The sequence below is a fragment of the Lissotriton vulgaris genome, chromosome 2_2 (assembly GCF_964263255.1).
Source record: "Lissotriton vulgaris chromosome 2_2, aLisVul1.2, whole genome shotgun sequence".
Classification (NCBI taxonomy): Eukaryota; Metazoa; Chordata; class Amphibia; order Caudata; family Salamandridae; genus Lissotriton; species Lissotriton vulgaris.
Window position 1 is genome coordinate 304,237,515 of NC_141688.1, and position 144,179 is coordinate 304,381,693.

The window sequence follows — 144,179 nt, forward strand, 5'->3', positions numbered from 1 at the left end:
GATCGCTTACCCCAGTAATCAACATTTACAAGGCCAAGGTAGTCACATCAGCCTTGTATGGGGCAGAACTGTGGGGACACTGTCGTATGGACACCCTGGCGACAGCGGAGAGCAAGTTATTAAAATCCATCATCGCCATTCCCCTGAGCACACCGTCCATACCAGTGTTGCTGGACACAGGCTGCAAAAGCATCGCAGATCAAGCCCAACTTCGCCCTCTCCTCTTATGGACACGAATCTGGAGAGGTGAAGAGCTAAAATCTTACGCCGATGGTCTGGGGGAAATAATGAGCATGGGTGGTTGGGCAAAAATAAGATGGCTGAGAGACACTAAAAAGCTACTGGAGAAAATCGGACTGGGGGATTGCTGGTTATCACGCTCAGCTCCTCCGAAGGAGGTTGTCAAGAGCCTTTTTTGGAAATGGACGGCGGAGCACTTAATTACAAACCCGAACCATTGTAAGTCTACTGCCGCCTTTCTACAAGTTAAAGACATTGTGGTATTCGAGCCCTACTTGGACCTTATTACCCTCCCTTTTGACCGAGCTTTATATTTTAAATTCAGAGTTGGCTCTCTACCGCTTGGAGCTGTGGTATCAAACTGGAAAACAGCGGCTCAATTGTCCCCTAACTGTGCTTGTTGTCCGAGTAGGATAGAGTCCATCTCGCATGTCCTGTTTGAATGCCCGGACTATGCAAAGCCCAGGAGCTTTTGGTTGAAACCTCTTTGCCGAAACATGGGCACACGCAGCTACTTAGTAGCTTTACGCATCCTAATGACGGACACATCCCCTCCAGTTGTATGTGGAATAGCTAAATTTTTAAAACAGTTTTGGCTTATTCGTTGCAAGAGACTGTCAGTAGCGGTTTAATCCTTTTTAGATAAATTATTATGGGCATTTTATGTCCTTTTATCCTTTTTAACATGAGTCTCATACTGACTTCTTAAAGTGATGTATTTTTTTGTACAATGTCAATGTTTGTATTGTATATGTGCTTATAAGATATCTTGCATATCGAATAAAAGCTTATGACTGACTGAATCTTCTGCAGAAATGCTTAAGCAGTCTTAAGTTGTAGCATTCTAGTCTCTCCTCTTCCCAATCACAATCAACAGATGCTATGGATCCTGCTTTACTCATGGTGGTTAAACTTGGCAGTTCTTGGCAAAAATAGAAAATCCCAGGAAAACAATCTACCAAAAAGTATGTGGTCGCGTTTTGGTCTGCACTCACTAGTAGTGTTCACCAATCACTATATGTGAGTCACAAATGCAAGTCCATAATCCTCACCGCTGACCACCATTGTTAGAATGGGGGTCTCAAGTTGGCACAGGTAGGTACTTGTGACAAATAGGGACACTTGTGTCTATTCAGGGTAAGGGAGTACACTCCTAAAATAACCCATGCTCTCCCCCTTGGTAGCTTGGCACGAGCAGACAGGCTTATCTCATAAGGCAGTGTGACGCATTTATGAACACATACAGTAACCAAGCGACAACACTACAGATGGACACCACACAAGTTGTATATTAAAAATAAATATATTTTATATAAACATCTGTCTGAGAAAAATCCTCCAAATCCGCTGGCCAAACACTGTCAGCAACAACAACCTATGGCAGCAAACTATCCAACTCCATTTATAAATCATGAAAACACGCTAGGGCTAGATAGGTCTGTCTCTCCGCATGCCTGCATCAAACAACACAATAGGCAAACTCTCACATGGAACCCTCAAGATAGAATAAAAAGACGGTCAAGAAACATCTGGTGTCAAGGCCTTGAGGCTGACTGCAAGGAGATTGGCTACACCTGGAGTCAAATTGAAAGAAAAGCCCAAGACGGAGATAGCTGGAGAGTCCTGGTTGATGGCCTATACCCCAGAAGAGTAGTAGGCATGAATAAACAAGCAATATCATCATTTATATATGCAGAATGACTCTGTATATATTGTTTAAAAAATGCTGGAATGCTGAGAGGATAATAGAAGCCACACAGCATAATCAAATAGTCAATATTCCAATTTGTCCAAATTGTTTTCCACCCACCCCCTTGTGAATCCATACTCACAGCCTAATTTATACTGGGTCACCTATTGGGGTCATTTTTGCTCACTGACCGCTTATGCGGAGTTAGCGAATCCACATTAGCAGTCGACAGCAAGCTAATGATAAGGAATCAGATAAATGCTCTCTTATCATCATATGTCATCCCTCATCGTACGCATGTTAAAGAAAATATTCCAATGGCTCTCCACCAACACCAGACGCACCATCACCCTGGCACTCATTACCAGCCATCTGAACTTTGGCAACGCACTCTATGTGGGGATCACTGCACAACTTCTAAATGAACTCCAGACCATTCAGAATGCAGCAGCAAGGCTCATCCTGACCTTCCATGGCTAACCCATATCACTCTCCACCTCAGAGAACTACACTGGCTCTCCATCAACAAATGGTGCCAGTTCAAACTACTCAACCACTCCTACAAGGCACTCCAAAACAAGGATCCAGCCTATCTCAACCACAAAGTTGACTATCACCAGGCGGTCGGCCCGCTGTGCTCTGCATCTCTCTGCCTAGCACACACACCACGCATCCACAGAAGATGGAGTGTGGCCGCGCTTTCTCCCACTTAGCCTCATAGTCTTGGAACAACTTCCCACTCCAGCTCCAAACAGGTTCAACCATGCAGGAATTCAGGACTGAAGACCTGGTTGTTCGATGGATAGCCCTCAGCAGCAGCTCTCCCCCGTCCTTGCCCACTCCAGTGACGGGATACCCTCAAAGATGATAAGCAGCACTCTATAAATCCTGAATGATTGATTGACTGGCATAGCCTCGGAAAGCTGCCTATTTTTATTCAATTTTAGGGGACAACATTAATAAAGGACTAAAAACTATGGAAGGCTGGTCTTTTCATACTCACTGATATTGCACCATGTGAACCCTCCTTTCTCTGCTGATGTGGACATGGTTAAAATATGAGGAAAAAGTGTAACTCCGGAACACACTTTTTCCTCCTGGTTTCCCCATTATTACCACAGTACTGCCAAGTATAAATGAGGCTCTAAATTGGATGCTCCTCTAAGGTCTTATAGAGAATATCTTGGCAGATTTTACTTGGCCAAGAACAATATATATGCGGGGGAGTGGATACTTCATCTCCATGTACTATCAATGGGTACATTTTGCCTTGTGGAATTGGTTTTCCTGATTTCAAACAAATCCAGCAGTCATTCTCTCAATGTGTGAGAAGATAATCTCTTTTTGCTGAACACTTCTGCAAATTCTTACTACTTTTTCCTTTGTTCTCAGGAGGGGCCACTAAAAGCACAGGTTGCAGAGCAAAGCAGGTCAAAGACTGAGGGGCATATTCTCAAAAACATGTGATAACCATCGCAAATTTAGCTTAGCGCAACTGTGCATATCGCAGTCTATCGCGAGAAAAGAACACTGTATTAACGTCCAATTCCCAGCCCGGCGGCACCACGCGATAGTAGCATGACAACACGCCAAATGACTGCGCAAAAAACAAACGCCAAAAAAGTTGCGATGCCCCAAAGCGTGATACCAAAATCATCGAAAACCAGCAACAGCTCTGCAATACCCAAGCATCATGCGGGAAAACACACTATAAAAGCCAAAACAAAAATACACGTCAAAAACAATTCAAACTGCGTAGCGCCATGGAAGCACCAAGAACGAGTGCAGAGGACAAGCCGAACCCAACAAGCGCCACGGAGGACCAGCATGGAACCCCGTGTTTAACAAAGGGCAAGGAGAAGAGGAAGAGGAAGACGGGGTTCAGTCCGCAGGAAGACCGGATCATCGTCACGGAGGTGATAGGACACTACCAACAACTGTTCGTCACCTCCACTGCGGCACTGGCAACAGACACAGAAATATAGCAGACCATCGTCACCAATGTCAATACAGTCAGAGTGTCGAGGAGGTCAATGAAGGAGGTCAAGAGGCGCTGGCATGATGTGCAAAGGTAGACAAAACAGAAACTCGCCGACAATAGGAAGGCAGCACCGGTGACTGGAGGTGGGAGTCCTGCGCCACAGGAGGAGCTGGATGAGCTGGAGGGAATGGTGGCCACAGTCACCAGGTTGGAGACGGTGACAGGAGTCGGGGGCCTGGACACAGCACAATATGACTTGACCCAACAGCAACAGGGCGAGTGACGACCAGGGACTGGGGGGACGGGGGAGAGGGGCACAATGGCACAAATGCACAATCACGTGTAGCACACCGCACACACACAATGACAGTGGAACATGTCCCTGATACACTTGGCACACTGCAGCACACATACAAACACCACGTAGGCTCCCATCCACCCTGTGCACATATGGGCTCCCCCGAATTACCAATGCAGCACCTAAATAAATGAACTGACATGGAGGTGGCCCGGTGTGGATCACATCCATAAAAGGGGGAGGTCAAACTCTGACACATCCACGTGCACCTACAACCCATGCTGTCCAATACACGCAGCATACAAACAATGCACAAGGCCACAAAATCTGTGCAAGAGCACAAATGACCCAAGTCGCAAACATCCCAGCCCCGAACCGCACACAATTCAAAGGCACACCACCTCAGAGGGACAAGGGTCCAAGAAATCAGAGCTGCAGGGTTGACTCCCCCACAATGCTGCACACACACACATAGCAACCACAGAACATCACCAATGACAGAAATGTGGGACAAAGTGCAACACCTACACCACAAGACAGAGAACACAACAGGTTCTGCTTGTGCATAGCAACTGGACATTCACATCTGGCATTGCCTGACAATGTGTGATGACAATGTACAGGTACTACCACACATCTGTCATGTACTTGGAAAACCCACTGTCTGCCATTAAATAGCCAGCTCCACCAAAACAATCACAATGTGCATTGTCATGCAGTCTGCATGTAAACATCTGCAAAGCGGCAACATACATGGGAGCCTCTGTTAACATGCATCTCCCCTTAACATTGCAGGGGGACAAATAACACTTACTGCAGAGCAGACCACAAATCCCATCAGTGATGATGAAGAGGACAACCTGCAAATCTGTTTAGACACCCTCCAACGGCTAAAGGACAGCCTCTGCACCCCACCACCCAGGAGCAGGGCAGCCCAGCAGCCTCGAGGTGACCCCACAACCTGCACAGACCACAGAGCAGGAAACACACACCACCACAGCTGTCTCCCAGGACCCCCAAGAACAACACATGGAATTCCAATGCTGTTAATTGGGTTGCTAGGTGGAGTTGGCTGATCAGCTGCAGGTGGGTTTCGAGCTCGTGGCAGCCAAACTCGATGCCATACGTGGGTGTCTGAGTCCCATCAGGGACCACTGACAGTCCCTAAAGGACACACACTGTTCGCACCATGCTCCACAACAATCCTTGGCTGACATCGCTGGGGCCATCTCTCGGATACAAGAACTGTCTAGTCAGACAGGCACCAGAGATGACAGCACAGAGTTGGCACAGATGGATTTACTAGTTGACAATAACACAGCAATCCTGCAGCGGACTGCACTCTCCCTCTCCCAAATCAATTTCCAATCCCAAGAGGACTCTGGTTGGCCCACCACTGGGCTCCCATGTAATGTGGGCTTGGCATGGCCATGTACAGCTCAAGCTCCGGAATTCACCAGAATGTGAATAAAAAATAATTCGAAATCACACAGATGTGACATGACTATGTTCACTCAACTGTGAAAGTATGTATGTATATATGAACAATGATTGCACAAGAAGGTACACCCTTGTAAATGACAACAATGCGCATGTTGAACCCTGAGCCACATGGCCAGTTAGATGTCTGTGAAGGTGAGTACTAGCTGTAGCCACGTTGCATATTAACGACAATCTCATAACCCCCCAAAGTAGGCACACGTCCTTGTATTGAATAGGGCTGTGTGTCGGAATGACCAAATCAGTAGCAGGCCACAAGTGGTGCCCTACATCACATGTGACACCAGAGGTTCACCTTGCATACCTACTCACACACATCTGTGTAGACACATTCTGGTTTGATTCATAGCATTGCTCCACATGATCAGAGGTTGGACACCATAGTCACATTGCTGAGACACGTAAGTGCACAGGCCTGCCAGCAACTATCCCAAACACAGTGTTTGGCTCACAGAGGTGGAGCAGTCAAAAGGGACCCACACCCATTGTACATGCGTCACTCTGTCCCTCCCTGTGTAGGGACGATGCTCATTGTGGCACACGATTCGTACATCTAATCAACACTCATCACAGTTGGATAGTAGTGACGTTGCAGAGACTTTATTGGCATGTGCGTGTCAGTACGGACAAGGCAAGGGCCACAACATGCAGGGACATGCTTGACACACTTACACGCAGCATGGGAACATGTCGAGGTGCAAGACATGGCGGTGCAAAAATGTACACAAAATAATTACGAATGGCAACGGTCTCAGCCCACCTTGCCTTCCTGGACGAGTCATGTGATGTTTGGCGTCTGCCCATTTCCCCGTGTGAGGGGACACAACTCACAGCCCATGAGGTGTGCATAGTGCTGTGCCCCAGGACTGCGCCGACTGTCTGCTCTGCTCACAGTGATCAGGTGGAAGGGTCCGACAAAGTCACATGTCGTGCTACCTTGCATGTGTGTACTCACCCCCCCAGCAGTATGTCTAATTTGGGAACATTACCAAACTACGCTGTGCTGCTCCGACCATGAAAGTGCCTCAACTTGCACAGGTGTGTGAACACACGCGTAGTTCCACGCATATGCATCCTGAGTCCAGACGAAGGCACACATATCCACTGTTTTAGTGGGATATGTGAGCATTCCCCACGTTGCAACAAGGTGTTGGGACCTGTGCTGTTGGTGACAATCATATGTGGCTGCAGGAACGTAGTTACTCATCCATGAATACCAGCGCAGCTTCATGGGCAATATGTTCCAATAGTATGTCATTGTCGGGTTCAAGGAACACCAGGGTGACCCAATCCATTAACTGGACCGGGCAGATGGGCTCAGTACACGCAGTTTCCCCAATCCGCAACACAGCCCAATAGGTTAGCACCTCGATGTGGTCACTGCACACGAAGAGTTGTGCAATCTCCCATGCACAACTGCCAGCACATACACCAAAGATCAATGCATCCCATGCACAGCTATCTCGGTGACACGCCTGTTCGTGGGCCAACAGGGGGGGCACTTTCAGGTCATAATCCAATTCAGCTACCATTGCGTTGGATAGGCAGACCTCCATGGGGCACTCAAATGTGCATGATCGACAGCTGAACCAGAGCTGGACGCAGGCAAGATGGAAACTCAGATGGTAACTGATTTCCAACACTGCCATTGGCACAGATCCCAACAGATGCAGCATTCGTGCATGGTACAGTTCCACGTGACAGGGGTTATGCATGTGTTCGGGAATGCCTGCCATTGCGTTTGTTGGTCTCGTAGCACCGGCACTCCTCAGACCGGTGGCAGTTCTGTGGACGATAAGCCGCAGCTCAGGGCAAGGAGTCGTATGTGTGTGCAATGTTTGGACGTATGGGTAGTTTTTGACCAATGTGTCCTATTGGGCCACTGTGCTGTCTCCTGCTCCCCTTCTGTGTTGTAAAATGTGGGTCCATACTAGTATCGATGCCCGGATGGCTGGCGCAAGACGCCTCTTAGTTCCCATTCTGAATAGTTACCAAAATAAAGAGACGGGCGCTGGAAGCAGGAGTCACAAGAACAGGATTTATTACTCATGAGGAGAGCCTGTCATTTCGGACACGAAACACAGTGTCTTTCAGGAGGTGCTCTAACAAGTGAGCTGAAACGTCGCCTTTTATACTTTACAGAACACTTAGCATTACAATCACGACATTGTGAAACACGGAAAGGACATCCCCATGATCCTCGTGTCAATCCTACCCCACATATGTTCACAATAGGGACCCTTGACCTGCTGATAAGAGGGGAGGGTAATCACGCAGCTGAGTGTTCCGCCAACTTTTAGGATGTGTGCGCCTGATCATAACCCAGGGGGTGGGGTGGCCAGGATCAATAGTGGGTCCTTTGAAGAGGAGTGATTCCATACAATAAGCAGTAAACAGTATCTCCTGGCTTAGGCGATGACCTCAGACATGTGTGGACAGTCAATCGCGGAGGGAGGGTTTACTAACAGAGGGGTTATTCATGAAAGGAGAGGAGGTGCTGGTCAGGCGCGGCCGTGACTCCCAAGGACAGGGTCTTGCAGAAGAAGAAGGTTTATGACTTGCCCGTGTGAGGGAGAAGGGAGGGGGAACCAGGGTGGACACAGGGACAGAGTCGCATAGAGAGAGAGAGGTCTTATGACTCGTGCGAGAGAGAGCGGGGGTAGTCAGGTGCAGCTGGGGAGGGATATGTCAGCTAAGGAAAAGGATGCCTCTTCAAGAGGGAATGGGGGGTTTGCGTGGGTCAAGCAGGAGGGTTGCCTTTCAGGGCAGGGTCGCGCAGAGGGAGAGGGTTTCATAGTCTATGCATGTGAGAGAGGGAGGGGGTTCAGATACGCGCAGAAGGGAAGCTGGTGATTCTGATGAGCAGGAAAAAGGCCAGGGTGTCTAAAATGGCTGTCATGTACATATGGTTTGCGGGCTTTTACTGGCAGAGTGATGCGGTCAATATTTTACGGTATTCGTGGTGCTTACAGGAGAGGAGCGGGAAAATGGAATAATGAACGCTGTTTATGTACATCAATTTCTCAAATTTCCACAGTCGCCCCTTTTTACATTACAGAGTTCATTTTTGTAATTGATGGGGGTACAAAAATACACAGGCATGGTTGAAGAATTAGCATTTGTCAATATTAACATTTGGCATATAATCATGGACAGTTGATGTGATTGGCAGGATGCAGCACATAGGAAATTGCATTTGTCGAGTTCCTAATATTCAAACGCACTACATAGCATAAATGTATCTGACTTAAAAAAAATGCGACCAATGAGCATCTTGACCAAGTAGCTGAGGGCGGAATTCAATTCAATACACGAGATCTCTTTGTCACAGTGTCTTTTTAGCAGTGAGCCATCACTGGTAGGCTCTAGTCCGTATCCTTCAGTTGGCGCTGTTGAGCACCGGCGGTGGAGCTATAGGTCCAGCTCGTATTCAACCTTTCGCGTTGCAAGGTGCGGTCTGTCCTCTGCTGTTAGACCACAGTCCTGTTCCCTAACCAGTCCTTTAGTGGCGCCTTATGTTCGGCACCTATATTTCCGTAGCAACACCCTATTCCCACCTGAATGCCGTTCTTCCTTTTGGCGTGAAGTCACATGGAAAAGAGGGTGTGTGTGGTTCAAATAGTCGATAGGAGAGAGGGTGGAGTTGGGTCAGAGTTCCTGGGACACACAAAAGGGACCAAGGGAGCAAAGGATAACAAGCAGGCAGGCCCATCAATCGGGCCCAAAGAAGGGGGACGGAGACTCCAGGCACACGTGGGTTAGCAGACGGAGGGCTTCAGGGCAGCCTGTCAAGTTTCATTTTCCACGTTTGAAATTGCTGTCTCGTCCCGTATCTTGTTGCTCTGCAGCTCCACCTTTGGTCGAGGTCACATGTGTCTCAAGATCTGCAGCTAGGCTGTACGTCACGTCCGACCCTTCTCCTCCGGTGATCGTGAATCTTTGAATAGGTACAAAACAAGTTTTTAGAGAACTGGCAGACGAAGACATTTACGCACGTGAATTCCTCCCTTAATCCTACGCACTTGGGAGATACGCTCATCGGTCACAGTCAGAGGTCTATTACCAAGCAGTGCATATGTCGGCATTCCTACTGAGTTCATGCCAAGTTTATTCATCGTCCTATTTATAACTCAAGTGGGGATAAATAAGATTTCCATCAACTGTGCATTTCATCATATTCAACATTTCGGAACATTTCCCTTCAAGGCTGGCTAACCTTTTCAAACAGGGCGGGGGCGCTATCATTGACAGTCAGGGTAAAACAGCTTTTCTCGAGGGGCGACAGTTACTCATGGTCATCATGTTTATATCTGGGACAGCAGCTGGGGTCTATCAAATGGAGCGGGGAGGCTTCGGGCGCTCGCGCTTGGGTGCAAAAAAGGGGGGTGGGGCAATCTGGGCATTGGAGGTCAATCTAGACGTTGGCGTTCGTCTCTGATGAACAAAACAATAAGGTGCCATAGACATACAGTTCCCCTATAAAAGGCCAGATTGGGGGACCTTAGTCGTCTTACCTGTCCTTTCCTTCTCAGCCAATTCAAGTTCATTCATTTTGCAGAAAGGAGAGGTAGTAATGTGGCGAGATACAATCATTTTAGTTTCGGTCAATTTCGCTGAACGCCTTCGCGTTCAATAAGTATCCAATCAGACTGGTGCCAGCGAGGCACGGTTTTACCATAAAAAGGAAGAGGAAATAGGGAGACTCTCATAGAGAGTGAGAGTCGTCCGCAATCTAAACGAGCCATTCGGTACACGTATGACATGTAGAGAGAGAGAGAGAGAGAGAGAGAGATAGGAAAAAGGGGGGAGTGAGATAAAGAAAGGGAGAGACGTGTACAAAAATAGGTCATTTAGTGCGTTCACAACACAGAACAGCAGGGGGTCAGGTAACGGAGAGACGCAAACAAAGGGAGAACATAAACCCCTACAGTACACACACACAAACTCAGATGAATGAAGACAGTACATGTATTACATATATAAGATATTCACAACAAAACAGAAAACAATAGTTGGCCAACAAAATCTATTTTTTTTTTATATCCTTCGTGTCTTTACTATCCTATTTATCTAAGGGCTGAGCTCTTTTTACCTTTCCTCCTTTTCTTCTCGTTTGCTATTTTTGCGAGCGCTCTCAATTGCCAATACTTACACCTCGGTTAGTCGATCAGAAATTAACCTGGTCACGCTATTTACCCATGGTTGGATCTTAAACCATTTTCCAGTTTCTTCCTTTGGTGGGAAGTTCTCCAGGCTGAGGCAACGGCAAATATTGATCGGGAGAACAGTCGGACAGCTTGGCCAGATCTATAAGAGTGTGAGAAGGGGGCAGTACATTTTGAACATCAGCAACATTTCTAACTTCCCAGACGGGTGGTGCCTTGGTAACCCTTACCCGTGCACTTTTCTTTGTCCTTTCCCTATCTAGTCAAACGTCTAGTTACATTATCTAACATGTTATTTCGAGTCAATTTTCGTCATACAGTACCCGTCAAGTCTCTATGTCAGTCCATCCTCCCAGTCGCTATGTTCTAAGGAGGAACAGTCATGTTTAAGTCTACGTCTTTTAAAAACTTATCGTCATAAGGACTATGCACATATTCCCTCCTTCCCTTTTTCGTCGGTGGTTCGATCATCGTTCTCCCATACTTCAGCCGATGTTCCAACGCGACCTGCAGAAGGGAGGAGAAAGAAGGGGTGGGGGGGCAGCATTCAAACCACATCAGCATGCAGTAATCCGAAAATGTTTTTACCTACCACATACTCGACCTATCTCCACGTAGTGCATTTCTTTACCATCTCAGCGTTTAAGCCCAGAGGGACCAGTAATGTCAGATAGATAATCGTTGACGATCTGCGTATCTACATGAGTTACTTGGTCGCGACCCCTTTTGGTTATGTGCAAGGGTGGCGGTCAGGCGGCATTTCTGTGGTGTCGTTTTAAGGGCGTCTAAAACGCTTTTCGGCTGCCTGTGACACGTAATGTAGCTGCTAAATATCGGGTCCTTTTTAACCTTCAGCCTTCATCATACTTTCTCGTTGCTCACAGTAGTAATACATTCAAAACTCATTAATGCAACCGCTACAACTATGCTTTCTTTTTCAAAATATTTTTAATAAGAAGTGCTGGTGTATAAATACAGGCCTATAACCCAGTGGACCGGCCACGGAGCAGATTGGAACTGTACATAAGAAGAACGAAGTTGGTGGCAGTTCATTGCATAAAGTGCGGCAGTGCAATAAAATCGTATCGAACTTTCCTACAGAGCAAGCATGATGCATGTCAAGATTTCAGTTTTTCAATTAATTCATTAATTCATTATCCAAATGCTCATTCAGTGCCTAAATTACACCAATTCATTGTTCCCAATCATAATTAGTACCCACCCTAAATCAGTTCATTGTCCAAACATATGATCAATATCTGTATTGCTTTCTTCTCTAAGCACATAATCACTATCCATCTTACCGACTTTCATTGTCCAAAAATGCATACATATCTCAGAGCATCAATATTCGAGCAATCCGGGTGAACAGGGAGTTTGAAAGTTTCGTTTCGTGTATCGGCGCCATTTTGGGCGAGGTCAGGCAGGTTCCAGTATAGTCAGAATGTCTCCAATGACTCATGGTTGGACCAGAACCTTCCGTTGGCAGTTCAAAAAGTTTTTCGCAATGTGGTAACAGTCTAACAATATGGACCATCAGTCAAAGAGTGGGGAGGGCGGCAACAATTTTCCTGCCGGGTCATTCTGGTGTTCCACCGGAACTGAACAAGTCTGTACCTTGGCTGTGTTTTAGCCATTTCCAAACTGAGGCTGGCGCCGGCAGGAGTGCGTCGATGTCGCGGGTTCCAGTGAGGGGGGACGGGGGCGCCCATGCAGAGGGGTCGGGGGCCCCCCCGGCTCTCATAGAATCTTCAAAGTTGAGGAGAGAAGGCATGGGGCGTGTGCCCGTCCCGGGCAAAAGACCGCTTTTCGATGTGGACCCTCTTTAAGCAAGAGCGTTGGGGCGTCGCTGGAAGCCTCCACCTGGAGGGAGGTGGGGGAGGCTCGTTCGCGCCACCTCCCCCTTCCAGCGACCCCGCGCCGTTCCTCGGCTCCACCGCTTAGGTATTGGCCGTGCCGGCTATTGAAGATGGGGGGGGGGGGGTCGGTGGCTGAGGCAAGACAGCCCCCCCCTTTGACACGTGGCGGGACTACCTGAAACTATCCAGGGGTTGACATGTGGCGGGACTACTTGCAATTGTCCAGGCGTCGACATGTGGCGGGACTACCTGTAAGCGCCGCCGTCCTCGCCTTGGCTTCGGCCTTCTTTGCGGGCCGGATCAGGCGAGAGAGAGAGAGGGGGGGGTGGTCGGTGGCTGAGGCAAGACAGCCCCCCCCCGTGGCCTGCAGGGCAGCAGAAGAGGAGAGAAGGAGAGGCCATCACGGTTTTCTGGGCCGTCCGCCCCACAGCCTCCCCTTCCGACTGCGGCCAGGCGAGCCCCGCATGCCTCGAGGCCTCGCCTTCCGGATGGGCGTAACCGCGGACCTGTGGCACTTCGGGAGTTTCCGGAATGGGGGTAGGTACCTATTGATTTGTATCTATTTCATGTGACCGTTATTTTGGCGTGGTGGGCAACGAGGCAGACATGTTTGGAGCAGGAGTAGGCAGCGGAACCTAGCTACCTCGTGGCTGTCTTGCTGTCAAATTTTTCGCCATTTTATATTTCTTATTACGAACTGTTTCTAATGTTTCTTATTTTTAGTGAAGTCAAAAGCTCATCAGGGGGTTACTGACTTAGCCTGATTTCATTTTATTTTTATTCTTCTTTTCCTTAGCGTGTTTCGAGCTAAAGTTTCTTGTTAATAGGGTACGGTGATCACTTCATATTTTTATGTGTCCTTTTCATTAGGGGCACTCCTGGACGGACCAGACGAGTTACCTCCAATAAATGGTCCGGGGTGGAACTAGATTATCGATCAAAAGGGGAACATATATTCCTTCATTAGGGTATCATCCTGGACAGACCAAATGATGTACTTCCACTTACTAGGGTAGCCTCCTGGACGGACCAGATGGTCTACTTCCACTAAATGGCCCATGAGTGGGGAGCATATGTCCTCCATAAGGGTAGCCTCCTGGACGGACCATGCGAGCTACCCCCCAAATAAACAATCAGTGGGGAGTGGGTAGGACTGACGAATTCACAAAGGGGCATAACCTACCCTTTACTACTTGCAAAGACTAGATAGAATATTTCTATTCCACGTTGTTTGCAAATAGAAAATACCTCAAACTAAACAATTCCTGGAACAACAATGTCCAGGCAACCAATCAATCAGTGGGGAGAAAAACAGGCATGACGGATTACAACGGGGACAAACGTCTGCATTACCTGCCCTTCGCTATCCATAAAGGAAGACAGAATATTTCTACTCGTCTCTGTTTGTAGACAGGGAAGATCTCAAAGAGCAACAATCGTTTATTAATCGATTCCAAACAATCAGTGGGGAGAAAAGTAGGCATGACGGATTAAAACGGGGACAAAAGTCTGCATTACCTACCCTTCTCTATCTGCAAAGAGGGGCGAACGTTCCTATTCACCGCCGTTTGCAAACAGAGAATGTCTCGTTCTCAAGAAGAGAACCAATATTTCAAGTAGCATCCAAAGCTAAATGAACCAATAACAACAATATCAGTATTCAAATACCGATTCCAATACAATCAATCAATCAATCAGGTGGATAGAACCACCCTACCAATCAGGCGTAAAAACACCCTACTTAATCTTACCCGGACCGGACCATGCGGATAGTTCTTCGTCTTCCCCTTCCAGCGCCCGATCGTTCTCTTACTCTATGCAGCATTCCTGTGGGATTCCAGTCAGGACAGTAGGTCACTCGAGAGAGGTCCGTTCAGAATTGGTGAAGTTCATTCAATCGGCAGCCGGACGAGGGCCCTCTCAAGGCAGGTATACTCCGATCATTTAGATATTCACCTCATCGTCTGGATCTCTCTTACTGGACCTCATGTCACCGATGGGCCCGACGTTGGGCGCCAATTGTAAAATGTGGGTCCATACTAGTATCGATGCCTGGATGGCTGGCGCAAGACGCCTCTTAGTTCCCATTCTGAATAGTTACCAAAATAAAGAGACGGGCGCTGGAAGCAGGAGTCACAAGAACAGGATTTATTACTCATGAGGAGAGCCTGTCATTTCGGACACGAAACACAGTGTCTTTCGGGAGGTGCTCTAACAAGTGAGCTGAAACGTCGTCTTTTATACTTTACAGAACACTTAGCATTACAATCACGACATTGTGAAACACGGAAAGGACATCCCCATGATCCTCGTGTCAATCCTACCCCACATATGTTCACAATAGGGACCCTTGACCTGCTGATAAGAGGGGAGGGTAATCACGCAGCTGAGTGTTCCGCCAACTTTTAGGATGTGTGCGCCTGATCATAACCCAGGGGGTGGGGTGGCCAGGATCAATAGTGGGTCCTTTGAAGAGGAGTGATTCCATACAATAAGCAGTAAACAGTATCTCCTGGCTTAGGCGATGACCTCAGACATGTGTGGACAGTCAATCGCGGAGGGAGGGTTTACTAACAGAGGGGTTATTCATGAAAGGAGAGGAGGTGCTGGTCAGGCGCGGCCGTGACTCCCAAGGACAGGGTCTTGCAGAAGAAGAAGGTTTATGACTTGCCCGTGTGAGGGAGAAGGGAGGGGGAACCAGGGTGGACACAGGGACAGAGTCGCATAGAGAGAGAGAGGTCTTATGACTCGTGCGAGAGAGAGCGGGGGTAGTCAGGTGCAGCTGGGGAGGGATATGTCAGCTAAGGAAAAGGATGCCTCTTCAAGAGGGAATGGGGGGTTTGCGTGGGTCAAGCAGGAGGGTTGCCTTTCAGGGCAGGGTCGCGCAGAGGGAGAGGGTTTCATAGTCTATGCATGTGAGAGAGGGAGGGGGGTTCAGATACGTGCAGAAGGGAAGCCGGTGATTCTGATGAGCAGGAAAAAGGCCACGGTGTCTAAAATGGCTGTCATGTACATATGGGTGCGGGCTTTTACTGGCAGAGTGATGCGGTCAATATTTTACGGTATTCGTGGTGCTTACAGGGAGAGGAGCGGGAAAATGGAATAATGAACGCTGTTTATGTACATCAATTTCTCAAATTTCCACAGTGTGACTGGAGGGAGCAATGAAGTGGGGGAGGCACACAACAAACAGCAAACACAGGAGGGAGAATGCACATGCTGGCTCCGAGACTGGCATGACATAATATCGGCCAGGTGGGGAGCTGGCCAGGGCGTCTAGGAGAGGGTACTATGTGATGCTCAGGCCCCTATTGACCCCTCCAACTCTTAGGTGCTCTGTGTTGGATTCCATCCACTCTGCCCACACACTGCAGGAACGAAGTATGTTCCAATCCACTTCACCTGCCCACGAGCCACTCACAAGATATCAACTATGAGTGTACCGGTGGACCAGGAAAGAGGGTGGAATATGAGGAGACACCAAGCCTTCCACCCTTGTAGAAGGAAGTGAAGAGTTCACTGCTCCCTCTTCCACACTTTTGCACCTGAACAAACAAAGAAATACACTTCACAGTTCATGTACCTTTCCCAAATACCCCAACACCAGTGACCATGTCCTGCCAAAACAATCACGTTTCGCTTACCAGTTGAGGGTGCAGGCTTGGTTTCGTGGAGACTTCGGTCAGCAGACGATTCTGAACCAAGATAACGTCTCTTGGAGTCAGGTATTAACTGATACAATTAAGGTGTCCCTCGTATCGTTTTGGACATTAGGGGAAAAACATGCCTCAATATCGGCATGGACAAAAAAACCCTACCCGTTTTTATACACTTGTTAAAACCGGCACTTGGAAAAGGACAGGAAGTGCTGCGGTAGAAAGCCGGCTATTCCAGCACTCAGGATCAAAACCAGATCGCGGAATGACCTAAAACGTAATTTCCGCGCATAACGACATGGAGCGGTACGAGGAGGAAACGCGAAAAACGAAACTAGTTGCTTCGATAGACACCGCGTTTCCTCCGCACCACTCTGCTCCGAGGGAATGTTTAGAAGGCTTTTTCAAATGGAAGGGAAACAGGAGCCCCTAATAACCCCCAAGTCAAGTAATAACGGGGACTGGAAAAGCACCTGATGAGGAAACGGGGAATGGGAAGCTAACTAACTAAATCAGGGAAACAAGGGAATAGAAAAGAATTCCGGAGCAAAGACTCGAACTCCAAAGGGGATCCAACAGTCCTCACGAGCCCGTGAGGAATATCGGAGCAAATCCAGGAAACACATGAACCAGGAACCAGCAATCAGGAACCCACACAATATTAATAACAAGCAATGAAAGAAAGGTAGGACTGACCTATATCCCCGAGCTGGTAGGACATGTGATAACAGTCCATGGTCACTGAAAGGGGACTAGACCCGATTCCTAACAGTACCCCCCCCCCAATGATCCTCCCCACCGGGCGGTGTTTCAGGGGATGCTGTCTATGGAACAACCTGACTAAGCGACGCGCATGCCGGCTCCCACGTCCTATCCTCAGGGGCATATCCCTTCCAATCCACCAGATAATAAAGATGGCCCCTCCTACGCCTGGAATCAAGAATAGCCTGGACCTCAAACTCCACCTGTCCATCGTCTACCAAAGGAGGGGGAGGGGGCAGCACCTGATCAGAAGGGACGTAGGGTTTCAACAACGACGTGTGGAACACGGGATGGACCTTATAGCCCTGTGGCAACTGGAGCTTCATAGCCACCGGATTGATCACCTGAACAACCGGAAAAGGGCCCACAAACCGAGGTTGCAATTTACGGGACCCCTGCATTCTCAGATTCTGAGAAGCTAACCAAACCCGATCTCCCACCCGATAACAGGGGGCAGGGGCCCGATGCCGATCTGCCTGCAGTTTCATATCAGCCTTAGCTTCCTGCAACCGCACCCTTGCCACCTCCCAGATGTCACTCAACCGCCTACACACATCATCTATGGCTGGCACATGCCCAGTGGGTTGGATAGTTAACGCTCTAGGATGATACCCCAATGAACAATAAAAAGGAGTCATGCCCAGGGCGGCGTGCAGACTATTATTGAAGGTAAATTCCGCTATGGGAAGAGTAGTCACCCAGTCGCATGACAGGGACGAAATCAGGCACCTCAGGTACTGTTCTATGGTCTGGTTGGTGCGCTCAGTCTGACCATCGGACTGCGGATGATACGCCAATGACAACCGTATGTCCATCTTGAGCATCAAACAAAGCTCCGTCCAGAAATGGGACATGAACTGAGCCCCCCTGTCAGATATTACCACAGATGGTAAGCCATGTATCCTCACAACCGAGGTCATAAACACCAAGGCCATCTCCTTCGCTGTAGGGATCTTGGATAGCGGGATGAAATGCGCCATTTTCGTAAATAGATCTACCACCACCAAAATGGCGGTAAATCCAGACACAGATGGAAGGTCAGTTACAAAATCCATACTGATGGTATGCCAAGCAGTAGGAGGGACCTCTAAGGGCTGCAAAAGACCAGAGGGCTTACAGTGTGAAGGCTTACTAATGGCACAAACAGGGCAAGCGGTCACGTAACTCTGAATATCTCTAGCCAAAGTCTCCCACCAGAACCATCTCAAACATAACTCCTTCGTCTTCCGCATCCCAGGATGTGCCACCAATGCAGAGGAATGACACCACTCCAAAACCATCTCTCACAAGACTGGGGGAAAAAACAACCGACTCTCATGATACAACAGCCCATCCTGAGATACCACCTGGGGCAATGCTAACCACGGAGCCAAATCCGTCTGGCGTAACCGCTCTTTCACCAGAGAAGGGAAGTCATCAGCTGTTATGACTCCAATGATCCTCTCGCCATCAATCATCGGTCTATCTTCCTTCGAGGGACTCGCTTCTCTTAGATCAACATGGATCCGGAAAAAAAAACATCAGATTTGATCTGCTGTGCTGCAGGTCTGTATGTTATAACAAAGTCATATTCGTTAAAGAATAGGACCCACCGCATTTGCCGCGGAGTCAAAGCCCGGGCAGACCTAAAAAACTCCAGGTTTTTGTGGTCGGTATAGATCGTAATAGTATGCCGGGAGCCCCATAAATAATGGTGCCATTCCTCGAAGGACAGCTTCACAGCCAACAATTCCCTCTCCCCCACAGTATAATTGCGTTCCGCCGGCAGCAAGGTCTTAGAAAAAAAGGCGATGGGGTGCATATGGCCAGTATCTTCCTCCCATTGGGATAATACCCCACCCACCGCACACGAGGAAGCATCCGTTTCGACAAAGAACGGCAGGGCAGGATCATGATGCGTCAACACAGGTGCCAACGTAAATTTCCTGAGCAACGGCTGGAAAGCGTCCTGAGCCTCAATAGACCAAACAAAGGGAACCCCCTTCCTCAACAGGCGGGTCATGGGTGCCGCTATATCGGAAAATGAGAAATAAAACGCCGATAAAAGTTGGCAAACCCTAAAAGCACCTGAATGTGCTTCACTGTAGATGGTATGGGCCAGGTCACAATCGCCTGTATCTTTTTTGGGTTCATTCGAATACCTTCTACTGAGATAACGAACCCCAAGAACTTCACCTCAGAGGTGCTGAACTGACACTTTTCTAATTTGGCATACAGATGATGTTCCTGCAATTTCTGTAGCACTTGTGTCACATGTACTTGAAGTTCAGCACCGGTCTCCGAAAATATGAGAATGTCATCCAGATAGACGATGACAGTTCTATCCAAGTACTCACTAAGGAGCTCATTGATGAAGATCTGAAATGCCGCTGGCGCATTACATAAGCCAAACGCATTACACAGTATTCCAACAAACCATGTTTGGTCTTAAAAGCTGCTGGAGCAGGGTCATAGAAGACCAGCTAGCCAACACCCTCGCCCAGAGCCCACCTGCTGACCCCACCGACCCCTACACCACCGCCCACAACCTCAGACAGTGGATAGACGACTGTGCCAACACCCTCGCCCTGCTCAAGGCACCCTCCAACAGCCACAACAGCAAGAAAGCCACCAGGTTCACCGTAGACCTCCAGGCCTCCAAACGAACATGCAAAAAACTGGAGAAGAACTGGCTCCCCGAACGAACACCAGACAGCTACGCAGCCCATAAGAATGCTACCCGCAGACACCATCAACTCATCAGAGCTGCCAAGAGGGCCTCATTCAAAGACGGCCTGGATAACAACGCACACAACAGCAAAGAGCTCTTCAACATCGTGAAGGAACACTTCAACCCCAGCTACAACACCAACAACATTCCGCCTTCGCAAGACCTGTGTGACTCGCTGGCCACCCCTCATCGCTGCTGTGCTGAGTGGTCGCTCCCCAGTCTCACTGCCGAGACCTGGTATCGTTGTGCTGCATTTAGAATTAATAGCGCCTGGAGATTACTTGCATTTTACTGCCTTGGTTGCTGCTTCGTTTGCTCTGAAATTGACATTGTGACTTTTAGACTTTAAACGCGATATCCCCCGGCGCCCTGCTCTGCTCTCCCCTCCATTTTGTTTGTTGTTGTTGTGCTCGGTGTGCGTCCTCTTGAGCCCGCCCCGCCTCCCAGCTGAGCCTTCATCGCCGCTGTGCTGAGTGGTCGCTCCCCAGTCTCACTGCCGAGACCTGGTATCGTTGTGCTGCATTTAGAATTAATAGCGCCTGGAGATTACTTGCATTTTACTGCCTTGGTTGCTGCTTCGCTTGCTCTGAAATTGACATTGTGACTTTTAGACTTTAACCCCTTAACTGCTAAGGCATATAGTGAGGTAGTGTGGCTCACTGGTTAGAGGCGGCAGACCCGAGAGCAGAGGACGGCCCGGGTTCGATTCCCAGCGCGGCAGGTTTCTGGACCAGGGTCAGCGGACTCGATAATTCTCTCGCCTCGGTGCCCACTCTGATCAGCGATCACACTCGGCAACTCTGGGCATTAGCTTGCCTCATCCTCACTAACGGCCCCACCAGACCGCCGGGGATGCCTGGTCTCACCCTGGAGATACCCATAAAGGGACCATCTCTCAGGGAAGCCAGGAAGGGTTTCGCAGCGGTCGAAGCGCCTTGGGACCCTCCGGGTAAGTAGTGCGCTATATAAATGCCTATACATACATACATACATACATATTCTGATTATCATATAATTTCCATTGAAATCAATGGAAAGTCCATGAAGAGTTACCCTTGTCATTAGCAGCCAAGAGGTTAAACGCGATATCCCCCGGCGCCCTGCTCTGCTCTCCCCTCCATTTTGTTTGTTGTTGTTGTGCTCGGTGTGCGTCCTCTTGAGCCCGCCCCGCCTCCCAGCTGAGCCTTCATCGCCGCTGTGCTGAGTGGTCGCTCCCCAGTCTCACTGCCGAGACCTGGTATCGTTGTGCTGCATTTAGAATTAATAGCGCCTGGAGATTACTTGCATTTTACTGCCTTGGTTGCTGCTTCGCTTGCTCTGAAATTGACATTGTGACTTTTAGACTTTAAACGCGATATCCCCCGGCGCCCTGCTCTGCTCTCCCCTCCATTTTGTTTGTTGTTGTTGTGCTCGGTGTGCGTCCTCTTGAGCCCGCCCCGCCTCCCAGCTGAGCCGCCCTCGCCCCTCCCCCTTCCCACTATCCATATATGACTGATGCATTTGCGTGCAGCGTTCACGCGCAGCGATCGCGCCCCATGCGCGCCGAAGGTGCGCCAAAGGTAAGCCCGTCTACGCCCGTCCGCGCCTGGACCGCGCCCAGCGCCAGACCCCCTGGTTCCCGTAATGCCCAGCCCACTCGCATCACTTACGATGCCACCACCCTCCTAGCCCTTAACCCCGGCCGGTCCCCCAACTGCGTCCAAGCCGCTCCTGGACACACCCATGGACCCTTTTCTTGCAACTCCTGCAAGTTCGACGGCACCAAAACCAACTCCTCATCCACCAACACCAAACAGAGACCTGACTCCAACCACCTAAAATGCATCCTGCTCAACACCCGCTCGGTCCACAGACACGCCATCGACCTCTGGAATTTACTAGACACCATCTCACCGGACGTCGCCTTCCTAACAGAAACTTGGATGAATGCCTCTTCAGCCCCAGACATCACCATTGCCATCCCGGAAGGATACAAGATCATCCGTAAGGACCGCATCAAGCAAACAGGAGGCGGCATCGCTATCGTCCATAAGAACTCCATCCGCATCTCAACCAGCTCAGACGTCAACCTTGCCAGCGCCGAACACCTCCACTTCCAGATCCACACCGACCGCAAGACCACACTCAGGGGCACCCTCCTCTACCGGCCTCCAGGACCCCGTGCACAATTCAGTGACGACATCACTGACTTTATCACCCCACACGCCCTCCCCTCCGAGGACTACATTCTATTGGGAGACCTCAATTTTCACCTGGAAAAGAGCAATGACAGCAGCGCCACCACCCTTCTGGACAATCTCGCCAACCTCGGACTCAAACAACTTGTCACTACCCCCACCCACATTGCAGGTCACACACTCGACCCCATCTTCACCTCCAGCAAACATGTCTCATTCAGTCACACCACAGCTCTTCATTGGACGGACCACAGCTGCGTTCACTTTATCTACAATAAGACCACAATCCACAACCATCCTCAACCCACCCTGCGAAGAAACTGGAACAAAATCACCATCGACCAGATCTCTTCATCGCTTCTCCTAAACCCCCCCGCCCCCTCCTCAAACCCCGACCAAGCAGCCATTAACCTCACCCAATGGCTATCCAACAGTGCCGACATCCTTGCACCGTTGAAAAAACGTCAAATCAAACTAGGCAGCAAAAAGGCCTCCTGGTTCAACGATGATCTTAAGAAATCGAAGAAACTCTGTCGCTCCCTCGAGAAGGCCTGGAAAAAAGACCCAAACACCAGCACCAGGGACGCCTTCAAAAACGGCACCCGCATACACTACCAACTAATCCGGTCTGCCAAGAAAGCCGCATTCAAAGACCGACTAGATAACAACGCCCACAACAGCAAGGAATTATTCAACTTCGTCAAAGAATTTACCAACCCATCAGCCAACTCCAACGACATCACCCCCTCCCAAGCCCTCTGCGACTCCCTAGCTTCCTTCTTCCACAACAAAATCGCAGACATCCACAACAGCTTCGACATCCGACCCGGAGACCAACCCACCCAACCTTCTGCAGGACCTTCACCACCCTTGAACATCCTTAACGACTGGAACCCAATCTCCACTGAGGACACCATCCGCCTGATGAACTCCATCCACTCAGGATCCCCAACTGACCCATGCCCTCACCACATCTTCAACAAAGCAGACTCCATCATAGCACCACACCTCCGAGATGTCATCAACTGCTCCCTCAACTCCGCCACCTTCCCGGAAAGCTGGAAACACGCTGAACTCAGCGCCCTTCTGAAAAAACCCACAGCTGACCCCACCGAACTCAAAAACTACCGCCCCATCTTGCTTCTTCCATTCCCGGCCAAAGTCATCGAGAAAGCTGTCAACAACCAACTCGCCACCTTCCTCGAAACCAACAAATCCCTCGACTCCTCACAGTCCGGCTTCCGAGCCAAACACAGCACTGAGACCGCACTTATCGCAGCAACAGACGACATTCGAACTCTACTGGACAATGGAGACACAGTCGCCCTCATCCTCCTCGACCTCTCCGCTGCCTTCGACACAGTCTGTCATAGCACCCTTCTACAGCGCCTCAGAAACGTCGGAATCCAAGGAAAAGCATTGGAATGGATCACCTCGTTCCTCACCGGAAGAACCCCGAGAGTCCGCCTCCCACCATTCAAGTCAGAGGCCTCTGAAGTCATCTGCGGCGTGCCACAAGGATCGTCACTCAGCCCCACCCTCTTCAACGTTTACATGAGCCCCCTTGCGACCATCGTTCGCCAACACAATCTCAACATCATCTCCTACGCTGACGACACTCAACTGATCCTCTCACTCACCAAAGACCCTAACACCGCCAAAACCAACTTACACGAAGGAATGAAAGAAGTAGCCGAGTGGATGATGCACAGCCGTCTGAAACTTAACTCTGACAAAACAGAAGTCCTCATCTTAGGCACCTCACCCTCCGCCTGGGATGACTCTTGGTGGCCAGAGGCCCTTGGAAAAGCACCCATCCCGACGGACCACGCACGGAACCTGGGCGTCATCCTGGACTCCTCACTCTCGATGACCAGACAAGTCAATGCCGTTTCATCATCTTGCTGCAATATTCTTCGCATGCTCAAAAAAACATTTCGCTGGATCCCCACCGAAACTAGAAAAACGTTCACCCACGCACTGGTCACGAGCCGCCTGGACTACGTAAACACCCTATACGCCGGTACCACCGCTAAACTCCAGAAAAAACTCCAACGCATCCAGAACGCTTCAGCCAGGCTCATACTAGACATCCCGCGTAAAGAACACATCTCTGGTCACCTGAAAAACCTCCACTGGCTCCCCGTAAATAAGAGGATTACTTTCCGCCTCCTAACCCACGCACACAAAGCACTTTACGAACTTGGACCCGAATGCCTCAACACACGACTGTCCTTCTACACCCCCTCCCTTCAGCTACGATCCTCCAACCAAGCCCTTGCCACTGTACCACGCATCAACAAAACCACCATGGGAGGTAGATCCTTCTCCTACCTAGCAGCTAAAACCTGGAACTCACCTTCGCCTTACTCAGAACCACCTAGCATTCAGAAAGCAACTTAAAACTTGGATATTCGACAAGTAATTCCCACCCCTTCCTCAAGCGCCTTGAGACCCTATGGGTATGTAGCGCGCTATATAAATCTTGACTTGACTTGACTTGAAGATCGCTGACATCCACAAAAGCTTCAACGCCATGACCGCCCCCAACAACCACCGCCCGCGACCACCACGACCACCACCTGCACCAACCGCCTGCTCCCCTGGACCAGCATCAACTACGAGGACACCAGCGAGATCATGAACACCATCCACTCCGGATCACCGCTGGACCCATGCCCTCACCACATCTTCAACAAAGCCAGAACAGCCATTGCACCCCAGCTCCGGAAAGTAATCAACATCTCCTTCGAGACAGCAACCTTACCCGGAAAGCTGGAGGCACGCCGAGATCAACGCCCTATTCAAGAAACCCAAGGCGGACCTCAAGGACCTCAAGTACTTCCGACCCATCTCTCTGCTCCCGTTCCCGGCAGAGGTCACTGAGAAAATCATCAACAAACAAGTGACCCAGGAGAACAGCATCCTGGACCCGTCTCAGTCCGGGTTCCGCAGCAACCACAGCACCGAAACGACCCTCATTGCAGCCACCGATGACATCAGGATCCTGCTTGACAATGGAGAAACAGCAGCCCTCAGTCGCCTTTGACGCGGTCTGCCACCGCACACTATGAACACGCCTACTCGACGCTGGGATCCAAGAGAAGGCCCTGAACTGGACCACATCCATCCTCTCCGGCAGAACTCAGAGCGCCAGCCTCCCCTCCTTTCGCCCCACTACCACCAAAATCATCTGCTGCGTACCCCAGAGCTCTTCCCTCAGCCCGACGCTGTTCAACATCTACATGGCACCCCTCGCCCACATCGCCCGACAGCACGACATCAACATCATCTCCTACGCCGACGACACCCAACTGATCATCTCCTACATCAAAGACCCTCTTACTGCCAAGGTCAACCTCCATGAAGGAATGAAGCCGGTCACCGAATGGATGAGGAACAGCCGACTGAAGCTGAACTCAGACAAGACAGAGGTCCTCATCCTCGGCTCCACCCCTTCAGCCTGGGACGGCTCCTGGTGGCCGACAACTCGAGGAACAGCCCCGACACCCACCGACCACGCACGCAACCTAGGGGTCATTCTCGACTCCACCCTTTCCATGACTAAGCAGGTCAACGCCGTCGCCTCATCCTGCTTCAACACCCTCTGAATGCTCCGCAGGATCTTCAAGTGGATCCTCACTGAGACAAAAATAACAGTCACCCAGGCCCTCATCACCAGCAGGCTGGACTATGGAAATGCCCTCCACATAGGAATGTCGGACAAGCTCTTGAGGCGACTGTAACGCATCCAGACCGCGTCAGAGCGTCTGATCCTCGACATCCCCCGCCACAGCCACGTCACACCCCACCTGAGAAACCTGCACTGGCTCCCCGTCAACAAGAGGATAACCTTCAAACTGCTCATCCACGCACACAAAGCTCTCCACAAGACCGGCCCAGCATACCTCAACAGACGACTTAACTTCTACACCCCCACCCGCCAGCTCCGCTCGGCCAGCCTCGCCCTCGTCACAGTCCCCCGCATCCGAAAAACGACCACCGGCGGCAGATCCTTCTCCCACCTAGCCGCCAAGACCTGGAATACCCTCCATCAACCTTCGACAGACCCAAGACCTACTGGCCTTCAGAAGACTCCTCAAGACCTGGCTCTTCGATCACAAGCAGCACCCCTTCCACTCCCCAGCGCCTTGAGACCCTCATGGGTATGTAGTGCGCTTTATAAGTGTCTCGATTGATTGATTATGAGGTTTAGGACCCACTAGTGGGGCTATGTAATATAATGGTTTCACAAAAGTTATTTCCATATAAATGTCTACATATTTGTAATTTAATGTGTAGTACTTAGATGTGTGGATGTGTGTGTGTGTGTTATAAAAATACTTTTCCTTTTTGAAACAAAAGAAACAGACTGCACAATAAATTATGGAGTGTTGTTGCTGCCAGCAAACGGGAACTGCTGGGCAGTATTATGGCCCCTTAGTCGGCCTTGCTTCGCTACCATGGGAGAGTCAAGTGCTACAGTAGGGTACCTGGTACTCAGAAAAAAGACAAATGTAGATTTGTTACTTGTGAAAGACTGTCAGGAAGGCCTGATGAATCCACAGGAGTCGACGCTTAGTCCCAACGCCCCTCTGCCCAAGAAGCCACCCGACACTGAAATGTCAAGGTAACCCCCAAAACAGAAGGGAAAGGGGAAGTGGATAAAATAACAAAAGAGAAGAGAGGCTGCCCTCGAGTGATGGAGTACACTCGTCGTATTGGTCTTCTGGGTCTTCTGGTATCACCTGTAAGGAAACCCTATTTAATTTCATGCAATTTGTTTAATATTCATAGTCATATTTTACACTATCAAAACGCTTACCCTTGGACCACAGGCAATTGCTTCTCTCTTATTAATTTTCAACTGAACTCGGGTTTTCTATTGACCTACGTGAAACACAGTATGATTAGCTATAAAGAATACTCTACAGGAATTGTTTAGCGTGACTCTATGATTTTTCTTAGATAAAGATGTACCTGACAGAGTTGAGGTATGCTCTGTAACGTAGTCCATAAAAGTAGTATTCCGTAGTTCAACAACTTAAATTTTATAGTTCCATGAAGACACAAAATCCCTAGCTATGAGTAAACTATAAAGAAAAAAAAACAGCTTCCCGCGTATAAGTTCAGTCACTTGTAACGCCTTGAACTGAGGACGCAAGACGCGTCAAAAGCGATTCAATACAGTCTAGAATGAGGCTTGAAGATTCTTACTTCTTGTCCCTCGTTGCGCATGCGAATGTTGAATACCTTCGGGTGAAAAAATTGAAGATTTCTCTGGAAAACTCGGAACTCCGGAACTTCACTCTGACTTCGTGGACGATTCCAGTTGAAGTGCGCAGTTCGTTATCAGAACGCGCGCCTCACCTGCTGCATCAGTTGTGAGCGAAGAAACACTAGACCGGCAACTTTGCATTCTGTCGCGTCCCGTTCCTTCCGCCATATGTGCGCCGCTATTTTGGAGTTCAATCAAACACCGCTTAAGGAAAATTACTGGAACCACATGTCGTCTTTTCAAACGCGAGTGTTTACATTGCGTCTGACCTCCTGACATGATTTTAGAGGTTTTCCCACTACGTTGACTAGTGGCTAGGCAAGTCTTGACAGTACCTCCCTCCAAAATAGGCCCCCCCAGTTTAGGCTTTGTAGGGTACATTCTATGGAAGGTTTGGACTAATCTTGGAGCATGTACGTTAGAAGAAGGTTCCCAGGATCTCTCCTCAGGTCCATAACCTTTCCATTCTACCAAGTAATGTAACTTCCCTCTGGAAATTTTAGAGTCTAGAATCCTGCTAACCTCAAACTCTTCTCCAGATTCTACATCTATGGGGGAAGGAGCCACCTTAAGTCTAACATTTTTTGGATTCTTTTTAAGTAGGGAAACATGAAAGGCTGGATGTATCTTTAATGATTTTGGAAGTTGTAACTTAACTACCACTGGATGTATGACTTTTAACACCTTAAATGGTCCGATATATCGGGGTTGAAGCTTCCTGTTGCCTTTTAATCTCAAGTGTTTAGTGGACAACCACACCTCATCATTCACCTCATAATTTGACCCTGCTCTTCTTTTTTATCTGCTTGTCTTTTGTATGACTCTTTAGCCTTGGTTAGATTCTTTTGGGCCTTAAGTCGGTTATGACTTCAGTGATTTCTGGCACTGTTGCATCCATTTTGCCCAAAACTAGTCTCGGGTGTCTTCCTGAATTTAGATAGAACGGGGAATACCCAGTGGAGTCATGCACAGCATTATTATAGGCAAATTCTGCCAACCACAACAACTCGGACCAATTACCCTCCTGTTCCAACAGAAAGAGCCGAAGATACTGTTCTAGCTCCTGGTTGACTCTCTTCGTTTGACCATCTGTTTCTGGGTGGTAACTGGTCGAGTATCGTGTGTCGATTCCAAGACTATGCATGAATTTTCTCCAAAATTTGGATATGAATTGCGTACCCCTATCTGATATAAGGATTTGTGGAATCCCATGGGCCCGTACTATATTTTGATTGAACAGTTGAACTAACTGAGGAGCAGTGGGAACAGCTTTTAGGGGAATGAAGTGTCCCATCTTTGAAAAGGAATAAACGAGCACCAAAATGACCGTATGCCCCAAACTAGGTGGAAGATCTACGATTAAATCTAATGACACAGTATGCCACGGGCCTGGAGCATTTGGCAAAGGCTGTAATAACCCCTGAGGAGCACTTCAATTAGGTTTCCCTTTGATACACACTTCACAGGTTGCAACATACTGTCCCACCTGAGCTGCCATGCCTGGCCACCAAAAATGTCGTTTTATTAGTTCCAGAGTCTTTTTGACCCCCTTATGACCAGCAAGACGATCATCATGAAGGTTTTTCAAGACCTTTTCCTGCATTTCTTTGGACGGTAGGTACAGTTTGCCATCATAAAAGGGGAGGCCATTAATCAAGGTTTTCTTGTCGTCGGACATAGACCAATTGGTGAGTTCCGTGGAGTGATTCTTCAAAATTTCTTCTGTAATTTCTTCCATCTGGATAACTCCTATTACCTTTTCCAGGGGAATGATTAACTCTGAACGTGGTGTTTTAGTTTCTTCAGGAGAATTCAATCTTGACAAGGCGTCAGCCTTGCCATTTTGAGATCCCGGTTTGTAGGTGATTACGAAGTCGAACTCCGAGAAATACAGTGACCATCTCAGTTGTCGTGGCGTGAGAGTTTTAGCGGACTTCAAAAACTGTAAATTGCGGTGATCTGTGAATACAGTCACACAATGTTTGGCCCCCAACAGATAATGACGCCAATCCTGGAAAGCTTCTTTCACCGCTAACAGCTCCTTGTCGGCTATGGAATAATTGCATTCTGGCTCCGACAATTTTCTTGATCGGTAGGCTACCGGGTGGAGTTGCCCAGTTAATTTGAGATAATATGCCTTCTGTGGCGAAGTCTGACGCATCGGTTTCCACATAAAATGGTTGTTCAGAGTCGGGGTGTTTCAAAATTGGAGCCGTAACAAAAGCCTTCTTTGGGGTCTGAAACGATTTTTCTGCCTCTTCGGACCACTTAAACTTCTTTCACTTCTTTAATAGTCGAGTGATAGGTGAAACCTTATCTGAAAAATTGGGTATAAACCTGCAATAAAAATTAGCAAACCCAATAAAACTTTGTATTTCCTTCACACTTCTTGGAGAAGACCATTCTTGTATGACCTGAACTTTAGAGTCATCCATTTTCACGCCGTCGGCTGACAACACAAAGCGCAGGAATTCCACGCGATCAGCATGAAAAGAGCACTTTTCTAACTTAACGTAGAGATGGTTCTCAAGCAACTTCTGTAACACAGCACGTACGTGCTGCACATGCTCCTGGACGTTATTTGAAAAAATCAAAATGTCGTCGATGTAGACGACCGCAACTTGATCCAAAAATTCCCTCAGGACATCGTTAACAAAGTGCTGGAACGCTGCTGGAGCGTTGCTCAATCCGTAGGGCATCACTTGATACTCGAACAGGCCGTATTTGGTCCGGAAGGCCGTCTTTCACTCGTCGCCTTCGGCCACTCTTACCAAATGGTACGCACCCCTAAGGTCAAGTTTGGTGTATATTTTGGCCCCCTTAACTTGATCCAACAGCTGAGATATTAGAGGAAGGGGGTACCTGTTTTTTTCAGTAACTTGATTTAACGCTCTGTAATCAATCCAGGTTCGAAGACTGCCATCCTTCTTAGGACGGAAAAACAACAAAGGCGATGACATGGGGGACTGGGACGGCCGGATAAATCCAATCTTCAAATATTCGTCCAAGTATTCCTTCAGGTATACATTCTCGGCTTCTGTTAACGCATAAATGCGACTACACGGTAACACAGCCCCAGGTTCTAGTTCAATTTTACAATCATATTCTCTATGAGGTGGAAGTCTCTCTGCATTTTTCTTATCAAACACACTAGCAAGATCACTATATTCCTGGGGAATTTCCTGAGTTATAGTGGCACAAATCCTGTTGTCTAGTTGAGCGAGCTGAGAAGCCGGTGACTCTTCACTTTTAGGCTTAATTCTCGAAAAGCAATTCTTCAGGCAATGTTCGGAAGTCATTTTCACAGTTCTTCGTTCCCAATCTATTGAAGGGTTGTGTTCCGACAACCATGGTAATCCTAAAATGAGTTGGAATTGTGGGGCGTCTATAAGATTGAATCTTATGAATTCACGGTGGCCCTGCAACCCCACCAATTCCAAAGTTTCTGTTTCATTAATGATGGGACCGGAGGTGAGATTAGTACCATCTACAGCTTTTACTACTTCTGGATGCCTCTTCTTGATGGTTCTGACTCCAATTTCCTGAGCATAACGCAAATCACAAAAGTTTCCTGTGGCCCCAGAGTCGATCATGACCGAGACTCCCTGGACTTCTTGGAGTCCGAATTTCACCGTGAATGAGACCGTAAGATGTGGGGCCGTCGACTGTAAGGTGTTAATCAGTTGTTGAGGTTCCTGAGTTGACTCATTGCAACATCCCACCAGGGCAACTCCTTCTACTGATGGGATCTGTCTTTTACCCCTTGACTTGTCTTTGGTCTTTTCGGGCATTCTTTTACAAAATGCCCCGAAGTACCACAATACAAACACAGCTGATTAGTACGCCGCTTCTCCTTCTCTTCTCTAGACAAGGGCCCCCTGATGGAACCAATTTGCATAGGTTCTTCGCTCGCGTTGAATTCCGTCTTGTTGCCCTCCGACTTGATCCGGTCTAAACGAGGAACGTAGGGTTTAAAATCCTTCTTTTTCTCGGATCTCCGTTCGAATTGACGGTGGTCAAGTTGGAGGACTAAGTCAATCAATTCTGATATGTCCTGCGGCCGTTTCGGTATCTGAGCCAAAGCGTCTTTCAGCTCATCCTTGAGCCCTCAATAAAAAATTGCTGAGCGCTTTTCTTCTGGCCAATCTGTTTCCACAATCAATTTGTTGAACTGCGCAATATAAGCCACCAAGTCAAGATTCCCTTGTTTGAGGTCTAATAGTTCGTTGTCGATAGCTTGGTTTGCAGTTCTTCTGTCAAAGATTCTCAAAAACTCTTTTTTGAAAAGATCAAAATTGTACAGGGCTGGGTCATTGTGGGAGACCAAAGGCATGGACCAGGCAGCGGCATCACCGCTCAAATACGACAGCATGAAAGCAACCTTAACTTGATCTTCTTTAAACACCACTGCCCGACATAGAAAATGTAATGAGCACTGGGTGAGAAAAATCTGGGCCTTATGTGGATCCCCACTAAATCTCTCTGGGTTTGCCAATGGCACTACAGGGGCTACTGAATGAACTACTTGTGTGGCTACTTCTGAAGCTGAACCCATACTAGAATGGATTCCAGGCAATGGGGTAGTACCTGCCAACAACTCTTCCATTTTTAATTTAATTTGGTGAGTCTCCTGTTGGGAACGTTTAACCTCCTCTCTTAAAGCTCTATTCTCCTCAACTGAATGGGTTAACTGATTCTGCAACCCCTCCAGAATTCCTGCCAACGCCTTTAAGTCTAACCCCTCTGCCATGTCGACTCAGGTGGATATGCTGGCACTTCAATCTGTCAGGAAGGCCTGATGAATCCACAGGAGTCGACGCTTAGTCCCAACGCCCCTCTGCCCAAGAAGCCACCCGACACTGAAATGTCAAGGTAACCCCCAAAACAGAAGGGAAAGGGGAAGTGGATAAAATAACAAAAGAGGAGAGAGGCTGCCCTCGAGTGATGGAGTACACTCGTCGTATTGGTCTTCTGGGTCTTCTGGTATCACCTGTAAGGAAACCCTATTTAATTTCATGCAATTTGTTTAACATTCATAGTCATATTTTACACTATCAAAACGCTTACCCTTGGACCACAGGCAATTGCTTCTCTCTTATTAATTTTCAACTGAACTCTGGTTTTCTATTGACCTACGTGAAACACAGTATCATTAGCTATCAAGAATACTCTACGGGAATTGTTTAGCGTGACTCTATGATTCTTCTTAGATAAAGATGTACCTGACAGAGTTGAGGTATGCTCTGTAACGTAGTCCATAAAAGTAGTATTCCGTAGTTCAACAACTTAAATTTTAAAGTTCCATAAAGACACAAAATCCCTAGCTATGAGTAAACTATAAAGAAAGAAAAACAGCTTCCCGCGTATAAGTTCAGTCACTTGTAACGCCTTGAACTGAGGACGCAAGACGCGTCAAAAGCGATTCAATACAGTCTAGAATGAGGCTTGAAGATTCTTACTTCTTGTCCTTCGTTGCACATGCGAATGTTGAATACCTTCGGGTGAAGAAATTGAAGATTTCTCTGGAAAACTCGGAACTCCGGAACTTCACTCTGACTTCGTGGACGATTCCAGTTGAAGTGCGCAGTTCATTATCAGAACGCGCGCCTCACCTGCAGCATCAGTTGTGAGCGAAGAAACACTAGACCGGCAACTTTGCATTCTGCCGCGTCCCGTTCCTTCCGCCATGTGTGCGCCGCTATTTTGGAGTTCAATCAAACACCGCTTAAGGAAAATTACTGGAACCACATGTCGTCTTTTCAAACGCGAGTGTTTACATTGCGTCTGACCTCCTGACATGATTTTAGAGGTTTTCCCACTACGTTGACTAGTGGCTAGGCAAGTCTTGACAAAGAATCACATATTTCACAATAATTAATCCAATTCTCTACAGTTTAAAATTAGAAATAGGTCTTTCCATAAAATGACCGTTGCTATGCCACAGAAAACAAGAATAAAGCAAACAGTATTGCCCTGTAATTAATCAATTAATAATAGGTATGCATTTATTTTCTCTCTGGACTTACATAGCACCGTCACAGACAATATTAATACAAATTAACCACTTTAGAGCATGGGTTGCATTGACAAAACAACAGGGAACATTACTTTGTTTTCTAAAATGGCCTTCCCTTGATGTAGTTGAGGAAACGTCAAGGAAAGAAACATTAACAAAAATGAATGGAAATTTTACTGTCCCCTACCATGGAACTAATTAGTTCACTGTATGCACTAGTAAGACTAAAAGTTGAACACCACCATTAGTTTTATTCGTTTTCTACTAATAATTAAAGTTGACAACAAAGACAGGTTGATCAACTGATATGTTTCAAATGGGAAAAAATTTGACTTTACTAATAGGCAAGGGTGGAATTTCACAAACATAGATTAAAGTTCCTTTAAAAAATAATTAAAGACAACCACAAAAATAGCGGCTGATGATAGGTGAAACATTGCTAATAGGGTCTTCCATTAAAGTGTCTTCGGTTATTAATTGATCGGAAAACAATAGACAAGAATAACACAACCCCCATTGCAAATCGAAGTATACAATTATATCACACGTATAGAATTAAAACACAAATAGGAATTTTATTTTTGTTCGTGATGTCTCATCATAACTGACAACATGAATTAAAATATAACAATTTATAACATGATGTGTTTAAGATCGGACAATTCGAAATGCTTACTTCATTGCAAAGACACCCTTCTCTTGATGTGATTAGTAAAAATGTCTCTAGTTATAGGAAAATGCTGAAAGAATATATGATTTGTTATGACGGGCTGTGTTCTTGTTTTTTTGACACACGATGATCAGGTTTATCTCATGAGTGTGTCATGTATAGCACTTTGTTCTCAACTTGCCCTCACTGCAGTTTTTGTAACTAATTGTTTAATTGATTAAAATTATATTTTGACTGCACATCATTTCTGCATATGCCTTTAACTAGGGATCTCTGCTCCATGCTCCACCAATTGCCCAGGGTCCCTGGTGATTACTAAGTTTTTCGTGTTTTGAAAAAGTAGAAAAATGTATCAGCAGTAAACATAATAAGAAAACATTTATCTTTATAACATGCTTTCCCAAAACAATAAAAATTAAGCTGCACTACAAAAATATCGTTAAATCATACTCTCTCAGCAGTCCATAATTTCTTGACCCTTTATAACTGCAAACAGCTCTTAAAAAGCAAACAAGACAGCTCGTATAATGCTTTAAACTGATGATGCAATGTGACCAACTGCAAAGATTTACTTGGAAATATTGACTCGCGGCTATCTGCATTCCAGCCAAAGTCACACAAACAGCTGCCAGAAAAAAACATGCAAGAAAGCCCTTTGGCAGCACAATAAATGACACACCTCTCATCATCATACTGCATTGCACTCATACCATTGCAAATAAAGACACTTTGGTTTTTTAAAAACCTCTCATTCTTAAAAACTTGCCATGACTTTATTTTCTATAAATACATCATTGCTTCTTTAAACGTTTAATAATTAACATACCCACATTTTAAGAATATATCCATTCTATTGTCTTGAGAGCAGTTCTCAAGAGAATAAGTAATAGTTTCTTATCTTTAACTCCAGGGGGTAATTTCCATGATAAGTCATATCTTTGAATAGGCCCGCCCACGTGCGGGGAGCCAAGAGCACTACTTTATATATCTTCGTAAGTAGAGATTGTCTAAAGACACTTAAGAAAAAGATAAATAATGCAGCTTATGTACAGAGGCTACAAAGGCTCAATTCTTCATCATGAAGACATAAAAGGGCAGTACATTAAATAAGAGACCTATTTAAGCTATTTTGTAAACATCAGAACTCTCCCTCACAAGCCTCTTTTTATGGCATAGATGAGGAGAGCAGGACAGAGCAGCCTTAGAGGCTGTAAATATATGGTTAAAATAGGGGCTGTGCCTTTACGAACCCAGAGACCAGCAGTATACCATTATGCACAGGTGTTAGCAGCCACTTCCTTTCTTTATGAAGGCGATGTGAGATATATGTAGATTGTAAGGATATCTCTGTCTACTCCAACTGGTAGGTGGGAGGATCACTTATGACCTATCATGGAAACTCTCCAATAAGAGAGCTGGAGTTACAGGTAACAATCTTCCTTCTCTTATAGGGGATTTCCATGTTTAGTCATAAGTGTGATTAGAATTGTTATATCTTATGTACTTATCTACGTATCTTCCCTGGTTGTTGGTCCTTGCTGTTCAGCCAATGTGAAAGTGCTGTGTGGAATGTTGGAGTGGTGGTGATGCAATGCCATGTTTGGGTGCCTGTGAGGACTGTCAGTTGGAGTATGGGATGAGCAGCAGGCAGGCTGTTCTATGGGCATTCCTGGACCTAGGTATTGATATACTTATCTGCAACTAAGACCAAATTAATCAACTTCAAAAAACGACAAAGCAACTACCAGACTTTCATTACAAAAATAGCAAGACCATTCCCACATACCACTGTTGAAGAGACAGAGAATGAACTAGACAGTTTATGCGAAGTGGTTTCCGGGGGAAGCCTGCCCTACTTGAGCATCTGCTCTAGCTTCAGAATCTAGGCAGTAGTGCTTGGTAAATGAATCAACTGATTTCCAGGTAGCTGCTTTGCAAATCTTTGGAATAGGGATATAATGCTGCAAAATGGCAGTAGCTGCTTTCACTCTAGTGGAGTGTGCAATAAGTCTAACTGAGAGCATTTTGTTAGCTTTTTGACAGCAAAGCAAAATACATAAGACTATCCAACAGGAAATGGATTGCTAAGAGGTGCCTAAGCCTATACGGAGTGGACCGTAGTTGACAAACAATTGGTTTGATCTCCGGATGCCCCTTGTCTTGTCTAGGTAGACTTTTTAAGAACGCTTCTCACATCCAGGGAATGGAGAGTTATTTACACTTCAGTAGAAGGATTCTAAAAAAAGTGGGTAATGAGATTGTCTGGTTGACATGGAAGTCCGAAACTACCTTAGGTATGAACTTCAGGTGAGTTCTCATTACCACTTTGCTAAAATGAAATACAGTGTATGGTTCATTCAAACAGAGTACTTGGATATCACTCACCCTGCAGACAGATATAGCCACAAAGAAAGCGGTTTTCCAAGACAGGTGTTAGCAAGATGCCTTGTGTATGGGCTTGAAGGGGTCCTGCATAAGGCGTGAAACATCTACATTAAGCTCCTTGGATTGGTGGGGCGCCTAATGGGAGGAAAAATCTTCTTCAAACCTTCTTGGAAATCCTTACTGGTGGGGTCTCTGAAGAAAGAGGTTTGTACAGTAAATTTTTTGTTGGCAGAAAGAGCTGTCGGATGAACCTTTATAGAAGAGAATTGCAATCCAGATTGAGCCAAATGGAGTAAGTATGGCCGAATTACATCTTCCTGGCAAGTGGTAGGGATCTTGTTCTGGGGCCAAAACCGTATGCAAAATCTCTTCCTTTTGAAGGCATAAGCAGAACGAGTGGACGGCTGCCTTGCCTCTCTGAGGATATTTATGCAATCTTACAGTAAGTTCAATCCTGCACTAGCTCAGGAGCAATGAAGTCAAACCCACATAAGAGAGATTGGGGTGTACCATCTGGCCTTAAAATCTCGTCAGTAGGTCTGGTCTACATGGCAGCTTGAGATGTGGATGGACAAACCGGTGAAGGAGGTGCGTGAACCACAATTAAAGAGGCCACTCTGGGGCTATAAGTAATATCTTGGCTCTTGAGTGGGACAGCTTGACGAGGACTGCTGGTATCAGTGGAATCAGTGGAAAACGTAAGAAGTCTGCCAGACCAGCAGATCCATAGGGTATACCCCAACGTCCGTAGCTGAAAGTACAGCGATACATAGCTTCAGCATTTTCTTTTTTCTGCCTCTGTGGGTTTCTTAGAGGAGTCTGTTGAGAGTACCTGCTTGATCATTTTTTACACCCGAAAAGAGAGTTCCAGTGACTGTAAGGTCTCTGGCCAGAAGCCATTTCCAGATTGTCTGGGCTTCATGAGACAACTAGCAGGGAGGTAAGTGGTCTAAAGAGTGGACCTCTTACCTCCCTGCTTGTTGAGGCAGTACATGGTTGTTGTATTCTCTTCTGAACAAGCAGGGAGGTGAACTTAAAGCATAGAGGAAATGCCTTCAGTGCCAGATGGATTGCTCGCATCTCCATGAGAATGATGTGGTTATGGCAGTTCTCTCTGCAACCACTTGTCCTGAATATTAAGGTTGTCCAAATGGGCTACTCATCCTAGTAGTGAGGCATCCGTGACTATGGTTTGAAGAATCTCCTGATGAAATGGTGTACAGCAAAGTAGGTTGGTTGGAGAGCACCACCAGTTCAAGGACAGCTTTGCCTGATGGGATAGCTGTATCTTGTCATCCCAATTGCCTGTCAGTTGGTCCTACTGGTCCTTTAGGCATTCCTGTAGGGGCCTCATATGGAGATGAGCATCAGTTGAGAGAAAAGTGCAGGAGGCCATCAAGCCCAGGAGAGAGGATACTGTTCTCATGGTTGGATAAGAAGCTTTCATAAGAGCCTGAAACTTCTGAAGGATTGATAAGTGTCTCTCCTTCAAATGACACACTGCTTGCCAGGTGTCGATGGAGGCCCCTAGGTTGTGTAGCATTTGCACTGTGACAGAGGCTGACCTTGTGTGGTTGACATGAAGACCCAGGCTTTGTAGGAGGTTGCAAGTCCAAATGTAGTGAAGCTGAGCCTCCTGAGACGTGGATGCCTTAATCAACTAATATTTATGGGTAGACGAATACCTTGTATTTTCCAGGGATGGGCAGCAACTGTTGACATGCACTTGGAGAAAGACCTGGGGGTTGTCTTCAGGCCCAATGGGAGAACTTGGTACTGATAATGGTCATGCCCTACAACAAACCTCAAGAACTTGTTATGCGTTTGCGCTATTAGAATTTTAAAGTATATATATTTAAGATCAATGGAGCAGAGCCAATCTCCTAGGTGTAATTGAAGGGTAATCTGGTGTAATGCCAGCTTCTTGACTTTTTCTCGCAAATCCATTTGCTGGCCGTTTTGAGGTCAAGAATGGGTCTGTTTTTTTCTTGTCTTTCTTCCTGACAAGAAAGTACCTGGTATATGTACCAGTACCTCGTTGTTGAGGAGGAACAGGTTCCACCTCCTGCTCGTAACATGTAGTTGGTATCTGGATGATTTCGGAGGTATGGACAGTGGCAGACTGGTGAACCTGAGACAATATCTATTGTGAACAATATTCAGAATTCAGGCGTCTTGTGTGATGTTTTTTCACTATTCTAGAAAATGATGTATGCTTACCCCCATCAGGGTGGGTAACAGAAGAGGGGGAAGAGAAGATTCAGGGTTTAGAACCTGATTGTTTACCTCCCTGAGCAGGCAGCTGGCTTGATCTTCCTCAAGCCCCGTTGTCTCTGGTAGGGCTGGTATAAACTTTGGTTCTGTTGTGAATGCCTTCCAGTTTGTTGGCTGCGATGATACCAATGAGGGGCTTGAACCCTCTGTGAAGAAGAATAGCGTTGGAATGGCCTGAAGGTTTTCTTTGACTTTTTAGCTTTTAAAGTCTCCATTTCTGCCTTTGTTCTGGCTATTTCGTCATTGGTGTGAGTATCAAAGAGAGTGATGCCAGAAAATGGCAGATTAAGACTTCTTTGTTGTGATTCTGTCTTGAGAGAGGTAAAGCAAAGCCAAGAATGCCGTTTGAGAGCAACACCGTGGAAGTATTTGTGTGCCACAAGCAGGGGAGAATGTGCTGCAGTGCTAATTATCTGATTGGAAACAATCAGCCCTTCAGTGAGAATTTCTGTACAATCTTCACGCTTGTCTCTTGTCGAAGGTTGTCTAACTGCTGCAGGGATTTCCACAGAGCTCTGTTGTATCTGCCTAGCAGACTTCATTGTGGTTGCGGCAGTACTGCCGACCTGCAGACACAGAGAGTCTAACTTGCTAATCTCTTTATCCGGAGGAACGGTGGAAGCAGGAGTCGTGGCATGATGTTTCTTTATTGCCACTACAATGACTGAATATGGCGTTGGGTCTGTATGGAGAAAGGCAGGATCCTGCTCCGGAGGACGGTACTTCTTCTGAAGCCTAGATGGAGCTAGCTTAACAGAAGAAGTCCACAGCAGGTTCTAAGAGCCAAGTAACCAGAGGTTGTAAAGGTTTTGGCACTGACCTATCCTGGAGGGTCTTGAAGATCACTGATGTAGTCAGTGTTGAAGTGGACATCAGGATATTTCGTTTGGCAGCACCCCTCACCAAAACATATTGGAAGGTAATAATATCATCCACTGGTGAGATGCAGGGAAAGGGGAGATTCTGATAGAGTGGGAGAGTATCTCCTTGTACTTGTTGATGAGGTCCCAATAGTGTGTCTGTAGCGAAACCATGGATGGTGACAATGTGAGTACCTGGATGATGGTGATGAACTTTATCTATGATAGCGGCCCTTAGAATGATGACATGAACATGACGAGAGCCAGGCCTTGGTGCAGGATCTAGTGGCACTGGTGGAGGTGGGTGAAGAGAAGGCCAAGATGTTGGTTTTGGCACTTGAGGTGGAGGAGGAGAAGGCTGTGGGAGAGGGGAAGATGGTGCTGCTCCTGTGAAGGCAAGTATGTCGAAGAATAATTTTAATCTGGAGAAGCGTAAATACATCTCCTTTTTCTCCACGCTTCTTGTAGAATTATAGAGGCCGAAAGAGTCCTTGGCGTCGATCTTTCTTGGTCTCTGGACATTGATATACTCATCTATGGCAAATGACGGCGACGTTTCTAATTGGGAGTGTGCCTCGCCGGTGACTGATGGTCTCGCCATCGATTTGTTGACATCGATATTGATATTGATCTTGACAGCAGTGAGTGAACTTGATAGTCAATGGATCCCTCGGTGTCAAACAAGGTCTATGGGTAGACAGTGAAGTCATCGACATTGATACCCCATGCCTCACTGCTGATCTGCAGCATTCTGTCGACATCGAATGGGTAGACGGTGAACAGATCATCTGCATACCTCTTTTTTTAAATTGATTTCCTTGACGTCGACCGGGACCGATGGTGCTTTTTTTTTGCCATTTTCTGTCTGGGACAGACTCCAGAGAAAGAGGAAAGAGCCCTGTTATAGAATTAACCCTCTCCTCACTCTGAGATCCCACCTGCAGATTGCTGTTTTCACTGCTCCTCTGCGCCCTGAAGGCGAATCTTCTCCCTGTCACGAATAGTGCTTCTGGAAAAGAACTTGCAGACTCGAGAAATTTCGAAAAAAACTTTAATAACGCATTCTTAGCACAACCATGAGGTTTATATTTTATACATTATCCAGGCATTTTGAGGAGGCGCAGACAAGTGTAGAGGCCTGAGAACCAGTTTCAAACATAGTGGTAAGATTTTATATAGTCACGGGTGGAGGAAGATTTAGCTTCACAAAGTCCACTTCGAGATTGCACATGAAAATGTACTATGTTTTTTCAGCCTTTGATGCTTTCTGACCATAGAATCACGTTCGAGATAGCAAATTCACCTATCCAAGCAACAATAGAAAAACGGTTTTGAGCTGGAAACAGTTCACTAAGTTTCGGAATCAGTTACATCACTTTTAACAACGTGACATCACGTTGGGTTTAATGGTGCACTCGTATCACACATGTCGATAGCACATTTAAGATTACTATATTAAACTTCTGACATGTATAGTGAGTCACAGCATAAGCTCTGAAAATGATAATGGTTAATATTCAGAGACTGTACTTTCATGCGAAGACGGTTTTGTATATGTACTTTGGACATGTAATGTTTGTTTAAACATAAGTACTGGAAATGATAACGGTCAACGCTTACAGATTTCAGCATATGTACATGGTTCTGTATATGGACTTCATATAGCCAGTTACTGCAATTAATGTGTATATTTTCACAGGTTTTCCCTGACGAAGGGACCGCCAGTCTCGAAAGGCATTGGGCTGGATTCTGAATCCTCAATCGTCGTATATTGATGTATTGTAATCGTGAAATGCATTAAGTTATAGAGTTATCAATTTATAAAGGAGATACAATGTTGAGATATTACTAATCATGCAATGAGCAATAAATTGCATTTATGAGTATGTCAACAAAGCCTTGCTAAATTTGTTACTAAACAGTGGATGACAGGAAGATTTAGATAATATAACCTCATAGCTGTGCACGTTTAAGTACAGGATGCTCGAGCGTGACCTGGCCACTTTTGAGTTACAGGTAGAGAGAGCCATCCTGAATAACCTAAACCCCCTGGCTCTATTAACAGCAAAGATACCCACACACAACCAAGTCCTTTTTTAAAAATACAAAAATCACACTACTAAAGGTAGATAAGAAGAAACACGTGCCAGGCAGTCATAGGCAAACGTAGCTCGCCATAAAGTTTAAAGTGAAACATTTCAGATTCAAATCAATAAAGTAGGTGTGCACCATCCACTCTTTCACTCTCTCTACCTGTAGCCATACCGGCGTACAGTCAGCAGGTAGTGATATCCAGTATGAGCCTTGTTTTGCCAGAAAGGCTAACTGGAATATTCTGAAGTCTGCTAGATTAGCCTTCCTTGACTATTATCCAGTCTTAGTTTTTTTTATACTTATACATGCTTTCTTCTGTCGCCAAAGGAATTTGGAGAGCAGGATGTCAACTTTGCAGTGGAAATCATCTGTGAGGAGGAGCGGGAGCATACTGATCAGATAGTTAATCATTGAGGTGATCATCATTTTAATAGTTTTGATTCTGCCCCACCATGTTATGAATAGTAGTTTCCTAATCTTTTCTAGTAGTAGCGTCTCATTCTGATTCAGCGTGTCAATTAAGTTGCTACCAAAATTTATACTTAGGTATTTGATATATCTTATTTGCCAGGCTAAGCCGACCCCCCAGGGAGTCTCTTGTGCAGTCAATATTTTGTGGTGTGCATTCCGACTTGTCTCTGTTTAGTTTATACCCTGAGACCCCGGAATATTTTGCTATTGTCTCCATCAGGGCCTCAATTGACATCTTTGGTTGTTCAGTTACTATTAGTATGTCATCTGCATAGGCAGCTAATTTTACTTCAACTCCATTGATATCTATCCCTCTTATGTTCGTATTTAATTTGATATCTTGGATTAGGGGCTCTAGTAAAAATAAGAATAAAGAAGGGGAAAGGACATCCCTGTCTAGTGTCTTGTTGCAGTGTAAAAGGTTCAGAGAGAGACCCAATAACGACGATACAGGCTGATGATTCCCCGTAAAGAGCCATAACTATCTGTATGTATCCCACCCCTAAGTTGAACGATTGCATGCAGCATCCTTGGAAAGCCCAGGAGACTTCATCGAAGGCCTTCTCCGCATATAATGTGATAGCGACTGCCTGTTCAGATTTCGTGCCCGCATGTTCTAGTATGTTGCAGAGAAGTTGGGTGTTGTCATTAGGCATTCTAGTACATAGGAAACCAACCTGGGAGTTTCTTATTAGCTTTGGGAGAAAAGAGTTGAGTCTGACTACAAGTATCTTAGCATATATTTCGCAGTCCACGTTGATAAGGAATTTGGGTCTGTAGTTTTTTGGTGACATTTGATCTTTCCCCTCCTTTAGGATGCCTATAATGTTAGCTTCTGACATGGTTTGTGATACTGCCCCCCTGGACGCTGATTGATTAAAAACTTGTTTCATGGTTGGTTTTAGCTGATCTAAGAAGGTCTTGTAGAAAGCGGCTGTAAACCCGTCCGGCCTGGGGGCTTTATTTTCTTTCAGTGATTTGACTGGCATTTCAAATTTGGTATAGTTAATTTCTTGACCTAGCCTAAGTGTGTCCTATGAGCTTTGTTGCGGTAACATGAGTCTATCGAGGTATTTTGTACACTCCTATAGATTAAGGTTCAGTTCGTTTTTGTAAAGTTCTTGGTAGAACTCTTGCAAGGTCTTTAGGATGTCCTTGTGTCTTGTGGGTGTTTGGTGCTTATAGTCTGTGTTGGAAGAGATGGCAAATTGGTTGCGTTTGTGTTTGAGGTAGGAGGCAAAGAGTTTCCCTGCTTTATTGGCTAGGCAGAGGTTAAGGGCTTTGCATTTATTAATTCACAGTCAAATGAACACAAAAAAAAGTACGAATACAACAAAATACTGAGTGAGGGGGGACGTTTCTGTCCAATTTTAAAAGGCCAAAAAAGTCAAAGCAACATATAAGTGCAGAGGAGCACAGTCAGAAAGTAGAGAGAAGATCATGTGGAGGGAGCAAGACAGGCAGACATCTAATGCCTATAAAAATATACCTTTTTTGGTCTAGTGCCACAAAGATAGACACTGACATCTTTCAGTACCAGCCATATTGTAAATGTTCCAATTAGAAAAAACTGTGCAAATTGCAAAATTTGTGCACTCATGCTCCATCAGCAGTCCATGAAAAAAGGTAAATGTAATACTACTGGACTGGTGTGAGAGACGTCCCGAGCATTGGGATATTTGGGATAATTTGTATATAGCTTAGAGAACATGTGCATTGTGCAGTTTGCAAACTCATTGACAGTGGTGGTCACTTTACAGGTGGAATAAATGATGAAGAAAAATAAGAAACCGCAGTTCCATATTTATCTACTAAAAGCAAGTGATCAAAGTCCAAAATGGGCAAAGATGCCTCAAAAAATAGAACCGAGCAATGGATAACCAAACCTTCCAGTAGACAGAAAAACAGGAATATCCATCAACACACACATCCAAGAAAACAAATTCTCTACACAAATCCATAACAGGATCTTGCGGGCCACTATACTATATCAGCCATCTCTAAATATATCATCCACCACTAATATTGACCCAATACGAAATACAACTAAAAACAACTTCTAAAACCAAACAACGTTCAGACAGTTGAGCAGTACTCCAGACAATTGCTACAGGACCATACAAATGATGTCAGTGAGCTATTCTAGTGCAAATAACATAATAGCAGTTGTCTATTATACGAGTCATTTTGTCTTTCATACAAGTGCTTTTGCAACAGAAACAAGCTGTCCATTCCTCAAAGGTGCATGTCAAACATTTTACTATTTGTTCTCCAATCTATGACCATTGCTGCTCAAATAAAGACTCCACCTAAGTGCTATTCACTTAGCTATGACATATTACAGTTATATATATATATATATATATATATATATATATATATATATATATATATATATATATATATATATATATATATATATATATATATATATATATATGTGCAGAAACTCCAAGTTGCCACCTCCAATCTGCGAGAACTGGCGAAGCAGGAGACAGACCACAAGCTTCAGGAACTGATTTTTTTATTTGCAGGTTTTTCTCGTACAACCGACCATGACGCGTTTTGGGCCTTGCAGCCCTTGTTCACATGCAAGGGGAAGTAACATTAGGTGATATTTAAAGTGCAAAGTGCTCCGCCTTTCGTCCGCCTCCCACTGAGTCACATGGTAAGTAGATATAAACAACAGACCTAATGTGCCTAAATACATGATTACACCACAAATTTGATTCAATGAAACAATATTGTAACGGGTGTATGTACATTCATAAACCATTATGACAGTTGTTATCAATTACTGCACATTTAAAAACAATTACTGCATAAATGCTGTTGCGCGTTGTGAGCATTGTTATTTGTATACAAAAATAACGGGTTCAAATCCCTGAATCAAAATACCACACACAAAGCGTAATATTCGGATAAATCCGATATGTCATCATAGATGAAGATGACCACCATAGCAAGAATATAGTGGTACCCTTTATCGTTTTTTATATGAAAGACTTTTGTATATGTTTGTGGGGGAATATTGGCGGCAGAATGTGCAAATGAGCAAAAAAAGTGCTATAGTGTCAAACCACCTAAAACCAACCCTATCTAGTGTGCAAAGAGGCTAAATTTAAAGTGCAGATATTCACATCACAAAAATTGCTAAAATACATGATATATATATATATATACATTGATGTTAACAGAGAATGCATGTATAAACATTACCAATACTATAAATATGTGCAAAGCCATATTATGTAATAAAAAGGTAAGTATAAAATGCTATTCTAAAAACAATAATTCATCATGATTTTACAAGTGAGGAATAAATATAGCGATTAAATATAAGGTGATAAAACTGGAAGTGTAAAAAGGGAAGGGATGCCACGAATTTATAGTGGCCGAAGGACAGAAAACACTAATAGAAAGGATGAATTAAAATCCAATAGATAACAGGGAACCTGACTATCTATTATATATCATAAATAGTATAGGTTTATCCCTTCTTGTAATCAAAAAGAGTGTGGGTGGGCAACAGGGAACCTGACTGCCCACCTGACTGAAGATACATCATGATGAATAGAACAGTGGAAGACTATAATGAGTGAATTTCAGATAAGGTTGATATGAAACTCCATATCAATACAGGGCAATCATGAACCACGAAAGTAACAAACAATAGAAACAACAAGTCAAAACTTAACCGCAGCAGTGACCGAAACCGTGAGCCTCATAGGAAGTTATGAATATCTTCTGTATTATTGAGCCCATTGGGCCACTTGCTGTCGAACTGAAGAATAAATCGCGTTTCTAATTGTCTCAGTAGCAACTCCCTGTTACCCCCTCTTCGCAGAGGAGGTACCGACCCTACTACATAATACTTTAAACACTGCAGATCTTGATTGTGTTTGAGCGCAAAGTGACGCGCCACTGGGTAGGCTTGGTCTTTATGGAGTATTGCTCTGAGGTGTTGTATATATATATATATATATATATATATATATATATATATATATATATATATATATAACCTATTGTTTTTTCAGTAATTTTGAAATTTATTTTTGGTGATATTTTGTACCTTTAGTATCCTAAAAAATATTTTTTGTAATTTTGTGTGTTTGTAATTAGAAATATATAATCTCTTCTTTTTTATTAAATACTAAAATATATTTATTTTTTTGAGAAAAAAGTGGAGTCGCGCACCCATCGTGTACCTATCTCAGTGGATGCGCGGATACAAACCGCCCTATTGGTGAAGTCATGAAGGATGAGCGTTTTAGCCAGCTCACACCACTTACGGTTAAAGGGAAGGAACAACAATGCTACATGTCACAGGTCTTCCCTGTAGTGATCTGCTGATCACAGGTCTAGTTGTCAGCATGCCACAGCCACTCTCTCACGGCTGGTTCACACCCACACCACACCTTTGCAGCAGAGGGGTCACAGGACATGTGAACCTGCCAATAAAAATGGCCGGGCGCACATGCTGGAGGCCATTTCCATTCTCTCCCAGGACTTGAAGTACACAGAGTTGGTTGCAGCCAAGGCACTTTGCCCTCACGGCCCTCACACCACGTGGCGATGACTTGAGTTTCACTGTGTTAGTGCCACCAGAGCTGAGCGTGTGTGCAGCATGCAATGATGCGTAGGCCTCGATACACCATCCTGGCAATCAAGACCCGATTTGAATTGTGAGCTTGGCTGGATCGCGTGTACGCAACACAAAGATTACTCCTCTGCGTGGTGCATTGATATGTTCTCGGCCTTTGCTATATCAAGACCTATAGTCAAATGTGCGACCTTCTGGCTGCCATGGACGTGGGACCCGGCCTTGGAGCTTGCTTCAGCATGTGGTGGGCCCTTTTGGACACACGCCGATGGCGGAAGGTCAGCACAGAGGCTTGTTTGCGCAGTGGCGGGCAGTCACCTATGGGGGGTGGGAGTGGATGGTGTGCAAAAGCCTGGGTGCGCAGGGGCGGGCATACACCTCTAGTTGGTAGGAGTGGATGGTGTGCAGCAGCCTGGGTGCACAGATGGGTGAGCTTGAGGGCTGCAGTATGTCCCGGCACGGGGTTGGAGACACACCAGTGGCGGTAAGGTGAACTTTGAGAGTTTTGTCTGGAGTGTCGGTACTCACACTCCCACTCTTCCTTTCTCTCTCTCATACTCTTTCTCTCTCTCTTCCGCTCTCTCTCACTCTTCCTCTCTCTCTCACTCTTTCTCTCAGTCTTCCTCTCTCTCTCACTCTGTCTCTCTTTGTCTCTCTCTCTCTCTCTCTCTCCTTTGATGGGCGCATGACGCACAATCTTATCTTGCTTTTTGTCTTGTAGGCTGTGATTCACAGATTGTCAAGGGATGACACACCATGGCTGTATCTACTTTTATTTTGTTGTTTTTGTTTAAATAAAATGTTTTATATGTAAATCCATAGATGACTGTGATTCTCATTTGTCCAACCTCACATGTATCTTCATTGTTATAATTGTGCTACATCAGCCGATTTGTTATGTCCCAGATTTCGGAAGGTTGCTGTCCCATTTGTTTGTCAGGAAGGCTAAAGAGGAATGGCGGACAAGGGGGTGTTGTCGGGGGGTGTCGGGGCTCGGGGCACTCCTGGGTGTCCGAGCAGCACGATCGTTGGCTCCATGGAATCTGTTGCTCTTCATGTGTGGCTCTGGCCTGGTCTCCCTTTTATGTTGAAGGTTGTAGTCCGACTTTACACTGTGTAAACTTCCTGGTGCTAACGTACCTTATTGCCTGTTTTGTGTTCTCTTCGCCTATCTTGCTGGTCGTTGAGAATGTTGCAAAGTGGTGTGTTTGTTGCTTTTTGCACGGAAACGCCTACTCTGTATCTCATTAGCGATATTTGTTGGCGTCAGAGGCTGCTATCGCTGGTAAACTGGTGATATGGGCTGTTTGCACCAGATTGTGAATGGTGCGTTAATTGTATCACCATTTTAGCTGCGATAAAGTGCAGTTAACTCTGCGATGAGTCCTTGAGAATATGCCACTCAGTGTTTTAAAGAATTGAGAAGTACTTGAGTGCTACACTAATAGCCCTGCACCCAGCACATTAACACTAGGGGGCAGCGCTGAGAGCCGTGCAACCTTCGTATTCACACTAGGGAGCTGCGCTGAGAGCCGTTCACCCTTTGTGTTTACACTAGGGGGCCACGCTAGGGTAGCAACCCAAACTTTAAAAAAAAAAAAACTCGATCACATTCATTAATTTACATTCGCCTCGGGGACCCCATCCCTCGAGGAATGCCCACATCTAGATTTTTGTTTTTTTAAAGGGGAGAGAGATCACGTGGCCCCCCTCTCAGGCCACTTCCTCTGGCCCCGGGAACCCCATTCCCCGGGCCTGGCCTTTTTGTTGGGGACTTTGGGGTGAGCCCCAATGCCCCCACGGTCCCGCCGGCTCCCTGCCTCCTGCGGGAGCCGCCATTACTTTTGGTCAACGGGAGCTGCTAAAATTCAGCTTCCCTTGCCCAAAAGCAATTCTCCTTTCCTTTATTGCAGCGAGAGGAATTTTCCTCCTCTCACTTCAACGAAGCAAACCATGGTTAGCTATCACAGGCTGGAAGCCATGCTCCCGCCCTGTCATAGCAAATGGCAATGTCCCAGGCGTGGATGCCCCAGTACATTGCAGGAGCAAACCCTGGGGGGTGGCGGTCCCCAGGGCCATTAAGGGCTCAAGGAGGGGGCCATGCAGCCCCCCCACCCTCTATTCTCAATTTTACCGTTTTCTGCTGACTCGGTTCTACCAAGTCACAAGATGGCTGCCAACACTTCCTGGTTTTGGCAGCCAATTAGAATGAAGCTCGTGGTCGGAAGGGTTTGTGCACCTACCGCACCCCTAGATATCGATATTTTTATTTTTTTATTTTCTCAGCAACTACTGAACGGATATACACTATTTTATAAAAAGGTTGGATTCTGAACTGTAGTGTAGTTCCTATTTTCCCAATAGGCTCTGCGCATTGGAATACCATAAACAGCAGTGTAGATGTAGGACTGAGGTCATCTAGGTCTCTACTGACTATGTTAGACTTAATTTAGGTTTGCGCCAGCTAGCTCAGAGGTCACTAGAAACTTTCTTGAATGAATGGGGAGGAATGAACTTCCCTGATTTAGACGAGAAGGGATTCAGTTTCTGACAACCCCATAAACATGACAACTTTGCTCCCTCAGAATAAGAGTGTATCTCTAGAGTTGTATGAAAACAATAGACAGCTATTTCACTCAGTCAACAGTGCATACTTAGTTTCACGAGAGTGCAGAGAAATAGAGAGAGGGGCGTTATCAATAAAAGGTGTTATTTATTGAGCAGTCTTCTTTCTCATGCAAGAGAAATGAAGTGCCACAATTGCAATACTTATCATAAAGTAAAGTGCGTACAGTAAAAGTAGTATTATGAAATAATACTGTAAAAGCATTGATATGGTTTCTTAGCCATATGGTACTTTAAAATGGATAAAATATATACATACTTAAAACATTGACTAACGTACTCAACTGGTTGTTCTAACTATGCCTACCCCAGTGTACCTGACCTAAGCCTAATACTTGGGAAGGAGTAAGTAAGTAGCAGTTTAAGTTAAGTTGGTTAAGATTGTTTTGCCAAGAATCTGCATCAAGAATTCGCTTAAGGGTTTAGTCAGCTCCGTACCTTGGTAATAGAATGTGGGAGGTCTGGTATCTCTTTCTTCAGGACTCGATCTCCCAGCAACCCGCAAGGGTAGGCTGGAAACACCGGAGCTGGATTTTCTCGGCTAGAGTAAAAGACAGCGTCTCTCTCAGTGCGTCAAAACGGGAGGGGCGGCTTCTGTGGGCTCTCGCATCAGCTGGGCTCTCGGGCAAGTAGATAGCCGCTCTGCTCCAAACCACTGTGTGTTTGCTTAAGGCAGCTGTTGGTATATTTATGCCTGAAAGGTGCTGAGTTTGACGCAAAGTTGGACATAAGACGTCACTAAGAACTAACAGTTCTTTCTGGACTCCAGGAGTTCTTGTTCAAATCAAAACAAAACCAGGGGGGGATTTCCCAGGCTGCTGGATGCTTGGTTTGTTTAAAGAACACGTTGTGCTTTCTAGGAGTCGATGGGAGTAGCCCTGCTGTGCTTTGTACTGCATGGCTATTACTGAATATGGATATGATTCTTATGCCTTTATAAGGATATCATTGATTATAACCACATAAGGGCATGAATCGGGAATATCGAATTAGGGTCCTAGATAGAAACACAAAACCCACTCCACGGATTAATGTCCATCATTACTAAAAAACTAAGCAATAGTAAACATATAACGATGCATGTGTGTTTTCCAACCCACCCCAAAATACATATTTCGCATTGGAAATGGTATATGGTAAATACACGAAAATTAGTGTTGGTACTGTACGCTGTTCAAGCAGTGTCATCATTCAGATAAATGCATATATATACCAGCTGAATGAATTGCGAAAATTACACATGAAATGGCTCTGATCACATATTTATACAAAATACTGTATATGTGCTAGAGGCTGAGGTGACATATTGTCTCTAGTATCCTAAAAATAGAAGTTCTGTTCTCTAAGAATAGTTCTACTTTAAGCAGAGTACCATGTGCCAAAAAAAGGTAAATATTTTGGAAAATGGACAAAAATAATTTCGCTTTCAGGAGAAAAATAGTTACAAATATTTTCTGTAGCTTTGTTTATCAAAATTGAATGCCGAATTCAGAGTTCAGGGAACGCTGTGTGCTCATTGTTTTTTAAGAGTTATTCTCGTTGACTGGAGAGAACATCATATCAGACAGATTCGCAAAAAATTGGTCTACAACATCAGGTGAAAGTTAGACCAAGTTCGAAAAAGCTGTAATTGTGCAGTTTGGAGCGTGATTGCTATCATTGATGTTAGGATCAGCAATGCTCACAGAAGGTTGTACCTGTTTGGTGCTGCTTTCCTCTCGTACCTCACCGCCACCTACTCGTAGTGGTGAAGTCTCAACAAATGCCGTCATCAGAATAGGTAGCCACTAGGGACAACACGATGCATGAGTCGTTACAGGACCTAGCAAAGTATCGATATCCATTGGTACTGCTGATGGTAGTGTGAGACAGACGTCCAACATGCATTCTTCTCCGCATAGCAGACATCGAAGCACAGGTAAGATGCAATCTTGCCAGATCAGTCTAAATGAAAGAAACCAGGTTCTTAGCCGGGCCAATCCGAGGACCTTAGTGATACGGTCTCGGTATCGTATTGCTAGGATCGTCTCTTCCATCATTGCTGGAGTCTTGTGTGTGGACTGGCTTGCCATATCGGAGCAGAAGGAACAAAAATAAAATTCCTGCCACGAGTCCCAAGATTAAGGGTAGGTCGCCAACGACAGAATGAACAAAATTCGGGAAGAAGCCCAGAACAGTTTCAAAGGGTGCTAACAGTCCCAAGTCTTAAATACATGTGCGATGCCACTGGTATCAGACATGTTTAAGATTTGGCTTAACATTTCTACGAAATGCACGGGGCAATTTGTCAATAAAAGGGAATGTATCTCTGCCGATGTCCTTGCCACTTGCAGATCATACGTTTCTTTGGATGACGTTAAAGGCACAGTTGTCTGTAAAAGAATAGACTTCATTCTGCTTAATGTATCAATTCGAATGGAAGAGATATTCAATGAAGGCCATAACGCAGCCCCCATATCTGGATTGCTGTGTAGATACCATACTTGCATACAGCAAACGGCCCTGGAAGTTACGGTCGTCAGATAGGCTTTTCCTGGCAGCATGCCACAACAGCTGTGGTCACTTATTAAAACGTAACTGCCATTAGAAAGTGGTCTAATAAATGGCTCTATCTGTTTTGCAGGCGTGCCATGCAGGTGAAGGTTATTCGAAGACCCTTCGCAGGCTCCATGCAAATTAATACCTTGACACAGAAGTGTCCCGCTTAGTGATTTTTTACAATTGTTACCACTAAGGAATACCTCCTTTTTCCCTTCACTATAACATCTGTGTGTATAAGGTAAATCCCAGGTTGATTTGATGTATTCTTTACCCAACCTTTCATACTGGCCCGCAGATATATTCTCTTGGCAGTATTTAAACTGGAAAGTTGTTTTCAGAATTGTAATCGTTCCGTGCATTATCCATTTAATGACAGATCTCTCTGACATTGTCAATGGTAATCTCTCAAGTTTTTAAATGCTCAGAATCGTATAGTCTGCTCCTTTTTGTGCCAAACTGATTTGTTTATCAGTAAGGTTAAAGATACCGAATAATGACGTTGTGTTGATTAAACGCCATGGTACGTAGCCTGAACGCAGATTTTGCAACGTTCAACTAAGCTGTACAATAGAACGTAATTGAGACTGACCATGTTGTAACATTAGTGAGTCCTGCTCTATTATATTAAAAGCAGCTGATACAATGCTGTCCAGAGAATATATTCTGGAGGACAGAGTCGTTAACCCATTGTCCACTAAAGAAAGTGATTTTTCCAAATTTATACGATCAATTTCTAGTATTTTTTCTGCTGTTTCAATTTGCATTACTTTCCAAGCTTCGTTGTACGCAGCGTATATACCGGCCGCTATGAAACGTTTTTGACGCTGTTTGCGTGGTCCCAATATGAAATCCTGCAAGTCAGCACCGTCTTTAAGTAAAGTCAAGTGTTGCTTAATTTCAGCCAGTGTAGATTCTCTAGCCACTCAAGACATAGTTTCCCTACACTGTATGTTGTAACTATCCCTGGATGTTGTCTCTAGGAGTACCTTGGGTCTGGCCTGGTCATTTTGAACCCCGGTGTTTTGTTCAGGAATCTATTTTGACAGTTATTTGTGTCTGTTGGCCAGATCAACCACTTTTTCTAATCAGGATGTGTTCTGTTTTGGTGTAAAATATGGGATACGTCTATCTCCACATCTGTAGTGCTGTCACTATCAGTTATGGGTTTCGGAATAGACAGTGTATTTAAGTCTTTTATCTTAGCTAGGCCAAGACAAGTAGTTTGTTGAATTGTGTCATTCAAGAATATCATTTGTTCTGGGATCATGCAGGCCCTAAATAATGCTTCTAGGCCTTGTACTTGCCAATCTTTGGAACCCCAGATCGTTTTTGTTTCAATGGAGTTTTTCCAAAATTCAAAACCAAATGTAGACATTTTGTCATAATATTTTTCAGAATAAATCAATTTAGTATTTGTCAACATTGTTCTCATTCCTGTCCTAAATAACATTTTAAAATAAAACATTTCTGGATCACTGTTATTAAACCCTGAGAAGTACTGGAATTTCTCATAAAATGTTTTCGAACTGCCTTTTGGTGGAGTTGTACAGTCTTCCAATTTGTTATAAGATAAAACATTTCTTGGCTGAGCAGTTTTATGCAAATAGTGATCACCATAATGATTATAACAGTATAAATCTTTATAATTCGATGAACCCTGTAAGTAATCATGTTCTGTAAATTTGGCTGACATTAATAAATCTGACATCATATTATTAATGTTTTCAAAGTCCCAATAATCAGAAAAGGTACTGGGTGTCACAAAGTCACTTAATGAAACCTTGAACTGGTGTGGATATTTCAAGAGCTCAACCGGGCCGAAAATGTCATAATCAGTTCTGTCCCATGCTACCCCACCGGGTATTGGATTGGCTGAGATGTTTACTGATGACAGTTCTCTTTTCTCGATGTGGGAGGATGTGTGAGGCTTTAGGACCAAGTTGATGTTCTGACTTGCTGTGTCCATTGTACTATATTTTACAGCTATGAATTTTCCCAAATACAGAACCATGAGGAGCCAAAGCAGGAGAGTAAGTAACACAATCCAAAATTCAATCCATGGTGAAATCAGATATGTTTCTTTTACTTGGTGAAAAAGTTCAATTACTTTGTCTTTGAAAGTTTTTGTTGGAGGCGTTTCTTCATGCTCGCTTGGATCTTCAGAGAAGTCGTCGACGTTGATGAAGTAGCCAGATGCAGTTCTGTCAATTGTTGGAATTATTTCCGGATTTTCATTTGCTTTTGCATTTTTCTTTGTTTCATTAGTATATTCAGAAGCTACATCATTGTAGACTGGTGTTTTTTGACGAGCTGTTGCAATTTGGGTTTCAAGAGGCACACGTTCCATGGCATTATTGCATAGTCCTTTTTTATTCACTGCAGGTTTATCAAATGTGATTAGTCTCTCAGTATGGGCCTCTTGGATTGTATCAAATTTCGGTATTCTGCTATTTCTTGGGAGTCCACAGGGCCTACTACTTATTATTGGCCACATGATTGTGGTTTTACCAGGTCGATGGATACAACTCTGTTCTCCTTTTTACCAGCAAGGGGCGGTAGTACAACTGTTCTTGTTCCGTATATTGCTAAGACAGGTACTGCTTTTCTGTAAGAAGGCCCAAATTCCTTCTTCACCGCGATCTTCTCTCGGACCAGATCCCCAATCTTTGGAATCCAGACAGGCCTTGCTGGGACAGGTGCTTTTTTTTCAGTGGCTGTCGGCTGTTGTTTCAACTTTATGTTACTCAGGTTTTTTCTTGTTTCATTTAAATCCTGTAAAACAGCCAAACGATCTTTGATATCAAAGGAGTTTTCTTCTACCACTGCAGTGTGACAATCAAGATCCTGAATGTGCATTCTAGTGCCGAACAATAGTTCGTATGGAGTGAGACCTTTTAGAGAATTTCTTGGCAGATTATTAAGACTACGTTGCACACTTGTTAAATGTTTGACCCACCCAACACCCGAACCTAATACCCTCGCCGGTATAGATTGCTTTATGTCCCGGTTTTTTCTTTCCACTACCGCATTTCCCTCAGGATGGAAGGGAGAAGAGTACCGCAATGCAATGTCCATGCCGCTCATGGCCTCTTTGTAAGCTCGAGAGCTAAACGCAGGACCCTGATCAGAATGTAGCATGCCATTTGCATATGTGCCGATAAAGACTCGCAAATCTTTTATAACAGTTCTGGCGTCAGCCGAGCGATGCTGGTCTATATTTTTAAGTGAATTCAGTCTTAATTATTATGGGGACGCATTTCTGCGGCTGGCTAGCAATGCCATTTATCTAGGGGCCCCTGAGTACTCTTTGGCCAAACTCCAACGTACTCAGAACGCGGCGGCCAGGCTCATCATGAACCTTTCCCCTAGAGTGTCGGCTAAGCCCGCCCTCAAAGCCCTACACTGGCTCCCCGTTCGCCAGAGAATAGAATTCAAGGCCCTATGTACCACCCACAAGCTCATGAATGGAGCTGGCCCTGACGCGCTTAAACATATGGTTACCCCATATAAAGCCTCAAGATCACTTCGCTCCGACGCCGAGCATCTTGCTAAGGTGCCCAAATTCAGGAAGGCTCGTTCCGGCGGACGCCGCTTCTCGGTCAAAGCCTCTTCAGCCTGGAACCTACTCCCCCTCAGCCTTCGTCTGGAACCCTCCCACATAGCGTTTCGTAGGAAACTCAAAACATTCCTGTTTCCCAATTAAACACACTCCCTCTCCCCTCTCTGGATAGCGACAGGTTAATAGCGCGGGGATGCCTACGGGTCACCAGGCGCTTTAGAAATCGCGAAATAAATAAATAAATAATAAATTTCTGCGCTATAGATAGCCTGATGCTCTCTAATAGTGGTATCTGGGCTGTTGTCTGGTCCGGTTCACAACTGCGATCTCTGTTGCAGTTTTCACAATTTCTTGCAAAATAGTAGATATCTATGCTCATTCCCGGCCACCAGTACTTTGATTGTAATTCTGTCAAAGATTTTAAGGTCTCTTGGTGCCTCAGACCCAATCTCCTGTGTGCGTCTTCTATCAAGAAAACTCTCCAGTTCGTGTTTGGAACTACTCTGTCCTGCACTCCAGGGATTTGAGCAAAAGGAACGGAGTTTGCATCAATTATGTATGTAATACTGAGTAGATAGTTGAGAGGTAATGCTGCATAATCACCTTTTAATGAGGCTTTTACCGCCAGCAAGGTTTCCCCATCTATTTGTTTTTCTGAACGCTTTTTTTTTGTGGCTACGGAAGCCGGTTGAACCGCTTCCGCTGTGGCTGTGTTAGCCAATGAATTCCCTGCAACGTGACCGCCATCACGTTGATGACTCAGTGCGTGTATAACCTGAGTCTTTTGTAGTTTTTTCTTTAAAAGAACTACTTGTTCCCAAAGCATTTTATGCTTTATTGTGGCACCTGTGGCATCCTTATAATCGTTTTTACTCCATGTCTGCATGTCACTGTTGTTGTATGACTTGACGCAGAAATACGAATCACACACTATTAGTGTGGGGAATTCGTGATCCGCATTTTCAAGTGCCATCTTTAAAGCTCTTATTTCAGCTCGCTGAGCTGAACAGTTTCTGAGTGATTCAGTTTTGATGATCATCGGTTTGAATTTACCAGAGCGCCAGCGACCATTAACAATCACGCACGCTGCATTGTAGGATTTTTTATCTACATCGTAGTATTGTGCGAATCTGTCCATATAGATTACTCAGGTGGCAGAGGATATTCTTGTTCATATTCTAGATCATCTAGTTTTTTCAGTTTCGGGTCAAAATAGTATTTCACGTCTTTTGTAGCAAAATAGTTTTCCCATTGTATCCATTTTGGATCTAATGCCACTGTATTCACATTACGTGGACTTGTTAATGCCTCAAGGGCTGATTTTGCTGTATAAACAGATATTCTTTTGCCTTAGGCTAGGGCTCTTTCTTTTGCTACAGCAGTTTGAACCGCTGTCAGAATTTTTTCTGAAGAGCTGAATTTCATTTCAGCTTGAGTGTACAAATGTGATTTGTAAGCAATAGGTACCGTTTCTCCCTCATTAGAGGTCAGGTATGTGAATCTGCATCTTCCTGGGTTGACTCGGATTACAAGATTGCGTATGTTTTCGCGAGTTTGTAATTTTGTTTTAGCTAACATGTCTGTTTGCAATGATCTCAAAATCTCTGTGTGTTCCTGAGTCCAATTGATTTGTTTGAAATCAGGTCTTATTAATTCATAGAGAGGTTTAACCCTCTCTGCATAATTTAGAATGTATGTTCTTCCGAAATTCAGGAAACCTAGTATTGATTGTAAATTCTTCAGCGTTTTTGGTGCTTGGAGTAAGCACATTTCTCTAAGAAATTGTCTGCCAGGCTTTTGCCTTCACTTGATAATTCATATCCTAAAAATAGGACAGTTAGATGGGCAATTCGTGTTTTTTTAAAGTTGAATTTGTAACCCTCTGAGGCGAACCCAAGTATTATGGTGTTCACTCTTTTTAAGTGAGTCTTCAGGCCATCATCTGTGAGATAGATGTCATCGACATAGGATAATGCCTCATCATTATATATTTGTAGTAACTCCGTTACTCTTGCTGAGAATAATCCTGGGCTATTCTTGAATCCCTGTGGGAGTCGGCAAAATTGTTTTTGCGATCCCATTATTGAGAAAGCGGTCAAATACCTGCTTTCAGGTGCAATGTTTTGACAGAAGAATCCATTAGAGATATCTAATGTCGTTTTATATCTTTTGCGCACAATGTTATTCATTAGTTCTGCACTATGTGAGTTTTGTACTGCAAATGTTTTACAACAGGAGTTAAGGTGTCTGTAGTCCAAAACTAGACGATATGAATCATCTGGCTTGGAGACAGGAAACAAAGGATTGTTCATTTGTGAGGTGCATGTTTCAATTACCCCCTGATATTCAAGTTGATCTAAGATCTCCCTGACTTGCTTTTTTGCTTCTTGTTTAACTGGGTACTGTCTTTGTGCAGTGGGCTGATTTTTTTACTGGATTTTGTGGTGAGGCGCATCCTCATCCCATCCTACATGATTTTTGTATAAAGCAGGAGCTTGGGCCAATACCCATTTTCTTGCCAATGTGTATTTTTCATGAATCGGAATATGATTTGAGAAGGCAGGCAACATCATTTCTTCGCCATGAGGGCACTCCCTTACAAACTCTGGTGGCCAGTCTTTTTCAGCTAACAGGATGTCATAGCCTTTAGAAAGTTTTTCCCAACACAGACCTTTTATTTTCCTAGCTCTATCTCCCTCGTAATGTTATTTCATAAAGTTTATGGGGCACACTAACTCGTGTGTCTGCAGTTTCCACCTGAATGTATTCATTCGTGTCCACTGTCTCCAGAAGATTCATCAGGATCTTGCGAGCTATTGTCAATTCTGCTGCGCTGTCTAGCATTGTCTGTGCCCACTCTCCGTTTTTCAGTTGTGTCCTCAGAATTCTTGGCATGTTTAATTTTAATACTTGCTACCTTCTTTCTGAGAAATTGTAATTTTTTACTTTGATGAGCAGGTTCCTTGTCTTTGGACTTGACGTGCTCTTCTCTGTGTTCTGACCGTCCTCTTCTTTCCGATTTCTGTGAGGAAGATCGAGAAATATTGAGTGAGAAGGATCGAGAGGGACGTGTATCAATGTCTTGATATCTGTCAGGTTTTCTTATTTTATCCCTATCTCTAAGGTTATATCTTTTTTCAGAGGGCTCCCTTTGGGGAGACTTGTCTTCTCGGCCTGGAGATCTTTCTCTCCGATGAGGAGACCTTCCTCTGGACTGGAAATGTTTTTCCCTGGGGGTGGATTGTTTATTACCATCCCAACTCTTTTTTGGAGTTTTTAAATTATTTTTAATAAATGTTTTTTCAGGATTTTCAGTTAGTTGGGGTTTTACCGGTTTCCCACCCAAACTATCTCTTCCTACTTCTTCATAGGTTTTTTCTATGATTCTGGCGAGTTCAGTGGATGGTCTGCTATATCTGTTTCCTTCAATTTCTGGCGGATCGCCACAGATGCTGCTTCTCCTTTTATGTTGGCTAATAAAATAGCTGAGACCTGCTTGAAGTCTTTCAGTAATTTCATACCCAGAGTTAAAGCAGGCTCTGGACCGTATTCATTTTGACTCTGTCTTAGTACATCTGGTATGACCGCCATAGACGGGACACCATGTGTTTTTGTGTAGATGGAAGCAAAGACTGTGTCCCAAGTGTCACAGTCTTCCACATGTGGTGCGATCCCCATTGGAAGACAGATTGTCAGATTTCTGTGTTTCTCAGTAGGAGTAGTATCTGGAAATACTGCCTCTATATGAGTGATTTTTTGTGCTAAGCAGAATGGAATTTGTTCCAGTTTTATGGGTACTTTACCAAGACATGATTGTATGTTCTGTGGTGTGATTTTGTTTGTGTTCCCCTGATGAGGGGTCAGCTGTGGAATATTAACTATAGGTTGGACTGTTGAAGTCTGCATGACATATTGGACCAATTGTCTATGTATTTTAATTAAGAGTTTTAGCTGAGCTAAAAGTTCCCGGTCTGACATTTTATCAATGTCTGGATGTGGTGTGTAGCTGGCTAGAACCGGCCACGTTGTTCCTGGTCTACCTAGTGGACCAAGCCTGGTGATGTGATTTTTATGTCATCTAGGTCTCTACTGACTATGTTAGACTTAATTTAGGTTTGCGCCAGCTAGCTCAGAGGTCACTAGAAACTTTCTTAAATGAATGGGGAGGAATGAACTTCCCTGATTCAGACGAGAAGGGATTCAGTTTCTGACAACCGCATAAACATTACAACTTTGCTCCCTCGGAATAAGAATGTATCTCTAGAGTCTTGTGAAAACAATAGGCAGCTATTTCACTCAGTCAACCGTGCATATTTAGTTTCACCAGAGTGCAGAGAAATAGAGAGACGGGCGTTTTCAATAAAAGGTGTTATTTATTGAGCAGTCTTCTTTCTCATGCAAGAGAAATGAATTGCCACAATTGCAATACTTATCATAAAGTAAAGTGCGTACAGTAAAAGTAGTATTATGAAATAATACTGTAAAAGCATTGACATAGTTTCTTAGCCATATAGGACTTTAAAATGGATAAAATATATACATATATAAAAACATTGACTAACATACTCAGCTGGTGCTTCTAACTACGCCTACCCCGGTGTACCTGACCTAAGCCTAATACTTGGGAAGGAGTAAGTAAGTAGCAGTTTAAGTTAAGTTGGTTAAGATTGTTTTGCCAAGAATCTGCATCAAGAATTCTCTTAAGGGTTTAGTCAGCTCCGTACCTTGGTAATAGAATGTGGGAGGTCTGGTATCTCTTTCTTTAGGACTCTATCTCCCAGCAACCCGCAAGGGTAGGCTGGAAACCCCGGAGCTGGATTTTCTCGGCAAGAGAAAAAGACAGCGTCTCTCTCAGTACGTCAAAACGGGAGGGGCGGCTTCCGTGGGCTCTCGCATCAGCTGGGCTCTCGGGCAAGTAGATAGCCACTATGCTCCAAACCACCGTGTGTTTGCTTAAGGCAGCTGTTGGTATATTTATACCTGAAAGGTGCCGAGTTTGACGTAAGGTTGGACATAAGACGTCACTAAGAACTAACAGTTCTTTCTGGACTCCAGGAGCTCTTGTTCAAATCAAAACAAAAGCAGGGGGGATTTCCCGGGCTGCTGGAGGCATGGTTTGTTTAAAGAACGCGTTGTGCTTTCTAGGAGTCGATGGGAGTAGCCGTGCTGTGCTTTGGACTGCATGGCTATTACTGAATATGGATATGATTCTTATGCCTTTATAAGGATATTATTGATTGTAACCACATAAGGGCATGAATCGGGAATATCGAATTAGGGTCCTAGATAGAAACACAACAGAACCAAGAACTAACTTTTTGCAAATTTTGGTGTAATTCCATTCAGCAGTTCGGGCTGTAGTCTTGGCTAAAGTTTTGCGTGGGAAATAGATTTTTTGACTTTTATTTTTTCGATTTTCTCAGCAACTACTGAACGGATTTACACCATTTAAAAAAAAGATTGCTTTCTAAAGCAAGTGCTACCCTTTTGCCAAATTTGCTGTAATTCCGTTCAGCAGTTCAGGCTGTAGCCTCGGCTAAAGTTTCCTATGGAAATTAACACGGAAAAAACACTTTTTGGGACACCCCTTTTTTCTCAGCCCCCGCTTGACAAATCACCCCCAAACTTTCAGGATAGGAGCTGACCTGGATAGACCTTTTTTTGGAGAATTTCACGAATATTCGTTAAGCAACGCCAAAGTTATTAGCAAATCAAAAAATGCTTTTCCTATGGAAAATAGGTACTAACTATAACTACCTACTGGCGACTGACTGACCACTCTCGTCGGCTTGCTTCCTAGTCGATGGCTCTCCTTGTCCCAGTGACTGGCTTTATTGCCACTCTCGTCGGCTTGCTTTCTAGTCGATGGCTCTCCTTGTCCCAGTTTGTCCATTTTGTATTTGTCTCTCTCCTGGAGCAAAGCCTTCTGACGATCTCCCTGACTAGACGCTTTTATCTTTCTACTGCTTTCTTTTAGGTAACTTTTTTTCTTTTTGGTACAGTATTGAAATTCTGGACATAGGTTGTGAGTTGGCGTCTGTAATATTCTTCTTACACTTGTAACATTTCATATTAATCCACACTATTGGGCTCGAAGTATGTCTTGTAATTGTGGCATTGTTTCTGCTTATGTTTTTCACATTATCCTGCACTTGCTGGAGATTGGGTGGAGCAGAACATGTTTGGCAGGAGCTGTGAAACTGGATTAGTGCCACAGCCCCAGGCCTTAGCAAACTTCACTGCGTGACTTTAGGAACCTATGGAAAATATGTGAGCAGGTATCTTGGTTGACCTTACCTGCAATTTCCATGCAGATAACTGGCCAGGCGCGTTTTATTTATAGCACTTGTGTACCGTGGCCACTGTACAAGTGATTGGAAATACCCTGACGGGGGAGAAGGCAGTAGAACAGCAGAAGATGAAAAGCTGAAAGAGAGGCTCCAGGGACGGGAATAGTCTTAGATTAGCTCTGAACAGGTGGGGCTTCGGGCTCCTCCCAAATGAGAGCAGGTTTTTGAGACTTACATCCTCAGGCATTTTGTTCCGCCGTCTTGGAGCCAGAAGTGACGTGGCGTGGTTGACAGCCTTGCTCTTGTTTTACCCTCAGTATTTCTAGAATTGGTCGGGTTGCGCTTCCGGTGCTTCTTTTTTCCCACTAGTGCTCCCGAGTTTGTCTTTCTAGTTGGATGAAAACACATCTGAAATTTCTAAAAAAAAATACAAGAGTATTACCTGTAGGAAAATATTGTTGGCCATAGATTGAGCGCAGGAATCCTGGTCCCCTCCTTCCAAGGCTGCTAGGGGCCAATATCTCCTTTCTCCCGCTTAACACAAAGAAGCACATTTTGTGCTCAGCTGTCATTTTTCAAGAGCTAAACTACTACTCTGTCATCAGCAAAGCCAACTTGCAAAATAATTGCATCACACACTAAATCGACCTAATAGTACAGAAGACACGTGTCTGTTTAATGTTAGTCAAAGTTATGTCTCGAAGGAGCAAGAACCCGAAACAAATAAATATAGAAACATATTGAACAACCCAGAGAACTACACCGATGAAAATCTTATTTTCAACACCTCATAGTTAAATATGAAAGTGCTCTATATGTTACGAACTTAACACACAAAGCAATTTCAGGACAAGCCCAGCTGTCAAGAACATCGATAGAAACAGTTAAATAAATCAGCTAAAAACATGAGGCCAAAGGGTTACATGGCTTTAGCTATGAATAGTGCAGCAGGTGCAGTGAAGTGTTTTTGGCCCATTGCCCCCAAATTCTGGCTGCATTTTCCAGCCAGTACAGGGGGCCCATTGTCCTGCTTTGCCCCAGGGCCCTAAGTACCCTTTATACACCACAGGAGGCTCCACAGAACAGAGCTTACTCTAAGTTACAAACTTTCAGTGGGGATACACCTGTGAAATTCAGCTCCCATTCTCAAACAAGAGAATAACAAAAGAAAAAAACCTTTCCGACTTGAACTACTAAGGCTTTTTCTGTGAGCGGAAATCCTATTATCATCTTGGGAATATTTCTGTGCTCAGTTTATTTCCTAGTGGAAATCCCTAGGTCGATTAATTGTCAATCTCCTTTTCTTAAGCAACCCATCAAAGGTTCTACTGTCCACAGCATTATGCAACATCATACCTGAACACTTGAATTCTTGGCCCTACGGTTTGGCAGAAGAGGGGAGGTAGTGTGTCCTGAACTGACAGCAGACCCTGAACCCAAAAAGTGAGGGTCAGCCCCAAGGGCAGAGCCTATGATTTAAAGATGACTTCATTTACTGATGCTAGCTCCTCCTGTGTGTGTTGCCGTGCCTTGGCTTCTGTCTTTGAGCTGTGAGCTCTCACGTGAATTAAACTTCACAAACGCCAACCCCTCAGCTGTTGACTTAGGTAATGCACTCTTCTTAGTTCTGTGTGGCAAGGATTTCAGCCCTCTGATGGGCCTCCATCTCAGGGGTGCATTTAACATCCAGTGCCACTCGTCCCACGAACAGGCAGGGTAGGATCCTGAGCCTTGTGGCACCCAGTGGTTGCGGGTTGGTGCGCATCCTCGCGGCAAGGGCGGCCGCGTTTATGTATCTTGCTCCAAGGACCGAGGGGAACTTGGAGCAAGATTCTGAAATTCTGACATTCTTGCCGCACAGAACTTAGAAGAGTGCACCCATCCAGGGTCTCTAAGACTTGACAAAACCACAAGAACCATAATTCATAGCCCATAAGAAGGGCGTGGTAGTTAAAAAGAAGGTGCGTCAAACGTAGCAGTTAAGCCTTTGAAAAAGAAACAAACAGGCTTCGAAACGCGTTGGCTGTTTTAACTGGCACTGAACTGTGATGGCGTTCTGTCTGGGGATGTATTTTGACCAATAAATGCTTTGCATACCGCCCGTCTGTGTGCTGTCCTGACCGAGGGGTCCTTGGAGCAAGGTACATAAACGCGGCCGCCCTTGCCGCGAGGATGCGCACCAACCCGCAACCACTGGGTGCCACAAGGCTCAGGATCCTACCCTGCCTGTTCGTGGGACGAGTGGCACTGTATGTTAAATGCACCCCTGAGATGGAGGCCCATCAGAGGGCTGAAATTCTTGCCGCACAGAACTAAGGAGAGTGCACCCATCCAGGGTCTCTAAGACTTGACAAAACCACAAGAACCATAATTCATAGCCCATAAGAAGGGTGTGGTAGTTAAAAAGAAGGTGCGTCAAACGTAGCAGTTAAGCCTTTGAAAAAGAAGCAAACAGGCTTCGAAACGCGTCGGCTGTTTTAACTGGCATTGAACTGTGATGGCGTTCTGTCTGGGGATGCATTTTGACCAATAAATGCTTTGCATACCGCCCGTCTGTGTGCTGTCCTGACCGAGGGGTCCTTGGAGCAAGATACATAAGTATACGTATACATATACATATAAACATACACAATAAAATTATATACATAAATAACCACATTCCCACATGTATATGTGAGTACAAAAACGCCCCCTTTGCTAGAAAGCTAGAAAGAGGCTCACCTTAGTTGAAGAGATGGCTTACTACCGCCTGGCTGACAGCTGCGTCTCCACGCTGTGCAGATTCAAGGCAGTAGTGCTGCGTGAAGGAATGGGTACCTCTCCAGGTTACAGCACAACAAATATTCTCCAGTATCACCGCACAAAAAGGGCTGCCTACGTGGACACTAATCTGGTGGAATGAGCTTTAATCCTTATAGTCAAAGGCCGGTTAGGCTTAACATGACAAAACTGAATTGTCGCAAAAACCCATCGGGGACTGTAGCTTTTGTGACTGCTGTTCCTTCCCTGCCTTGGCTGTAAATCACAAGTTTGACATCAAGCATTTGCAATACCTGCTCCGCTGGTGTCGATAGATTTGGGAAGAAAGATCGGAGAATAACTGGCTCATTAATGTGAAACTAAGTTGGAACTCTAGGGAAAAACGTTGGATTAGTACTCTGAATCACAAAGTCCTCCTTGAACTGAGGAAATGTTTTTTTGATGGTGAACGCCTGAATTTAACCCTCCCTCCTTGCTGAACTGTGAGCCAGGAGGAGAGAAAACGTCCATGTCAAGAATTTCAATTAAGCTTTGTGAATCGGCTCAAATGGCTGTTTCATCAATTGTGCGAGAATCACAATAAAATTCCATTCAGGAGGGGTTACTAGCACTGGAGGGGAGAGATTGAGGCAAGGTGTACTTTGACTGAGGCAAATGCAAGACCTGATTTTGCCAAGGAGAGGAGGTATGGCAAAATCTGCTCTAGGGAAGCTTGAAAAGGATGTAGGTTGTTTCACTAGCATTAAAAGCAGAACTGTTTCCATTTCAATCTGTATGATTTGTTAGTACTTTCAGCTCTAGATCTTGCAAAGATGTCCCTGCATTCCTGGGTGATGTTCATTTCCCTGAAATCCTAGAACTCAGGAGCAAAGCATGCATGCAAGCAAAGCGATGCCGGTTCTGGATGTCAAACCTGACCCTGGTCCCTGGATAGGAGAGATGGTGAAGGCTGCAGTCATATGGGTCGGGATTCTGAGAGATAAAGAAGTTCCGGGAACCAATGTTGCCTGGGCCACCTGGCTGCTATCAGTATCAGGGCGATACCAAAGGAGATGATGGACGGAGCATTTGAGCAAATCAAACACTCACCCCCAGTCAACTGATCCGGGTTTAATCCATCACCATTCTTTAGCTCACTCCACCACACCAGTTCAGACATGGTCATATGCAAATCAGTCTGACCCTGTGCCTCATGGGAACAGTCCAGTCTGAACTGCCAAGCCACGTCTTCCCTGGACCGGAAACAAGCATCCTGGGACCGGTTTCGGATTCATGATCCTCATCAGCCAGGCTATCTTTAATCCAGTCGTAGAGTGAGCAAGGGACCCACGTCTGGGCATACTTTGCCGCCTTAGGGCGAACAAAGCGATACCAAAGGGGATGATGGACGGAGCGTTTGAGTAAATCAAACACTCATTCCCAGTCAACTGATATGGGTTTAATCCATCACCATTCTTTAGCTCACTCCAGCACCCCAGTTCAGACATGGCCATATGCAATCAGTCTGACCCTGTGCCTCATGGGAACAGTCCAGCCCGAACTGCCAAGCCACGTCTTCCCTTGACCAGAAACAAGCATCCTGGGAATGGTTTCGGATTCATAATCCTCATCAGCCGGGCTATCTTGAATCCAGTGGTAGAGTGAGCAAGGGACCCACGTCTGGGCATACCCTGCCAACTTAGGGCGAACAAAGCGATACCCAAGAGGATGATGGACGGAGCGTTTGAGCAAATCAAACACTCACCCCCAGTCAACTGATCTGGGTTTAATCCATCACCATTCTTTAGCTCACTCGACCAGCCCAGTTCAGACATGGCCATATGCAAATCAGTCTGACCCTGTGCCTCATGGGAACAGTCCAGCCCAAACTGCCAAGCCCCATCTTCCCTGGACTGGAAACAAGGATCCTGGGACCGGGTTGGGATTCATAATCCTCATCAGCCAGGCTATCTTGAATCCAGTGGTAGAGTGAGCAAGGAACCCACGTCTGTGGATACCCTGCCAACTTAGGGCGAAGAAAGCGATACCAAAGGGGATGATGGACGGAGCGTTTGAGCAAATCAAACACTCACCCCCAGTCAACTGATCTGGGTTTAATCCATCACCATTCTTTAGCTCACTCCACCACTCCAGTTCAGACATGGCCATATGCAATTCAGTCTGACCCTGTGCCTCATGGAAACAGTCCAACCCGAACTGCCAAGCCACGTCTTCCCTGGACCGGAAACAAGCATCCTGGGACCGGTTTCGGATTCATAATCCTCAGGCTATCTTGAATCCTGGCTGATGAGGTTTATGAATTTGAAACCGGTCCCAGGATGCTTGTTTCCAGTCCAGGGAAGACATGGCTTGGCAGTTCGGGCTGGACTGTTCCCATGAGGCACAGGGTCAAGACTGATTTGCATATGGCCATGTCTGAACTGGGGTGGCTTGGTGAGCAAAATAACAATGGATTAAACCCAGATCTGTGACTGGGGGTGAATGTTTTGCCATTGTGCAACATTCCGTCCATCATCTTGTGTGTTTTGCTATCAGTATCAAGTCGAAACGTTCCATAGAAAGTTCTCTAAGTGGTAGCTGTGGAGAGCAGCCTTCAGGCTTAGTCCAGAAGGAGTGTAAAACAACTTGTTTTACCAGTACTAATCATATATTGTAGGTTAAGTGAAAAAGAACCACACAGTGCAGTTATAAAAATACGTATTTAATATAAAGACTCACTAACACATAGAAATATCTCCTACCTGGAGATATAATCACAATACACACAATACTTCAGTAATAGAGTAATAGAATAGGTAAGTAGCACAAATACACAGTGGTCGCCAAGGGGCGACCAAACCATTTACTAAGAAAGTGGATTGCGAACCATGACCAAAGTCGAGACTAGACCCATAAGGAACCCAAGGAACCACCTAAGGTAAGTACCTAGGAACCCCACGGAGGCCATGTGCAGAGTTGAAACACGATCACATGCTCAATACAAGTCAATGTGTAAGTAGCGGTTTCAGCTTTAAGAAGAAGGACTCTTCCCAGAGCACCCTGAAGAAACCCTGTGGAAGATGGAAGGTTGGAGAGTCACCCCACCCGTGGATACCCCAATGAACCAGGATACCTCCACCAGGGAAGCCAGTTGCATAGGTGTCAACTAATGTCATAAACAGTGATAGACCATAATGGAGTCCAGTAGAATCCAACAGTGGATTCTTGAGGAGGAATACCTGCAAACAGAGGGGACAGAGTCTATACCACTAGGGAGTGACCAGGAGGCATGGAAGACCAATGACCACCGATGTACGATGATGCAGGGGAAATGATGGGGACCTTGTCACTACAGATGTGAGGAGCAGGTGACCCACAGGCCGAAGTCACAGGAGTCGCAAAGGGACCCCGAGTAGGCGTGGGCGGAAAATCCGTTCCGCTCGGGGATTTTGCGGATTTTCGGGAAATCCGCAATCCGCGAGATTTGCGAATTTCCCGCAAAATCCGCAAATCCGCGAGCAGCGGATTTTGCTCGCACTGCTCGCACTGTTAGCGTGAGTTCGCGCCCCGCGAATAAGTGCGAAATTGCAGAAATACGATCTTGGCAAAACTGAAAGTAACTACTTACCAGGTTCAAAAGTTCAGGCACATCATTAGTAGCCATTTCCTGTAGGGCTTCCTGAGGGGCCCCTCCAGAGTTCAGTTGCCAGTTGAAACTATTATGTGACCCTGCTCTGAACCTCAGAATAGTTACACATATGCCACAAAGGTCCTGAATTACAGCTAAGGGAGACAAGCAGGAGCCAGGCTGGAAGTTAAAATCCATTAATCAGCCCCTAATTCATTATTGTCAGTTGGGGCAGGGCAGGTGTTGTAACTAATTTTGCAACAATGAAAGCACTTAGCAAGTGCAAAAGATCACTAATCAGGGCGCACTAAGGAAGCAGGTGCCAGCTAAAAAAATATTCTGTGACACATTAATCAGCCCCAAATTAATTCAGGTCACTTGAGGCAGGGAAGGTGTGCTTTGCTTTGCCGAAAATAATGTACACTGGACAACCAGAGGGTGTAGTGATGAAACAGAGGGTGGCATGGGTGGGCCAGAGGGTGGCATGAGTAGTCAGAGAGTGGCAGTGGTGACAGAGAGTGGCAGTGATGAAGAAGAGTGTCCCAAACAGGCTGGACACGTAGAAACAACAAGTTCGCAAAACTTGCGACCCGACAGGTAAGTTCGCAAATTGCGAAATTGTAAAAACCCTCGCGAACTGGCAGAAACACGGGCGAACACAAAAAAAAAAAAATCCGCAAATTCGCGGGAATTCGCGGATTTTGCGGATTGCGAATCCGCAAATCCGCAAAATTCGCGGATTGCCAATCCGCAAAATCCGCTCATGCTTAACCCCGAGCAGCTCACCAAGAATGCAAGCCCACAGTGCAGCAGATGCAGTGAGGACGTAATCTTGGTAGCAAGGGATACTGGAGGCTGGAGCTTCTTGGAGCTCGAAGATCTCTGCAGAAGAGAGGCAACAAGCCTTGGCAATGGCACTTCAACATGGTTCACAGGTAGTGTTCCAGCAGATCTGACGAGGGATACGGGCTTCAAACTTGCTGGAAGGCCTCAATACAGTTGCAGAACCACCACCTGTGTTGCTGAACCTTTCGAAGTCTGTGCGAGCTCACAAACAGCAGACCAGTCAGCTTTCTTGCAGTGCCTGCAGATGCAGGGGAGTGACTCCTTCACTCCAAGGGACATTGCTTTGGGTGTCTTGGATGACCACAGGCCTGAAGAAGAACCTGTATGGAACACAGGCACAGATGAATCAGAACACTGGCAGGACCACAAGACCAGGAGCAGCAGGAGTCTTCCCGGTGCAGTCTTGGTTCCCAAAGTGAAGTCCAAAGTACCCAGACGGTTGAAGATGAAGTGGTTTTGGATCTGAATCTTGTACCACGACAAATTTGTAGAGCCACCCAGAAGAAGTAAGCCCTTATGTATAGAGAGGAGGGGCTGGAAAGAGGGGAGTATACTCCCATGTCCTTTGTCCAGTTTCGTGCCAGAGCGGGAGCCAACGGCTCAATGAACTGGTTCCATTTGGAGTATGTAAGAAGAGCACCAAATGTGCCCTCCATAGCAGTCTGGTGGTACCCCTACCTCAGACCGAAACACTAGGACCTGTCTGGAAGGTGGTGACAGGAACCCTATTGTTCTACCTACCTTTGTTCGAGCCTGGCTCAGAAGCAGGAGCAGGAGGGCAGAATTGTGTCGGTAGCAGCACAAGCTTGCTGTTAGACCCTGGTACCGGGAATACAGGGGGGCTCCCTAGAGTAGTCCGCCAGTAAGAAAGAGTTGTTCTTGTCTCTACTTCAAAGGGTTAAGTCCGGATCCCCTTCGGACATTTGCCCTGCACAAATCCTTAGACAAGTCTACTTGGCCTGCCCTTTGCCCCCTCTCACTTTTCTTAATGGTTCCCTTGCTCAGGGCATCGTCCCACAGCCTCTCAAATCTGCTACCATAATCCCCATCCTTAAGAAACCCGGTGCAGACCCCACCTCCATGGCTAATTATCGTCAAGTAGGAAAAGTACTGGAGCGCCATGTCACCAAAGTGCTCAGTGGCTTTGCTGAGCAAAATGGCAGGCTGGCCCCTTGTCAGGCAGGCTTTCGCCCCAGGCATTCCATGGAGTCAGTAGTCCTTTCCATCATGGACAATCTCAGAGAGGGAATGGAAACCAATCGGCCCCAGGCCTTGGTCCTTCTTGATTTATCCGCCGCCTTTGACACGGTTGACCATTCCATCCTGCTCACCCGTGTCAAGGCGGCTGGCATCGGAGGATCAGCCCTGGTCTGGCTCTCTTCCTTCCTGAGGGACTGTACCCAGGCCGTCCACTTGGCCGACTTCTCTGCACCCTCTCGCAAGGTACTCTGCGGCGTACCACAGGGCTCCTCCCTGTCCCCCCTTTTGTTTAACCTGTACATTTTTCCTCTTGTTTTTGCATAACTGCAAATGGAGGTCACGGTGTACAACTACGCCGATGACCTCAAGCTTAATATTAATTTGTCCCTCTCTCCAGACTCCATTCACAATTTCCAATCCGTTATGATTTTTATCCGGGACTGCATGAACTACAACCACCTGAAGTTAAATCCAGACAAAACCGAACTGGTCCTTACAGGTGGTTGCTCCAGTCCCTGGAATCCCTCATTTTGGCCTTCCTCCCTGGGTCCCCCTCCCACCCCTTCTTCCTCAGTAAAAACCCTAGGAAGAAAATTGAATGACCAGCTTACCTTGCACTCCCAGATTAGCTCTGTTGTTTCCTCCTGTTTTTTGATCCTCCGCACCATCCGAAAGATTTCTCACTTTTTCACTCTTTCTGCCCTCAAACTTATTCTTCTAGCCATGGTCATCTCCCGCCTCGACTATGGCAACGTCTTATACTCTGGTGTTCCTGCCTATGACCTATGGCGACTTCAGTGTGAGAAGTTGGCCTGGTATATGATGCTCACTAGTTCTAGTGATCACCTTGTACCATGCCAAGCAACCCTTATGATGATTGGTTGTAAGTCAACCTTATAGACCAGTTATCCTAGTGGTAACGTGGACAAAGCAGTCTTAGGCTAAACTCTGAAAGGCATGTGAAGCCAGCTGTATTACCATCCCATTACCATCCCCACAATCCCCTTGAATACCAAATGAAAGAACACCACACAGATATATATTGAAAATATATATATATTTCTTAACTACAAATATCCCCTGAACTCTTTATGAGCACAGAAGCACAAGCATTAAACAAAACACAGTTTAAAATACACAAAAGTTGCACAATATGGATGAGCCCTAGGGGCCACCTAAACCATATACTAAGAAAGTGGTATAAGAGATACCAATCGAAAAGGAAACAGGCCTAGGGCCTTGGGAAACGCTGGAGCTGATCGGGACTAGCAGTGACTAAGTCAGGAAAGGCCCGCGGGACTCGGGTGCAGTGTTTAAAGTGCACACACTCACCAATGCAATGTCTATGGTGCGTAAAAGTTATAAAGTTAGTTAGTTAGGAACCTTCCGAGTGACCTAGAAAGCTGAAACTTAAGACACAGACACTAGAGGCATGTACCAGTGTGGGAACACCGGCGTTGCTGAGTTACCTCACCCACAGACGCGGGTGCATATGGTCGAAGTAGTGTCGGGTTTCGTCACGCTGGTCGATGGTGCTTGGAGCTGAAGATGCTGCAGGCGGCTCGATGTGAAGAGTTCCGGTGGATCCAAGGGTGGATCTGGAGTTGTGAAGACCTGAAAGCAGAGGGGACAATGTTCAAAGTCACTAGCCAGTGACTACCGTGGAACCAGATTGGAACCAGGCGATATCGGGTGCAAACAGGCGATGAGGTGTAGCTTCTCTCTGCAGCCACGTAGACACAAGGAGTTGAGGACGTCCAGGAGTCGATCACGAGCTGTCCCACACAGGCTTCTCGCTGTTGACGGTGTCGGCAACTTGATTGGAGCAAACAGGCCTTGGCTAATGCAAGCCACGCAGGAATTGAAAAAGGCTTATCACTCGGACCAGCAAGGTCAGAGAGGGTGCTTCCTTTTACAGGAGCGAGGGCAAGACTGGAGCAACCAGACCTGCAGTGTAGTTTGTAGGTTTCGTCGCCAAGATGGCCACTGACCACGTGGCAAGTGGCCGGAATGGCGTGTCGAGTGGCACAATGCAAAAGGGCCCCACGCAGATCGTGGAGATGCTGGGAGGCTGATTTTCGGTGCAAAAGCTGCTCGGTGGTAAGGCTTCTCAGTCCCCAAAGCACAACGTCGAGGGTGCCTCGGATGCTGCGCAGTCAGCTTTTCGGGGGTCTTCCAAGAGGTCTGGTCCCACGTCTCTCGGTGCCTCCATGGGTCCCTTCTTTGCAGGGACTGTGGATCAGGCTGTGCGAAGTCTGGGAGTCTGGGTCTTGTCAGGCTTTGGGCTCGGGCTCCGGCGGGAGGCGGCAGCAAAGCAGACGTCGAGTTGCTGGTTGGTGCCTGTGTTCACAGGGTGGCCACTCCTAGGCCACAAGGGAGATTCTCTTCAGTCTTCTGTGCAGCAGAATGTCGAAGTCCAGTCGTCTTCTTCGTTTAAAGTTGATTCAGGATGATCTGAGGTGCTATGGCACTGCTCCCACTCTGATTCCCAATCTGAGGGGTGGATCACCTGCTAGGTCCCTCCTCTGGGTGGGACCAGGAAGGGGGCGGTTACACCCCCTTTCCTTTGTCCAGCTCCTAGCCAGCCCTGGGTCTGGAAAGTCCCAGGACCGGTTTGGACTGGCTTATGCACGGGGACACCTTGTGTGCCCCGGGCATGTCTCAATCTATTCAGCCCTGTCCTACCCAATACACAAAATCCTGTCTGGGGTGGTGCTCGCACCTCCCAAGGCAGGAAACCCTTTGTCCAAGCCTCCCTCGCTGGAAGGACTCCCAGCAGCAGGAGGTCAGATTTGTGTCTGTGGTGGCAGCATCCAATTTTTGATGCTGAGGCTCTGGTTAACTTTAACCGGGGTTCAGGTTATGTACATGTCGTGTCCTTCTAGAAGGGTGGAATGCTATCCCCGTCAATAGAACTGTCGAGGGGATAGTATTCCAAATCTTATGACACCTTACTCGACATGTTTTGATAAAGCCAAACCAAAGTTAGCATATAACCGCGAGGATTATAATGCACTTCAGTGTATATGGTATGGCAATATCCCGGAACAGCTAAGGGAGTGGTTCCCGACAGCTGCAGACAGGCTCAGCTCATGCTAGAGCACCATCTCACATATTTCCAAGCACTCTGCCTCCAGGATTGATGAGGCCTTCCATAGGAGTAGCTGATAGGAACATATGTGTCCAGTTTAGGTTAGTATAGGGATACTACACCTAAGCAAGAGGTGGTTACACCAACTTGCCCCAGCTGAGTGATCAGCCAGTTGTGTAAAATATGGAGGCCAGGCCAGGGGTGGCACAATACATGCTGCAGCCCCTGGTAGGTCTTGGAAACACCTATGCCCTGGGTACCTAGGGTACACTGTTACAGGGGCCAATAAGGTGAACCAGTTCTAATTCGTAATGCACCTAGAGTGCATTGACAGTAATTTAGAGAGAGAACAGCAGACTGTGGGTCTGATTAGCAGGCCCACAGCCACATTAAAGTCCTAAACCAGTGAAGCAAAAAGCAAACATTTGGGGTGACCTTAGGATAGCAGACCCTACTCTCCTACACAACCCCCCCCCCAAACGCAGGGACATTAGACTAACCTTGACCAGTTGTGTCTTCATGTTCTAAGTGGAAGTACCTGGAAAGACCATCTGCATTGCCATGGTCAGTCCCTGGGCGGTGCTCCACTGTAAAGTCCATCCCCTGTAGGGAAATGGACCACCTGAGTAGTTTGGGGTTTTCACTCTTCATCTGATTAAGCCATAAAAGGGGCTTCTGGTCGGTCTGAATCTTGAAGTGAGTGCCAAACAAGTATGGTCTCAACTTCTTCAGGGCCCACACCACAGCAAAGGCCTCCCTCTCAATGGCTGACCAACGTTTTTCTCTGGGGGTCAGCCTTCTGCTAATAATAGCAATGGGCTGGTCTTGACCATCTACAATAAGCTGTGAATGCACTGCTCCCACTCCCAACTCAGAAGCATCTGTTTGGACAATGTACTCTCTTGAGTAGTCAGGACTCTTCAGGATAGGTGCAGAGCACATGGCCTTCTTCAGGTCAACAAATGCCTTTTGACAGTTTACTGTCCACTGAACCTTTTTGGGCATCTTCTTGAATGTCAGATCATTAAGAGGAGTCACAATGGACCCATAGTTCTTAACAAACTTCCTGTAGTACCCAGTCAGGCCCAAGAAAGCTCTGACCTGAGTCTGGGTAGTTGGAGGGGACCAGTCCTTGATGGTCTGGATCTTACTCTCCAGTGGTTGAACTTGGCCTCCACCTACAAGGTGACCCAAGTATACAACTTTACTCTGCCCTATCTGGCACTTTGTTGCCTTGATAGTGAGGCCTGCCTTTTGCAGAGCCTCAAGCACTTCCTTCAGGTGGACCAGGTGATCCTCCCAGGTGGAGCTGAAGACAGCAATATCATCCAGATATGCTGTGCAAAAGTCATCCTACCCAGTAAGGACTTGATTCACCAACCTTTGGAAGGTGGCAGGTGCATTTTTCAAACCAAAGGGCATCACCACAAATTGATAATGCCCACCTGGGGTAGAAAATGCAGTCTTGGCTTTAGACTCCTCAGCTAACCTGATTTGCCAGTAGCCAGCTGTCAAGTCAAATGTGCTCAAATATTTGGCAGAAGCCAACTTGTCAATGAGATCATCTGCGCTTGGAATAGGGTTTGCATCTGTCCTGGTGACAGCATTGAGTCCTCTGTAATCCACACAGAACCTCATCTCTCTCTTGCCATCTTTGGTGTGAGGTCTGGGGACCAGAACCACTGGGCTAGCCCAGGGGCTCTCTGAAGGCTCAATGACACCTAATTCCAGAATCTTTTGCACCTCAGTCTTTATACAGTCCCTGGCGTGGTCAGGTTGCCTGTAAATTTTGCTTTTTACAGGAAGGCTGTCACCAGTGTCCACCACATGGGTACACCAGTTAGTCTGACTGGGTGTCAAGGAGAACATATGTCTGTATGACTGCAAAACTTGTCTACAGTCATTTTGCTGATGTTCAGTGAGGCTGCCATCTAAGGCCACACCATCAACTTTTCCATCCTCAGGGTTCTGAGTGAGCAGGTCTGGGAGAGGGTCACTCTCTTCCTGCTGTCCCTCATCTGTAGCCATGAGCAAGCCCATGTCTTCCCTGTTAACATATGCCTTCAGTCTGTTGGCATGGAGCACCCTGTGGGGGCTCCTGGGAGTTCCTAGGTCCACCAAGTAGGTAACCTCTCCCTTCTTCTCAAGAATTGTATGGGGTCCAGACCATTTGTCTTGGAGTGCTGCTGGGGCCACTGGCTCCAACACCCATACCTTCTGTCCTGGCTGATACTCAATCAAGACAGCCTTTTGGTCATGCTAAGCTTTCTGTCATTCTTGGCTAGCCTCAAGTTTTTTGGATGCCTTTTCCATATACTCAGCCATCCTGGAGCGGAGACCAAGTACAAAGTCCACTATGTCTTTAGGTTTTTTGAGAGGTAACTCCCATCCTTCCCTCACCAGACATAGGGGTCCTCTTACAGGGTGCCCAAACAACAATTCAATGGGGCTGAAGCCAACCCCCTTTTGAGGGACCTCTGTGTAAGCAAACAAAAGGCAGGGTAGAAGGATGTCCCATCTCCGCCTGAGCTTTTCTAGTAATCCTTTGATCATACCCTTTAGGGTCTTGTTAAACCTTTCAACAAGCCCATTACACTGTGGATGATAAGGAGTGGTGAACTTGTAGTTGACACCACATTCCTTCCACAAAGCTGTCAAGTATCCTGACATGAAGTTGGCACCTCTATCAGATACTACCTCCTTAGGAACCCCTACTCTGGAGAAAACTCCAAGTAAAGCCCTGGCCACAACAGGAGCTGTTGTGGTCCTAAGTAGAATTGCCTCTGGGTACCTGGTGGCATGGTCCACCACCACCAGTATGAATCTGTACCCAGATGCTGTAGGGGGATCCATTGGACCTACAATATCAATCCCCACTCTTTCAAAGGGAACCCCCACCACAGGTAGTGGTATCAGGGGGGCCTTTGTGGTGCTACCTGCTTTACCACTGGCTTGGCAGGTTACACAGGAGCGACAAAAATCCTTGGTGTCTTCAGACATGTGAGGCCAGTGAAAGTGAGGGACAAGCCTGTCCCAAGTCTTATTCTGGCCTAGGTGTCCTGCTAAAGGAATATCATGGGCCAAGGTGAGAAGGAAACCCCTAAATTGCAGAGGTATAACCAACCTCCTGGTTGTACCAGGCTTGGGGTCTCTAGCCTCTGTATTAAGGAGTCCATCATCCCAATATACTTTATGGGCACCTTGTGCATTCCCAGCAGCCTCAGCAGCAGCCTGCTGTCTGAGGGGTTCAAGAGATGGACAGGTTAACTGAGCCTGCCCCAAGTCTGCCCTAGAAGGTCCCCCTGTCCCAAGAAACTCAACCTGATCAGGTTCAAGTTCTTTAGAGACAGTTCCTTCAGGGGTCTCAAGACCAGCTTCCTGTGAAGGCTGATCCTCACTTGTAGGCAGTTGGGAAGGCGCAGCCTTTACCCTCCTGTTCTTCTTCTTGGAAGGTGCTTGGTCTATTGTTCCAGGATCCAAGACCTGAGTTTCAGAGAGGCACTTTTTGGCCTGTGACCTGGTCACAGCAAGGACATGCGATTATATCCCTAACATCTCTGCATGAGTCCTGTACTCAACTTCTGACCATAGAGAGCTCTCCAGGTCATTGCCCAACAAACATTCAACTGGGAGAACAGCATTAACCACAACTCTTTTTAGGCCAGTTACCCCTCCCCAGGAAAAGTTAACAATTGCTACACTATGGGTAGTGGTGACATTGCTGGCATTGGTCACCAGGTAATTATCACCTGGCATGTATTGTCCAGAGTCCACAAAGCTAGGTGTCACCATAATGACACTGGCACATGTGTCCCTGTATGCTTGAGCCACTTTGTTATTAATCAAAGGCGTCTGTCTGTATTTGCCCACATTACTGGGGCTGATGGTAGGGGTCAAATCTATGTTCCCCTCACAAACCAGAACAGCCTGTCTAAGGGTTCTGACTAGGTCAGAATCTCCTCCAGTTCCCATGGTGATACCCACTACCCCCTTAGTTTGTGGTCCAACACTGCTAGCTGTACTAGTGGGTGCAGTTGCCTTAGGGGCTGCAGTGTTGGGAGCTCCACCCTTTTTACACTCACTGGTCCAGTGAGAGGTGTTTTTACATGTACTACACCAGGGTTTTCTTTGACCTTCTTTCTTCTTCTTCTTGGAAGTTTGGGACCTACCCTCAGTATTAGTTTGGGGCCCTGTTGAAGACTTCTGGTCTTTAGCTTTCTGCTCCCCACCCTTCTGGTCTGGTTTCTTCTGGTCACCACCCTGGTTTTGGTTCTGGTTCTTTTACTTAACTCTGGTTCTAACCCATTTATCTGCCCTCTTTCCCAATTTTTGGGGAGAGGTCAAATCTGAGTCAACCAAATGTTGATGCAACTGCTGGTTCTGACAATTATTTAAAATTTGTTCTCTCATAAGCAAATTGTACAATCCTTCATAGTCTGTAACCTTGCTTCCCAGCAACCATCCTTCCAAAGCCTTAGTGGCACACTCAATAAATTCAGACCAGTCCTGAGTCTGTGTCTTCTGGGTGTCTCTGAACATTAACCTGTACTGTTCAGTGGTTAAGCCTAACCCATCAATCAGAGCACTCTTCAGGACCAGGTAGTTTCTGGAATCCCCATCACTAATTGTGAGGAGTCTGTCTCGGCCTCTACCTTCAAAGGAGAGCCACAAGATTGCTGCCCACTGCTCCTGAGGGATCTGCTGTACTTTGCAGGCTCTCTCAAGTGCAGTCATCCATTTGTGGATATCATCCCCAGCTTTGTAGGGGGGCACAATCTTACTCAGGTTTCTGTTATCAAAAGACCTGTCTTTATCCTTGTGGATAATGCTGCCACCTGCCTGGAGCCCGCTGTGGCGCGGTCTGGAGTCTCTCATCACCCAGGAGACCATCGCGGGTGAGGACAGAGTCGCCCCCGCCTCCCCCGGACACCGGGCTGCCCCCGACCATAGACGGAACCTGGGTTGGTCGCTTGCCTATCTGGAACCCACTTTCTAACTCGCTTTCTAAGGTTCCCTGCTCGCAGGGGCGCTGACGGAAGCCTGCTAGGGGTCCCTGCACGCCCTGGAGGTCGGGACCATCGCAGGTGAGGACCGAGGCTCCCCCCCTCCTCCCGGACCCTGGGCTGCCCCTGGACAATGGCGGAGATGGATTTTTGATTGCCTGGTGGCACGCCGTGATATACAACGCTCCTGGTGAAAGAGTGCGGCGTCTGACCTTCGGAGACACCCGGCACGTTCCGATCAGGAGTGATGTGACGCAGCGGATCCCCGAGGCAAACGGGAAACGCTCGACTTCGCCTATTGAGGGAGGGGCTGCAGTAGCAAAGATCTATGGCCGTCGCACGGGCACCAGCGAGGATGTTAGCCCTCAGTATAGCTCACGGCCGCCCCGCTGCTACAGTCAGCATTGTCTTGTTGAGGATCAGCCCACTGCTGCCTGCTGCCGCGAGAAGACTTAGCCCCTGACGGCGTGAACCTAACAAATCACTCTGCGCTGCTGACTGCTGCTGTGAGAAGCCTCTGAACCTGACGACGCGAACCTGCGGACCCCCTGCTACTACTGAGACCCTGGGAGCAGAACTGCAAAGTTGGGTTTTTCACTGGCAAGAAATCGATAGACACCGCAGCAGGGCACACTCCGGCTAGACCTCTGATGCCTGCAAAACTCTGCTGTTAACATCAGCATAACTACTGAGCAGAAATCACATAAAGACACAAAGACTTTGCAATAGTACTTCAACCTGGCCACGTACGCACATCAAACTGCCAGTAGTCGTTGCACACTGCAGCTGTGTTCTTTTTGGCTAGACCTTGATAAATTCATCACTTTCCTGGCAACATCAACGTGCGTGCTGAACAGAATCTACAAAAAGGTATTTATTTACCCCACTCGATTATACACACTTTTTAGAAAAGCCTCCTTTGTACAAAATGGCTGGGGCCATAAAACTGTAGCAATAAATCCCCTCCTGTACCTCCGATACCCACGAGGCTCCTCAGCTTAACTCCTCCACACAAGACCACCAAAATAGAGATAAGACTCCTTCCCAGCAAGCTAAGAACTGGGCTTGCTCAAATAGAAACTGAAACCGCCCTTCCCTGGTCTTAAAGCAACAACAACTAACAGAGGACTATCGTCTCTAGCTCCCCTATTTGGCGGCCATTTTAGACTGGTCTCTCTCTTTCTTTGGCGGCCATCATGGACTAGTCATTCTCACTATCTGACCAGACCCTAAGAACTGGCCTTTTTAGACTAATCTCAACTATCGCACACTTACATGGTTCTGTATCTAAACACTGGGGTATTACTTGTCTGCCTTTTATTGCAGTATTGTATTTCTACTTGTATTTTGTACATTTTCTGTACTTCTATTTATATTCTGTGCATTTTTGCACCCTGCACCCATGTCACTTTTTCTTCACCTGTAATGCACTGATCGCTACCTCATATATGTGTGATTAAGTGTCTGCCTTTTATTGCAGTATTGTACTCCTACCTGTATTTTGTATAGTTTTTGTACCCTGCACCTATGTCACTTTTTCTTCACCTGTAATGCACCGATCGCTACCTCATATATTTTTGGCTGCTTACTAGTGTCATTTTATGACTCATGCAGCTTTTGTTTGCACCTATATTCTGTTCCAGCATATCATCAGTATTATACTTCTACTTGTATACTGTACATTTCTGTAAGCTGCACCCATTTCACTTTTATGCCGGTAATGCACTGATTGCTACCTCATATACCTTGTACATTTTTTGTAAGCTTCACCCATTTCACTCTTGATTCCTGGATTGCACCGATTGCTACCTCTTATATCTTGGTTATATTGGCTACCTACTACTGTCACTTGATCCATGTAACTTACTGTTTGCATTTGTTTGCACATGTGTATCACTATCGTTCACCCTCCCATACCCTCCTATACCGCCATCCCAACATGGATCCCATCGGCAAGCACACATATAAAATCAACTACCCTTCCACACTCACCAAAAAAGCAGCTAAACGCTTTAAACACAACTTCCTGAGGTCCCACCCTGAAACCCCCTTTGCCGACACCTACTTCTCACCGGTCAATGGATCCCTGAACATCGATATCATCTTCCACACCACACGCAGAGCTCAATGGAGAAAGGCGTTCCTCGCCTTACTCACCGTCTCAACCACCATGAAATCTGCTCATGGCCTAACTCTCTCCATCACACCATCCCAACTCTTCCCAGGCAGAGCCACCATTACTATCTACAATAACGGGATTGTCCTAATTCAATCCACAGACAGGAACCTGGAACTGCTAGACAACCTGTCCCCCACTTTCAAAGAGCACCTCTCCAATCCTCGGTTCTCCACACATATCTCCTCCAGTACTATCACCCCTGACTTCACAGCCCCCAGCCACAACCCTCCTAACCCAGCTCAGCACCAGAACGACACGCATCTCACCTCTTCCCCAGCGCGCTTGTCAATCACCCACCTGCCGTAACCACCCCACACTCCTCAATCACAGACACAAATCTCTCCCCATCATACACTAGCCGCCCCCCTACCACCAACCCTTGGACACCCACTCATACCTCTCCCATTCCTCTCTCCCCTGACATCAAAGCCCCCCCCCCCACAACCCCTCTAACCTAGCTCAGCACAAGAACGACACGCATAACGACAAATCCCACCCTTTATCCCCCCCCCATTCTCAGCCCCCACTACCACCCGCTAACTAACTACTCAGAGCACACCACATCCATTGATTTAACTCCCCCTCCCCACAACTGGACCATTTCCAATCCCATTTCCCCCCCCCCACTCTCAGCCCCCACTACCCTACCTGCTCCCCCATCACCACTAACATACACTCAACCTCCTCCCGGCTCACTCCGCCTGCCACCAATGCCCTCATCTACACCACTAACATCTTCCCTACCTCATCCACACCCATCCCTCCCAACCCCTCTCTCCTCTCTAACACCAACCCGTACATCAACGCCACGGAGACCTGCACGAACACCAACCCACCCCCTCACCCGCACTCTAATACTCAGGTCAGTCACTCACCCATCCCTAACTTCAACACTTATCCCACACTGGACAATATTATGCTCACCCTCCTCCAGTTCAAAGAAGACATGCAAACCATTAAAGAAGACATTCACACCATCAAAGAACTATTCCTCACTCATCCCAGACACCCCTCACACACCACCACCACCCCTCCCAACTTGCCCCCCACCCTTCCGGATGACTATCACACTCTACACCCCCCACATTGGACCGCGATCCCTGTCCACAATCGCAACAACCGCCCCCGTCGCCCATGCAACCCTCTTTTGGACATCGACACACTCACCCTCCTCCGCACATACGACCCTGCTCCCCTAAACCACACAACCACCACTCACCTCTCCATTCCCACGATACACTCAAATCCCCGTAGACCCCCCACACTAAGCAACAGAATCTCGGTCCCTAATAACCTTAAAAAAGTCCCTCTCACTCTAGAACCCTCTACCTCCCCTGACACATCCCGTCTCAAATGCACTCTCCTCAACTGCAGATCGGCCTCTAGACACTCCTCCGCCATCGCTGATCTCATCTTAACATTGGACCTTGACCTAATCATCTTAACTGAAACCTGGCTAACGGAATCTTCTATACCTATAATGGACATTCTGGTTCCCCCCAACTACCACATCATTAGACAGGTCTGGCAAGATAGGTGGTGGAATCGCATGCATATACAGGAACAACCTTTCTGTTTTGAAAGTCACCGCACCTTCCCTACCCTCCCAAGTTCCTGTGAATACATCTGCCTCGATATCGTTAGTGAGGGCAAACCGATATGCTCTCTTCACGGCATCTACCACCCACCCAGGGACAACCTCACCTTCACCCAACAAATCATGGATATGATCTCTACCAAGTCCGGACGACAGCTCACCCAAATATACCTTGGTGACTTCAACCTCCACTGGAACGATCACAATGATGCGGTGGTAAATAGTCTCAAAAATCTTCTCAACGCCCTTGACCTCACTCAATTTTGCAACAGCCCGACCCACGAGAAAGGCTCTATCCTCGACCTTATCATCTCCAAAGAGGACGCTATCCAACTTGAGTCCATTCAACCTTGTGACTGGTCAGATCATCATATTGTCACATTCTTCATCAATGAAAAAGTCAAATTCAACACCGTTCAATCCTCCAAGACTAAAGTCTGGAAAAGAGACCTGAAAAAGCTCAACCCAAAATCCCTACCCCCGAACAGCTGCGACCTCCTACTCCCTCCTACCGGCGCTACGGACGTCCAATCCTTGACTGACCACTATCTCAATGCCATGACGTCAATAATTAATGAGGCTGCACCCATGCAGTTAAAAAGAGTCTCCGCTAAAATCTCCAACCCATGGTACGACAGGAGTCTCAATGAGGATAGACGAACCATGCGAATGGCAACGCGCACCTGGAGATCAGCTCCCTCTGCACTGCACCTAAAAAACCTGAAGGAAAAGAGAAACGCCTACTTCAGGAAAATAAAGCGCTCAAAATCAGCCTTCTTCAGCCTCCAGCTCGACCAAGCAAAAGAACGTCCGAGAAAACTGTTTGAGCTAATCAGAACACAATCTAAGGAACAACCCCAACCACTCAGCACTGTGCGCAAAGCACCCTCCTGTGAAGACTTTGCTGCTTTCTTTATCCAAAAAACTGAGAACATAAAGAGTGATCTCCTCATTGACGCAAGCCTTTACCCCAAACCTCACTGCATAGCACCCACTGAATTAAAAAACAATGCTACATGGTCATCCTTTGACACCTATTCTGAAGAAGAAATTGGCAAATTGCTCAGCACCTTGAAACCATCCAATCACCTCACGGACCCCCCCAACTACAATTGACTAAACACATTGATCAGTTTGATCTCCTCAACCCTCATCAATCAGGCTTCCGAGCAGGGCACAGTACAGAAACTGCTATGACTCACATTGTTGACGACGCCCTTCAAATCCTAGATCAAAACGACACCTGCCTCCTCATCCTTCTTGATCTCTCCTCAGCATTCGACACCGTTAAACATGAGAAGCTACTTGAACTTTTAAACACAAGAATGGGTCTATCTGGGACTGTTCTCAAGTGGTTCACTTCCTTTCTACACAACAGGACGCAGAAATTCAAGAACAACAACCTGATGTCCTCGCCAATACCTGTATCGTTAGGCGTCCCCCAAGGATCCTCCCTATCCCCAACTTTGTTCAACCTAGTCATGGAACCGCTCACCACCTTGCTACAAGCATCCAATGTACTCTTTCACATGTATGCCGATGACACCCAACTATATCTCAAATTACAATCCCCCAAAGACATTGTACTCCTGAACTCAACGATCAGAAACACCCAATCCTGGCTTGCAGATAGTCATCTCAAACTCAATGCTCTGAAAACAGAGTTCCTTCTGATCTCACCTCCCGCGAAGATCTCCACCACTCAAACTTGGCTAAATCACCTAACTGCACTCAATGTCCAACCCACCATCGAGGACTCAAAAATCTTTAGGCATAACACTCGACACCAACCTCAACATGCAGCAACATATCAGCAAGGCAACTAAAGGAGGGAACTACCAAATCAATACCCTGAGGAAACTTAAACCCTTCCTCCCAGCCAAAGACTTCCAAACTGCAGTACAAGCACTCGTCCTCCCTCGAATAGAATACGGCAGCATAGCCCTCTGCGGGCTCCCTCTAACTTCTACCGCACCCCTAAGAGCTTCTCTAAACGCTGCAGCGAGACTCATCACTGGGTCAAAAAAGCACTCGCATATCTCCCCTGACTTTAAATCTCTGAACTGGCTGCCTTTTGAAGCCAGAATACATTTGAAAATCGCCTGCATGACACACAAGGCTGTACACCTGAGCTCACCCGGATACCTCATCCAGAAGCTGACAATCTCTGGCGGTTCTAGAAACACTAGAGGCACAAATAATCTTCTGCTAAAACCTCGAAGATTCCGGAAGGGAAAAACGTATAAACGCTCCTTCTCAGGAATGGCACCCAGGATATGGAACTCACTCCCTCCTGAAACCAGACTCATCTCCTCCATCGCACTCATTAAGAAAGAAGTAAAAGCTATCCTCATAGCCAAATACACTTGATCTATTAACGTGGATTCTTAAAGTCTCTGCACCGATCTGTATTATTTGCTCGATCCCTTCGATGATTTGTATTACTTTTTTATTTACTTACCTGACTGTTTATGCTCATACTTATGTATTATTTGCATTATTAATGTACCTGCTTTACCATGCTCCCTCATGTACCTACCCCACCCCACTTATTATCTACAATTGCGCTATACCGAATGGCCTGTTATGCACCCTCATGTTTGTATTCCCCGCTTTGTAAAGCGCTCTGATATCTGCAAAGATCTTGTTCGCGCTATATAAAACTTTCAAAATAAAAAATAAATAAATTACCCCACTCTCTCGAGGCTGTCTTGCTCTAGCAAGTTTCTCTTGGGCCAGGGCAACTTCTAATTCTTGTCTCTGGATCCTAAGTTCAGCCTCTCTCATTTTGGCCTCATGTTCCCTTCTCTGAGGGCTAGTCATCTCCCTTCTGGAGTGACCATGAGAACCTCTAGAAGCCTGGGAGGTATTGGAGTAACCTGAGTGATTCCTCCTCCTCCTATGCTCCTGGTTAAGTCCACCTGGGTGCCTGGGCAAGGTCATCCTTGCTTCAGTCCCAAATACACTTAAGTTAGCCTGGTTAAGCCTGCTGACTAGCACCTGACTATTTCTGCCATCATCAGAATCACTGCTCCCCCCTTCTGTCTCCTCTTCTTCTTCCTCCTCCTCATCTACCTGAGGAGCTCCAGTGACTTGGTCATCCTCATCTACCTGGACTATGGGGACAGGGGCTTCAGTATTGTCATCTTCAGTGGGAGAGCCTCCTTCAGCATTCCCTGTGGGGTCTGCTTTAGAGGTCTTTAGAGTCTCAGACTGGTCTAAGAGCTCTCTAAGGTGGTCTGTAGTAGGGGATGGCCCTGTCTTCAGACCTCTTAAGGCACAAAGCTGCCTTAGTTCCTTAAAGGAAAATATAGCAAATCTGGATGGTGCCTTTGGAGGGTCACTCTCAACAGAGACATTCCCAGTGGAACCCTCTGCTCCAGACATCGCTCTAGTGTGGGTGGATATGTTGCAATCTACCTACACTGGTGTTTACCTACTAAACCTATCTAGTAGTTGTAGTCAGGGTGTGCTACTCCCTATCCTCTACAACAACTAAGCTCAGTAGAACTTAAGTATACTAGTCTTGTTTTATATGTACCTAGCAGGTACCTGTATGATCTTTCAAATGATTCTCTCAAAGATTGTAATGGTAAAACAAACAGCAAGCTCAGATCCCAATCCGCTGCTCACCAATGTGAGAAGTTGGCCTGGTATATGATGCTCACTAGTTCTAGTGATCACCTTGTACCATGCCAAGCAACCCTTATGATGATTGGTTGTAAGTCAACCTTATAGACCAGTTATCCTAGTGGTAACGTGGACAAAGCAGTCTTAGGCTAAACTCTGAAAGGCATGTGAAGCCAGCTGTATTACCATCCCATTACCATCCCCACAATCCGCTTGAATACCAAATGAAAGGACACCACACAGATATATATTGAAAATATATATATATTTATTAACTACAAATATCCCCTGAACTCTTTATGAGCACAGAAGCACAAGCGTTAAACAAAACACAGTTTAAAATACACAAAAGTTGCACAATATGGATGAGCCCTAGGGGCCACCTAAACCATATACTAAGAAAGTGGTATAAGAGATACCAATCGAAAAGGAAACAGGCCTAGGGCCTTGGGAATCGCTGGAGCTGATCAGGACTAGCGGTGACTAAGTCGGGAAAGGCCCACTGGACTCGGGTGCAGTGTTTAAAGTGCACGCACTCACCATGCAATGTCTATGGTGCATAAAAGTTATAAAGTTAGTTAGTTAGGAACCTTCCGAGTGACCTAGAAAGCTGAAACTTAGGACACCGACACTAGAGGTGTGTACCAGTGTGGGAACACCAGCGTTGCTGAATTACCTCACCCAAAGGACGCGGGTGCATAGGGTCGAAATAGTGTCGGGTTTCGTCACGCTGGTCGATGGTGCTTGGAGCTGAAGAGGCTGCAGACGGCTCGATGTGAAGAGTTCCGGTGGATCCAAGGGTGGATCTGGAGTTGTGAAGACCTGAAAGCAGAGGGGACAATGTTCAAAGTCACTAGCCAATGACTACTGTGGAACCAGATTGGAACCAGGCGATGTCGGGTGCAAACAGGCGATGAGGTGTAGCTTCTCTCTGCAGCCACGTAGACACGAGGGGTCGAGGACGTCCAGGAGTCGATCACGAACTGTCACACGCAGGCTTCTCGCTGTTGGCGGTGTCAGCAACTTGATTGGAGCAAACAGGCCTTGGCTAATGCAAGCCACGCAGGAATTGAAAAAGGCTTATTACTTGGACCAGCAAGGTCAGAGCGGGTGCTCCCTTTTACAGGAGCGAGGGCAAGTCTGAAGCAACCAGACCCACAGTGTAGTTTGTAGGTTTCGATACCAAGATGGCCGCTGACCACGTGGCAAGTGGCCGGGATGGCGCGTCGAGTGGCACAATGCAAAAGGGCCCCACGCAGATCGTGGAGATGCTGGGGAGCTGATCTTCAGTGCAAGGGCTGCTCGGTGGTGGGGCTTCTCAGGCCCCAAAGCACAACATCAAGGGTGCCTTGGATGCTGCGCAGTCAGCTTTTCGGGGGTCTTCCAAGAGGTCCGGTCCCACGTCTCTCAGTGCCTCCACGGGTCCCTTCTTTGCAGGGACTGTGGATCGGGCTGTGAGAAATCTGAGAGTCTGGGTCTTGTCAAGCTCTGGGCTCGGGCTCCGGCGGGAGGCAACGGCAAAGCAGACATCGAGTTGCTAGTTGGTGCCTGTGTTCACAGGGTGGCCACTCCTAGGCCACAAGGGAGATTCTCTTCAGTCTTCTGTGCAGCAGAATGTCGAGGTCCAGTCGTCTTCTTTGTTTAAAGTTGATTCAGGATGATCTGAGGTGCTATGGCACTGCTCCCACTCTTATTCCCAATCTGAGGGGTGGATCACCTGCTACGTCCCTCCTCTGGGTGGGACCAGGAAGGGGGGCGGTTACACCCCCTTTCCTTTGTCCAGCTCCTCGCCAGCCCTGGGTCTGGAAAGTCCCAGGACCGGTTTGGACTGGCTTATGCATGGGGACACCTTGTGTGCCCCGGTCATGTCTCAATCTATTCAGCCCTGTCCTACCCAATACACAAAATCCTGTCTGGGGTGGTGCTCGCATCTCCCAAGGCAGGAAACCCTTTGTCCAAGCCTCCCTCGCTGGAAGGACTCCCAGCAGCAGGAGGTCAGACTTGTGTCTGTGGTGGCAGCATTCATTTTGTGATGCTGAGGCTCTGGTTAACTCTAACCGGGGTTCAGGTTATGTCCATGTCGTGTCCCTCTAGAAGGGTAGAATGCTATCCCCATCGACAGAACTGTCGAGGGGATAGTATTCCAAATCGTATGACATCTTATTCGACATGTTTTGATAAAGCCAAACCAAAGTTAGCATATAACCGCGAGGATTATAATGCACTTAAGAGTATATGGTATGGCAATATCCAGGAACAGTTAAGGGAGTGGTTCCCGACAGCTTCAGACAGGCTCAGCTCATGCTAGAGCACCATCTCACATATTTTCAAGCACTCTGCCTCCAGGATTGATGAGGCCTTCCATAGGAGTGGCTGATAGGAACATATGTGTCCAGTTTAGGTTAGGTATAGGGATAATACACCTAAGCAAGAGGTGGTTACACCAACTTGCCCCAGCTGAGTGATCAGCCAGTTGTGTCAAATATGGAAGCCAGGCCAGGGGTGGCACAATACATTCTGCAGCCCCTGGTAGGCCTTGGAAACACCTCTGCCCTGGGTACCTAGGGTACACTGTTACAGGGGCCAATAAGGTGAACCAGTTCCAATTTGTAATGCACCTAGAGTGCATGGACAGTAATTTAGAGAGAGAACAGCAGGCTGTGGGTCTGATTAGCAGGCCCACAGCCACATTAAGTCATAAACCAGTGAAGCAAAAAGCAAAAATTTGGGGTGACCTTAGGATAGCAGACCCTACTCTCCTACACTCAGCTGGTCCAAAACCAGGCCGCCCGACTTGCCTGTAATCTCCCCAAATCTCACCACGTTACCCCGTTACTCAAAGCCTTACATTGGCTTCCCGTTCTGGAACGCTCCCTCTTTAAGATGGGCTGTATCACATTTCAGGCCCGAGCAGGGACGGCCCCCGCATTCATCAACTCTGAAATTATGGTTTATCTCCCCTGTAGAGAACTGCGCTCCTCCTCCCAATTCCTTCTCTCTGTTCCTCATTTTAGGAGGAAGAAATTGGGAGGAATGAAATTCTTCACCCTTGCCCCTGTATTCTGGAACACTCTTTCCTTCTCCCTCAGGTCCTCCTCCCACTATTTAGAGTTTCGAAAAGCTCTCAAGACTTTCCTTTTTCTCAAGCCTTTTCACACTAGCGACCTACTTCCAGTCCTGACCATGGGTTTGCATCCTTAGCGCCAAGAAATCACTTGGTAGTCGTGCACTTTATAAATATTTTTAAATTCAAATTCAAATTCAGTACATGGGATCCTATATCCAACACTGGAATAGATTTGGGGGAAGGATTCCAACATGTTTGACACCAAACATGACCGGTTTCGGTGCAGCCAATATATAGTTAAGACATCTTGTAATTGACTTGATGTCCACTATATATCTAAAAGGCTGACCACACTTACAAAGCCCAGTGATTCGACTCCTACGCTTGTAGGGGGTGTCCTGCTCCTGCAGGGCACCCTCACACTTATAACCAAACACCATGCCTTCAGGATTGAAAGGCCTACCTTAGGGGTGACTTATAGGTTTTAAGTGCAGTGTCCTCCGATATGAGGAAACTTACATCTGTTGTGAGTGGTACTAGCACCAGCTCACACAGGCTGCAATTGCAGACCTGTAGTCACAGTTTGAGTGGTCCCTCATGGATGGCATAATACATGCTGCAGCCCATGAGAGACCCCTGGATGTACCTATGCCCTGGATTCCTCAGTACCATATACTTGGGACGTATGAGGGTAAACCAATAGCCAATTAGGAAGTTACCAGAAGTACTTACCAAGTCTAATTTAGGGAGAGAGCACCGTGACTAGGGGCCTGATTAGCAGGATCTCAGTCAGACTAGTATGGGAAACAGAATGACACCAGCAAAGTTTGGGGGTGACCATGAGAGCCGATCCTACTTACCTACAATCTGCTGGGGTATTGTGCAGCCCCAGGACGTGTTATGCCCTGAGAGTTATACCATTTTCCATTGTCCAGTTTCACAGTACTTGTGCTTCTTGCAATAGCATGAGAGTCTTGATTCCTCCCTGTTTATGTAGCACATGCTGGTCGTACTGTTCATAAGAACCTGCACAGAGGTAAAAAAGCCTGTAGGGGAGCGAACTCATAAGAATGTTGAAAAGATTAATGCAGGTAATAGCTGGGCTGGCCGCTTATGCATGACGGGCGGGGACGTGCTTTTCTACTTGCTTGTCATCTTATTTCTTCTGTTTCACTATCTCTATTTTCTCTATAGTGTTATATCTCCTCTAGTCTCAATATATTTCCTCCCCTGCTATTATTGAGGTGTGTTGGGTGATTGTGGTATAAGTGTGTGGAATGATGCGAATGGCGGAGTGTCTGGCAGTATGCGTGGAGGCCAACAGATGAGGTGATTTGCTTGGGGATCCACAGCTGTGATCCGACGTACTTAACCCATTCGCGCTGCACTCTTGATATTGGACCAATGAAAGTATTTTGTATGTGTGATAGTTGGGAGTTTTTATTAGCGCTGCAGTTGTTAATAGCGCACCATTAGATCATAAAGGGTATATGTGCTACAGACGTTGATGTGGATTTAATGTTACTGTATGTTGTTTTGAGCTGGGGAAGTGGGGAGGGATTCTCATGGGTTACAGTAATTGGGAATGAACGATTTGTTGGGCACAGTGTGTACCCTGGGGGTGGGCAAAGTTAAAATGTTACAGAGGGGGAATATTACGTTTTTAGCAGCAGTGATAGTGGTGGACCAAAGAGTGGAAAAGACAGTGTTTGGGACTGACAGCCAGTTACATGGAAGAATTTAAGATAAAAACATGGAATGTGAGGGTGCTTAACTTGTACACAGAGAGATACCGGGTACAGACTTACCTACGCAGACAAGAGGCACAAATAGCAATGTTCCAATATACTCATTTATTAGATCCCAAAATCCAGAAATTGCATAGGAAATGGAGAGGGATACTATGCTACCACTTATTCCACATATGCAAGGGGGATATTGGCATGGGCCGCCCCCCAAGTTCCCTTTCAGATGCACAATTACACAGCAGACATCGATGGCAGATATATAATAATCCATGGCACACTAGACGGCATGGGGTATGCCTTGTCAACATACATGCCCCCACAATAGATGATGGCGGGGTCCACTACGTGCTCTAGTGGAATAGAATGGGACACACTCAATGATCCGTAGGAGTGTATCTCCAAAGTTGGGGGGACGCAACGCAAGTTAGAAGGTGAACTAAAAGAAGCAGAAGATGTGCTTTCCTGGTTGCAAAATGGACTGCAAACTACTGCGCCATACAATGACTCCCTGCTACAGGCCCACTGCTGGGTGATTGAACTATAGGACAGACTTGACTGTCTCACCAGGCAGGGGAGCCCGATTTTCATAATTGCTTCCATCGGGGCCAGGACCATAGCCCCCAAGCATCATCAGGGTATCAGCCGTCAACACGACTCACAAGAAGGTGCATTGAGCACCTGCAAGGCTCCCGCAGCGCGGGCCAGTCTGCTCGTGTCCACGACCGGAGCAGGCTAGGCTGGGCTAGGTCTCTTGGCCCTGCAAATTCAACACTAAGGCAAAGGTACGGTCATACCTCTTCTCCCTTGTTGCCATTTACTTATTTCACTGCTCATTGTAAGCCCTCGACATCTATGCGAAGTGCGCACCCCTTTGTGATCTCCCTTTGGTTTGGCAGAGCCCGGTATTGTATCCTTGGACACAGGCCTGGTTTGACCACTCTTTTCCTCGCTTAGAGGGGATAAACCCTAACCAAACTGAAAGGAAGACGACATGGGGTAAGTTGAGGAGCTTCCTTTATTTCGGGCTAGTGAACAGGCATCCCGGCAGCAACTGCCGTCAAAGTACATTCCGATTCTAGCCCTGGAATCCAAGTCGGAATATCATGTGAATGCCATTGTGACAATCCCCTCAAGATGAGTCCCAACACATCCCCCTCCCTTCACTGAAACATAAAAAAAACTTTCCTAACTACCCCTCCTCCCAACACATAACAATGGCTAAACATTGTAGCACCCCTACCCATCACAAAATGCCAATACATTACAATGATAAACATAACAACTGAAAGAAGAGAGAAGAAAGAAAATTAAACTTAATAGCTAACATAATCATGAAATTTGACAGGAGGAGACCAAGTTCTTAAAAGACTCAGCCGAGAAACAACGCTGTTGTTGGGTACAGATATATCAGAACTGACAATTGCAGTGGGCAGAGTCGAACCAGAAGTGTTTATTCCAAATTTGTTTTTTACAAACTCAACCTTATACTCAGGCACTACTGAGATAAAAGACTTGTTCCAAATGTTCCCACTCTCCAATACAACAACATGATCCCTTACGTCTTTAACTCTGGCAGGAGCAGAGAAATGAAAATAGCCCTTGCTCACTAATATAGGTTTCTTGATCCTTACCCAATCAGCTTGACGCACAGATGTTCTGACACTGTCAGATGAAAACTTGGCCTGAGCTGCAGCTCTGACTTCAACCACTTTCCCTATTGTTTGTACATTTACTTCTTTCCTCGACATCCAATCCTTATAAAGCTTGAAACCCGTTACTCTACCTCTAAGCAAGGTAAAGGGAGATATGCCCGTATTAGTATGGGGAGCAACCCTCATTGCCCACAGCATGTCGGAAATTACTTGTTTCCAGTGAAAACCATTAATGGAGGCAAACTGCAATTGATCCTTAATGACACGGTTCAGACGTTGAACTAAACCATTGCTGCAAGGATGATAAAGAGAAGTGAGAATCTGTTTAATTCCATGCACTTTAAGGAAATCCTGCATCTCAACAGACACCAACTGAGTACCGTTGTCTGTTACTAATTCCACTGGAAATCCTTCCAGAAGAAAAACATTCTTTAAAAAAATAATCACTGTGGCATAATTGATTCCATCCACAAATCTAACTTCTGGCCATTTTGACATACAGTCAATTAAAACCAAGGCATATTTAGGAGAACTGCCCAGACCGCTAAATGGACCAGCCACATCAAAGGCTAATTTACATCAAGGTAATTCTTTAACTGAAATGGGAGTTTAGGGAGAAGGACAAGTCACTTGGGTTTTGCCACTTAAAACACATGCCCCACAATCAAAGAACACAGTGTTCAATGGACCTATCGACACCAGGCCACCAAAAATCCTCACATACCCTCCGTTTCATGGCACGAATGCACAGATGACCTTCATGGGCTAGATCCAAAACTACTTTGCGTAGAGATAAAGGAACAACCAGTAAACTACCCCTGCGCAAATTTCCATCCACTAGAGACAATTCATCACTGATCCTCCTAAAAGGAACCAACTCAGGAGAGAGAACCATATCATTGGCCAGCCATGAGCTACAAAATCGATTACTTTGCACATTTCAACATCCTCAGAGGTAGCAAGCTTCCAATCAGCCTCCGATAAAGTAGCACTAGTATTGGCTACGGTGCTAACAGCACACACCATCTCTAAATGATCACTTTCTGGTTCCAAAACATTCTGGGAAAGAGGCAATCTAGATAAGCAATCAGCCACACTATTTTCCACACCAGCTACATACTCCAGGCGGTAGTTAAACTCATTCAGTCTGTACTGCCATTTAGAAATATGAGGTGTAGCCCTATCACCACCCTTGGTGGTAATAAGATCCACCAAAGATTTGTGGTCGGTCCTAAGATCAAAATCATTACCCCACAAACAATTCCGGAAATATTGCACACCCCACCATATAGCCAATGCTTCCTTCTCAATTGTGGAATAGGTCCCTTCTGCACCCCAGAGTGTTCTGGAGGCAAAAGCAATGATCTCCTCCCCATTATCAGATCTTTTCTGCATTAGAACAGCACCAAGACCCACATTGCTGGCATCAGTGGTGACAATGCACGATCATTGATATTGGACAATTTAAGTGGACGTGCTTGCACAATCACCTCTTTCACCAATTTAAAATCATTAGCACACTGCTCAGACCAATCATATTTCATGTTTTTCTTAAGAAGATTACGCAAACACACCGTTCTGTCCGGAAAGTTTGATACAAATTTTGCATAATACTCAACTAACCCCAGAAAAGAGCGTAACTTATCCTTATTCTGGGGTTCGGGTGCATTTTGAATAGCATCAAGGAGCTTCATTTAAGGTTCCACTCCATTTTCAGAAATGTGATGGCTCAAATAATCTATTCCGTTTTAAGAAATTTGCACTTATCCTTTCTTAATGTTAAGCCACTGGACCTCACAATTTCTAACACCTGCTAAACTCTGGTATTGTGTTCCTGTACAGTCTTTCCGTGGATAAGAATGTGGTCCTGAAAGAATACGACTCCTGCAGTGTTCTTAAACAGGTTTCCCATGAGGCGTTGAAACACTGCGGAAGCCGACGCCAATCCGAACGGCATACGTAAATAACGGAACACACCTTCAGGAGTCACAAATGACGTGAGGTGTCTAGAATCTTTGCACAACTCAATTTGATGGTACGCAGAAGATATGTCGAGAGAAGAAAAGTACTTGGCACCCTCCAAAGTTGACAACATCTTATTCATGTTAGGCAGAGGCTGACGGTCTACCCATATGCAAGATTTAGGATTACGCAAATCCACACACATTCTATGCGATTTATCCGCTTTGCGCGCTAAAACTATGGGAGACAACCATTCAGATCTCTGGTTGGTTCAATTACTCCCATGGCACACAATCGCTCCAATTCAAGTTTCAGTTCACCACGCATGCTTAGTGGTCTTCTACGTACCTTGTGTGCTATTGCTCTAGCACCTTCTTTCAGAACAATATGATGTTAGAATCCTTTAAGTTTGCCATGTTTACCATTAAAGACTTCAGGATGGGGGGCACTAGAGGGCGCCTGGAAAGATGGCCCCACTGCTGTGAGGTTCTGCCTGACTGAGCCACAATCCGACAAATATCTGCTGCATCACGCACTATGTAGGCTTTCCAGGAGCCTGCTCTGACTTCTACTCACCTGTGGTCCCCGTTGGTGGTGCTCGTGTCTCTGAAAGCCCTTGACATCTGCTTGTAGAGATCACATTGTTTCGACACGGGCCGCTGCAAATGGCGGCCACTGTGGAGCTGTGAACCCCCAGGAGCTGAAGCACCTCATTGCCTGCATTGTCTTTCTCTGCAGCCCCCCTTTTACTGCACCTGGGGCTGCGCTTGCAGGAAAGACACCCTGCCCTCCACAACTTCTTCAGTCGGGTGCCGGAGGGTAGAGAGGTCAGCGCGGACGGATCGAGAAGTTGCCTGCCACGGATGGGTGAATGGGGGATTTGGTGTGCGTCATCGGAGGAGTGCACCGGCGTGTTAAAGATTGGAGGGATTTGTTAGCATGAGCTTCAAGCCATTTTGTACTTTGGCAGACATTTTAGGTAGCCATGTGCTATTTCCCTCTTCAGAGCCTTGCACATGCTCAGAGAGGCCTAGCTAGTAGAATGCACCTGCTCCTCTAGTATAACTGTCAGGCTATTTTTGCTGCTGTATGGAGAAGTAACTCTCCTCCCACTTTGTTGAGCAAGCAGATCTTTGCATGCTTACATGTGCCAGGACTGCCCCTTGGCCTTATGCAGACTACGTAACCCTAAGCATATATAAGGCCTCTGTTTTCTGAACTCCTTAGACTGCCTCATTCAGTTGCTAAGACTTCTGTGTGACATAGTCTCCCTCATCTGAGGTGAATAAATGCATTCTTTTTATATTTCAACATCTGTGCCAATTTCTTCTTTGTTGGTTTAAAAGGACCAGGTATCAGTGAGACCCCTGAGAAAGTTTCTATGTTCTTCAAATGGCGCTCCAACGTGGACCTCATCAGAGAATTGGCTATCTAAGGGAGTGATCTTGTCAGGAGACAGAAGTCTACTGAGGAGGACAGGACAGGGCTCTTCTAAGGAGGTACTCTGTGCACTGAGATTCTGGGGATTCTCTGTCTCTGCAGCCCAGTATATTTCTGATCTTCCTGATTTTGATCCTCCACATGATGTCACTCCTGACTGAGAACCTTTTTGGCGTGAGTATTCTAAAACATAACTACTGTTAGGTCATTCAGAACTTGGCAGTCAGAATTTGGACACCAAGTGATTGGTAAGGGTTGTTTTGATGCAACACTTGCTGTTGGTTTGATGCCTTGGATTGGTAAGGTAGTTTAGTAACACTTACTGTGACTTTTGATTTGTATGATTGGCCAATATATGTATTTGTATGTATGTAATATATAAATTGCAATTCATGGAGGCAGGTAATGAGAAGATTTTTCTCTGTTCTGAATTGATTTGAACGACACACAGTACAAGAGTACCTTAAGTGCTACTTTGGTTATAATATTTGCATATGTTGCAATATTTTTAGCATGCCTGTTTCAAGCACACATAGAAGAATGCGTTTCTTTTTGGAGGTGCCATAGTGAGATGTGAATTAAATTAGCCGGCTTCCCTGAGGGAATACCTAAATAGGTTTAGGTATAAAACATATTTCTTCCTTGGTGATTCTGTATCCCTATGGAAATAAAATATGACAATAATACAAACAAGGATCCTTTTTTGTGCACTTTTATAAATGGAGATATGCAGAGCGATTTTTTGGTGTTCTACCAGACAAAGCTAGTGAATTGAGTGTATTTTGGCTTCTTGGAAATAAAACAGTTTGTTGGGCTATTTTTTTGCAGTCTTTTGGAATACTATTGAGAAGCTCTTCTTGTAAATATGAATTACAACTAAGATTTACAAATGGTTTGGTTTAAGTACAGTCTGTGGGCTGGCCTTTGTTTCTGTCCTAAGTGTTGATCTGTGGGTTAATCGTGTGTTTAAATGTCTATGTGGTTTGTGGTTTTCCCATTAGTGATACTTCCGTGAGTAAATAGCGATTGCGCTCTTTGTGTAAGGATTGCTAGCCTTAAGCACACTGTATCATGTGTTCTGAGTGTATGACCCTCCTTCTGTATATGTCTGGAATGAGATCATTGTGTTTGTTTGTGTTTTTTCTTGCTGTCATCAGTCTGTTATGCAAAATGTCATTTAATTAATATTAAATAAAAATCCAGAAATGAACCATATGATATTCTAAATAACTGAATGTTACCATTAAATTGATAAGAGTAAGCAACTATACACATGTACAAACTGCTAATTCTTAACCCCTTCCAGGCTGATGACGAGCTGGGCTCGTCATGGTGTAGCCTCCTCGCACGCTGATGACGAGCCCAGCTCGTCATGTAACACTGGTATTTGCGTTTTTTCAGCACAGGAGGGGAAAACCATTAGCAGCCATGAGGTTAAAATATAAAATTAGAATTTGCATTGAATAGGAATAAATAGGTCTAAAAATTGAAATTGTGTGTTTTTACAATAAATAAACATTTATAAGAAGTTACAACATTTTCCTTAGATACATTATGTTAGATATAAACAGGCAAACACATCATCTGAGTAAATTGGATGTTGCTGAACTAAAAACACATATTATAGAAGATGCATTGAAATGCCTCAGTTTGAAATAGACTGTCCCCATGCTTCTATTTTAACACTAAATAAGCTTTCCAACAGCTGTGTTTTTACTGCCGCTGAAAAACAGCTGTTGTCTTGATTGAAGGCCATGGAGAGACAGGAATGTTGACTCAGCTAGGATTTTCTCAGTGCAAGCATGGTGTAAAATCCTGCATTTCAGACTGCTGTTTTAAAAAGTTACAGAAACCAGGTACATTATTTTAGATAACAGGAAAACATTTAAAGTAAGGATTTCCAAACTTAAGGCCTTTTTACATAAGCACATTCTTGGTTCTGATGTTAAATAATGATTGTCCTTTTAAAAAAGTGGTGCAAAACTTTTCATGTTTCAAGTTAAGCTTCTGTGCTTCGGCTTATGAATGAATGCGTCTAAATGTGATAGGCAAGGAATGAAGCTTGCTATTCCTATATGGAATTATCAAAATGATTGGTTTTATTAAAACATTTTTTTTATTAATTATGAAAAAACTATTTAAAAAAATATGTTCTTTTAAATTAGTTTTTTAATATTTATAAAGCTTAATACTCATACTGTGACCTCCTAGCATCAGAATTTAATTTAATTTGGTTGTACCGCATAATGAGGAAATTTGCGTATGAAATATCACTTTGCACAGGTGTAAAAAACTCATTTTTATAAGGGTATATATTAAATAGTTCTGATTTCCCATTCCTGGGCTAACTAGAGAACACTCTGGGGATTCCTATTTTGCAAAAAACATTATAGGATATTCATTTTTAAGTGCCCCAAATATCAAAGTCAAAATTGGGCAAAATTCACTCATTTAAAAACAAATTCTGCATCAGAGCAGCTTTTACACTGCCTTGAGCTTCAGTAAATGTATACATTTAGGTCTAATACAAATAGCTAACCTCAATATTGTTAGACAAGTATACTGCACACTGCTTATAATTGAAAATGTATAAAACCAGCAGGAGTTATTCTTTTAACTCTACACTGACAAACAGGGGGATGAGTGCTTTCCAGCTCTGTCTCTAGGGTGACTTTAAATTGGGACAGCCGCATGGACACCCTTGAATACAGAATAGGACAGCTGGGAAGGGGTAAATGTCAGTTCTATATTTAGAAGCCTGGCAGGGCTCCCAGAGCAAGGTTTGCTTTGACTTTTTGACCTCTCAAACTTTTTGAAAGAGGACAGGGAAGAGAAGGAGAAGTTTTACTTTTTTTTGGAAAAAGCAAGCACTTTATGGACTCATATGATAGAAAACTATCATTTAAGACCTGGCTGTTTGAGCAAGCCTACATATGATAATCTCCTTGGAAACGGTTGACGTTCTGACTCTTTTCCGATAGCGCCATGAAACCGCCTGGTGTACGTGCGCTTTACAAAACATTCTTAACATTAACATTAACAAAACTATATAATGTATATATGAACTTTGATTAACAGATAAGCTTTGCCACATATATACAGCACTAATGCTTTTAGACTGAGGATTCAAAAGCTGTGGCAATTAAATTTAGTTTGAATTAATTCGCCCTCATGATACGTTTGTACCTTTGCTAAAAGGATTGGGGTTTGGGTATTCATGTTGTATTAGCCCACTCACAAGTGCTATGTACTTCCTATAACTTTGTTTATGCCCAGTTGCTACAAATAGGGGTTGATTGTGTTGACAGAAGTGAAACCTGTTTTTTACAAAGAACAGTGGTCCCTATATGAAATCAATATACACAAAAATGAACATATACTTGATAAGTAATATGACTTCTGTCCGTCCGGACAGGATTTATTTTTCAATATGTGCAGAGATAAAAAGTGTTTCTAGGAGAGAATGTCAAGCGGGCACAGCCGTGACCCTTAACATGCAAGACAGAACAACAAAGAAACAATATTAGACAAAACAGGCAAATAAGTCTGCGTACTAGTACTTCAGTGGGGCAGACATTAGGTATCAAAAAACTCCATTGCAATTGAAAGTTACATATAAGAATTTTTTTGCATATGGGTTTTACAAGTCGACGACGTTTCGATGCCTATGAAAATAAAGGCATCATCATCAGGACAAGGGTTGACCTTATTGTTGTCTTGAACATAAGCAGTGTTACAAGCCTTTTCATTACATTTGCTTTATATACATATTTACAATAGGAGGGAAAAAGTGGGAAGAAACAAAAAATAACACAAGTATTAGGCATGTAACAAAGATCCCTTTTCTTTAAGTTTTTTGTTGAATATTTAACCTGTGACATGTGGGTGGATATTAAAAATGTCATAGGGTTATCGGCGCAGTGACTATATTGGTGTTGTCGGCGCAGTGATATGGAAATTGCTGGGGGCAGGCGTGCATTAAAACTAAAGTTTGGCCAGGTTGAATTATTTCTTGAGGTCTAACATTGTAGGCGCAGTTAGTTGTGTCCCTGGGACCAGGCAGTGAAAAGTGCCCGCATTGTAAAGCACGGCGAAAATGTGATCCTTTATTTTTCTTAAGGATGCATTCATGAGAAGGGGTCGAGTGATGTCCATAAACTAATCTTGGCATAGTGACAGTGAAGGTGCATGGCTTATTGTGCACGGCGAAAGTAGTATGACCGGAAGAAGCATTCGTGCCTACGTGATTGATAGTTCAGTGGAGGCTATGGTGCGTGAAAACACAGGGGCATGCACGCTACTGTGTCAGTCAGAGTAAAAACACTGATTGCACATACATTGAAATCTGTTAAGGCTTTTCTCGCGAGGATAAGTCAGAGTCTGACAATTCCAGATAGATCTATAACAGGAATGGGGCATTAAAATCTTGGAAATGCGCATGCAGGGCATATACCGAACACGGAGAGTCGACATTTTACCTGATTTCGATCGTCCAGTCCGTATAATCCGTTACTGGGAGTCCATGCGGCATATTATGTTACCGGGTACATGACTCTGACGCTAAATTAGCGGAGGAGCACAATGGCTATCTGGCGGGGGCAGAAGGGTGGACAGGATTAGAATGGGACACAACCATAGCGGGTAGCTGCAAAAACGTATCTAAGTGGCTTACTTACTGCGAAGGTGCAGCGGCACCGCTGTAAGTATGGCAATCCGGTGTACAGGCAGCTCGCTTTCCGGGGCTATATCTAAACGTTAACTAAACAGAGTGAAGGGACTATATTTTTGCGCTGCAGTGAGAGGAAGTGATTTCGGCCACCATTTTGGAGTGGAGTTATGGTGCCTAGAGTGGGCATGCAAGTTTTAATAACGAGACTAGGAGATAGGATCTACATAATCCAATATTGTGAAGCTACAAAAGAAATTGAGTGTAGCAGTCCCTTGCTGCAACAACACGGGGAACCGGATTTATTGTTAAGCAGTCTGGGAATACCTGTTATCACTATTGTGATAGGGAAAATTTTTGGGCGGACATCTTAAAGTGGTAATATTTTACACGCATATTTAAAAATCAGGACAGGAAAATACCATTTACATTTTTACAGAATAAAAACAAAAAGAAACAATTATAGTAGGGACGTCCAATCCTCAATCCGATTTAACCCATTCCGGATGCTGTTGGTGCGCAAAATCCAGTGTAGTTCTTCTTTGTTTAACAATTGGGCCATGTCTGCTCCCCTGGGAGGCGGTTTGATGACTGTGATCACTGTCCATTGAAGATCCTTTTTGTTGTGTCCATTGGCAGAGAAATGTTCCACGAGTGGTGCATTCGCTGTTTTGCACTTGATCCTACTCCGGTGTTGGCCAATGCGAAGTTTGATTTTTTGACTGGTTTGTCCTATGTAGATAAACCTACATGGACAAAAGATGGCATACACTAGGTTTGAAGAATTACAGTTGGAGAAGGACTTACGTTCAAAATTGATGTTGCCATATGTGAACGTTTTTCCTTCAATTGTGAAATCACAGCAGATACAACCTCCACATTTATTGTGACCTATAATAGGTGGGAGCCCCCATGCATCATTAATGGTCGTTTTCAATATTGGTGGTGGGAGAGCTGCCCTCACTAGATGGTCTTTGATATTTTTTGCGCGTTTGAAGGCAAACATTGGCTTATCCAAATTGAGTTGTCCCGCATTTAGTACTGGCCAATGTTTCAAGACACTTTTTCTCATCACATTGGAAACAGGTGAGAATGTTGTGACACATATAAGTCTGTCCTGGTCATTCTTTTTCTTAGGCTCTAGAAGGGTTTCTCTAGGACAGTACCAAGCCCTTTTGAGGGATTTCCGTACTAGTTTACGTGGGTAACCCCTACTTCTGAGCTTTTTACTAAGGGTCTTTGCCTCAGAGAAGTAGTCCTCCTTAAAATAACAATTCCGCCTAATACGGAGGAATTTTGAGAACGGTAGGGAATCTCTTAGTGCTCGAGGGTGATGGCTGTTATATTCGAGCAAGGTGTTGCGCTCAGTGGGTTTGCGGTGTAGTGTGGTAATTAAGCGGCCCTCAGTATGTTTTATTTGTAAGTCTAGAAAGGGGATTGAGTCTTTGCTGGTAGATATGGTATAGCGGAGGCCTCCACTATTATTGTTGAGCCAATGTTGGAATGCTAAAAGGTTTTCAGGGGACTCATTCCATAATACAAAAATATCATCGATATATCTTTTCCACAAGGAAATTCCATTGTGGAAAGGATTGGACATATGAAGGATAGTACTGGTCTCCAGGTGGTCCATGTACAGAATGGCTAGGTAGGGAGCAAAAATTGCTCCTATGGATGTCCCTTTGACTTGGCCGTAGAATTGTCCTTCAAACAAGAAAAAGTTTTTTGTGAGACAGATTTTGTGTAACTCAAGGATGAATAGCGAGGGTACATTGTGTGGACGTGTTCTTGATTCAAGAACCTTCTCGATTACCCGGAGGGATTCAAATCGTGGAATATTGGTGTACAATGATTCCACATCCAGCGTACACATGGTGCTGGATGTGGGATCAAAGGGGTAGTCTTCAATGAAATTTATCATGGCCATACTGTCCCTGATGTAACATCTGGTTTCAGGGACAAAGGGCTTGATGAAGTAGTCTATGTAATGACCTAGAGGCTCAAGGATAGATCCACACCCCGAAACTATCGGGCGGCCAGGTGGTGATTGAGGGTTTTTGTGAATCTTTGGCAAGCAATAGATCACAGGGGTCCGTGGGGAATTGGTATTAAGAAAGTCATATTATTTTTTAGACAAAAAACCTGCATCAAGTGCCCTTGTGGTGATAGTTATGATGAGGTCTTGAATTTCGCCAGTGGGGTTCCTAGGGAGTCTACAGTAGTGCTCTGTGTTGCTATGTTGTCTAAGCACTTCAGTTTCATAGGATACAACATCCTGGTTTCCTACTGTCATAATGGGGGAAGGAGGCAAGCTCCTCTATAAATTAAGGCTAGGTAATATGTATGTTACTCTCTCTTTTTCTCAATTTCTTTTATCCTGTCTAAGCTGTCTGTGAAATAGCAATGATACATTTAATTGGCTATTCAGTAATACTGTTTCAAACATTGGTAGCATACATAAAATGAATAAATGTATATGTTATGTTACACCCTACCTCTGGCGTTGAGGAGTAGACAAGACCTTACTTCTTTTAAAAGGGACCTTAAGACTTATTTGTTTCCTAGAGCAATGTAGTGTGTTTCACCCGATGGAATGATGTGGTCTCAGCGCCAGGATACCCTTTGGGTGACAGCTGCGCTTAACAAGTAGCAATACAATGCAATACAATACAATATGTTACTGCTTATCCTGTTTGATGAATTTATGACAGGATCAGTATTCTAGATCGTAGGTCACTTATTTTGATCTTTAAGGGGAACTAGATGTGGGTAGTTTTTGTTCTAAAAGTCTTAGATGATAACACCATTATTGTTATTCTCATGCTACATAGTTTTGCAATTGCACTGCTAGTTTTTTATTAGCTAGTCTGTGTAAATAAACTGACAGTCCTTATTAGAGCTGATGTTGCATAGTTTGGATCATGAAAAGTAGAATGCAGGAAAGATGCCCATGTGATCCTTAGCAAATATTTTTCAAAGGAAATGTTGTTTAATAGATAAGAAACGCTGTTAAATTAGCAGTTTTAGATTTTCCTGTTGCTCCTATAACATGAGCGCATAGTCCTAAGCGTACAATGTAGGTGCTTTTATTAAGAAGATTCATTTTAGAAGTGTCTGCAGTCTATACAAGTAATGTAAAGTTTATGAGCAAAAGTGTAGAACATTTCCTTTTTTTTTTTAGGGTTTTCAGATTAGTACACAGGATTACACCAATGTAAGGATTTAGGGTATGTCTGTGTTGTTTTTCTCTTTTTCTCTGAGTTTAGTAGATGAATACAGACTTCCTTAGCTGCTTGGGATTGGGTGATGTATTACTCTTGTTAGTTCACCAAAGAGTTCCTTTTATACTTGCAAATAGGTCCAGGTTTTTTTAAAATTCTCTCATAGATAGATGAAAGTGGTTCTTGGGTGCCTTGCTAACATATGGGGCGTCCCAAGACTAGGAAAAATTCTGAGACTATCCTCTCTGTTGATAGACTGTTTCTGTGCCTTGTCTAAAGACCTTTTGTTCTGTCCACCAATAGATATTTGCTGCCTTACAACCATTGCCAGAGGGGCCCGGACATCTGATTCAGCTACGGGAATCAGCACCAGTCCAACTTGAAGCCAAAGTGAAGGTAACCAGCACAGGCATTGCTGGCAACTAGGACTTCAGTGAAGGTGGAAGCCCTATAATGAAGTGTGTACCCCTGCCACTGTCTTGGGCGAAAGCGAGGGTCACAAATCAGAAAGGAGAAATTATGGATCAAGTATTTGATGCCCAGCTGAGAGTCACAGACCGACCAGAATGGCGAGGAGGCTTTAATTGAGGTGACCCCTTTTGAAACAAGGGTTGCTTCAGAGATCCTAGCATCAGGACTCATTCAACTTAATGGATGCAATGCGTGGCCCCAACGAATGAGCAGTGCGCCAGCAGAGCAATACAGGAGTTAGGGAAGGACTTGAGTTCAAGGTACAGGTGCTGTGTCTCTGGTGCCTGTTAGGTTGAAGTGAAGAAAACTGGTGCACTGCCTGAGACACTAGACAGGATTGCTAAGAACATTTGCTCTGGTGGGTGACTGCCCTATCCTGAAAGAAGAGACTTTTCCCTTGAAACTGGGCTGTGATTCTTGAGTTGCGAGTTGTGCAGCTCCACCGTGGAAACAACAAGAGCCTGCCTGTGAGGCTCAAAAGGACACCGGGAGAAGACTCCCCTCTGTTTGGTTGTACAGTGGCTTCAATTTCCCCAAGGACTTCTTGTTAATAATTTACCCCTTTGGATGTCCCGTGTTTGATGAAGAGCAGCCCTTTGCAGCTCTTCGTTCTACTTCCTATTGGCCCTGTGTGGTCCTCCTGGTCCAAAATATAATTGAGGTTCTAGCCCTTATAAAGGGAACACTAAAAATGTATTTATTAGAAATGTCTTGTTAGCTATTCTGAAACTGAAATGAATAGTCACTGAAATGCATAGGAGCCCTGAAAATGTTTAATAGATGATTTTAGGATTTGCTTTTGCTTAGGACTAGGAAAAATGATAATTCTGTTTGTAATAGTGGTCATTACTCTCTCCTGCAATCTGAATATTAATTATGACCCGATGCTTTGTTCTCTTTGTATTCGTGCTTATACCTCATAGATACCCGCTTAATGAAATGTTTAGAATGGAAAATGCCCACCTAGAAATGAATTAGGATATTGATCAAATATCTGAAATTAATGTGCAAATATTTTCTGTGTTCCTACTGGATCATAGGAATGTCTTTAGCTCATGCTAAAAGAACCATCTGTTAAAGATTGGAGGGATTTGGTAGCATGAGCTGAAAGCCATTTTGTATGTTGGCAGCCATTTTATGTAGCCATGTGCTCGCCATGTGCTGTTTTCCTCTTCAGAGCCTTGCACATGGTCAGAGAGGCCTAGCTAGTAGAATGCACCTGCTCCTCTGGTATAACTGTCAGGCTATTTTTGCTGCTGTATGGAGAAGTAGCTCTCCTCCCACTTTGTTGAGCAAGCAGATCTTGTTTGCCCATATTAAGCATTTTGCATGCTTACATGTGCCAGGACTGCCCCTTGGTCTTATGCTGACTATGTAACCCTAAGCATACATAAGGCCTCTGTTTTCTGTACTCCTTAGACTGCCTCATTCAGTCGCTATGACTTCTGTGTGACTTAGTCTCCCTCATCTGAGGTGAATAAATGCATTCTTTTTATATTTCAGCTTCTGTGCCAATTTCTTCTTTGTTGGTTTAAAAGGACCAGGTATCAGTGAGACCCCTGAGAAGGTTTCTATGTTCTTTAGGCGGGTGGAGAGGCCTTTCCCGGCAGAGCGCCCTCGCTGGATCGGACTGACCGACCGGTGCCCGTCGGCCCTGGCTGTGGTAAGTGGGGCGGTCGCACGGCCGAGGTCCGTGTCGTGGAGGCGGGTCCGGGCCTTGGTGTAGGATGCGTCCCACGCGCTGAGGCCGGCGTGGGGCCTGGTCTGTGCGTGAACGCATCGGGAACGCTGCTGCCTTCGCTTCTTGCGCTTTAAGTGTGGATAGATGTGTCTCTGCGGCCCCAATAACAGCGTCGATATGGCGATCTTTGGGAAAGGATATTTCGGGGCCTACCAATGCCAGATATAGCGGCGCTTTGACTAGACATTAAAACGGTGGGGCCACTGCTACGTTAATCTTGCCTGCCACATTGTCATAACTGGGCTCCCTTAGGACTATATGACTGTGGAACTCGCAGTAGCGCTATTTGGAACACATTATTATTTGTGAGACATTTGCTCCCCCGGTACTGTATTTAGGTGGAGTATAATGCTGCTATCTGTGGGAAGGGAACCTGTTGCACTGGAAGCCTTTTGTACCATCCTGGGGCCTATCTGAAATCAGGAGAGGTCCTTTGCAGGACTACACTAAGACCACCTGGAGAGGACTTTAATTCTTCTGACCTGTGGCCCAGTATACTCGGCCTGGGGTTTGACTATCTAGGGTGCGGCCCCCACCGATTAAATGCCTGCTTCTGTCACCTGACCGTGGGAGGGCCTGCTTGGAGGGGGTTTCGATAACTGAAGGTATTACTGGATTAATTCATCACTACGTCCTGTTTGGGCCCTGCGACGGCAGAGAGTTACTGGTCCAGATACCCCGCAGCACTGGTTTTCAGCTCTACCAGTACACTACACTTGCGGCACTCCCTACACAACATGGGGAGGACAGATAAGTCACAACCGCGCCTCAATTTTGAATCGCACAACGCCCTCAAGACCACACAAAAACCGGTGTCAGACTTTGAGGCAGATGCACAAGTGGATGGCCCCCCCACGCTGGAAAATACACTTGGCCATGCAACGCACACTACAGTCTATTAAAGGCACAATGGCTGCAGTGAATCATCAACTAGATCATATGTCATCGCAATTGGAGAAGCAAACGGCACGTGTGGGGGAGGTGGAGCATAGGGTGTCAGCTGCTTTGGATGGCCTGAGCACAGTGGTAGATTAAACCCTCAATATGGAAAAGGTCCTAGCTCTGATTCAATCAAAAAATGAGGATTTGGAGGTGTGCTCTCGGCGCAATAATCGACGGATGACTGGTGTGCAGAATCGACCAATGTGGGCAAAATGGAGACCTATGTTGAGCGATTGATCTCGGAAATTTTTGGTATTGAGCAATTGTCCAACATGTTCATTGCAGAGTGAGCTCACCGCTCTCTAGCTGCCAGGCCGGTTCCACCCCCCCCCCCCTCGGCCAATAATAGCCAGGGTTTTAAATTATGGAGACAGGGACACTATACTACGCCTGGCTAGAGAGAAGGGTACTATTGTTGACCAGGGCAACACAATAGCCTTCTTCCCTGACTTCATGGTCGAAGTGCAGGCGGCTTGGAGAGAGTTTAACAATGTGAAACAGTTTCTGAGATCTGAGGGGGTACCATATGCCTTGTTATACCCGACCCGGCTCAGGGTTGGCACTGTTGATGATAGTAAAATTTTCTCCTCACCGAAGGCTGCTATGGAACACGCCAAGCACCTGAAACGTAGGAAAAGAGACTCACCGGCTGTGCCTGATGAGGAAGAGTAGTGAGGCAGTTGGCTGACTGGCAAGAGTTTCATGCTATCTCTGTTTTATGCCTTCTAGTAAAGATGTTATGTTCTTCATCTGTGTTTGGTTCGAGATATAATGCCGGCCTCCGAATATGGCTAACTCCTATATGTCCAGGTTATAGTTCTCTTATCTGTTGATATTTATTTTTCAGCGCCCAATGGACAACAATGGAACATTCTGTAGCCTAATAGCAAAAAGCCTGTGATTCCACGGCAGGGTCTGTGACTGTCGTGCTATGAAGACTTAGTAATTTTATTAATGTGGGCTGTTGGTATAGACACATAATGCCTAAGTTGGTATGATGTTGACTTCTGGGTTGCATAGGCCCTACTGGTTTGGTGGATCGGTAATACACTTAGAGATATAGGTCATGTGGGTTTGGGGTGAAGGTTTCTACTCCTATTTTGGGCCCGTAAGGTATCGCTTTGACAGTACACTATGCTGGGCTGGTTATTCTGAAGACATGTTAGGCACTGTATTACAGATGTGCATGTGATTTTTGGTTTTGTGATGCATTGCTGTATTATCAGCGCTCAGTCACCTCCCACTATGTGGGAGGGTATTTGCTCTACGCCCCCTACCTATGGGTATATCCCAAGTTTGTTTTGCTATGCAAGAGTGGAGGGAGGTGTGTGGTTGGGTGTTGGGATGGCTTTGGCATGGTTGGGGGTGGTGAAGTGGGAGGGGATGGGGCTTTTTTGGGGATATTCTTGGTGAACCTTTGGTTCCGGGGCAGGAAATGGGGCCATGTTCTGACGTTGTTTTTCTTGTGCAGCTGTGTGAAATGTGTTAGCAGTCTATTGTCTCAAAACTCCGGTAGAGAGAACTTTGATCAATGCATGGTGAGTTACTTCAGAATGATGAAGGATGGAGGGGGCGGGTAAACTCACTTGGATAGCTTGGAATATCAGGGGGTTAAATAACGCACGAAAACTAATCAGGTGCTGGCATATTTAGATCGACACAATGTCCAAGTTGCTCTCCTGCAGGAGACTCACCTTACTGAACACACTGCATCCTCTGTAGCCAAAAAATGGGCTGGGTCCTTCTTGCTTCTTCATACTCAACATATGCGAGGGAAGTGATGTTGTTATTTAAAAGAAATATCCCATTTGTTAGCACGCACGAGGAGATTGATAAGGATGGCCGGTATATTATACTGCAGGGGAGCTTATGTGGCACCTTGATCACATAGATGACCCGGAGTTCTATAAAATGTTGTGGAACAAAGTTTGCAAACTACTGGCGTCTGCTATCCTCTGTGGGGGAGATTTTAATGTAGTACTGGATCACGAAATGGACAGTCAGTGCTGGTGTTAAAAAGGCAGAACAGGCAGTGCGGGATAGTATGTATGATTTGGGACTAACTGATATATAGAGGTTGCGACATCCGGGGTTACGGGAGGGAACATGCTACTAATACACACATAACACATGGTCCCGATTAGATTTTTGGTTGGGGACGCATGATGTCAATGCTTGGGTATCGCGAGTGTTGCATCTACCCCGCACGCTATCGGACCATGCGCCTGTTCTACTTGACATACAACTGCCTGCTTATGCTCCGGCTCTCTTTAAATGGAAGCTGCAGCCATCAGCCTTATTTGATACAGTGTTTAAGGAAGGAATACGAGAGGCTATTGGAAATTATTTTGTTGACAATATCCGGTCGGTGCAAAGTATGGGCACCGTCTGGGAAGCGTTTAAAGTGACTATCCGGGAGGCTTGCATAGGATTACAAGCAGGGGTGCTGAAGTCTTTGCGCACCTCCATGAGGAAGGTGGAGCGTGAATTGGAGATGCTGGAGCGACAATATGAGGAGGTGCCAGATGATGCACAATAAGATCACGTGTGGTGAATACAATGATCTGGCAGATCAAGAAGTACGACATCTAGCGTGGCGATGTAAGGCCCGATATTATGGCGAGGGCAGTAGGCCGGGGCGTCCGTTGGCCGAAAGAATTGCGGAACTGTGGGCTTAGTATTGCAATGTGTAGGGAATTACAGAGGGGGAGGTATCAGTATTGGACACTGCCGGTATACTGGAACAATTTATTCATCACTATAAGGAGATGTATTGAAGTAGGTGGACGGCTAGGAGGAAGAAATAGCACACTATTTAGATGATATGGCCCTGGTTTGGCTGTGTACAGGTCAGCAAGACTTTCTGATGCACTCATTTACTGCTGAGGAAATTAAGGATGCCATTTCTGCCTTGCCCAATGGGAAGGCGGCGGGTACTGATGGGCTCCCATCTGAATTTTATAAGGAGTATGCAGATGAGTTACTCCCTCACATAACGGCCATGTATGCGGAGGCTTTTGAGCAGCAGCGACTGCCTGACTCACTCAGAGAAGCATTGATTGTTGCATTGCTGAAGCCGGGCAAGCCACCGGATAGGTGCGAGTCATATAGGCTGTTATAGCTTATAAACACTGATGTAAAAATACTTGCGAATGTTTTGGGAACGCGGCTGCGCTTGCTATTCAATGTCATAATACTTCCGGATCAATCAGGATTTATCCCCACGCGTTCCACGGCCTATAATCTGAGAGCATTATTTGCGGTCATGCATATTTTAAAATCAGAACTGCCGGCGGTTGCGGTTCTTCTTGACGCCGCAAAGGCGTTCGTTTCGATTGCGTGGCCCTACATGTTTGCTGTGCTACATAGAATGGGGGTACCATTTTTTTTCACCAATTGGATTAAATTGTTGTATACTGATCCGGTGGCTCGGGTGCGTGTTAATGGGCATGTCTCGGAGGCGTTCGCGATCAAGCGTGGTACCAGACAGGGCTGTCCGCTGTCGCCCTTGATATTTGCACTTGTGCTGGAGCTGCTCGCATGTATACTGCGTCAAAGGCATGCCAGCTCTGCACTGAGATTTTATCAAAAACCACTGGCAGTGTCCATGTATGCTGACGACCTGGTCCTGTATGTGAGGGAAACAGTAAAATATTTAGAGCAGGTTATCCGAGAATATTTTTGTTTTGAATGGTACTCGAAATTAGCAATTAATTGGAGTAAATCTATTGTATTTTCTCTCACAAAGTGTACTATGCCCTTCATGTTGAATTATCCCTTGGAGTGGGCTACAGATCCTGTCTGTTATCTCGGTATATGGATGCATCAGGATCTACAAGAAGTCAACAGGGCTAATTATGGTGTGGCGATCTCAAAGCTCGAAGATCAGGTGGCTCGGTGGATTTGTCTACCGCTGACTTTTGTAGACAGGGTTGCTCTAATCAAAATGGTGGTGCTCCCAAAATTCTTATATTTATTTGTCAACGTACTGATTCCTTTAACACAGCATTTTTTTTAGCACACTGCGCTCATTTTTAATCGAGCTCGCATGGGGGGTGCAAGAAACCCCAAGTTGGTTGGGAGACTCTGACAAAATCATATGCGATAGTTGGATTCTCGGTACTGGACATGCACTTATATTATTTATGTGCCCAGGCACAATTTGCATATTACTGAAAAATGCCCTGCCATTCACGCCGCATGTGGCAGTTGTGCAGTACACCCCCTACCCCTGAAGGCGATGATTGTAAATTCGTATTCAGTGTTTGAGCGAGGTGAAGAGGACACAGTAAAGTGTACGGCTCGGGCTTGGGAGGAGCAGGGAAAGCGGGCACAACGTCTGCCGCTGTATGCACCGGCAATGCCTCTATTGCACCATTCTGCGATTTCTCTGACCGGGGAAGTTGAAGCTCTTAAGGTTCTACATGCCGCTGAGGTGACTGTCTTGGGTTACGCCTTTACAGGTGGGACATTCCTTTCGGTGCAGGAGTTTTTGAAGGAGGGGACGAATAAGGCTATTATTTAATCCAGTTCTCTTGTACTTTGCACGTCCACTTCAAAGTCTCCATCCCAGTGGGAGGGGCAACTAGGAAATGGAGATCATTGAATAATCAAAATGTTATGAACTCTCTGACCAATTCAATCCCTGCTCCCAGCCATAACCTTAACCTCATGGAAAAAAATCTTTCTGATTGGCTCTTGGCAGCCTGTAATGAACATGTCCCGCTCACCAAATTCTCCCGTGCCCGTCGCGCAGATGCTCACAGATGGTTTTCAGCTGACCTACAGAAACAAAAATTGGAACTGCGTCAACACGAGAGGAAATGGAGACATGGGTACTCTGATGAAGACAGGGTGTTATATACGACTGCCCGCAGGAATTATAAGAACACCATACTAACCACTAAGGCAGCATTTTTTCTGAGAAAATCTTAAATGCTCCTAATAAATCAAAGGAAATCTTGAAGGTGGTGAATGACCTTTGCAACGATGAAAGAACCTCTCCTCCCCAAGTCCCGACGCAAGAGCTTTGTAACTCGCTCAATGACTTCTTTATGGATAAAATAGTTACCATTAAGGAAAGCATACCGTAAAGGTCTAGTATGGTCTCTATAGAAGATACCCCTAGGAACCTCTCTGAACTGGATGCTATTCCCCCGATCGACCATCCTAGACTTGTCGAATTGATGACTCGGGTGAAATCTGGCTCACCAAATGATTGTTGTCCCCCTCACGTCCTAAAGGACGTCTTCTCGGCACTACCACTTAGTATACTTCCCCTTTTCAATGAGTCACTAGCACAAGGTAGGGTTCCCAGTACTTTCAAAAATGCGACGCTGGTTCCGCTCATTAAAAAACCTGGGGTTGAACCTGCCAATCTTTCTAATTATCGGCCTATATCTCTTCTCCTATTCGGAGCAAAAATCCTGGAAGCTCACGTGGCTAGTTGTATTTCCAACTTCATCGAATCATCGGGCTACCTGGAGCCTAATCAAGCCGGATTTCGCCCGGCGCACTCAACTGCGTCCGTGATCCTTGCAGTCCTGGACACTATGAGATCTAATGCTGACAGGGGTATCCATCAGGCTCTAGTGCTCCTGGACCTGTCAGCGGCGTTCGACACAGTTAAGCAAACCATCTTATTGCACCGTGTCGAACAGGCTGGTCTGCGGGGCTCTGCTATCAGCTGGGTGAACTCTTTTCTGACTGACCGCTCTCAGGCAGTCAGGCTCTGGAATTTTACTGCGCCCAAATTGGTTACTACCTGCGGCGTCCCGCAAGGCTTGTCACTGTCTCCACTCCTGTTTAACTTATATCTCAAACCCCTCTTTAAAAAACAGAAAGGTCACCACTTTTAATTACGCCGACGATCTGCAACTAATATTTTCATTGGACTCCCCGGACTCCGCCACGGAATTCCAGGCCACCATGTTGCACATCCAGCGGTGGATGGAGTTGAACCACCTAAAACTTAATCCAGGGAAGACAGAGCTGGTACTCCTGGGCAAAAGCGCGGCCAGCTGGGGTCCCCACTTCTGGCCGTCAGCAATGGGGTCACCTCCCTCTCCCTCTCCTTCGGTGAAACGCCTCGGGATCACCATTAATTCAGATCTCTCTCTTAAAGGACAGGTGGGAGCTGTGATCTCTTCCAGCTTCCATCAATTGCGCAAAATAAAAATAAATCGCCCATCTGCTTTCCCATTCTGCGCTTATACAGGTGGGGCTCGCCCTGGTTCTGTCCCGATTCAATTTCTCCAACTCCAGTTATCTAGGATTACCCATATTTCTGTCTAAGCGCTTACAAATTGTCCAAAATCAAGCGGCCAGACTCATTTTTAAACACCCTAAATGGAGATCAGCAAGACCATTGCTGGCCTACCTCCATTGGCTACCCGTTGTCCAATGGGTGATATTTAAAGTAGGATGTCTGACTTTTAAGGCCCTGCACGGGAAAAGACCCATGTTCATCAACAGCCTGATTGTCAAGCATGAGCCTACCCATAATCTTCACTCAGCCCATCTCTCCTTTCTCACCTTACCCTCCTTCAAACGGAAGCGACTGGGTGGGTGTCGATTTGCTTATCTAGCCCCGAAGGTTTGGAACACTCTTCCTTTGACAATCAGGAGTTATACAGCCCTTATGGAGTTTCGGAGAGCCTTGAAGACCTGTCTATTTAAGCAAGGATCCGGATAGGTTATCTGCCATCAATTTTCCTCACTGTCAGCGCCATGAAACCCTTGGGTGCCTGTGCGCTTAAAAATATTTGATTAACATAACATAACATAACATAACATAACATGACACGTACACTATGCTCTGATCTGCACTACGTAGTTTGTACCCCGACTTCCCTGAAGAGCCTCCCACATTGGGAGCTTTGCAGCTGCTATAAACAGCACAGAGTTAGACTAAACTGATCTCGCGACTCTATTATGCCTCTCAACTAGATGAGGGTGCGGCACAGAACAGCTCAATGGCCAAATGAGATAAATGTCTATTATAGCCACTAACGGATGAGGAATGGGAAGAGAGCTGTCGAATGACTGGGAGCTTCGCAGTCAATGGTAATTTTTAAATGTATTCACTATAAATATATTCATCAAATGTACTATACACCTTCTCAATTACATAACTATGGGTTGTGGAAGTCACATTGTTGTAGGAGATGCGGAGCTGACAATGCTGATTTATACACTTGGCGTGGGGCTGCCCGAGAATATCTGCATTTTGGGCCGAAGTAACAGCAGCGCTGACGAATATGGCGGGTGTTCAAATTGCGTGGGATGTCAAATTATGTTTATTGGGTATTGCATCTCAAGTTCCGGCTAGTGTCCGTAAGTTGGTGGTCTTACCTCTACAACTGGCAAAGCGCAGGGTTGCTATCTGTTGGGATGGACGGCCAGCACCCAAACTCAAACAATGGCTACAAGACATTGAATATTGTCATGACCAGCTCACTTTTTAAGCAGAAAAATTGCCAAGGGCGTCCAGACCTCGGGATGTATGGGGTCTGTACACTATATATATATGCTTGCACACTCTGTGGACGAATGAGCACATATTGCATGTATAAACCACTATGAACGTAATGCCTTAACCTCCTGATTAATGTATTTCCATCCATTTGTTTTATAACTGACCAAAGTATTGTGACATGCGATTTATCTGATGTACAGCTGTACTGTGTTCATGTTTACAAAATAATAAATACAATTTTAAAAAGAAGACTTCAGGATAATTTAGAACCCAATCATTCTCAACAGATAAATTAGTAATGACAGAATGTATAGGCGAAACATTAGGAAGATTGGCATAATACTGTCTAGCCTCCCGTCTAGATAAAACCGTATCAGTATGATTGGGATCAAGGATGATTCCAAGTTCACCTTGTTCATGCCATCCTAATAAGTTGGCACCTTCTTTCACTATATATACAGTGCATTGTGTACAATCACCCTTGAATTCCAGTTCACCTCGGAATTTGCCTAAAACTTCTACTCTTTTACCCCCATAAGCAAACATTTGTATAGATGATTGTGCAATCGAAATTTCACCTAAGCTCCCAAAGTCTTTGACAATAATCAGGGTAAAAGGAGAACCTGAATCAGCAAGAAACTTAGTGTTAATGTTATTCAAACTTTTTTTCTTCTGTGAGACTCTTCAATAGAAGTAATTTCTACTACAGCCTCAGATTCCATATGGGAAGCAGATAACATTAAGAATTCATAACAAGTATTATCTTCTTCATACTCCACACTGTGATCCACGATGGCTTTTACAGTACGTGATGGTCCCTTCTGTACAACAGTCACTTTGCACATGCATGCTAGATATCCTTTTTTAACCACACTTGAAGCAGGTCTGATTTATGGCAAAACAAAACTTGAAATTACCCAAATGTGATCTGCTGCCACAACGATAACATGATAGTTCTTGTCCTTCATCTCATGTTTTAGAGAAATTGGACGCAGATGGGGTAAGAGAAACATTCATGTTGGCAGCTTTGATTGGTTTTACAGAAAGTTTTGTACTGACCAATTTAACTTCAGTAGATGAAGTAGATGACATAGATGCACTTAACTCTTTCATGCAAAATGGAGAATGTACAACACTTTTAGCTAAAATAAGAGCAGTCTCTAAATCTGGATCATCAGAGGATAAGAGTTTTTCCTGGACCTTCTTATCACAAGTGAATTCAATTAATTGATCACAAATAATTTCATCTCGAAATTTTCTGTAGTTGCAATTAACAGCTAAAATTCTCAAAGCAGCAACAAAATCATCAATAGATTCACCAGGCATTTGTACACGTTGTAAAAATGTATGCAGTTCTAAAACAATCTTCCACTTTGGATTGAACTTTTTATCCAGGGTTTTTATAAGTGAAGCATAATCATCAATGACTTGCGAATCTCCATCATCACCTGCACTGACACATGTTCTCACCTCTTCAAGAGGTAACGTTTGCAAAATGGATCTCCCTTCAGCGCCCAAATTGAAAACAAGTAAAGCTTTTTTTCTTTTTAGAAGTAAAAGTATTGCCATCAATTGTTTCAAGATAAGCCTCGAATGTATCCTTCTACTGTTTCTACAGCATGGGAGGAGTGCCAGCTGACTGTAAAGAGGAAGGTGGTACTACTCCATCCATTTGATGACTTTGCGTGGGTGAGTTGCTGCCCCAATAATCAAACCAAAATGGATAAAAAATCACAAAGTATCCCTTTTTTATATTTTATTTTACAACTGCTATGTGCATATCAAGAAATTTAAATAAAAGGCAGAGTTGAAATCAAGTACTGATTTAAATTCCTGGAGTGAGTACTATACATATGCATGTATGACGTTTCTTTTACTAAATGACTCAGATGAACTGATTGCTGAACAAGGCACACGCCTTTTGCTGTTACTGAAGCATGTACTTCTACTCAATTGACACAGAAGTTGAATAATGATGTATTCAATTAGTGGTAAATCTTTTAGATGGATTCAACATTTGTTTTTCATAGTATTTGAATTGAATAGATAAAAGCGGGCTTCTTTTATTTGTAAATGATCCACCGCGCTAGGCTAGGCAAGCACACAGCAGGGTATTTAGCTTTCTACAGAGTTAATTGCTCCTTCGCGCTTAGGGTTCATGTGCGCACAGGAGACAATTTTGTTTTATCGCGCTCTGGCTTTACACGCGCACAGGAGACAGCTTGTATGGTTGCTATGGTGACGCGCATCACTGCACGTGCACGCAACTGCAGGGAAAAGCTTGCGTACAACAGCTCGACGAAAACAAGGAGGAGCAGTGAATTTGAAAATAACCTCACCAATGAGAGTCACCATCATCGTCACAGTCCACTGACAACACCTCGTGAACACATTAGAGTTGGCGTCGGAGCTTCAGAGCAGAACAACAAAATTTCCTTGGTTGCCTCGAAGTGGAGAACTTGTTACAACCACGACGTCCAGCAACATCACATTGGAAGACTGACACCAGCCCGTTGCCAGTGAAAGGAAGACGACACAGGGTAAGTTCAGGAGCTTCCTTTATATCGGTCTAGTGAACAGGCATCCCAGCGGCAACTGCCGTCAAAGTACATTCTGGTTCCAACCCTGGAATCCAAGTTGGAATGTCATGTGAATGCCCTTGTGACAATCCCTTCAAGATGAGTATCAACACAAACCAATAAATCATGGAAAAAGGAAAAACAACAGCTGGATGGACTGGGCGCAACAATGCTGCAACTATTGATACGTTTCTCAACAGGGCTGCCAGTGTTATCTCAAAGGAGATAGCCCTGACTGAAAGGAGGCTCTCCCTGGAGATAGGAAAATCCGCCTCTTCTCAACTTATAACAGATAGCCTTGGAGGAGAAGAAGCTTGTCCTGGGCTGGTATCATCTCCCCGGGCTAATTTATCAGCAGGAAGCCCATATGCTGGGACGGTCTTGACACTGGCAGAGGATGACTTACCTAGCCCCCCTACCAAGAAGAAGAAAACAGACGGCAAAAGAGCCCTCCAGATCATCCAGACCAAAAAGCCTTCAACGCTTGTCACTTTTGACCCAGAACATTTTATTGACTTACTTTTACCAAGACTGGAGTCCATATTTGTTAGACTTCTAGCACCAATACTGAAAAAAACTGGAGGGTCTAGATGCAAGGTTGAATGCTACTCTTTCGGCTATACCCTATAACCCCATTGCAAATGAGCCTGTGGAGGGCTGGCTCATTGGACCTATTTGGCCCACTATTTCCCATGTGTCTGTAAGCGGGACACTACACAAAGTGGGGTCATCAACAGCGATTGGTTGTTCAACCCAGGCATCCTCTGAATCTCAAAATAATGGGCACTTAGGACAACGGGTAACTGAAGGGGTAAGGACCTCAAGTGCGACCTGCAAGCCACCTTATGTGGCTAAAGCGGTGCAGGCAGCCCAGGTGGTACCACCTATGGGCATCACTATTACAGAGGCGTTTACCTGACACACCTTGCTTAATTAATCATATAAAGCCTCAAGTTGGCACCCTGGAGCCAACCGGCTGGTGGATGTCATGTGTTGCGGTGCCATCGCCCAAGTTCAAGGTAGGCTCTATTCCCCTTCTATCAACAGTGCCACAGAACATTTTTTGTAAAGATATTGTGACCCAAAAACCTTTCTCAATGATTTATGTTTCAGACTCCAACCTGATAGTGGAGAAATTCAGCTTTTCCAATTGGGAAGAATTTGCACTAATGATGCATTGCAACTGAACCAAACTATTTGAATTCACATTTTGGAGACCAATATTGGATCCTCACTACATCTTGGCTTTTTGGTAAGGCGGCGCACCATATGTTCATTGCGAGCATTTTGGTTATTCAAGAAGTGTTCTCCTTAATTTTTGAAAATTGCTCTTTTGTGCAAGTTCATTCATTGAAGTATCTGCCTTTGTAGAACACACCTGATCACTACCTTTCTAAAATTAATTTTTATAGGCAGTCCACCCCTCCCTTCATAGTCCTGAGGAAGACCCGCAGTGACGCTTACCATTCTGCGCTGTGTCCATGGCTGAAACGTCGACAGTTAGCCGGGAGGAGTCGAGGGGGAGCCGAAAGTCCGCCTCCCCCGTTCAAATCCGAGGCCACCGAAGTCATCTGCGGCGTACCACAAGGATCCTCACTCAGCCCCACCCTCTTCAATGTCTACATGAGCCCCCTCGCAACCATCGCACGCCAACACAACCTCAACATCATCTCCTACGCCGACGACACCCAGCTGATCCTCTCCCTCACCAACGACCCCGCCACCTCCAGAGCCAGCCTTCACGAAGGGATGAAAGACGTCGCTGAGTGGATGAAGAACAGCCGCCTGAAACTGAACTCTGAAAAGACGGAAGTCCTCATCCTGGGATCATCACCCGCCGCCTGGGACGACTCCTGGTGGCCCCCTGCCGTGGCACCACCCCCAAGCCAACGCACCACGCACAAAACCTGGGCTTCATCCTGCACTCCTCCCTCTCGATGACCAGACAAGTCAACACCGTATCGTCATCGTGCTTCAACACCCTGCGTATGCTCCGTAAGATCTCCTGATGGATCCCCACCAAAACCAGGAAGACGGTCACACAGGCACTCGTCACCAGCCGACTGGACTACGGGAACACCCTCTATGCAGGAACCACTGCCAAACTACAGAAAAGACTCCAGCACATACAGAACGCCTCCGCACGACTCATCCTGGACATCCCTAGCCACAGCCACATCTCGACCCACTTGAGAGACCTGCAGTGGCTCCCCGTCAACGAGAGGATCATGTTCAGACTCCTCACCCACGCACACAAGGCTCTCCACGACATGGGCCCGAAGTACCTCAACAGCCGCCTCACTTTCTACACACCCACCGGCCAACCTCGCCCTCGCTGCCATACCACGCATTCGCAGAGCCACCGCTGGAAGAAGATCCTTCTCCTACCTGGCGGCCAAGACGTGGAACTCCCTCCCCATCCACCTACGGCTGACCCAGGGCCACCTCTCCTTCAGGAAGCAACTCAAGACCTGGCTTTTCGAGCAGTAACGGAACCCTCCCCCCAGCGCCTTGAGACCCTTCGGGGTGAGTAGTGCGCTATTCAAATATTGATTGATTGATTGATTGATTGATTGATTGATTGATTGACAGTTACCCATCACACATGCCTACACAGTTCTCTTGAGCAATAGTTTATCAGTTTTTGGTCTTGCACTCCATTTGTTAAATAACGAGACAGGACAGAAATTTAAATATTTTAATTTATGTCACATATGTATGTTTTGTATGTAGTGTACTATTCACTTCACCAGTCACCACATGTCACCTTCTCACAATAATAACCTTTGTATTTCCACAATTTAATTTACTTGTATTTGTGACAGTCATTTAATATTTAATACTTCTTGAAATATATAAGAGTAAACCAACTCTCCCTGTGTTTTCCTGGTGTATTCTCAATTGAAATCGGTTTTTCATTTATTGTGTAAATGGAAGTGTGAAACACCTTTTCTCTTGTATTGAATACATTTATCACAGCAATTGTATCACCCAACAGCACATTAACACCACAGCGGCGGTAAGGTGTAAGGAAGATGGCAGCATGACAGACTGCTGGGAGGTTAAGCGAGAGGTCCGTCAGGGGTGCATTTTGACCCCTCTGTTGTTTACACTTTATAAAAATAAATTAGGGGATCTCCTCTCAGGCAGTACTAAAGACATCCCAAGAGCGGGGGCCAAATTGTTCCCCGCACTTTTGTACGCACAATATGCAGTACTGTTTGTAAGGACCGCAGTAGGCCTCCAAAACCTTTTAAATGTTTTTATTGAGTTAATGGAGTCACTCGACCTAGCCACCAATTTCTCAAAATCTCATAAAATGACGATGGGTAGTATAACGGCTGATAAGTGCAAGTTTTAATGTAAGGGGTAGAGCTGTCGAAAGTGTCCACCTTCCCTTATCTAGGGGTGTTGGTTGATGACCATGGGAACTGGGCAGCGCAAAGAAAGCTAAACAAGCATTGGCATAGCCAGTAGTTCTCGCCTTTAGGACCTTATAAGTGTTTAGCCATGCAACAGTTGTTGTTGAACCAAGGATATTGTGCTGCATAACTAAATACTTATAAGGTCTCAAAAGCGAGACCTATTGGCTATGCTATTGCTTGTTAAACTGTGCAGTGGATCTTTGATCTGGTGCCTCTGACACCCTTGGTAGGAGGGCGTTTGATATCTTAATTTCACCATTCACTGAAGACTTATGGTTTTATATATTTACCCACTTGACTGTGTATCAAGCTGCTACCCCATTGTATACAATACTCTGTTTGTGGTAATCTGCACTCCATTTCTTTTAGTTGTGGGATATTACTTTGCTATATACTCCACTTCTATTATTCATAACATGGCACAATTGGATGATGACAGGGACAAATTGCTTCTGGGACTATTTAAAAAAAAAAACGACAGTAGAAATGAAACTACACAAAGCACTACCAAAGAGGGTCTTGGAAGGTAATTTGTCAAGCTTCAACGTTTAAAAAAACAAGAACTGTCCAGGTAGTGGGACTTGACTATACTGAAAAGATAGATAGATCTTAAACTGGTCCCCCATGGCTTACAGGTGATCATTTGCGGTCCTTTGCGGACTTTGACCTTCTCACTGAGGGGGAATATTTGAATTTGTCCACATCATTTGGCATGATGAACATCCTCAAACATGCAGAGGGGAAGAAGGACATGATCCAGGCAATAATAAAACTTGATGAAGAAATCAAAGGTCTTAACCTTCCTGAGGCAACAAATAAAAATGACAGAATCCTTAAAGATGTCTTAAAGGCACATCAACTATAATTATTTATTATGAGTTTTATATAGCGCTGGCTAGACCCAGAGGTATCAGAGCGCTTCACATGAGAATCAGCGAGTTACATGTTACAAAATTACAAGTTACAGGAGCCAAGAATAAATAAAAGGTGAAAAATAGTGATTAAACAATAACAAGAGATATTAACCCATAAGCTGGCAAGGGGAGGTAGCCACAGGATCGCGGAAGGAGGAGGCGGGAGAGGGAAGGAAACACAAAGGGCAGACTAGGAAAAAACTAGGTGTATTGTCCGGTTGGATAGGTGACGGCCGAGGGGGTGAATCAAAGCCTAACTCCTCTATAACTGCCTAAACAGCTTCACCGGGCATCTGCCATGTTGTTCAGTCTCCGCCGTGATTCCAATCTTCATGGTTTCCCCGGGGGGGGGTGGGGGGGGGGCGCATCATCATAGATCCATCTACAGCACCACTCCCGGTGATGATGAGTGTAGTTCATACATATAGGCAGTACTTGTTCCGTGGCACTTGTCTAGCTGGTTCCTCAAACTATGCTGCAGCGCATTCCGTGCCTCCCTCAGTAGTTCCTGTACTGCGGACCATCCATGTGGTGGGAAGATGTTTAGCAGCCATCTTATGGTCAGGCAGACAGAATATGCACGCCCATGGCTGTGGGACACTCCTCTTATTTTAATTATATATTAAAGATAAAAAGATGAGAAACCTCAGAACGGGACAACAACTACTGTAATGGTAGGAAACTTCACTTTTGCTTGAAAATTTGACAATGTACAAACACAAACTATAATTGATGAAACTAAAGAAATAGCAGCATCTACCATAGCCAATTAATCAGATGTTTTAAGCATCAACAGTGATAAAAAGAAAGAAAAACTAGTTATGCAGACCGGGTCACGGTGCCATAATGTTTGATGCGCGCGCATACATATTACTAAGACGTGCACTTTTTTCCACTTACTCAAATCTGTATTTTCCCCTCGAAAGCCCATCTCCGGGCACAGACTCCCATCAGTATTCTACTCTGGGGCTGGAGACCGTCTGCTCCCACCATTTTTAAACCCTCGGACCGTCATCTCAGGTGATTAAACAGCGGCATCTGTGGTTCCGCAAATTAGCTGCCAAGAGCCAATCAAGAGACGTGAGAGCATGTCCAACCAAAGGCTTGCATTCCATTCGGGCCTGCACAATCAGAATACGAGCCAACTGGAGCACCCCAAAAACAATTTCTCCATGCGCCCCCAAACCGCCCATTGGATAACATGGCAAATCGCGCCTTGACAAAAAAATTGCTGTTTTCATCATTTCCACTGCTTCGATCCTCTTGAAACTTACCAGGACACTCTTTCCAGCAATTCCCGAGAATCACAGCAACGGAAAACAAAATCGATCGACTGGAAGGGGTACGCGTCTTCACCCAAACACACGCCCCCGCAAACCATCAAAAACGGCCCAAAATCGGCCAAATCTGGACCAAAAAACACCAAACCCCCCTAAAACCTTGCCAACCTCATTATGGACGACCCTGAATCGGGCCCTGAGCCCTAGACTCCGGGAACCCTGCTAAATGCAACCCGAACCCCTAGAAAATCGCAATAAACCCCCCCAAACAGCCCTAAAAACCTTAATAAACTGACAAACTCCCAGAAACCTAGACCAAACTCCTAGACACTGGCCCTGAACCCTAAACACCAATCCCAAGCCCTAAACTCAACCCAGAACTCCAAAACCCAACCCTAAGCCTGGCTTGGCTGTAGCTATGAAAATGTTTAGCACAGAAATCATGCACAAACATCAGCACGTCCAGATAGGAAGGAGGTGATTGATGTCATTCTGATTGGTAATTATGCAATTGAAAATAGATCCTCTGTCATGTGTAGGGAGGGCAAAATAGTGATAGAGGTTATGTAGATGTATAAGAGTCTCTCATATGAACAGTTTATATTTAGTACAAGCGGTACCCGGCCTCGCTTTGCTGTGGCTCAGTCTGGTTAAATGGAAGAGAAAGAAAAGAGTAAGCGCACGTTTCTAATATGTTTAATTTCACAATACTTGTGGATATACAATATTTTTTGTTGACTATTGTCTCTATGCGTCCCTTGTAGTTGTTACGCAGCAAGCAAATCGATAGGGTCTGTTCGGCCTTTCAATTAAAAACATGCGCGTATTGTACACGCGCGTATTCTAATCCAACGTTGTGTATCTATAAACATGCCATAAAGAGAACCAACTCCTCCCTCCACCCACTTCCTGGTCTGACATCCTGACACCAACTGTCCATCCTAATATATGTAGACTATTGTCTCTATGCATCCTTTCTTAATGTTGCAAAGTGAACCAACTCCTCCCACCTCCCTCCACCCACTTCCTGGTCTGCCATCCTGACACCAACTGTCCATCCTAATATATGTAGACTATTGTCTCTATATGTCCCTTGTAGTTGCTGCGCAGCAACCAAATCGATAGGGTCTTTATCGGCCTTTCAATTAAAAACACACATGTATTGGACACGCGCGCATTCAAATCCATCGTTGTGTATATATATAAACATGTAAATGTAAATGTAGGTGTACTTATATAGCGCAACCTGTCACCCAAAGGGCATCCTGGCGCTTGCTTAGGGAACCCGTCCTGGTATTCCCCTGTAGAAGCCCCAGCAGGGTGTCCACAGGGTGAAAGCCAGGCATCCCGCCGCGAGGGGCCGTAGTGGAGATTAAGCAAGCTATTGCCCAGAGTTGCAGAGTGAGACCCCGTGAGTCGAGTAGGCACCGGAGCGAGAATTATCGAGGCCGTGGAATTTTGAGCCCGAGACCCACTGAGGCAGGGAATCGAACCCTGGTCCACGGTCGATCCCAGCTTCCGGGTCTGCCGCCTCTAACCACTGAGCCACACTTCTCCACATGCGCTAATGTTGCAAAGGGAACCAACTCCTCCCCCCTCCCTCCACCCAATTCCCAGTCTGCCATCATGACACCAACTGTCCATCCTAATCTATGTAGACTATTGTCTCTATGCGTCCCTTGTAGTTGTTGTGCAGCAGCCAAATCGATAGGGTCTGTTTGGCCTTTCAATGAAAAAAACGCGCGTTTTGGACACGCGCGTATTCAAATCCAACGTTGTGTATATATAAACACGCGCTTAATCGAATCCAACTTTGTGTCACAAATTCAAAGCAATCTATGAACTACTTTCGGAGATTTAAGATTTTGAACAAATAAACATTGACTTTTTTATGTGTCTGTTTGGGCTTTGGATTAAAAACATGCGCATATTCGACACATGCGTATTGGAATCCAATGTTGTATATATAAAAACACGCGCGTACTCGAATCCAACGTTGTGTCAAAATTTCTAAGCAATCGGTGAAGTACTTTCAGAGATTTGCGATTTTAAACAAACGAACATTTACATTTTTATTTATATAGATTGCCCTGAATATTTCGTGTCAGTCTGACAGGAACTGGAAATTTGATCAATTAACCGATTTTTCATGTTGGGTAGAGCGATAAAGTGTATGTAGATGTTGTTATACAGGCAGAGCGAGATTTCACCTTTGAGACATCCTGATGTGGCAGATGGAGTAATATTAATATGTCTTCCTTATGCACTTTGCAATAGCCTATGTTACATGATAAAAAAACTAGTTTCTGCTCTATTTAAAAAAATAGATCCGTGCATTGTATACTTGCATGAATGCAGACAAAGCATCTTAAAGTAGTTAATTATTTTCTTGAAAACGAATTTCTGCATTATTTCCTGAAAAAAGAGAAGTAAAGATCCTCATCCCTTGCTAAGACTACAATTCGTACCAACAACGGGACCACTGAAATATCTAGCAGAAATCAAAATGGATGCGTCACAGTCATACTTTAGAAGCACTCCCTGCAACTACATTAACGCCTCTAAAAGTTGAGCAGACATCAGGGCTTTCACACTAACAGGGAGAAACAACGTAAAAATCATCTTAAAAGTACAACACTGACTCCCTCTGAAGGAAAAAGTCAAATATTACACCGCAGTCTTACTTCAAAAACGATCCTATTCTCCTTTTGATTGAAGTATGAATGTGCACCCAAATCGGGATTTTTGGGAAACTCGTGCATGTACTGCACTGTTCCCAATGATCCCTCGTGCATGTGTGGCGTTTATCTTGCGGGAGCGAGTGCAATATTTGCAAACAAGTGGTGCCACTGCTCGCTCTCGCAAAGTAAACGCCACACATGCACAAGGGCTCATTGGGAACAGTGTGGTACAAGCACGAGTTTCCCAAAAAGTCCTGAGCGATTCAAAAGGTCCCTAAGGAGCACTTGCGCGCTGCGTAGGCGACACCTAAAGAGGACATACTGACTAGAGCAGTTGGGACCGTGTGGGATTTTGATGAAAGGTTGGACGTTTAAACCATTTCTTACCATATTGCTGCTGCGCGATTGATACCTTGATTGAGGATCTGGTCGAGCACAACCACTACCTACATTGTATCAGTTGGTTATAACTGTCTGTATTGCTCCTGAGGGGGCCCTCACGTATTCTGTGGCTAAAATATATTAGGGAGCAAATGAAGCATTTGGGCTGCCCTGATACGTATAATAAACCAAGATTTCTAGGCCCAGCAGCAGTTATCAGGGACTCCAACTTGAAGTTTCAGGCCTGGCAGCAGGCGATTAGGGAGGGTACAGAAGTAGCCAATCCGTCAGTGAGAAGGCAATTCACTATAAGTTTGTCCCCACAGTTACAGCCCTACCTGTCACTGGTCTCTAACGTGCAACACCTTCGTTTTAACTAGATTTCAGCTAAAACCAATACCCTGGATATTAGCCTTTCCTAAGGGATATTTATTTTCCGGGTACCCAAAGCTGTGCCCCTGTGACAACATTTCTGAGCTGGATACCTTGCATTTTATATTTTTTTGGGAATTGTATGCCCCCCTAGGCAAAAAAATTCATACTGCTGTTACTTAGAGAGGACAACTTTGTCCAAGTATGACCTGCATTATTATTATATATATTTTTTTTTTAAACCTTTATTATATCTTTCAGCAAAAATTACAGAAGTAGCCTCTCAACCACAGGGGCCGGTCACCACATGTAAGCGATACGTACCAGAAGTTCCAATAACACAGCTCTTAAGCCGGCAACCCTGAGGTCCGGCAGCGGTAAAGGATATACGGTGCATGAAAATAGTACACATCAAAGGATATTCATAAGGTTTCATTTTACATTTAATCCCCCTACCCCTCCCATAGACAAGAGAAAGAAGAAGATACAGGATATCCGGAGCCACACATTCGAAGGTATAAGAAAGTCGAGTAGGTGTAAGAAGATAGTTGCGGACCAAGTTAAAGAAACAGGAAAGACGCAAGTGCTAGTAAGCTCAATGAGGGTGAAGAACAAAACAACCGATCTCTCATTGTAGCCGCCCACCCCAGACCCCGCCCACTCGTATACTTCAGGATGAAACCGAAAGTACTGCTACCGGACACTGCGAGAAGAAAAAAGGGGCCATAGAACAAAACAAAGGCAAAAAACCAAACCCCCCACCCTGCAGCCCTGCAATGGCTACGGCCTACCCCACTAGCAGCGTGCCTGTCGCCCAGATGAATACCCTAAACAGAGAGAAAAAGAAAGAAAAAGGGGCCATAGAACAAAACAAAGGCAAAATAACAAACCCTGCACCCCTGCAATGGCTACGGCCTAACTCACTAGCAGCGTGCCTGTCGCCCAGAAACATCCCTAAAAGAAGGAGAAGCGGAGGAGGAGAGATAAAAGCACACTCCCGGACTCCCTTACCCCCCACCAGATACTACCACCCCGAAACACGGTCAAAGTAGAATGCAGCGAAATATACAATCAATCCGGGGAAGTATGATACACACCACCCGACTCCCGTACATTACAGGTCACAATCTCAGCAGCAAATGAAATGATTTTGTCGAACCCTAAAAAAAAAAAACACAAGTTAACCCTGGCCGGTACGATTCTTCACTAAAGCACTCATAACCCAGAGCACAACAACAGTGAGAGAAGCAGAGCTTTCATAAAAGTTCAAGTCAGTACGAGCGAATCGAAGAAAGGATAAAAGTTCACGATATCCACAGAACAAGTGAGGAAAAGCATGGTAGGATAATGAAACTCTCCGATAGTCACTGGTGACCTTGTTGAGGCACGCAAGGTTGTCCAAAGCGATGTTTAGCAGGATATGGCTCAAGCAGGGGAAGCTAACAATGTTCACGGGCGCGCGATCTGTCCTGTAGGGATCAGCAGCGCACACAGAGTCCGGCTTCCGCACAGGGTCCTCAAAGTTGAGCATACAATGTTCCATGGGTAGTACAGCTGGTTGAGATGATGCCAAAAAGTCGCCGTACGGTCTCCGGCAGAGATTGTCCACTTTTGCCGACAGTGCCTGGTAGTTGGCGATGATATGTGAGTGGAGCGCTGCAATGGCCGCCATTACAGCATACAGCGGCGGTGTGCCTTCTGTCCCCTCCATCTCCTCTCGTGAAGCGACAGATCAGGATATGAACCCCGGAGGTCGACTACTCCGGGGTAGCAGGCACAACCGGAGCAGACAACAACAATGGGCGCTCTCACCACACGATTTCTACACCTTCGCCGCTGGTCAGGGCTCCCGTCCGTCACCCCCGGGAGGCTTACGCCGTCTCCGGGCGTCGGCTACAGGGCCGCAGCAACCGAAGAGTCACGGTGCAGCATGTGCGGTGTAAACAGGATACTAAATCGCCGTTAAAAACAAGAAAAGTGTGTCTCCGATCGGGAGACCGGACGAAGCCCAAAGTCCACAGCTGATGTTGTTCAACTCCAGCCCGGATGGGTTGGAAATCGAGGCCCCGGCTTCCACGCTGAGTTAGGCCGAGAATGAAACACGGCGTATCTTCGTCACCCAATGAGTTAAAAAGTTCGGGATTGCACCTTCAGAGTCAGTCACACCTCATGTACACGGGAGTCTGGTGTGAAAACAGGATAACTTGCAGGATATACGAGCTGCTGGCGGAGGTCGGCGGAGCCGGAAGCTTATGCGGCCATCTTGTTTGCTAGCATAGCTCCTCCCCCATGACCTGCATTATTATTTTTACAGATGCTATCCTCTCCTATGGTGTGCTTTGGGGTTGCGAGCTATCTGCTAGGGGCCTTAAGAATTAGGAAGAAGATGCCCCTGCAGTAGTCATGCTACATTTAATTAAACATGATTATTGCATTATATGCACTCCTGAGTATTTTTTTCTTTAAATGTTCAAATATGCGGGTCCTTTTTAAGAAATTATATTCATGGCATTTTATTTGTTGTATTTTTATGAGCATCTTGGTATTTGCGGCTTGATTCTCCGTAATGAGTTTTCATTTTAACCGTTAAGTGATGTACCTTAGGATACACGACACTTGTATGATGGGTTATGTGCAATTTCTTCTTCTTAATTTGTATTGATTGCTTTTTAAAGTCTCTTTACATGTTTTTAACTGTCTGCTTTTATGGCTTTTATTAGCCAAATAAAGTATTTTTGACTGACCGACTGTCTCACCAGGCATGAATATCGCCAGCTTGTTGCATAAAGAGGGTGACAAATTGGGGGGACTCTTAGCATGGTTATTGAAGAGGGAACGCCCGCCCACTACGTTAATGCACTCGGCTTGAGTAATACATTTGTACGAACATCTCGCTGCAGTATACCTTGAGCCCTTGGAAACTATAGCGCGCACTGATCTCGAATTCCTCAGGAGCATACCACTCCCCCGCATTACAGGAGAACAGGCACAGACATTAGGGGCCAAGATTCAGTTAGAGGAACTACGCGAGGTTGTGCGGACAATGGCCCGGTGCAAAGCGCCATGCCCGTATGGACTATCAATAGAACTCTACCAGACATAAAGCAACTGACTACTCCCTAGATTGCCGGAGACCCTGCAAGAGGCTAAGGTGAAGGGAGTCCTTCTACAATATATGAGAGAAGGCCACATAGTCATGCTTTAGAAACCAGGGGCCTTATTTATGAAGGACTTGCGCCGCCAGTGCGTCACTTTTAACATGGGAAAAAGTGACGCACCGGTGGCGCAAGGCCTTCATAAATAAGGCCCCAGGTAGGGACATGCGAGACCCGGGATCGTATAGTACCATGTCAATGCTGGGAGTAGATGTAAACATACTGGCTAAGGTTCTAGCCAGTAGCCTCAGCCGGGTGGTATCACATCTGTGTGTTTGAAATCAGGTAGGGTAACTCAAATGAAAATACGCCGCCTCTCACACATGCTACGCTCGCTATCAGGCTGACAAGACAGGGCAGCAGTGGTCCCACTAAACCAGAGGTCTTCAAACTTTTCGATGCCGAGACCCCCTTGTAAAACCTTTTTAGGCGTAAGGACCCCCTTCCGACAAAACTTTCTAGAAACTGGTACTCCTCTTCATCAACTTTTGACAACCATAAATGCGCCTGTTAGACCTCATCACATCCCTCCATCATTCATCCACCCACACTTTCACACTTCCATCCATCCACCCTTTCATCCTTCCATCCATACATCCATCCTTCATCCATCCACCCTTTCATCCTTCCATCCATACATCCATACATCCATCCTTTACCCCTCCACCCTTCCTTCCATCCACCCATCATTCATCCACCCACCTTTTCACACATCCATCCATCATTCATCCATGCAACCTTTTATCCATTCATACATACATCCACCCTTTCATCTTCCCATCCATACATCCATACTTCATCCATCCACTCTTTCATCCTCCCATCCATCATCCATCCACCCTTTCATCCATACATCCATCCACCCACCCTTTCATCCATCCATCTACCCATCATTTATCCCCCCTTTTTTTCACATATCAATCCATACGTCCTTCATCCGTCCACCCTTTCATCCTTCCATCCATACATCTATCCTTCACCAATCTATCCTTCATCCATCCACCCTTTCATCCTTCCATCCATACATCCATCATTCATCCATCCACCCTTTCATCCATCCATTTACCCATCATTCACCCACCCATCTTTTTACACATCCATCATTCATCCATCCACCCTTTCATCCATCCATCCTTCATCCGTCCACCCTTTCATTCTTCCATCCATACATCTATCCTTCACCAATCTATCCTTGATCCATCCACCCTTTCATCCTTCCATCCATACATCCATCATTCATCCATCCACCCTTTCATCCATCCATTCACCCTTCATTCATCCACCCATCTTTTTACACATCCATCCATCCATCATTCATCCATCCACCCTTTCATCCATCCATCCTTCATCCGTCCACCCTTTCATTCTTCCATCCATACATCTATCCTTCACCAATCTATCCTTCATCCAGCCACCCTTTCATCCTTCCATCCATACATCCATCATTCATCCATCCACCCTTTCATTCATCCATCCACTCATTCATCGACCCACCTTTTCTGTGCCTCTCTCATGGGGGGGGATCAGTATCTCTCTGAGTCTTCGTCCTTTTTTCCCGCTCATGGTAGGGCATCTCTGTGCCTCCCTGCTGGGGGCGGGGGACGTGTCATGGGATCCACAGCTCCAGGTGCACAACATCCATTGAACTCGAAGGGCTAAACTACAGCCACAACCCCAGCCTCCCCCCGCACTCCCCAAGCTCCTACCAGCTCGTGTTTGTGAGCCCGGCTGAAACAGCTTTAGGGACACACACACAGTCACACCCAAGTACTTGACAGGTCTTTAAAAGACCTTATACTTGTTAATGAGGCATTGATGTTTTTCACACCTCGGTGTGAATTAGGCCTCCGCCGTGAGCACCCTCCATCAGCCAGGAACTGCACTCTGCGACCCCCTTCCCAAGACTCCACGACCCCCCTGGGGGTCGCGCCCCACAGATTGAAGACTGCTGCACTAAACATTGAGAAGGCGTTTGACACTCTGCGGTGGAAATTCCTGTGGGAGGTTTTCAGAATATCGGGACTCGACGACAAGTTTATTACCTGGGTGCAACTATTATACCGAGGGCCGACAAGGATGTCCTCTCTCTCCGTTGCGCTTCACCCTGGCAATAAAGCCATTGGCGATCCAGTTGAGGAGAGATATGGACGAATGGGGAATTACAGTGGGTGGCCACACTCACATTGTGTCACTATAAGCGGACGACGCGTTACTCAACATCCGGCAGCCAGAAGAGGCCGTGCCGGCTCTATTGGCAGTATTACACTCCTTTGGGCTGTCATCGGGCCTCCGTATAAATCATCGTAAGATGGTCATCTTCCTCTTAGCCGCTCTAACACAAGTGGCTATACAAGATCTCTCACTGGTGTAGTTCGGCTGGGAAATTAATCATTTTAGGTATTTTGGGCATATAGGTGACACAAAGGCCTGAGGACCAATTTGCCCAAAATATGGGGACGGTAATCGTGAACCTACTAAAGCTCCCTCTCTCCATTATGGGGCAGGTTGTATTGGCTACAAATGGTCTTGTTACCTCGGTGCTTGTATGCTCAACAGAATAAACTTGCCATATCCTGGACACTATATTTGCTACTCTGAAAACATTGTTTGTTTCGCTGGTCTGGGCTGGTGGTGGTAGTTTAAGGTGAAATTAGACACACTCAGACTGGATACTGATCTGAGTGAACTGGGCCTCCCGGACCTTGGATTATATTATTTTTCTGTACTGCTTCAATATGCAGCACAATGGTGCATGGAGGGGCGCAATATGGAGAAAGCATTATTAGCAAGCCGTAATAACGGTTCTAATCCGCCTAAATACTTAAAGATGGGCACCCGGGTAATCCAGCTCGAGCCCACTTATAATCCGTCAGGTAGCGACGGTCTGGGAACAGGCAGTCACACGGGTTGTCCATAAGGGGGCCTACACAACCCCACTACTGTTGCAACGGTTGTAGGGGTTAAACTCAGGCAGTTATGGCCATCTCTAAATGGGACGAAGGAGGGTGCTCAACAGCTGGGATCTCTTTGCTAATAGGACCTTCCTAACATACGAGGAAGCGATGGAATGGTATCAAATACCTGAAGGACACTTCCTACAATATACCAAGATAGCCCACACGGGCCGGGGAAAGTGGCGCTTCTTTACAGATGAACCGACAGAGTCACACATGCAAGCCCACCTGCTAAACCAGGGTTCTAGAGGCCTAAACTCCCGCATATATAAAGCCCTTAAAAAAAGTGTCACTGAGACATCACAGATAAAGGACAGGTGGACAGCGGACCTGATGGCCCCCCTTATGGAAGGGTAATGGAAAAGGGCATTTGCACAAGTCTGAGAGGTGGCTAGTAACGCTAGATTTAAACTTACCCAGTTCCACTACTTACATCGTATGTATCTGACCCCTCAGAGATTAGCACGCTTTAACCCAGTGCACTCTTCCCCCTGCCCCAGGTGCAGCTCAGACTCTGCCACTTTCCTGCACCTGACTTACTGACTTGCTCACACGCAATTGTTGCACTTAATTGCAGCTTATAGGGGCCAGTTCGGAGGGCTGAACCGGCTCAGACTCACTGAGGGCCGCCATCTTGGGGAGGACATCGGTCAGCGAACTAGGCTTTCCCTGACCTAAACATTAAAAATGAGGCTGGCATAGGCACGCAGCAGATGCGCCAGTGGGCGCGCTACCAGTACGCCGAAGGCATGCCAAATGCAAGCCCATCTGCACATGCCCGCGCTTGGCCCGCACTAAGCGGATGTATGATGATTCAATGCGTACCATCACAACGTAGTATGTTACATCACGGTTTTGACAACGCAAGTAGTTACATCGACTTGCGCTGGAGGGCACTGGATTTAGGAATAGTGTGAATTACTATTCCAACTCCAATCTACGTACAGTAGGGAAGGTGTTGGAATAGTTATACACACTATTCCTTAGTCTAGAGCACCCTCCAGTGCAAATCGATGTAACGACTTGTGTTTTTAAAACCACAATGTAACCATACCACGTTGTAATGGTTTCCTGGTAAAGGATGTTTCCCGTGTTCAGCGCCAGGACCCCTGGCAGGTTTGGTTCAGGTAAACCTCCTACCCATTGCTATGGAAAAACAACATTCCTCGATTTAAATGGGGCAGGGAGGGGCTGAAAATGTATTTGTCTCTTGGCGGATGCTATGCCGGTTTTTATCCCCGGAGTATGTTTCAACTGTAGAATGCCCTTCCCCAAGATCCTAGTGCATCCCATATCATCCAGGGTCGATAAGAGATTAGGTCCAGTTGGATGCGTTGAACAAGTATTTAAATGCATACTGCTTAATGCTAGGTCGTTAGTCAAGCAGAGCATGGAGTGTGCAAGTCAAGGTTTTTTTTGTTACACTTTAGACAGGCCTCGCAAGAAATGTGGAGAATTGGCTGTGATATACCATGATTCTATCAAGGCAGCTTTCCAGCCCATCCCAACGGTGGCTTGTGAAGCTCTATTTTTTAACCTCAGTCTATCTCGCATCATACCTTTAAAGGATGTTTACTGTACAGCCCACCAGGAGCTAGAAACTCCTTTATAGCCTCACTAGGCATGATACTGGGAAAAAGGCTAATGCACTGACACCTACACAATTATGGGAGATTGTAATTTTTATTTGGAGGCACTTACTGATCCTGACACTGTCTCTCTGAATGACATGATGAATGGCGCTGACTTGGGGCAGCAGGTAATTTGTCCCACTCATCTGGCAGGACACACCTTAGATGGTATTTTTTCTAACCATCAATGCCTCAAGTTTACGGGGCTACTGCCACTCTTCTGGTCAGATCATGCCGCTGTCCAATTCGAGTTGACATTGACGGTGCAGCGCGTGAGTGGGCATTGTCCAAAAGGCCCTGTAATAACTAGGGCGTGGAATAAAATTGAGGGGACAGTCCTGCAGGAGCTTCTTACCGCCACAGCAGATCAATTGCAAGTGGGAGTAGAAGAGGCCTCTATCGTATATACGAAATGGCTGGAAAAAGACTGTGAAATAATAGCCCCATTTAAAACTCTCTGCCCCAAAAGATCACAACACTCTGCGCCATGAATCACAGAGGATTTGAGAAACCAGAAACTTGTGTGTAAACAGCTGGAGCGGAATTGGAGGAAAGGTTACAAAGAAATTAAGAAAAAACGTTGTATAACCTCAGCCTGCAGAGTTACAAACAACTAATTCTCTCTGCTAAACAAAATGAGTTTGCAACCCCCCTCGATCTAGCAGAGAATTCTGCTAAAGAGTTGTTTAGAACTGTCTCTAGCTTGGATTCCCCAGGTCCAGCCAGAGTTCAACCAAGTCAGGAACTCTGCAAAGATATCGCTAAGTTCTTCTTGACCAAAGGAGAGTCCATTTTTCTGGCTTTTAGTGGGCCAAGCACAGGTGGAATGAATGCGGTCAGGGAAGAACCCAAGCTGACAAGGGTTCCCATTGCCATTTTTGATAATTTCTCACCAGTGTCCCTGGAAGACATTCTAAAGCGCCTCATGGCAGCAAATTTAGAGTCTCCTTATGACCCATGTCCAGGTCGCAGTGGCCAAATTGGCCCCGGTTCCGATTGCGTTGTTGCTATCACTAATTTTGAATGGCATGTTTGTAAAAGGGCAGGTTCCTAAACGCTAGAAACTAGCCTCCATTTTGCCCCTTAACATAAAAACAGTCTGGACCCCAAGGAGCCAAATAATTTTCGCCCTATTTCCAGACTCTCACTCCCAGCAAAATTGATAGAAAAAATCTTGAATACACAACTAAGTACCTTCCTAGCAGAGACACAAGCCTTGGATTCCTCCCTGTATGGCTTTAGAAAAGGTCATAGTACCAAGTCCGCTCTCATCAAGGCCACAGATGAGATTAGGGAATAGGTTGATCGGGGTGGCAGGGCAGCGCTGGTCTTATTGGATATGTCCGCCGCCTTTGATACGGTTCATCATGACATTTTGATGGACCATCTAAAGGCATGCGGGATCCATGGGAATGCCTGGGACCTTTTAAGATCTTTTTTATCTGACATAGGACAAATTGTTGCACTGGGAGATCATCAGTCTAAACCTTTTGCACTGCTCTGTGGGGTTCCACAGGGGTCCTCTCTCAGTCCCGTGCTTTTCAATGTGTACGTTTCTCCTTTGGCTCCTATTATCAGTGCATTTGGATACGCGAACAACACCCAAATTGTGGTATCTCTGCTTCCCAGCAAGGAGGCAGGATTAGATAAACGTTTTCAAGTCTGTATGATCGTACTGTCGCCTAAGCTGACGACACTCAGCTTGTTCTGACCCTTGACAAAAATCAATCTAACGCAGAACAAACATTAAAAGAATGTCTGTCAGCAACCTTCAAATGGATGTCACACAACCATCTGAAGTGTAATTCGTCCAAAACTGAAATCATTCCTTTCGGACCCAATAATTCCTTCTCGCCTCAAGACTGGTGGCCTGAACAGGCAGAAGCCCCCCCTAATACTATCAATGCTGCTCGAAACCTAGGCATAAAGTTCGACAACACTCTGACTTTCAACCAACAAGCCAAGGAAGTAGCAGGGGTATGCTTCGGCATCATCAGGAGTCTTAGAATTTTTTTTGATCTTCTCCCCCTGAGCGCCAGACGCACAATAGCTGTTGCCCTAATAACATCTAGGCTAGACTATTGTAATAGTCTTTATGCAGGACTTAATAAATCAGCCCTGCATTAACTTCAAATTGTCCAACATGCTGCCGCCAGACTGGTCCTCAGACTGCCTAGGAAATCTTCGGCCTCTGCAGCTCTGGATGCACTACACTGGCTTCCTATACATATGCGCTTACTTTTTAAAGTTCTTACCATTACTTACAGAGCCTTTCACCACCACGGCCCACTGTACCTGCGCAAATACTTTAAACAATATCATCCGTCAAGATCACTCAGGTCCTCCACAGCTAATCTACTCCTTGTCCCCAGGTTCAAAATGTCAACTAGAGGAGGAAAATCCATTGCAGTCATTGGTGCGAAAGCATGGAACAAACTTCCCTCTTTCTTGCGTCAATCCACAACTGAACTAAAATTCAGAAAGTCTCTAAAAACATGGATCTACTCCTTGTCCAACTCCGAATGCATGGGATTCATATGATGTGCTTCATAGACTGGTAGCCTTTTTTCATCTACTACCTGCTGTTTTCTGGAATCCAAGCGGCAAGATACTCCTTGGAGTGGTAGCACGCTATATAAGTTCCATCTCACATCACACATCACATCACATGATATCAGTGGGGAGTTGGATGGCAGAGAACTGCCTAAAACTCAACACTGGTAAAACCAAGGTCATACTGTCTGGCAATGATATTAACTTCTGGTCACCGAAGTGGTGGCCAGATTCGATGGGCTCTCTCCCTTTGCTCGCAAAAATAGTTAAAAACCTAGGAGTGATTGTGGACGACAGTCTTACCTTCCGTCACCAGGTAAATTCAGTGACATCAAAAACATTTTATGTGATTAAAACACTTTGGAAGACATTGCCATTTCTGCCCCGAGTAGCGTGCAAACAGTAATCGCGACTCTCGTAATGTTGAGGTTGGACTACTGCAACAGTTTGTATCTAAATGTTCAACAAAGGTTCCTGAAAAAACTTCAAATGCTGCAGAATGCAACTGCCAAACTGCTTACAGGCACATCTCAGTTTGCTCCTATATCCAAGGAAATAAATAAACTGCACTGGCTTCCAGTAAGGAACCAAGTACGCTTTACACACCTTTGTCTCATTTTTAAAGCACTTCATGGTACAAGACCAGACTATTTAAAACAGCAGTTCCACTGGTACATACCGAAAAGACCACTTTGCTCACTAGGTGCCAGGTTGGTCTCAGTTCCACTCATAAAAAAAGTTTGGTGGGGAGGCAGAAGCTTTACCTATTGTACTGATAAAGCATGGAATGACTTGCTGTTTCAATTAAGAAATGCCACGGACCTCTTAGCTTTCAGGAAAAGCTTAAAAACCTGGCTCTTTGTCCTATAAATTGTCGTCCATTTGTTGCCTAAAGAAGATGTAACTAACACCCAAAACACCCCTGGGTAATCGCTGTATAAATATCATTAACATTAACATTAACATAACATTAAACATGCATCAGGCTACAAAGGTACTGACATCAATTCAATTCAAAAGTGCTTTATTCGAGTATTACTCATAAAAGCAGACAAACAAACACATAATAAAAATACAATTAAATTACAAGATCGAATATGACTTAAGCACAATACACATTAAAAAGACAATTCGAATTACATTTCATCCTGTTATATACAATCAAAGGTGCAAAGTTCATATGATAAAAAGACAAATTTAAAAATAAGCAATCCAGTATCACTGTTAAAAATCAAAAAATTGTTCATCAGATAGACACCTCGCATGAGAACAGAGAATAGATAAACTAGCAGTCTCTGTTCAACTAAGCAGAGAGTAGTTACCCTACTAGCAATCTCTGCCTAATTACCCACGCCCACCCCAGATACTTTGCAGTCGCTATATTAATCCAGTTTAAGGAGGTAGATTTAACAATGCGTAGAGCTACCATGCTACTTTTAGTACCCAGGTTTCTACACATGGGAGCCAACCAAACACGTCTGGGAGCAGAATATGCATTACAAGAGAACAAGAAGTGACCCAACGTTTCCTTTCCTTCCCCACAAACTGGGCAAATAGCTGGACCTCCATCTCTCCATTTTGATGTTAAGTTACTCAGAGGTAGAGAGCCAGCCCTCATTTGGAAAAACAGTTTCCTATCCATGGGTTTCGTTATGAAATCCCAATACATTTCATACAAGGGAAACAGTTTAGCTTCAAGGAAAGCAGTCGTCATAGACCCATTATTACTGCTAAGTAGACGTCTGTTTTCAACCTGTTCCCAGAAAAGATTTTTTATAAACAACTTGGATGGGAAGGATGACCCGGTTGGATCGAACCACAGTTCAATTAACCCTAGTTCACTTAATGCTAATTTTAATGATCTGAACCATCTGATTTTATGAAATCGGTCTGCTTTGATGACATCAGCAAACCCTGCTGCATATTGTGACAACTCAGGGGTGGTCCAGATTCTACGCCAATATAATATCGGACGAAGTTTGCACATTGCCGAGATTTCCTTCCTGCCAAGGTCATATCTGAGAGGCAGAAGGGGGCTGCTCTGTGGGGTGCCTGTTAGTTTCCGAAGGAAGTTATTCTCTGATGTCTGTAACTCCTGGAGGTTTTCTTGCCCCCACATCTCTGCCCCATACAATGCTGACCCTATTGCCTTCGCCTCATATATGATCAAAGGAGGTTTAATTGGTTTGGTCAAAGATTTGCTATGCTCGTTGATGATGGTACCAGCCAGTTGTTTGTGTCTTAGTACTGCAATGTTTAAGTGATGGTTCCATCTATTATCATTTGAGATGTGAATCCCCAGGTAAGTAAAAGAATTTACTACTTCGAGGCAACGCCCACTCATGGATATTTTGGATTTAAAATTTCTACAGGGATTAAAAGCCATGAGTTTTGTTTTAGCTGCGTTTACCTCCAAGCCGTGGTCACTACAAAATTTATCAAAGATTACCAGTGCCTTTTGCAGACCGCTAGGGGATTTCGATAGAATTAAGGTGTCGTCTGCGAACATTAAAATAGGACTGACATCAAGTTATTCAGATACTCCGGACCATAACAGCAGTCTGGATAGAGCAGACAGCTAAACACTGCCTACTGGGGGTACTCCCGACACCAAAAAAGGGAACACACACCAGGCACAAATTTGTCCTCCTAGGCGTGATATTGGCAAAACGGCGCATTGCGATAGGCTGGACTCCCTCCAGAATTCGATACATGGCTGTAAGATATACGGGAGTGGGGGAAGAAAGTTGCCTCAAAATTGTATGCACAGATGAACATGCTGAACAGAATTTGGAGTACTGGGGGCATATGTTGGAAGGATTGTGAATGCCGGAGTCGCAACTGGACTCAGAATCAGAGCACACAACCAAACACCTATTTGCCATATACAGAGACCTAGGAAAGCCCGGACACCCAAACGCAGGAGAGTCAGATATTGCTAAGTAGTAGGCCCCTCCCACACTGTTCACATAACCTCTGAATGACGAGCTGTCTCCCGTTTCCATGCAATGGATAATAAACGGTTTGGTATCCTCAATCCTTCGTGCGAATTCCATCACCAGTTACTGCTGTGTAATGTTTTATTTTTTTTGTTTATTTTTTTTTAAATTTTTTTTTTAATCCTCATATTGCGAAGTTCTATGTGTTTGGAGTTTCAGGTTTCAGGTTTCTGCCTCTGATTCTCTTTACCGGAACTGCCCCTTGATCTCTCGTATTTGGGGAGTTTACCATCTTCTCGATGTTTTCAGAGGAGTACCCTTAAGCCATTACATAGTAACAAATCGGATTTGGAAATGCGGGGGGAGCTAGCCACCTTGGCTACTCGACGAGTATCATACTCGTCCACCAGATGTTGTTTCGCATTAATCATGGGACCGTGTGTGCCAACCCTATATTGGGATTTAGGTGATTTTCCAAGATTTCCCAATATTTGAATCTCTTACAGGTATTTCCCCTCCTATCTAGTTTATTAATCCTTAAAACAGAGTTCATCCAATCTCCATGTGTTGGAGGGGATGTCCCAACCCAGTTGATGCAGATCTCCCTCCTTGCCAGTACAATTAGCACAAAGAGTAGGTTTCCCTGACATTTAGTTAATCCCCCTCCATCTCTTGTGTCGTCAATCCCAAAAAGAGTAAGGGTTGTACTTACAGTTAGCTGTTTATGCATGATCATGCTCATGGTCTTACCAACTTCTTTCCAGTATTCTTCCACTAGGGGGCAGTTTCTGAACATGTGGACATCATCTGCCTTTTCTTCCCCACATTTTGGACATTTTTTTACGCCTGCGTTTTTAAATTTGGACAGTTTTTTCGATGTCCAGTATGCACTGTGTATTGTATATAGATGATTTCTTTTCAAAGCCGCTGACTTTAGAGTTGACCAGCATTTTCCTACAGATTTTTCCCATATTCTGTCCAGATCGGCTATTTGTAGATCTCTCCCCCAGATTTGATCCTCGATCTGTGTGTCTTCATCTCCTGCAGCTATAAAAGCCCAGTACCACTTTGCAACCTCTTTGTTAATGGGTGAGTTTTTTTACCATTTCCTTTTCCAGTTTTTCATTCTCTTGGTTATTTGCAGGAATAGTTCTGGCCCAGCTTGAAATTTGGTAATATTTAAATTTGGAGACTGGTTCGTTGGTGATTCTTTGAAGTTCTTCCCATGTAACCAGAGTTGATCCTTTTAATAGTTGACCCCAATAGTTGATATTGGCTAGTTTCAAGGGGTTTGCCATTGAGTCTTTTAGGCATTCTGGGGTTCCTGGTGACTCCCAAATAGGGGCCATTGCGCTGTAGTATTGAATGTTCAAAATTGCTCTGATTTGCGCCCACAACTTAGCTGCCTCCCTTAGGGTCTTCAATTTTATTTTTTTAAAGTATTTTGGATGACCGAATTTGAATAGAAAATGATCCACTGATTCTGTCATTGCTTGTAAATATTTTGGATAGTATTGATGTCTTTTTAGCAGTGTCCGCATGTTTTTGAACTGAAACGCCTTGTGGTACTCCACCAGATCTGGGCTTGATAGCCCTCCACCTTGTTTTCCCCTCCTGAGTTTCTTCCAGGATATTCTCGTTCCCTTCGAGGCCCATATAAAGCTGGTGATATCCCACTGTGGTTTTTTTAAAAGGGCTTTTCCAAATTCCAAAGGAATGGTAATAAAAAGATATGTGTACTTGGGCACAATTGACATTTTGACAATATTTGATCTTCCTATAAGACTTAGGGGTAAACTGGACCACACTTTAAGTAGCTTTCTCACCTCTCCTGCCACTTTATTGAGGTTACGCTGTGGAATCTTCTCTAGTTCATGGTTTACTAGAATACCTAGGTATTTTATTTCCTTCTTGATGTTCAAACTTTTGAACTGTGTATTCCAGTTCATAATTTCGGTTTTAGTATGATTTACCAGGTAACCTGAGACTTTCCCAAACGTACTTATGATCTCTTCTATGGCTGACTTAGAGCTAACATAATTGTCCGTAAAAATCATCAAGTCGTCTGCGTACAGTGCAATCTTTTTTTCCCATGCTTGATACCTGAACGGGGTTATTTCTTTAGTACTTCTTAATTTATTTGCCAGCGGCTCAATGTATAGGTTAAAAAGAAGAGGCGAGAGAGGGCATCCCTGCTTAGTTCCTCTTTCTATGTTCACATCCTCTGTGAGACTGCCATTAACTAGAATTTTAGACCTCAGTGTCTTGTAAATTTCTTTCATGACATGCATGAAAAGTTGACCTATGTTGTTTTTGGTCATGATTTTTTCAAGAAGGGACCAATTGACTCTGTCGAATGCCTTAGCGGCATCGACAGTGAGTATAGTAAGGGGAACTTTCTTTTGCATGGCTATGTCAATAGTGCTCAGAAGTTTGTGTGTGATTTCATGCAATTGTCTCGCCTTAACAAATCCTTTTTGGTCCGGGTTTATAAGTTGGGCCATTACTCTTCCTAATCGGGCTGCCATGATTTTTGTAAAGATTGTGTAGTCTGCATTGAGCAGCGATATAGGTCGGTATGACTCACATCTAGTAGGATCCTTACCAGGTTTTAGAATGATGGTAATTATTGCGTCATTCCAGGAATCGGGTATTTTGCTTTGTTGTTTAAGGGTCAAGTTTGCCAACTCCGTGATGTGTGGTGACAGAATGTCTCTTAATGCCATATATAGCTCATTTGGTAGAGCGTCAGGGCCTGCTGCCTTATCTTTTTTTAAGCTTCTGATTACCTCCTTTACCTCGCTTATTAGGATCTCTTTATTTAGTTCTTCCTTATCCTCCTCAGTTAGAGCTAAAGATGGGATGCCTTCTAAGTATGTGTCAATCTGGCCTTCTTGAGGATTGATATCTTCTGTATATAACTCAGCAAAAAATTTCTTGAACTCTTGTCTGATTGTATTTTCATCTGTACTTAGGTTCACCTGACCGTCTTGATGTATACTCCTTACTTTGTTCCTGGCTTGATCTGATTTTAGTTTCCATGCAAGCCACTTTCTGCAGCCTTCCCCATATTCATGGTTTGCTAATTTGCTTGATTCCCACTTTGTATGCACTCTGTCTTCTAGGATGTCTTCAAGTTTTTCTTTCTGGCTTTGTCTATCTCTTCCTAGTTCTTTTTTCCTACTTATGTCTTGTTCCACTATTATTTGGACGTCGAAGGAATTAATGCTTTTTTCCAGATCTGTTATCTCTTGCCTCGTTTTTTTATTTTTATATGCTCCCAGACTTAATAATTTTCCCCTTAGCACAGCTTTATATGTGTCCCAGGTGACCTGTTTTGTAGTACCGGTTTTATTATTTTCGAAAAAGTTTTCTGTTTCTAGTTCAAATTCCTTCACAATTTGCTGATCTAATAGTATGGCCCTCTCTACCGTAAATCTTCTTTGCATTTTAGTTGTCTTTACCTGGAGTGTTAATTGAACAGCGGAGTGGTCTGATAAATGGGCCGGGAGGTGAGCTACATTTTTTACGCTTCCTGATAGATCTCGGTCAATAAGGAAATAATCAATTCTCGACCTGTGCCCCAGTTTTTTGTTATGTAGCGTGAAGGGCTGATTTTTTTCTCCTTTATCTCTCCAAATGTCTATCAGCTCTAAGTCTCTTTTATATATGCTGATCCACTCCCTCATTTTCGGTAAGTTCGCCTGCCTCCCCGGGGGGGACCTATCAATGTTGGGATCCATTATAAGGTTAAAATCACCCCCCAAAATTATTGGGGTGGTAGCTAGTAGTAGGTGAGAGTAAAGTTTCCGTAAAGGGTCTGCGTCATCTAGATTAGGTCCATAGTATCCTGCTATTGTGAATGGGTTATTTTCTATCTTTACTCTAGCTATTGCCCATCTTCCCTTACAGTCTACTTCTTCTGATTCCAGGGTAGCTTTAAGTGACTTTTTGATAATTATCGCTATTCCTTTAATGTTACATTCTTGTGTAGTACATATGTACGTGTCTGCCCATCTTAGGTTCTTTATTATTTGGGCCCATTCTTCTTTCAGTAGGTGTGTCTCTTGTAGTATGATTATTTCACTTTCTGATGTTCTGAGATACTCAAGAAATGTGTTCCTCCTGCTTTTTGTCCTCATACCGTTTACATTCCAGGAGAGTATTTTAAAGTCTTTACTTGTACTCCCCATCTGCCCTGTTTCCCCCTGACGCATCCCATACCGGTATACTGTTTATTTTGTTATTTATGGTAAGAAACTCCTTTTTGTTTTTCCATCTTCTCCGACTTTTGAGGATTTTTTTATTGTTTTTTTTCCCTATTTTGCTCCCCACCCTTTTTCTGTTTCGTGCATTTTTTGTGTTTTCTTTTTTGTGCTTTGTCGTTACCCTCCCTGGGGAAGCTTCCTTCTTCTTTTCTTAGGGTTATCTTCTTAACCCTTAGTAGCTCCTTGACTCGTGACTCTTGACCTGTGTGTGTTTAAAATTATTGCAACGCCTTACACCATTATTCTACCATTATTCTACCGCTCCTGAGACTCTAAAAAGATTTCTTCATTAACTTATTGGTTCTTCCGACAGGATTTTTTCTCGCATTAGTTCAATAAGAGATTTAACTTCCTCTGGGTCTCGTATGTTTCTCATTTTGTTTCGCCACATTATCCTTAGTGACGGAGGAAACTTCATTTGTATCGTTGCGCCGAGTTGTTGCAGTTCTGGCATTAGATTTCCTAGCTCCCATTGCCTGTTTTGGGAGGCCTTCGACATGTCAGATCTGATTCTGAAGGTCCAGTTATCTTTGTTGAAGTTTCCCTTTATCAATGCCTCTCCCAGAATTTTTTCCTTTAGTACGTAGGTTTTGAAGTTGATGAGTATTTTCCTAGGTGTTTTTCTTTCTTTGTTTTTACCAAATGGATCTCTATGTGCTCTTTGTATATCTTCCTCGAGCAGTGCTTTGTCAGTCCATGGAAAGTGTTCTGATAGAAGTTCCACCACATATTTCTTAATGTCTGATCCTTCCTGGTTTTCTGGTACATTTAATATCCTTATATTATTTTTCCTGGCTTGATTTTCAAGTGACTCCATCTTCTTATTCATTATTTTGCTCTCCTGTCTCAAGGAATTTATCTCCTTCCGATTCTTTTCCACCTTTTTGTTCAGAGCACCAACTTCACTCTCCACAGCCGTCACTCTGTCCCCCAGTGCATTAAGCTTGTTGTCCAGCTTCTCACACACTTCCTGAATTTTGTCCTGCTTGGCCTCTGATATGGTAAATTTTTCTCGCATCTCCGTCCATATCCTTTCAAGA